Genomic DNA, 144,179 nt, shown 5'->3' with positions numbered 1-144,179 from the left:
TGAACTATTGTGGTTAGTATTCAAAGAAAATGTGGCATTGGTGTGGAAAAAGTGGCCATGGTGGCTGCTGGGTGTGGGGAATGGGAGGAAGAGATGAGATGTGGAGGGTTTCTCAGGACTTGGAGTTGTCCTGGGTGGTGCTGCAGGGACAATTACTGGACATTGTAGATCTTCCCATGGCCCATTGGATGGAACGTGGGAGAGTGTGGGCTATGCTGTGGACCATTGACCTTGAGGTGCAGCGCTGCTCAGAGATGTATTCACCAAATTCAATGAATGTGTCATGATGATGGAGGAGAATGTTGCTATGGGGGGAGTAGTGGGGTTAGGGGGATGGGGGGTACATGCAGACCTCATATTTTTTTAATGTAATATTTTAAAAAATGAATTAAAAAAATAAAAACACAAAGCAAAACAAACTCCATTTACCTTTCTCTCTTGATAGCCATTTGGCCCTTTGTGTTTTGAGTATTGTTGAAATTCAGTGTTTCCTGATCCTGGTTTGGCCCTTGTTGTGTACCATCAGTTTTCCCTCAGGAAATAGCTGAGGTGTGAACAAAGTGCAGGGTGACACAGAAGGAGGGTTGCTGATGTTGGTGGTGCTGGGGGTAGGAAACGGACATGACAGTGGAGGAGACCTTGGTACTGCAGATAGAGCTGCTGGCTGAGAAAGGGCACTTGGTAGGAGAAGCAAGGGCTTTCCAGCAGTGGGAAATGGAGCCAGAGACCCAACCCTGGAGGGCACTTCAGGATCAGCTGAGTGGTAGATGGCACCAATAGCCAATTCTCCTGCACTCCCGGCCACCCACAGGAATAAACGTCCCTGCTCCTCTGCTAGGTGCTTGCATGTGATCAAGGAGCCATGTGTGACTCTTCAGGCAGAAGCATGTAAGCACCCATGGCCAGGAGCTCCAAAGACTTCACACTGAAAGGACAACAGCCTGACTGGTGACCCTCCCTCCACCTGGGTTCCTGAGACTGGACTGAGCAGAGCCTCCCTGCCACACACACACACACACACACACACACACACACACACCCCTTGGCATGGGAAGTCTATCTTTACTTTTAGCCACTGTCTCAGTTTGCCAGGGCTAGTCTGACAATACCCCAGAACTGCTTATTTAAGCCCCCAGGTTGAAGGTTCTATCATGTGCCTCTCTGACAGTGACCAGATCAGGAAGGAAAGGCTTGGCCCTGTCGACCCAGTCCTCAGCAAAAGGGCACTGACCATCACTAGCCAAAGACAATTAGTCTATGGGGTGTAGCAGTGTTCCAAAATGTATTCACCAAATCGAATGAATGTGCCACACTAATGAAAGAGGTTGATGATGTGGGAGGAGTGGAGTGAGGGGGGTGGGGGTATATGGGAACCTCTTATATTTTTTGAATGTAACATTTTTTTTGATCTATGTATCTTTAAAAAATACAACTAAAAAATTGATGGGAGTGGGGAGTGGAGTATATGGGAACCTCTTATGTTTTTTAATGTAACTTTTTGTGTGATCTATTAACTTTAAAAAAAGATAATTAAAAGATTAAAAATTAAAAACCAAACAGTAATTAGAGCTCCACTGACCCAGGGCTTACTGTGAGCCACTGTATGCATGCTAATTACATTCATTCTTATAAGTGGTCCATGAGGTCTGTTCTGTTTGATCTGTCCTAGAATGGCAAAGTGAGTCAGAGAGGCTGTGACTTGTGAAGGCTCCACAGCTAGTCACCGTAGCGCTGATACTTCCACCCGGGACTCCTCAGCCTGGGATGCTAACCAACACACTGACTACTGTTAACTGTGCTCCAAGGAAATTGACTTAGGAAGTAATTTGATCAGCTTTGTTAGGGGCTGAAAGTACCTGCAATGAATTTTGGGGCAGTTTGGTCCTTCAGCAAACCTGTAGTACATAATTCACCCTCTTTATGATCAATGATCCCAAGGTCGGAGAAACTGCTCCTGGAGCCCTGGAGTTGATCAGATACCAGTGCCCATAATCCCAGTACCATGGTGAGAACATTGGTACAAATGGACTTTGAAATGCCTTTTGCTGTTCTTGTTGTTTTTAAGGTTCTTTTCTTTAGATTTTAATTAATATTTATTTCAGTTGCATCATTTCCTTTTGGCATACACAAAGCCCCAGAACTTGAATTTGCCTGTAACCCCAGCTAATCAAAACGGCCATGAAATGCTTTAAACACATAAAATCCCATTTGAATGAATGTATTCTAAGGACAATTCCCATTTTCCAGGCAGCAGTAAAGCATTAGAGGAGGAGTCAGCGACTTTCTCTGTGAAGGGCCAGGTGGGAACTTTCCTGTCCCAGGGGCTCTGCCACTATCACTCAACCCCAACATCCTACACAGGGAGGATAGAGAAATGAATGGGTGTGGCTATGTCCTAATAAAACTTTATCAAAACTGGCTGGGGGCCAGATTTGGCCCACGGGTTTAGTGTGCCGACAGTGTCATACAGAAAGGCGTGCTTATGGCTCATTCTTGATTTCCCTCCAAGGGGCAGAGCCCCAGTCACTTCCTACCTCCAGGCCCCTCTCTGGCCCTTGTTCAGTCAGCCCTGGAAGGTGGGACTGCTTATCAGACCGGCAAATTCAAAAAGGAGATACTGAGTCTTCAGGCTCACTCTGCCCTTCTCCGTCTTGGGCCTGGCCCACAGGGGGCAGGGGTTCTGCTCTGCTCTTCACCACATTTGAGATTCAGAAGCTACAAGCCCCACTGTGCAGTCCTCAGCGGTACTTTCCATCAGTGATACCCTATCAAGGAGTAATCTACAATCCACCTTAGGGTGCTATGAAAAGGGACTCCTCAAAGGTACAAACAAACTGGTGTAGCATGAACTCTCTTTGTTATTCTGAAAATCCAGATGAATTTTATATTCTCTCGATAAAGAAGCATTGAACAACTTCAGACACCAAGAGTTCTGGCTTTTTCACTATTATCACATGATGGCCATCAACTCACTGGCAATATCATAGGTACCGTGGACTCAAAATGTAAACCCCACTTAATAAGTGAAACTATTTACAGTTGTTCAAAACCTATTGCTTACAGGAAGAAAATAAACGAAGTGTGTGTTGGCAAAAGGTCGGGAACCCTTCCGTTCCACCCCTCTCCTGTTTCAATGGCCAGCAGAGACAGGTACCTTGTCAGATGCTCCCAGAAGTCCCCTTCCTTCCTTCCTCCATCCAGTCCTTCCACATGCTAGAAGCCAGGCAGAGGGGTACCTCGGATTCAAGAGACATCCCGGGGAGCAGGCTGAGGACCATGGTTGCTTCAACTGGAAACTATGCTTCTATGTGTGAAGTGAAGCTCATGAGACTCAAGAGGCCTCCCACTAGTACTCCAGCAAGAGTTGACCAGAACTGGGGACTCATCTGGGCACCACTGATATTGGGTGGCTAGGAGAAGAGGAAGGAGGCATTTTTTGGGATTATTTTACACACCATTAACTTCCTTTCCAAGGGAATCTGTGTTCCACGTTATGGGTTGAGCTGTGTACCCCAAAAAGATACCTTTAAGTCCTAATCCCAGGTACCTGGGAACATGAACTTTTTGCAAAAGCATTATTGCAAGCAGAATCATTTAAACTGAATGAGGCCGACTGCAGTGGGTGGACCTTTAGTCCAGGATGGCTGGTGTCTTTAGAAGGGGGGTGTGGGCACAGATAGAAGGGGAGGGCGCCATGGGAAGAGAGACTGAGCAGGCCATAGGGTGAATGAGGAGGCACTGAAAACCCAAGGCTTGCTGGCCAAGGGACAGGTGCTCCAGCGGCCAGGACTGACCCACCAGCACAGCCCATGCACTTGAAGCTTCAGTCTGCAGGGCTGAGAGAGCGGTTCCTGGTGTTTTTAGCCACCTAGTTCGTGGCACTTGTGACAGCAGCCTGAGAAAAGTGAGGTGTCCCTCTTCTGGCAGTCCCATCCCTCCAGGAGGCCTGAGGGATAGCCCAGGTGCCCAGCTGTCCTCCAGGCTGAGAGTCTCCAACCAAGGCTTTTATCTAATCAGATGCCCTGAGGAACACCCTGGGGACAGACAGAAACAATGTTGAAAAGAAAGGAATGGGTGACCTGGACAACTCTGAACACCCTTCTCTTCCTTCCTTCCGCCCTCTCTTGGGTGCTTCGGCTGCTTAGACCCCAGAGCTCTTCCCACCACGCACACCTTCCCAGAGGGGCCGGGCCAGACGGTGCAGACCTATTCCTGGTTGTCGGTGGGTGGGAAGGCGGTCCGAGGGTTCCCGTGGTGGCACAGGACCGTCCATTAGCCTGGCTGCTTATTCACAGCCCCGGGAACCACCGCACATACTGCTCAGGGGGACGCATCCTGTACGCTCCCTTTCTAGACTCTTCAAGCACCCCCGGATTGCCGCGGGGCCCCTCCAGCTCTGGGGGGAAGGGGTGCCTCTGTGTCTCTCAGTACTAGAAGCTCTGCTCTTTCGGGTCCAGGTGCCCGTCCCAGCGACCCCGCCAAGCAGCCCCTGCCCCCTCCACCCCGGGTGCCCCATGGAGTCTTCCTGGTGAGCACTCCCTCCTTGCCCCCCACCCCCCCACTGTCACTTGACCTCCCCGGTAGCCCTTTCCTACTATGATGTCCTGCTCCCACCCCCACAGAAGCATCCCCCACCCTGCCCGGGCCCCGCCCCCACCCCCTGCCTGGTCCCCAGACCCCTTCCACGCGGTGCCGCTGGGTGTCCAGTCCCCGCTCCGGGTGACACAGCCCCGCCCCAGCCCCTCCCTGGCAGGGGACCCCTGCCCACAGCCCCGCCTCACCCCCGCCGCTCGATGCCGCCCCTCCCCTCTCACCCTGGCCTGGCGGGAGAAGTAGCTGTGCTCCTCGGGGTCCAGGCGCCGCGGCGGGAAGTAGCTGAAGGCGACAGCGCCGAGGTGGGCGGCGGCCGGGGCTTGCCCCGCAGCGTGGCGGCGGCGATCTCCTCGTCCCCCAGGCCGCCCCGATCCAGCTTCTCCGCCCCTGCCAGGTCGGTCCCACCCGGCCAGGTGCGCGGCCCGAGTCCGCCGGCCAGGCTGCCCCGCGCCCGCGTTCGGCAGTTGCCGGGAAACCGCAGCCTCACGTCACAAAGCTGGGCGGGGAGCGCAGGGCTGGGGCGCAGGGCCGAGGGCGCAGCCGGGATGGGGATGGGACCGTGCCCTCCCGTCTCCCTGCGGGTCCCTGGAGCGCCCACTTGGGACGCGAGGAGCCGCGTCTGCTGGACTGGCGGCCTGCGCCGGCTTGCCCTTGCCCTTGCCCTTGAGCTCAGGGAGGGTCCCAAGCCGGCTGTCTGGAAGAAGTGCAGGCCACCCGCGCGCTGCATCTGAAACCCTCCAGGAGCCGCGGAACAGTAGTGGAAGAAACAGGTGGAATTCATTGCCATCGTATATTAACTCTGTGTCCGCAGCAGCATCGTGTCAACGTGCAACGAATCAGTTTTCAGCGCCTCGGTCACCACGAGGGGTTACCGCTCACGGTACTGGCAGGTGCGGCACGAATCGAATCCAGCCAAGTAATATCTGGGAAAACTGAGCTGTTCCGCAGCGCTCTGCTGTTTGCTTTCTTTTTTTTTTTTTTTTTAAAGATTTATTTATTTATTTAATTCCCCCCCCCCCTCCCCTGGTTGTCTGTTCTTGGTGTCTATTTGCTGCGTCTTGTTTCTTTGTACGCTTCTGTTGTCGTCAGCGGCTCGGGAAGTGTGGGCGGTGCCATTCCTGGGCAGTCTGCTCTTTCTTTTCACGCTGGGCGGCTTTCCTCACGGGTGCACTCCTTGCGCGTGGGGCTCCCCGACGCGGGGGACACCCTTGCGTGGCAGGGCACTCCTTGCGCGCATCAGCGCTGCGCATGGCCAGCTCCACACGGGTCAAGGAGGCCCGGGGTTTGAACCGCGGACCTTCCATGTGGTAGAAGGACGCCCTAACCACTGGGCCAAAGCCAAAGTCCTGTTTCTTGAGTCAAATGCTGGTTTGGCCCAGTGGTTAGGGCGTCCGTCTACCATATGGGAGGTCCGCGGTTCAAACCCCGGGCCTCCTTGACCCGTGTGGAGCTGGCCATGCGCAGCGCTGATGCGCGCAAGGAGTGCCCTGCCACGCAAGGGTGTCCCCCGCGTCGGGGAGCCCCACGCGCAAGGAGTGCACCCGTGAGGAAAGCCGCCCAGCGTGAAAAGAAAGAGCAGCCTGCCCAGGAATGGTGCCGCCCATACTTCCCGTGCCTCTGACGACAACAGAAGCGGACCATTGACTATGGGGTGCAGTGATGCTCAGAGATGGACTTACCAGGTGCAATGGATGTGTCATGATGATGGGAGAGAGTGTTCCTGTGGGGGCGGTGGGGTTGAATGGGACCTCATATTTTTCATAATGTAATTAAAAATAATAATAATAAATAATTTAAAAAAATAAAACAAACTGATTGCCAAAAAAAAAAAAAAAACAAACAAGACGCAGCAAATAGACACCAAGAACAGACAACCAGGGGAGGGGGGGAAATTAAATAAATAAATAAATCTTTAAAAAAAAAAAAAAGAGGTGCGTTCCGTTTGTCGAAAATTCACTTAATTCTAAAGCCTCGAATGTGTGTGTGTGTATCAGTAAAAAGGAAAAGGGGAACAAAACTGGCCTTGGGAATACTTTAACCAGGGCGGCTCTACGAAGACCGGCTTTGAAACATAAATGATAATGAGGAGCCAGACTTGTGAAATCTGGGGAACAGTGGGTCATTCCAGACAGAGGGAAGAGCATCTGTGGTGGCCCTGAGGCCGAGCCCATTGATGTGCAGGCGGCAGAAAGGGAGGAGAAGGGGTAGGCAGCAGGGAGTGCAGGTGGACAGGCAGGCAGGGGAGGGGTAGCACTCAGGCCGGGACCAACGAGCACCCCTCTCAAGGGGCTTCTTGCCTGCAGGTCCTTGATTCAGGCAGAGGTTTTAGAGATTTTTCAGTACCATGTCCTTGATGCTAATTAACAAAAACAGTAACCACACATTCACAGTGGCACCCCTAGAAGTAGAGGACCCTAGAAGTATGATACCCCTAGAAGTACAGCACACTAGCAGAAGGGAACCCTAGAATTATGGCACCCCTAGAAGTATGACCCAGCAAGCCAGTCTGTGCTTCTCCTACCCTTCCTTACATGTACCCTCACCAAAAGCTGTGTCAATAAAATCTGACTGGAAAAGAAAGCACCCTAGAACCTCTATGAGAAGCGATGATAGCACCTGCCATTGACTAAGCATTCCCTTCACTGTTTGCCAGGTGCTGCCCTAAGCAATTCCATGGCATGTTTCATTGACTATCCTACAATATTTAGACTACACTTGTTTGAAATTTTGGGGATATCTCAGCCTCCAGAGGTGCTCAGTTCACCAATGAGCCAAAATCCCTTCTGGATTTGTGGCCCAAGCCCTTGTGGTGTGGAGTATTTTTGGAGGGAACTGACTGCTCTTCTTCCCCAGGACTATCTCAACTACACTGATTTCTGCTCCTCCCTAGTCTTCCTTCCATCTGACAAGCATTCCCCAAGTTCCCTATGCACCAGCCTACGAAGGCTTGGAAGGCAGCAACTTTAGGACCACACTCTCCACAGGCACCTCTCCCAGCAGCACCATCCCTCTGCTTCCAGGCCTGGCTCAGGCAAAGTGCTTCTTCACTGGGAGGAAGGTAAGCAGTGCAAGAGAAACTGCTCCCCTTTTGCTCAGCCGGAACTGTCACTGTACCGTTCTGCAGCTACTGCTCTGCCCAGCAATTACAGGATCCAGGGACCATCCAGAGTTTCAAGGGTGGCCAATAAATCTACTAAGTTTTGCTGCCCCCTACTGACCGGAGAATACCTCCATTGCTTAAGAGGTGATGCTCACAAGTACAGCTCTTTTTAATCATATTCCTTTCTCTGCTTTAATTTTGAAGACTAATGGCAAGAAGATGCTGTGTTCAAAATTATCTTCAAATGCATGGCTCCAATACTTCCAACAGGGACACTGGGAAATGTTTTGCTAATCTCTAACCATTTATGTGAATGTCACCTCAAATTCTTCAGGGTCATCATCAGAGACCAGTGCTACGCAGTGAATACTAAAATGGTTTGAATCTTGGTTTCACTTGCTACTAGATGTCACCTGCTTTGTCTAACACCACTACAGAGTTGGTCGGCAGAGTATATGAGGAAGTCAGATGGCCCCAGCATTATCGCCCATTTGGCTTGTGTCTATAGAAACATTAGAATTAGATATACATGAGGATTCGGGTCGTAAGGACTGGACTTTGAAATCTAACAACTTGTCAAATCCCTCCCCTTGTAGTGGGATGGTTAGTGAACGCAGCAGTCATGTACTCAGTAGCTTAAATTTTTCATAACAAGCACATGCATTCTTGCAGGATGAAACATTTTAAGCAGTTGCAGAGGGAGCGCCAGCCCCGTGGCCTGACTTTGCTTCATGCTTTGCACAGTGTGCTGCAGCCGGCGCCATGTCTCAGATGCTCCCCATCCATGGCAGCCTGCAACTCAGGAACCCACCCAAGGGCCTCCTCTCACTCCCTGGGCTGGCCTGAAGTCTCATGCACTCCCGCAGAGGTTTGCAGAATGCCGGCTGCACATCATTGGAATGTGGACTCACTTATCTCTTTGTCCCACACAACTGCTAAGGCAAGCACAGGGGATATTTTCTCCTTTACCCTGGAGCACTTAGCACAACACCTGGAATCCCTTATATGATAGATGTGTGAAGTGGGCAGGGGGAGGCCAGATGAGGCAAGGGCTCCATGGAGGAGGGAACTGAAAGAGCAATGCAGGAAAAGGCCATGATGGATGAGGACCTGAGTGGAGAGGGTGGAGGAATGTTCTAGGCTGCACGTTTTCTTCACATTATTCACAACCACATTACCAATGTGCATGGCAATGTAGTCAGGTCTCCCCTCTTTACACTCTAAACTCAGGGTTTACTTTCATACCAAGGGTGAGCTGAGAAACAAGGAGGATGGACTAGAGTTGTGGGTTGGTGGGGGAAGGCTGCAAGGTGGGGCAGAGAAGGACAAGAGAGCTCAGAGAAGACAGAAGTGACACTGGGCTTGGTCTCGGTAGCAAAGAGGGACTGTGGAAGGGTTTCTGAGGCATAGAATGATCCAGAACAGGGCTCAGGCCCAAAGCCATGAACTGCATGAACTGTAAGTAAGTACTGCTAAGAACTGTAAATGAGACCACTTCACATGTTTCCAAGATGTGAGAGTCCTTTCAGCCTGGCCCCCAGGTGAGTGGCAATTCACTTGGGCATATGAACACATCTGAATTGATTGCATCTCTCTCCCGGTCAATCTTTAATTTGATTCTATATGTCTCATTCCTTCTCTGCAAAGAAGCATAAAATTTTAAAGGGAACTTTGAGCTCTAGAACTCATAGAGTTTCAATAACCTATGCTAAAGATTAAAAAAACTTTAAAAAGTAAAGATAAAGAGATCTAAAAAGTTACATGTGATGGTTAATCACCATCCAGTTGGTGCCGAGTCATTGGATGATGCAAGCCCTGGCCTGCCACTGTGAGGACATTCTGTCGGTAACTTTAGATTATTAGGCAGTTGGTTGCATCTAAGGCTGGTTACATCCACAAACAAGGGTGACTGCCTTCAGCAAGGAGGGGAGTCCCATCACCCCAGCAGCTGGAGGTCTTAAAGCAACACCAAGTCTCTCAGCAGTCACAACTCCTTTCTCTACTTCTCCAGCTTCTCCCGAGGAAGTCATCTCCTGTGCTGTTTCCAATGCATGGCCTGCCCTAGGAAATCTGAACTTGCCTATCCCCAGGGTCACTAAGCCAATTCTACTAAGAAATCCCTTCCTATTTACATATGGCCCCATATCCTATTGGCTGTTTCTTCAGAGAACCCTAATACTGGTAGAAATGCAGATATTACTAGCTAATATGTCCTGTGATTACTTTGTGGTGGGCCTTTTGCTAAATGTTTTTATGTGTATTAACTCATTTCATCCTTATTTTCTGATTAGCCATTTGGAAATGAGGCCCAAGGTTATACAATTTGCAAGAGAGGTTGAAATCAACCCCACGTGCCTGACTCCTGAACACAGATTCTCAGTCCTCTGTTGCATCACTGCTCAGACCAGGTTCAAGTCTCATCTTCACCCGTGGTTCTGTACCCAAGGCACACATTGACCATCTCTGAGCTTTGGAGAGGGAACACTGCCCAAGTCCAAGGCCCCTGGAAGTCATACAGGCCTGTGTTCAAGTGCTTAGCATGGAGCTCGGCACAGAGCAGGTGAAAAGTAAATGGCAGCTACTTCCCCTGTTCAAGGTCCCAGAAATAGCCGGAGGTAGAAACCCAGTCTCCTAACTCTGCAGCCCTTTCCACACCTGCCTGCCTTGTCTCACTCTCCCCTTAAGCTTTAACCTGAGCGTAATGGGCATCTGTACTTCACTAAATACAATGTAATTCACTCATGATTTACATTTTAGAAGATTTCCCCCACAATCAAACCTGCCCCCTCACAACCCTCCCTAAATTTACTTTACTTCATTGTACATTTAAAAGAAAAGCTCCTGAATACATATATATTTAAGATTTTATTTTAATTGACCCCCCCAGTTGTTTGCACTTGCTGTCTGCTCATCTTCTTTTTAGGAGGCACTGGGAACAGAACCTGGGGCCTCCCATGTGGGAGGGAGGCACCTAATTACTCAAACCACCTCTGCTCCATTTGATATGTCTCATTGTGTGCACTTGCTGTCTGCTCATCTTCTTTTTAGGAGGCACTGGGAACAGAACCTGGGGCCTCCCATGTGGGAGGGAGGCACCTAATTACTCAAACCACCTCTGCTCCATTTGATATGTCTCATTGTGTTTCTTCACTGTGTCTCTTAGTTACATCACTCACTGCATCATCTGGTTGCATCAGCTCACTGTGTCACCTTGTTGCATCTGCTCACCAAGTCAGCTCGTCCTGCAAGGTGCAGCCTGCAGGGGTCACAAAAGTCAGCAGAGGAGGTTCTACTGTATCCTGTGAGTAGGAAAGAGACAAGGTTTTTGATCACAGGCTGGCATGCTGAGGGTTTTCAGAAGATTAGTCTGGGGTGTGCAAGATGAACTGGATAAGAGTAAGCTAGAGAGGAAACCGGGGAGCAGACTAGCACCAATACCTTAGAGAACTTGGGAAACTCATCTACATTCTAGTCACTCATCATCATAATGCCTTATTAAGTAACTTACAAAGGAAACAATAAAGTCTTAGGCATTAGGGAGTGATGAAGATATTGGTTTTAGTGAGTCATCTTGTCCATTCTTTCCCTTATACCAGGGGGAAATTAAAACAGATATTCCAATAATTTAATAGCTCTAAAAACAGAGTTGAGCATAGCTTATGAAGAATATATGCATGTTCTGCTTTTGGAAAACTGAAGGTAAGACAATTCCATATTTCAAAACAGAAGCCAAAGATTTATAAAAAATATCCAGTACCCAGAAAAGCCTAATTAACAAAGTGGGTATTAAATTAGAGATATGAGATTCTTAGTTCACTGGGCTAGCAGACTACTTAGGACCCTGGAAAAAGCAAGTTTGAATTAGGGATTACTTTGGGGGTGGGGGAAATGGAACCATACCTGGTCAACTTGATAATCAAGTAACTGGAAGTGCCATTGTTTAATAGCCTCTTTTCCTAGTAAATGTTTGCTGTTAAAATCTTTTGGGGACATTAATGAGTAGTGCTACTCTGAAAAAAAATAGAAAAATAAACATATTTTTTATAACAATCCAAAACATTTTTAATATTTTTTGGCCAAAGTTTACTCAAGATTTGGCTTTTCCTAATGGCCAATACTTTCACATCAATCACAAATCTGTTACTCTTTAGTCTACTGAAAAAGTACTTGGCTTTATTAATGATGCTATTTATAAAATATTATAAGGAATTTAAAAAGAAAATATATCCTGAAAAGTAGTTTTAATTTCTGAAATCATCTATTTTTCTCACCCTTTTAAGAAAATAATCCTTGCCTATTCACTTCAACAGGCCTTGTAACATAAAAACCACAACAGTTTCTTTACCTTTTGTGTACATCTTCATCAACTGTAAAAGGTAATACAAATCCTTCTTTATCTAATTTAATTTCAATATCTAGTGAGAGAAGGAAAAAATTCTTCATGTGATACCCTCACAAACACTATCTTCCTTTACTTCTTTGTTCTGTTTTGATTTCTTCCAAACTGTATTTACCAATAGGACAGAAGGCTGCAAAGAAATGACCACAACCAAATGAGGATGTTCACTCACTCAGCTTCAAGAACAAGCCTGTCAGCCTGAAATTAAGGAGGCTTCCTGGGCTAAAGCAAGGAGTAGGTCCTCAAATTAACAGGGGAGCAGTAGGAACCACACACTTTCTCCTTCTTCTTACAAATGGTGGCACACTCTCAATTCAGACAGTGAAGAAAATCTTCTAAGCTCAGCAAAGTTAGACACCTAAGCAGCTCAACACATCCATCTCTTCCATGTCTCCTGACAGCTAATGCAGCCCATGACCGCGGCACCCCACGACTGCAACATGTGGCCAAGGGGAGTGGCTGGAGTTCCCTTCCCAGCCCTCTGGTATATGCCATTCCTTCTGTAGAAAGGACCATGAGAGCAGCACAGGTGGAACATGTGACATGAAGCCTATCAGAGATGGTCCTCTTTGAGATGACTTTTTAATTGATGAAAGGAAGGATTTGGACTTGAAGTCACCATAGTCCAGTAGCTATTTCCGGGATGATTCATGTGCTTACATCTGTGCTAATGTGGTAGCCACCAGCAATGGAAGGCCTTGGAGCACTTGAAATGTGATATATGACTAGGGAAATGAATTTTAATTTTTACTTATGTTTAATTTAAATTTAAGTAGCCATCTGCACTAGTGGCTACTATACTGAACAGCACAGGCCTAAACTATAAGAGCAGCTAAACAGACATGAGCACTTCTTGTGTTATTCCCTCATTTATACCCTCTTGCCATATGTGTTTGAGGTCAATATTCTTCTTACTCACATTTTACAGATGAGGAATAAAGAGAAAAAGGTTAAGAATGGTAAATATACTGTGCAAAGACATTCTGCTGATCTGTGGCAAGCTGGATTCAAATATAATCTATATACTATATTCTACCATCTACACTCTAGAGCCTCATGCGGAGCAGGGAAGATTCCATTTTTTTTTCTTTTTTTTTATTGACTTTGTAATAATATTACATTAAAAATATATATGTGAGGTCCCATTCAACCCCACCCCCCCACCCCCCCTCTCCCCCCCCCACCAACACTCGTTCCCATCATCATGACACATCCATTGGATTTGGTAAGTACATCTTTGGGCACCTCTGCACCTCATAGACAATGGTCCACATCATGGCCCATACTCTCCTCCATTCCATCTAGTGGGCCCTGTGAGGATTTACAATGTCCGGTGATTACCTCTGAAGCACCATCCAGGGCAGCTCCATGTCCCAAAGACGCCTCCACCTCTCATCTCTTCCTGCCTTTCCCCATACCCATCGTCCACCATGTCCATTTTGTATTCTGTGGCTACTAAGCTCCACCTGTCTCCCAAAGAGATAACAACCACTAAGGTTCTGTAAACAAACCCCCTGATACTTACCTTTTGTATACCAATAGGGTGTTACATTTTGGAAGCAAAGTAGGATCTTGCTCCTAAAAGGTCAACCAATCCAATCACTAAAGATTTATGAAAGTGAAAATCCACAGGGGTCTCCAGGGAATGGTATGGAATAAGAAATGATTTCACTTGATATTTAGGAAGAAGTTTGGGACCCTAAAAATTATATATACAAACATGAGAGAGATAAACAAGATAGAAAACCAGAGAATAAAGTGTAGGTAGTGAGTTACCTATGTATAAAAGTTTGATACAAAATTCCTTTAATAAATGATGCTTTTCCAGGACTTAGGACTGATACCTTTCTTAACACAGCAATGAAAAATATCCTTGTTATAGTTCAAGTCTAATAGCTCAAAATATCTTTAAAATGTGTTTTAAAAGTAGTCACTGGAAAAAGAACAATAAACATAATGACAATGCTGTCAAGTTCAAGAAACATCTCTGAAAATCTCAGAATTGCTTTAAGGACCTGAAGGACACTCAGTTAAATTTTTTAAGCCAAGAAGAAATGATAAAACTGACATCTCAATTCAATAAATAAAGGATTGCAATGGAACAAATAGTGATGGAAAATTGGTTATCTGTCTAGAAAAGAACAGGTAAACTCCTACCAAACATCAGACTATGGGCATATCTCCTTTTACTGAGTTTTGCTTTATTGCACTTTGCAGATATTGTGTTTGTTTGTTTTTTTAAATAGACTGAGGGTTTGTGGCAATCCTGTGTCAAGCAAGTCTATCAGTGCCAGTTTTCCAATAACGTGTGCTTGCTTCATCAGTGTCACATTTTATTTTGCCTGTTTTCCAACAACATGTGCTCGCTTCATCTGTGTCACATTTTAATTGAAGTATATGTATTAAAAAATACAAAATAATGTTATAGCATACTTAAAAGACTATAGTATATGTGCACTGGGAAACCAAAACATGCATGTAACTCACTTTATTTTGGTGGTCTGGAACTGAACCTGCCAAATCTCTGAGGTATACCTATATAATAAATCCCAGGTGGATTAAAGATCCAATGGGGAAAAATTAGTAAAATATTTGCACTAACACATATTTAGTGAAATAATCTTGTACATGATGGGAAAGTCAGGAACCATTAAATGACATGTAGATTTGGTCACACAAATCTTAAAAACACAACGCAATAGAAAGATGAGTTAGGGAGCAGGAAGGCAATTCCTAGAAAATAGAAATGGCCAATAAACATTTGACAAAATGCTCAACTTCATTATTGCTCACTCAAATGCAATTTAAATACATGACAAGACACCCCTTTCCACTGAATTGAGCGGCAAAAGCTAACAGGACAAAAAAACTGTACAGTGGAGGTGGGGGTGACAAAGCCACCTTCACTCTCTGCTGGGGAGGTATGACATCTACCATTCAGAATCACTATCTACTGACATTACACTAGTAGTCCCACTGTTAACATTCTTGTCTGCCGCTTGAAGGAACATGGGCCCCAGTAGAATGACATGCAAGGATGTTTACTACAGCATTGTGGATAAAGACCAAAGATGGAAAGAACCTGAAAGATTATAAGCTGGGGAACTGGTGAGTAAGTCCCATAAAATACACCACTTGAAAAAGAACATATTTGATCCACACACATTGGTCTTGAGGAAGGTCTACGTATACTGGACATAACGGTAAATTGTATGATACACTGGACATAACAAAGAGAAAAGAAAATTGGTTTCCATATTTGTGTATGTTTGGCATAGAAAGCACAGTTACAAATTTGTTATTTCAGGGAATTGAGGTGGATGGGGTTAACTAATTTTAGTGTTTATCTTTATAGGCCTTGGCATTGTTAAAAAATGTTTAAAAGAAAAGAGTAATGACTTTTCATGTATTTAACTTTTACCAGAATATGATCCTGAGTCAAGTTTGAAGGACAAAGCAAAAGGTGTTGAAGTCTGTTGAGACTATTTCCAATCACACAAAAAAGGTGTGCTGTGAAATTTATGAGAGTGAATCTTTATAGCTCAGATACCACCTAAACTAAAGTCTCCCAGAGAAGAGTGAAATATCTGACTTGGTTTAAAAATGCACTCAGAAATAATTAGGATTTATAGAGTTCAGAGATTCAGACTTTTTAATCAAATGGCTATTGTGTGTGCTAAACCCTTTAAAACCCTTGAAGTGAATCAAGGAATACTAAGACTCATACACCTTCAACACTTGAAACCATCTAGAAATCTCATACAGCAGGAACTGGTCTTATAGGACAAGACAGAAATGGGGTCAATTTACCAAAGAAAAGGCCAGCTATTGCACATAGCTCTAAGTAAATGAAAGTTTTCCCTTTTAATAAAGTTATGGAGAAAGGTCAAAAGAGAAGCGACTTAGTTTTCAGAAGGAGCACAAGAAAACTGTTCGCCCTCAGTGAAATAATGCCATACACTTTTTGTTTTTACCTTATAGAAAGGATATTCTAGGACTGAGGATAAGTACAGTTGTGTCAGTTGTGCTAGACTCAGTCTGTCCAGACATGATTCTTCACCTGAAATGAAAAGCATCCCAATCAGTTACGTTTCAATTTTCCTACATGTAATGAAAAAAATCATGAACATCCAGCACTAATTAATTCATTCCAGAATTGTGATGGATTTTTAAGTGACACTAGAAAATGAACTTGTTAGAATTATGCCCTCATGCTTGCTTAACCAGTGACATCTCATTTTGACTTCTACAAACCCAAGCTCCTAACTTCTGCCCCTTGTTGGGATTCAGGCTGTTATAGCAGCAGACCCCTGCTAATGGGAGCATCTTGATGATCCCCCACAGGAGCATGAATGGCCCGTTGAGGTGCTGATGGCTTCCACCTATAGGAAGCACATCCACCAGCCCATCAAGCCACTGAACCACCACCATGGCAGCGCCAACCAGTGAGGGCTGACTTCTAAGGAAGAACGACATCCCCAGCATCAAGGCTCCTGGCTTTAGGTACTTTTCTCCAGCCTGAGGGTCACCCCAGGCCCCAAAGGCCCAGGATCTCCTTTCACGGGGGAGGAGGGACACCTGGGGCCTTAAATCCTCATTGTGCTGACATCTCAAAATTGCAGAGATTCCCCCATTTGGCCTTATGGTGGGGACAATGAACGACAAGCAGCTTCCCTAAGGGGCCCTGGTCAAGAACCTGGCAGACACCTTTAGAATGTAGGCACATCCAGCAGATGGATTTTTACATGAGGCTATTTCAGATTAAGTGATGCTGGTGGCTCATTCACTGCGGGCACCTTCACAACATTAAAAATATCCCCCCCACCTTAAGTGACTGGGATTTGTGTTCATGGGCTTTCTGCATTTGTATTCTGAGAGGGGTGTGCAGATATTTTCCTAATAGCCACAGAAGCCACTACTGCCTGATATTATCTCTAGTGTACCTAAAACAATGCTTGCAATTTACTTTCTTCAAGAGGAAATATCAGGAAAGTTACATTTTAGCACAACTGAACTCTAGATATACTGCAGTGCAATTTCTCCCCAGTGGTCTGAAATGCAAATAATGGAATTTTGTTCACTCGAGGACAAAAAACCCTAGGAAGGATGGATGGCCCTGGTGGCCAGCATTTTCTGTTGTCTCTCTGTAAGTGAGAAGCAGCTGAGGTCATGAGGAAAACATGGGGCTTGGCATTCACCAGCGTTGGGTAGAATTCTGGCTCCTCCATTTTCTAGCTCTGAGGTCTAGTGTAAGTCATATCATCTCTCTGAGCCTACATTCCCTCATCTTTACAGTGGGGAATGCTAACCTTGTCTGTGTCTGAGTCTGACTGGTAAACTTTGACACATACCACGGGCAGCAGGAATTCAGTGTCTCAGGGTTTGGAGGCTAGACATCAGATCAAGGGATTAGCAACCACACAGTCCTGCAGGGGGGCATCCTGATGTTGGCTCAGCCTCTGCTCATCACATGGCCATCTGAATCCTGTGGTCTCCACTTCTGCAGAGGGGTACATCTGTCTAGATCCCCTCCTTGTGAGGTCTCCGGTCCTGTAGGATGAAGGCCCTCCTGGCTCAATTTGGTTTCATCTTAAAAGGATCTTTGAGATTCTTCCAAATAGCTCCCACCCACAGCACTAGGGACCAGGATTTGAATTTGTCTTGGAGGATATGAGTCAGCCCCCATCACTAAGTCTGTGAGGGGCTTGTTGAGCTCCCAGAGTTGGTCATAAAACAGGTGGTCCTCTGGTACACCACCCTGCTCATCAATCGTACTGATGATCATCAACTTTTGATGATTTTAAAGCAGTTGCTTCGTTTTTTCAAATTCTACTCAATTTATTCATTTTTTTAAAAGATATTACATTAAAAAAATATGAGGTCCCCAATCACCCCCACCAGCACCACCCCACCACTCCCCCGACAGTAACACTCTCCCCCATCATCATGTCACATCCATTGCATCTGGCGAGTACATCTCCAGGCATCGCTGTACCCCATGTCCCGTATGCCACACCATAGCCCACACTTTCCCACCTTCCATCGGGTGGGCCATGGGAGGACAAACAACATCCGGCAATTGTCCCTGGGGCACCACCCAGGACAACTCCAAGTCCTGAGAATGCCTCCACATATCTTCTCTTCCTCCCCTTCCCTGCACCCAGCAGCCACCATGGCCACTTTTTCCTCATCAATGCCACATTTTCTCGATTATTAACCACAATATCTCATGAATAGAATATCATTAAGTCCACTCTGATCCTTACTGTATTCCTCCTTCCTGTGGACCTTGGCTTGGTTGTGTCCATTCTACATCTATGTCAAGAGGGGGTTTAGATTCCACATGGATATTGGATGCAATCCTCCTGCTTTCAGTTGTAGGCACTCTAGGTTCCATGTTGTGGTGGTTGACATTCTTCAACTCCATGTTAGCTGAGTGGAGTAAGTCCAATAAATCAGAGTGTAGGAGCTGAAGTCTGTTGAGGGCAGGGCCTGCCTATCATATTGTCAGTCCAGAAATTCAAACCCCCAAGATATATCTTAAGCCCCAGCACCAACTACAATTCCAGTAAAGTAGCATGAAAGGCTTGTGAAAAGAGATACCATCTGAGTCCAGCTTCATCACGCAGAAGCACTAGTTCCAAAGAAGGGCCATCTGACATGGCAGTGAACCCCATCTGCCATGACCATAGAAACTGTGGGTCTCTTTAGCCCTCAAAAGGACCAATACCTGGGGGTGTATTTACTTTATCTGTCTCTAAGACTCTGCTCAGGTGTGCATATGGGCAATCCTTCTGACAACCTCCAGACTCTTTTTTAGAGACTCATAGCCATATAAACTCATTTGTCCTTTCCATTTCCGCCTTAATTTAGGTTAAACAGCATTTTTAACTCCTGTTATTATATGTAGATAGGGATATTCTGCTGGTCCGCATTGAACCTTTAATTCAAGGTCATTTTCTAGTTACATCATCAGCTGGTACTTGGAAGTGACCCCTCGGTGCCAGGAAGGCTCATCCCCGGATGTCATGTCCCACGCTGGTGGGAAAGCATTGCATTTACATGCTGAGTTTGGCTTCGAGACTGGCCACATTTGAGTAACACTGAGGCTGTCAGGAGGGAACTCCTAGGCACAGTGCTGCTCTAGGCCTTGTTCTTATTTCAGGTGTATAGGCTCACAAGCATAGTCATTAGTATCAGGGGCACACTGTTGGACCCTCATTCCTTCCTGATCCTTACCATTGCACCTGGGGGACTACCACTGCTCCCCTCCAGACAATGGCAGAGCCCCACTGGCCAGTAACTCAGTACCCCCCCAGCGGTTGTATTTAATTTTTTCCACTATGAGTATATCCAAACATTTCCATACCTTCTGGATGTATGCCTTGTATAACTCCCTGTCAATCATATATCGCCTGTCAATAACATCCCATACCAGTATTCCTCCACTGCCATTGTTGAACCACTCTGTGATCCAAAACTTCCTGAAGAGTAAAGCCCAATATAATGTCAGGTTCCCTTACTAGTAAAATGGAATATAGCGATGAGTTTAAAGGTTAGATATAGAATGCATATTGATTTGGAAAAATTCTACATCCTATCTTTTTCATTTCTTTTTTCCTAATTATACAGCTTCTCTTCAGAGGAGCCCCAGATCACAGTAATTCATATATACAATGTATAGTACTCCCACACATCCACCATAAAACCTTTTCCCTTCCACAGCGATAATCTTTCAACTTATTCATATCATATTTACTGAAACTGATGTACAGAATCTGAGACAATAGCTTTCAAACAAGTTTACATCTGTGCTTACATTGTGGTCCATACTTTAGGCTATACAGTTTTCTAAATTTTTTAGTTATCCTATGTTTTACATTATGGTTTACATTATTAGTCTGTCGTCCCCTATATGTTTTTGGTGTAATATTACATGTTTTATATTCATCCTTGTGTACTCTCGCGAAACTCCTCTCTTGCCCCCACATTTACATGGCTCCATCCATTCAACATCCATTTTCCCCTCCCCTTGGGTCCCCCAGCGACAGCCAATCTCCATTTCCCAAGGAGCCACGCCCAGATATACTTGCAACAGTGCTCAGGGCCTGACTTGCTCAACTGACCTAATGCCCTGGGAGCCATCCTTTCTCTCGATTGATACAGTTCCCTCTGTTTGATGGCATTAGTCCTCCCCATGATGTGGGTCCACCCCCACTCTCACTACTTGGGTCTCTACCCAATGGTACAACCCACCCTGGCAAAATGAGCATTCAGACATTCCCCAGGAGTCTGTCCCGCATCAGACCGTTCCCTCCCAGCATCCTAAACAGGTAACCCTACTAATTATATTTTGATACGGTTTTCTCTGCATTTTACTCTCAACCAACACCTGACACTCTCATATGTTCATATGTTGCCCCTCCCTCCCCCAATTTTTTTCACAATATTACCCTTCCGCCCATCCCCAGGCCCCCTCAAACCCGCAAAGTCCCACCCAAAGGCAACCCCTTGACCCCATTTTATCTCTTCTTTGTGCTCATACTTACCGCCAGATCATCATAGATTCCACCCCTACAGACGTCAGCTTACATCCTTCCTCTACCCCCCAATTTCCTGTAAGCCTATCTTCCAGTCTCTAGCTCTCAGAGACAGCTTGCTTATTTCATATCATTGAGGTTATGTAGTATTTGTCCTTCAATGCCTGGGTTGCTTCACTCAATATAAGGTTCTCAAGATTCATCCATGTTATCACGTGTGTTTGTAGTGCATTTGTTCTTAAAGCCGAGTGGTATTCCATTGTATATATATACCACATTTTATTGATCCCCTCATCTGTTAATGGACATTTGGGTTGATTTCAACTTTTGGCAATGTGAACAATGCTGCTATGAACATTCGTGGGCATATATCGGTTTGTGTCCTTGTTTTCAGTTCTGCTGGGTATATACCCGCAGTGGTATTGCTGGGTCAAATGGCAAATCTATGGTTAATTTTTTGAGAAACCACCAAACTGTCCTCCAGAATTGTTGGATCCTTCTGCATTCCCACCAGCAGTGGATGAGTGTTCCCGTTTCTTCACATCCTCTCCAGCATTTGTACTCATCTGTTATTTTCATAGCTGCCAATCTTAAGGGAGTAAGATGGTACCTCATTGTAGTTTTGATTTGCATTTCCCTGATAGCTAAAGATTTGGAGCATTTTTTCGTGTCCTTTTTAGCCATTTGTATTTCTTCTTTGGAGAAGTGTCTGTTTAAACCTTTCTCCCATATTTTAAATGGGTTGTTTATCTTTTTATTTTCAAGATATAGGAGTTCTTTATATATGCAAGTTATTCATCTCTTATCAGATATATGGTTGCCAAATATTTTCTCCCATTGTGTGGGTTCCCTTTTTACTTCCTTGACAAACTCCTTTGAGGTGTAGAAGGCTTTAATTTTGAGGAAGTCCCTTTTAACTATTTGTTCTTTTGCTACTCGTGCTTTTGGTGTGATGTTCATGAACCCATTTCCTATTACAAGGTCTTGTAGATGTTTCCCGACACTGCTTTCCAAGGTAATTATGTTTTTGGCTCTTATATTTAGGTCTTTGATCCATCTTGAGTTGATCTTTGTATAAGGTGTGAGATGGTAATCCTCTTTCATTCTTCTACATATGGATATCCAGTTCTCCAGGCACCATTTGTTGAATAGGCCATTCTCTCCCAGTTGAGAGTGTTTGGTGTCTTTATCGAATATTATATGGCTATATATATGAAGTTCTATATCAGAACTTTCAATTCAATTTCATTGGTCTGTGTGTCTCTCCTTATGCCCATTCCATGCTGTTTTCACTTCTGTAGCTTTGTAGTATGTTTTGAAGTCAGGTAGTGTGATTACTCCAATTTTGTTTTTCTTTTTCAATATGTCTTTGGCTATTCGGGGCCGCTTTCCTTTCCAAATAAATTTCATAGTTAGTTTTTCTAGTTCCTTAAAGAAGGCTGTGTTGATTTTTATTGGGATTGCATTGAATGTGTAGATCAGCTTTGGTAGGATAGACATCTTAATAATATTTAGTCTTCCAATCCATGAGCAGGGAATATTCTTCCATTTTTTAGGTCTTCTTTGATTTCCTTGAACAGTCTTCTGTAGTTCTCAGTGTATAAGTTTCTTACCTCTTTAGCTAAATTTATTCCTAAATACTTGGTTTTTAAATTTACTATTGTGAATGGTATTTATTTCTTGATTTCCTCCTGATCTTGCTCATTATTGGTGTACAGAAATGCTACTGATTTTTGCGCATTGGTCTTGTAACCTGTGACTTTACTAAACTCATATATGAGTTCTAGAAGCTTTGTTGTAGACCTCTCAGGGTTTTCTATGTATAGGATCATGTCATCTGCAAATAATGAAATTTTGACTTCTTCCTTTCTAATTTGAATGCCTTTTATATCTAATTTGAATTCCTTTGAATTCTTGCCTCAGTGCTCGATCAAGTACTTCTAAGACAATGTTTAATAGAAGGGGAGACAGTGGGCATCCTTTTCTTGTTCCTGAGTTTAGAGGGAAGGATTTTAGGATTTCTCCATTGTAAACAATGTTGACTGTAAGTTTTTCATATATACTCTTTATCATGGTCAAAAAATTTCCTTGTATTCCAATCTTTTGGAGTGTTTTTATCAAGAAAGCGTGCTCTATTTTGTCAAACACTTTTTCTGTATCTATAGATATAATCATGTGATTTTTTTCCTTCAGTCTGTTTATATGGTGTATTACATTGATTGACTTTCTTATGTTGAACCATGCTTGCATACCTGGAATGAATCCCACTTGGTCGTGGTGTATAATTCGTTTAATGTGTTGTTGAATATGATTAGCAAGTATTTTGTTAAGTATTTTTGCGTCTAAGTTCATTAGAAAAATTGGTCTGTAATTTTCCTTTCTTGTGGTGTCTTTGTTTGGCTTTCGTCCTAGGGTAATGTTGGCAAGAAAGAAGGAGTTAGGTAATGTTCCTTCTGTTTCGATTTTTTTGGAAGAGCTTCACCAGGATTGGTGTTAATTTTTTCTGGAATGTTTTGTAGAATTCACCTGTGAAGCTGTTTGGCCCTGGGCTCTTCTTAGCTGCAAGGTTTTTAATGACTGATTCTATCTCTTTACTTGTGATTGGTTTGTTGAGATCATCAATTTCTTCTTTCATCAATAGAGGCTGCTTCTGTGTTTCTAGGAATTTGTCCATTTCCTCTGAATTGTCATTTTTGTTGGAATATAGCTTTTCAAAGTATCCTTTTATGATAGTCTTTATTTCTGTTGGGTCAGTGGTGATATCCCCTTTCTCGTTTCTTATTTTGTGTATTTGCATCTTCTCTCTTTTTTCTTTGTTAGTCTTGCTAAAGGTTTGTCAATTTTATTCATCTTCTCAAAAAAACAGCTCTTGGTCTTGTTTATCTTTTCAAGTGCTTTCTTATTTTCTATTTCATTTAGTTCTGCTCTTATCTTTGTTATTTCCTTCCTTCTTCTTCCTGTGGGATTACTTTGTTGTTTGTTTTCTAATTCCTCCAAATATGCAGTTAGTTCTTCAATTTTTGCTCTTTCTTCTTTTTTGATGTATGAATTTATGGCTATAAATTTCAGTGCCAGTACTGCTTTTGCTGCATCTCATAAATTTTGGTATGTTCTGTTATCATAATCATTTGTTTCAAGGTAGTCATTGATTTCTTTTGAGATTTCTTCTTTGACCCACTGTTTTTCTAAGAGTGTTCTGTTTAATTTCATTATTTTGGTGTGAAATCTGGGCCTCTGGCCCTTGCAGATTTCCAGCTTCACTCCACTGTGGTCAGAGATATTATTTTGTATGATTTCGATCTTTCTGAATTCATTAAGCCTTTCTTTGTGGCCTAGCATAGGTCTATCTTGGAGAATGATCCATGTGCACTTGAGAAAAATGTATATCCTGCTGTGTTTGGGTGTAATGATCTGTATATGTCTATTAGACAAGCTCCTCTAATATACTGTTCAAATATTTCATTTCTTTGGTGATTCTCTTTTGAGAAGTTCTGTCCAGAGTTGATAGTGGTGTATTAAAATCCCCCACTATAATTGTAGATGTGTCTATTCTTTCACTTAGTTTTTCCAGCATTTGCCTCACGTATTTAGAGGAGCTCTTGTTAGGAGCATAAGTAGTTATGATTGTTCATTCTTCTTGACAGATTGTCCCTTTCACTAATATGTAGTATCCTTCTTTGTCTCTCACAATTGTTTCGCATTTAAAGTCTACTTTGTCTGATATTAATATAGCTACTCCTGCCTTTTTTTGGTTATTGTTTGCTTGTAAGATTGTTTTCCAACCATTCATTTTCAGCCTCCATGAATCTCTGGCTCTAAGATGTGTCTCTTGTAGACAACATATAGATGGGTCATATTTTCTTATCCAATGTTCCAGTCTGAATCTTCTCATAGGTGATTTTAATCCATTGACATTCAGTGTTATTACTTTCAAGATATTATTTATGTTAGCCATATTTTGATTGGACTTCTATTTGTCATATTTTGTTTGTTTTATTTTCTTCTTCTCTTTTTGTCTTTTTTGTTGCTCTTACACTCTCCTTCACCTCTGCCTGTCCTGTTTTGTCCTTTCTTCCTGCAGAACTCCCTTTAGAATTTCTTGAGGGGGAAGTTTCTTGTTGGCATACTCTTTCAATTTCTGTTTATCTGTGATTATTTTGAACTCTCCATTATTTTTGAATGCTGGTTTATCTGGATAGAGTATTCTTGGTCAGAAATTTTTTTGCTTTAGTACTTTGACTATATCATACCACTGCCTTGCCTCCATGGTTTCAGATGAGAAATCAGCACTTAATTTTTTGGAGCTTCCCTTGTATGTGACGGTTTTCTTTTCTCTTGCTGCTTTTAGAATTTTCTCTTTGTCTTGAGCGTTGGATAATTTGACAAGTATGTGTCTTGGGGTAGGCCTGTTGGGGTTTTTGATGTTTGGGGTTCACTGTGCTTCTTGGATATGTACATCTGTCTCTTTCAGTAGATTTGGGAAGTTTTTAGCCATTATTTCCTGTAACACTCCTTCTGACTCCTTTCTCTTCTCTTCTCCTTCTGGGATGCCTATAATACGTATGTTTGTGCATTTTGCATTGTCATTCATGTCTCTAAGTCCTAGCTGGATATTTTCTATCTTTTTATCAATCAATTTTTCTATCTCTTTGATTTCCGGTGTACTGTCTTCCACATCACTAATTCTCTGCTCTGCCTCTTCTAATCTGCTGCTATTTGCTGCAGGTGTATTTTTGATTTCTTGAACGGTGGTGTTCATTCCCATCATATCTGTTATCTTTTTGCATATGTCTGCAATTTCCCCTCCAAATGTTGACTTCATATTGTTAACCTCTTCCTTTACTTCATTAAATTTGTCTGTGATATATGTTCTGAGATCTTTAATTACTTGTGCGAAGTTCTGCTCCCCTTCCGGATTTTTAGTTCGTTCATTGGATTAGCAATGTTTTCCTGATTACTGGTTCGTTTTGTAGTTTTTTGTTGCTGTCTGGTCATCCTTTTATCTTGATGGGTTAATCAGTTTCTTAGCTTCTTTGACTAGTCTTGGGGATTAATTAGCTGTTGTTTTTGTGTAAGTGTTATATCTTCTCTTTGTCACTTTGTTCTTCTCATTCTAATTTCTTGTTGCTGGATGAGTTCACTTTGGAGGAAAGTATTAGGGCCAGGGAAAGGCAATTGTGTAAGAAAGGAAAATGCATAAAGTAGTATTGGTAAGAAATGTTAACAGAGCAACAATATGAGTTCTGGGAGAATGGATATTGTTCATGTATGTTGTGTAGAGTTATAGCAGGAGGTAGAGTACCTATAATGAGGTAGTTGACTGAATATGGGAGGAATATGGTATGAATTAAAAAGCTAGTGTTTTCGTTAGAGAGGGAAAGAGAAAAGAAAGGCAATAGTTTCAAGAGTGGATAAAAGACAGAAAACAAAACAAAGGTATTAGTAATTGACAGTTAGACAATTTTGGGTATCAAAGAAAGGGAGGTGGAATATAGGAGAAACAATAGATGATGGAGGATATCAAGATGTGGGGGAAAGGGGATAGTGTAGGTAGCCAAAATCAATTCACACAGAAATGAGGCAGTGGAGGATGAGGAAACCTAGCAAATGTGTGGTGTTCCCTCCAGCACCTATTGTATAAGTAAGATAAAATAAGAAGAAAATGAGTGACAAGAGAGAAAGGAGAAAAAAAAAAGACCTTGCGGGATACAATGGGAGAAAAGATTAGGAGATAATGCAATGTTAGCAATCACTACAATAAAAAATAAAAAAACAAAACAAAACAAAACAAAACAAAAAAACAAAAAAGAAAAAACAAATGTTGAGGGCTAGGACATTCAATGACATCAGATGGACCTCAGGGCGTGGTGGATTCAGGGATGGAAAGTCTGTGATATTGCAGACTCAAGAGGTGTGATTCTTGGGGTGTAGGTCACCAGGGTTTAGGGGACACAGACCTGGCTACCTCAAATCTGGTTAACAGGGAGCCTAGGAGCACCGCAGTGCAACACAGCCTTCAGGGATCCCCACAGCTCAGTGCCAGACCTATGGGGGAGATCACATCCACAAACTCTGACCTATGCTTCAGAACCCCACAATTCACCCTCTCACTAGTGTCTCCTCTGTGGCTGTATCACTAATTCAAATTCAGGACAACTCCCGCCCTGCAATCACCCGAAACAGCCACCTCTGGGTCCCTCTACACTGCAGCCAATTTAATGACGCTGCAGATCAACAGCCAGGCCCAGCCGGCGTGGCTCCAGGCGGAAGCGCAGATATCAGTGTCCTAACCCGAAATTCCCATGCCTCGCAAAAGATTCCCCTAATCGACTTCCAGACATCTCCCACCCTGCAGGCCCCTGAACCAACCTCCTGGTGATGTCTTTTTTTTGTGAGTGATTTAAGGCTGCTACAGATTGGCAGCCAGCCTTGGGGGTGGGGCTCTAGCAGGAAGCACTATCATTCATGTCAGAAATAAAAAATTTTCCCACCTCACACAAAACTCCCATCTGTCTCCCCAAATCAGTCTGCGAAGGCCTCCTGCAGCTCCACCCACCCCAGCAGGGAACGTCCCACACACAGCCCCCACCACTGTGTAAGAGAAACTCAATTTTATCTTATACATGAATTTTCTCTATTGCCTTCCCACCAAATCAATGTCCAGACACCTCCTGCCCTGCAAAATCCTGAAACAGCCTGGTCCCAAAGAATTTCCAATGCTGCCCAGTTGCTTCTATGCAGGAGAGACACTCAGGTGCACTCACTCAACCACCATCTTGCCCCATCCCTCTCCCCCTGCCTTTGAATTCAGCCCCCTGCCCTCCAGCAAGTGTGAGGGAGGAACAATTCTTATCCAACAGTGACCCCTAGTGGTGGTAGTTTTGCCTCTGACTTTCCACCACAGAGCCGCTTTCTTTTTCCTATAGCTTCTTCTGCCTCTTTTCTTCCCATCAGACATACATGAGAGAACTGTCCAGGACACAAGAGCAGAGGTTCTCGTCTCACAAAATGATTTTAAGAGCCAAAGATGGGTTCCACATATTAGTAAAAGGGGTAAACTTTCAAGAAGAAAGAACGAAAATAAACTTTTATGCTTCTAAGCACGAGGCTCAAAATACATGAGGCAAACACTGGGAAAATTAAGTGGAGAAATAAATGCTTATACAAGTATAGTGGGGGGATTTAATACAAAATTATTATGACTAGACAGAACATCTCAACAGAGAATCAATAAAGAAACAAAGACTCTGAATAATACACTAGAGGATCTCGACCTAACTGACATATACAGAACAATACACCCAAATACAGTGGGATATACTTTCTTCTCAAGTGCACATGGACAATTACCCAATACACACCACATACTAAGCCACAGAATAACACTCAAAGAATTAAAAAAGATTGAAATTATACAAAGTAATTTCTCTGATTATAATGGTATGAAGCTTGAAATTAGCAGCGGCCAGAAAATTAGGTCAGACACAAATATATGGAAATTAAACAACACACTCTACAACAAACACTGGGTCAAGGAGGAAATTACAAAAGAAATCAGGAAATACCTTGAAATGAATGAAAAGGACAACAATACATATCAAAACTTATTGGATTCAGCCAAAGATGTATTGAGAGGGAAATTTATAGACATAAATATATAAATGAAAAAAAAAAAGAAGAGCAAAAATCAAAGACCTAACAACACACCTGTAGGAATTAGATAAAGAAAAACAAACTAACCCCAAATGAAGTAGAAAGAACTAAATAAAGATTAGAGTAGAATTAAATGAAATAGAAAATAAGAAATCACTAGAAAAAATTAAGAAAACTAAAACCTGGCTCTTTGAGAAGATCATTAAAATTGAAAAACTCTTAGCTATACCAACAAAGAAAAAAGGAGATAAGATGTAAATACACAAAATAATAAATGAAGAAGGGGATATCACCATTAACTCCATAGAAATAGAGTACCAGAAGAGGATACTTTGAGAAATTATATGCCAACAAGAAGGATAATTTAAAGGAAATGAAATATTTCTTAGAAACACACAAGCAGCTTACATTGACAAAAGAATTTGAAGAACTCAACAGACCAATCACAAGTAAATATGGAATCAGAACCTCCCAAATAAGAAGAGTGCAGGATCAGACAGCTTCACAGGTGAATTCTACCAAACATTCCACAGAGAACTAACACCAATCCTGCTTAAACTCTTCCAAAAAAAACAGAAGTAGAAGGACCGTTGCCTAGCTCATTCTATGATGCCAACATTACCCTAAAAACAAAGCCAAACAAAGACACCACAAGAAAGGAAAAATACAGACCAATTTCTGCAATGTCCTTAGATGCTAAAATCCTCAAAAAATACTTGCTAATCATATTCAAAAATACATCAAATGAATTATATACCATAACCAAGTGAGTTTCATCCCATTTATATAAGGATTATCCGACAAAAGAAAATCAATCAATGTAATACTCCACCTAAACAGATTGAAATAAAAAATCACATGATCATATCTACAGATGCAGAAAAGCATTCACCAAAATACATCACCCTTTTCCTGATAAAAATCCTGCAAAAGAGATAGTAATAGGAGGAAAATTTTTGAACAAGAGTATATATGAAAAAGCCACAGCTAACAACATGTACAATGGTGAAATCCTAAAACCTTTCCCACTAAGATCAAGAACAAGACAAGGATCTCCACTGCCACTGCTTCTATTTAACATTGTGTTAGAAGTACGTACTCAAGCACTTAGGCAAGAAAAAGATATAAAATGCATCCAAATTGAAAGGAAGAAGTCAAAATTTCACTATTTGCAGATATCATGATCCAATGTATGAAATGCCCTGAGAAATCTACACCAAAACTTGTAGAACTTATAAATGATTTCAGTAATGTCATAGGTTATAATATTAATGCACTAAAGTCAGTAGCATTTCTGTACACTAGTAATGAGCAATCTGTGAAGGAAATCATGACAAAAATCCAATGTACAAGATCAAATAAAAGAATCCAATACCTAGGAATAAACTTATTGAAAATGTAAAGGATTTCTACACAGAAAACTACACAGCCCTGTTAAAGTAAATCAAAGAAGACTTTTTAAAAAATGAAGAATATTCCATTTTCATGGATGGGAAGACCAAACTTCATTAAGATGTCCATCCTGCTGAAAATGATCTACACATTTAAAACAATCTCAATAGAAATCAACACATCCTTTTTATTGAATTGGAAAAACTAAATATGAAATTTAAATGCAAGGGCAAGTGTCCCCAAATAGCAAAAGATATATTGAAAAAGAAAAATGAAATTGGAGGAATCACACTTTTTGACTTTAAAACATTCTATAAAGCTACAGTGGTCAAAACTTCATGGTATTGACACAAGGATAAACATACCAACAAATTGAGCCAAATTGAGAGTTCTGATATAGAATCAGATATTCAAAAAGGCCACCAAACACATTCAACTGGGAGAGAATGCCATCTCCAACAAATTGTGCTTGGAAAACTGGAATCCATATCCAAAAGAATGTGAGAGAAACACCATCTCACACCATATACAAAAATCAACTCAGGATTGATCAAAGATCTAAATGTAAGAGCAAACAGCATAAAGACCTTGAAAGATAATCTAGTGGAGCATTTACAGGACCTTGTAATAGGGAATATTTTTTCATCTTTTTATTGTTTTTAATGTTACATTAAAAAAATATGAGGCCTCCATATACCCCCCACCCCCCTCACCCCACTCCTCCCACATCAACAACTTCTTTCATCATTGTGGGATATTCATTGCATTTGGTGAATATAATTTGGAGCACTGCTTCACCACATGGATAGTGGTTTACATTGTAGTTTACACTCTCTCCCAGTCCACCTAGTGAGCCATGGCAGGACATACATTGCACAGTGTCTTTCCTTGCAGTACCACCGAGGACAACTCCAAGTCCTGAAAATGCCCCCACATCATATCTCTTCTTCCCTCTCCCTAACCTCAGCAGGTACTGTGGCCACTTTCTCCACATCAATGCTACAAATTCTTCCATTACTAATCACAATAGTTCCATAGTTGAATATATCAGTAAGTTTACTCTAATCCATACTCTAATCCTCCAGCCTGTGGACCCTGGGATGTTTATGTCCACTCCACCTCTATATTGCAGGAGCTTAGGTTCCACATGGATGAAGGATGCAATTTTCCTGCTTGCAGGTGTAGGCACTCTTGGCTCTGTGGTGTGGTGGTTGACCTTCTTCACCTCTCTGTTAGGTGGCGAGGGTAAGTCCAATAAACCAGACAGTATAAGTTGCAAGTCTGCTGAGGCTTAGGGCCTGACTATCACTTGGACAGCCCAGAGATTCAGGTCTCCTGAATATACACCAACCCCAGCGCTAACCACAGGTCCAGTAAAAGTGACAGAAGAAGCATGTGTAGAAAGGTCATCTGTGAATCCAACTCCATCATACTCAGGAACACAAACTCCAGAGTAGGGCCCACTGACATGGCACTGAACTCCAGAGCCATCTGCCATGACCATAGAACCTGTGGGTCTCTATAGCCCTCAGGAGAACCAGTACCTGAGGTTGTATCTACTTTGGCTGTCTCTGGGACCTTGCTGAGGTGTGTGTAAGCACAACCTCTCTGATGACCTCCTGACTCTCATTTAGAGACTCATAGCCATATAAACTCATTTGTTCTTTTCATTTCCTTTTATTCAAGATCATAAAGCAGTTTTTAATGCCTAATATTACATGTAGGCTGAGGTAGTCTGCTCTTCTGAGTTGACCCTTTTATTCAAAGTCTTTTTCTATTTACATCACCAGCTGGTGCTTGGTAGTAATTCCTCAGCACTAGGGAGGTTCATCCCTGGGAGTTGTGTCCCATGATGGGGGGAAGGTAATGCATTTACATTCTGAGTTTGGCTTGAACTTCACATCCAAATCCCAAGCAGTGAAAGAAAAAAATAGATAAATCGGAACTCCTCAAAATTAAAACTTTTACACCTCAAACATGTGATGGAAGAAAATATTTGGTAATTATATATCTGATAGGAGCCTAACATACAGCATATATAAAGAAAACATATCTAAAAACAAAAGACAAACAACCCTTTTAAAAATGGGGAAAAGAGAAAGACAAAGTAGATACACCTCCAGGTATTGGTGCTACACAGATTCTACGGTCATGGCAGATGGCTCTGGAGTGGGCCTTACTATGGAAATTGTGCTCCTGAGTGTGATGGAATTGGACTCAGATGTGACCTTTCTACACATGCCTCTTTTGTCACTTTTATCGAACTTGTAGTTTGTCACTGGGGTTGGTGTATCCTAAGAAGACTTGAAGCTATGGACTGGCCATGTGGCAGCTGGGCTCTAAGCCTCAGCAGATTTGAACTCCTATTCTCTGGTTTGCTGAACTTGCACAGGCCAGCTAACAGGAAAGTGAAAATGGCTAACCACCACACCAGGGAACTGAGATTGCCTACAACTTTAAGTAAGAGAATCATATCCACCAACCATGTTGGATATAAGTCCCCTCTCAATATAGAGGTGGAATGGACATCACCAACCCAGGGTCTACAGGATGGAGGAATAAATTATGGAATAGTGTGAACTTATTGGTATTCTTCTGTAAAATTATTTTGAATAGTAAGGGAAGCAGCTGTAACATTGATCTGGAGAAAGTGGCTATGGTAGTTGCTGAGGGAAGGGAGAAGGAAGAGTTGAGATGTGGGACATTTTTGCTACTTGGAGTTGTCCTAAATGATATTGCAGGGACAGATGCTGGACATTATATATCCTGCCATAACCCACTGAATGTACTGGGGAGAGTGTAAACTACAATGTAAATTATAATCCATGCGGTCTGGCAACGCTCCAAAATGTAGTCACCAAATGCAAATAATATGCCACAATGATAAACAAGGTTTTTGATGTGGGAGGAGTGGGAGGGTGGTGTGTCGGAAATGGAAGAACCTTTTACTTTTTTTAATACAACTTTATTTTGTGATCTATGTATCTTTAAGAAACATACAATTTAATAAGTAAAAAGAAAGAATACGGAACTAGCTCATGGAATAGCATGGATGAACCTTGAGGTCCTTATGTTGAGTGAAGCAAGTCAGACATTGAAGGACAAATATTACATGACTTTTGATATAAATTAAGCAAATCAAGCAGACTCAGAGAGCTATTGTCTGTAAGAGATATTTAGAGGAAATATAAAGGGAGAAGTTTGTGAGCCAATGCCCATATGGACCAAATCTATGATAAGGTGAAAGTGTGTCATTGGGTAGTGAAGGACTATGACAAAACATTGGTGATACTATTGGGTTAGGCATTGCTGGTTTGACAGGGGTGGGGTAGTGAGGGTACGTTGGACGGCTCATGGAATTGGGGGAGGGTTGGGCAATGGACCATGTGACACTGGGAATTGTCAGGTATGTGGTTGAATGTAAAAAGTTGAGAACACTCCTATGGCAATATGACAAGGGAGGGTTACTGGTTTATGGTGTTGGATGGGGAGCATTCAGGACAGGGTGCACCTGGGGCAGGCTTCTAGGGAGAATGTGCGTGATCATTTTGTCATAATGTTTTGTGTCGGTGTGTGGAAACCCACATAATGAGTGGGAAGCTGTTGAACTCCCATCCTGGGGAGAACCTATATCTTCTCAAACAATGGGACAGGAGTCATTTGAGGGCATAGGTGATTCCTAAGAGGGGAGGACAAACCAGAATGTCAGAACTTCAGTGTTGCAAGTAACTATGAAACTTATCCAAGTAGTGAAACCAGATGATCAATATTGGCCCCAAGGGGAGGCAGAGGGAGCACACAGAGTATATGAAAGAGGGTTATTTATTGGGCAATGGAAGTGTTCTACATGATCTTACAATGATGGACACTGGTCATGTTAAATGTCATCAAAATTTATAAATGACCACACCATGGAGCCTAGAGTGTCTACAACTGAAAGCAGGAGGAGTGCATCCAGTCTCCATCTGGAATTTAAGCCCCCACTTGACATAGATGTGCAATGGACACAACCAATCCAATGTCCACAGAGAAAATGTGGAATGGGTGTGGGAAGGGTAGCCATGGTGGCTGCTGGGTTTGGGGAATGGGAGGAAGAGATGAGATGTGGAGGCGTTTTCGGGACGAGGAGAAGTCCTGGGTGGTGCTTCATGGACAATTACGGGACATTGTAGATCCCCCCAGGGCCCACTGGATGGAACGTGGGAGAGTGTGGGCTATGATGTGGACCACTGACTAGGGGTGCAGTGATACTCAGAGATGTACTTACCAGGTGCAATGGATGAGTCACGATGATGGGAGAGAGTGTTGCTGTGGGGGGAGTGGGGGGTGGGGGTGGTGGGGTTGAATGGGACTTCATATTTTTTGAATGTAATTTTTAAAAATAAATAAATAATCTATTAAATAATTTAAAAATTAATGTGCTGTAAAATGTAAACCATAATATAAACCATTGACCGTGGTTAGTAGCTATGATTTACTGCTTGTATAACAGTTGAAACAAATGTACCATCCACATGTAAAACGGTATTAACATGGGAAGGGGAAAAGGGGGGAGGATGTTGGGTATATCGGGTCCCCTATATGCTGTGCGTGACTTTTCTGTGACCTAAAACTTCTTTGAAAACAAAATTTTATACTTTTGTTTAATGGAATAAACAAAATGGAGTAAATGGAAGGAAATGTCAGTATACACACAGTACAATATATATTAAACTGATGAAAGAAAAAAGTTTTTAAGAAAATAATAGTTTTCATTATTTTGTAATATCCCAAATTTTAAATTTTATTTTAATTTTTTTTGTATTTTATTTTTAATATTTAACCTATCATTATTATTTGATTTTCCTAATAATTGTATTTGGCTATTTTATTGGCTTCATTTTTGAAGAAGCTTTGGATCACAGAAGAGTTACAATTGGAGAAGGGGAGAATCATTAGTGTGGAGTGTCAGTAATGAGGGATACATGGGAGGAATTTCTCCTGGAAATACACGTAAGGTATATAAATGTTTTCACATATTCATGTGGCATTGCCACAGTGGGTGGAGAGACACACAATAACTGAGAGAATATTGAATTCTAATCCTGGAGAGCTCTGCTACATTCTCTAATGGAACAGCAGCAATCCCCCAAGTACAGGGGCAATGACTAGTGAAGAAAAATGGCCCATTGATGGACCCTTGATATTGATGACTATGCTTATGAGCCTTTGATCTTGAAATTGAAACTTAGCCTTGTGTTTAGGGTGCCTAAAATTACCTTCTGAGATCCTCCTTGTTGCTCAAATGTAGCCTCTTTCTAAGACAAATTCAGCATACAAATGCGTTGTCTTCCCACCAGAGTAGGACATGACTCCTAGGGATGAGCCTTCTGTACATTGAGGGATTCCCATCACCAATCAAATAGCAGGGTAACTGGAAAAAGATGTAAAAGAAAAGGGGGGGGATGTAAAAACAAATGAGTTCAGAAGGCCGAGAGACTTCAAAGTGAATTGGGAGGTCATTTCAGAGGTAGCACTTATGCACATCTCAGCAGGATCTCATAGACTGCCAAAATAGATACTACCCCAAATAGTCTCCTGAGAGCTCTGGAGACACCTAGGTCCTATGGTCATGATAGATAGGTCAGGAATTTGGTGCCTTCCCAGTGGGCCTACCTTGGGGTTTGTGCTCCCCATTGTGACAGAGTTGGGACTCAGTTATGACTTCCCTACACATAGCTCATCTGTCCCTTCTATTTGAACTTGTACTTGGTCATGATGTTAGTAGATGTACACCCAAGAAACTTAAGTCTTTGGACTGCCCATGTGCCAGCTGTGCCCTGAGCCTCAGTGGAGTTGCAACACCTACTCTCCAGTTCATTGGACCCACCCAGGGTAATTAACAAAGAGGTGAGGATGGGCAACCACTATACCAAGGAAATAAGAAAGCCTACAACTGCCAGCAAGATTATCCCATCCATATATGGGATCAAACTCCCCTCTCAATTAGAGGTGGATTAGGCATCACCATCCCAGATTCCTTAAGAATGGGAAAGAACTATGGACTAGAGTGGACTTACTGGTATTCTTCTATAGCCTTATTGTCTATACTTATTGTTACTTATTGTAATTCTAGCAATGGAAGAAATTATAACATTGGTGTGGAGGCAGTGACCGCTGGAGGATCTGAGGGCAAGGAGAGGGAAAAACAGTTGTAACACGGGGGCATTTTGGGGACTTGGAGTTGTTCTGAATGGCTTTGCAATGAAAGATAAAGGCCATTATATGTCTTCCCATAACCTACACAATTATGTGGGAGAGAGTGTCAACTACAATGTAAACTATAATCAATGCTCAGTAGCAATATCCTGAAATGTGTTTATCAATTGCAATGAATGTATGTCCCTAATGAAAGATGTTGTTTATGTGGGAGAATGTGGGAGCTACGAGGAGCAGGGCATATGGAAATTCCTACACTTTTTATGTAACATTTATGTAATCTAAGTACCTATAAAATAATTTTTAAAAAATATTTTTTAAAAAAGAAACCAGTCTAATAGGATAAGACAAAACAGCAGAGATATTAGAATGATCGCTGTTTGCCCAGGCCTTAGGCAGAGGGAGGTACATTGAGTAGGTGAAGCTCAGAAATTTTCAGAACAGTGAAATTATTCTCTATTATACTGGGATTGCAGGCATATGACATTATGCATTTTTCAAAACCCATTGAACTTGACAACATCCAAGTTCAAAAATAATCTAACTGTATTGTAAATGCATCAAATGCCCTATCTGAGGGGTATGGGAGGAAAAGATGCTGGATTAGTAATATTGGATATGAACAGTGTCTGTAATATGAAATCAATGGGCACTGTACACAGGTATGCTACTCTATTTGATATTGTGTCCCATCAGGGTATGGGTTAACAAATTTTACTTTTATACATGTACACTGGAATTAAGCAATGAAGTAAATGAATGGAATATGGGAAATATGCTTCCCAACATGGTGTGGAAGGACTCAGATAAGCAAGGGGAGGATGTTAGATTGTTCTGTTAATGATTTAGAGACAGACACATCAGTGTGAATTCGTGTGGAGGTAAATATAGTTACACAGGGTTGCATGTAGAAATATTTGCAGATATGTATATATACATAGGATTGTGTACACACATGTGTGTTTTTGTAATATCCATGGAGATGGCCCAGTAGCAAGGCACATATATCGTCCAGACTTTAGATATTAAAAGCATTTTTGCAATAAGAATTTTCTTGGAGAAATAGCTGCCTGCAGGACTAGGTCAAGAAATATACAAAAAGAGTCTGGAGTATCTCTTAGTACCAAAAAGTTAGTATGTCTTAAAATAAAACTGGTAATGTTGGGGATAATTTCAAATAGACACAGGACATAGCCAAAAGGGTTCCAAAGGTCAAAACTGGAATAAACTGAAAAACAAAATAAAGTAGTACTGTATCACAACACAAAGTAAGAAATAAATGTCATGAGGCAATCCTAATATAAATAATTGATTTTTAAAAGATACATATTTATTGTGAAGATGAATTCCATAATATATGGAGATATTTTTCTCTCAAGGCAGTGGCACAAACATCACACTCCTGAATGTGGGCTTCATGTATTAATTTCATTCCAAAAGCCATATATGGAAATGCAGAGAATTGATGAGTATTGGGGAAGCTAGGGAAGCTCCAAACACTGTTGATCAAGGTCAACATCAAGAGTGATAATTCATGTTGATAGGATGCACCCTAGATATGATGCAATGAAAATAACACATTATCCTGGTATCTTCCTCCAAAATCCCATTAACCCTGTCTAAACATGAGAAGAATATCAGGCAAATTCAGAGTGAGGGGCACTTTACAAAATACCCGACCTACACTCCTCAAAATTATACAAGTCATAAAACATGAGGAGAAAATCTGAGACATTGTCACTGCCTGAATGGCTTAAGAATTTTTGAAAATAAATATAATTTGCTATTCTGGCTTGGAGGTGTTAAGATATTGGAAAAGTATGTGAGAAGTTCTTGAAAATCCTCTCTACTATCCTTGCACCTTTTCTGTAAATCTAACACAGTTTTAAAATATTAATTTTATTAATAAATAAATTATTAGTTAAGTGCAAAATTCTAGAAACTTTGAACTCCAAGGTTCAATCCATGACAATTACATTTACATACCTTGGATAAGAATATAGCATTGCTGCCTCACATTATTCTTCCATTAAATCAGAATAGTGAAAAACAATTTTATGGAATAATTGAATTAAATGAAATAATGAATACAAAATGTGTGGCATTGTGCTTAGGATAAAAATGAATATTTTTCTTTGTAGTCCAAGCCCACACAGATTCACTTCCCACTACAATTGTGCTATTTCCATCCCTCATCCTCTCTGTAGGGTTTTGGCAACAGCGATCGTCATGTTGACTGAGAGTAAGCTTTCATCATGGCAAGTAATTTCACGACCATCACCTTCTATAAACCTGCCCTGACTCTCAATAATTTAAAACATAAATATCCATGTTCTGCACAAAACACCAGGCTCTCTATACTATGGCTACTGCCAAACTGGTCAGGCTGCTTATCCCCTTTTCACATCCTACCCCTTCATTGTTCATCAGATAGCAAGAACTAATTTTAAAACTTTACCACACCATATGGTTACCTTGATTGGATTGTTTCCCTCTTGTTTCCTCTTGGTGCGTTTCTGCACCTTTCTCCTCTTGAAGTTACCCCAATCTCTACTTTCAGTGTCAGTGCAGTCATCTCCCTTGTGAAGCCTTCACTTGTCTCCACAGAATGAGCATAAACTTTTAGATCCACTTCACCAGGATGTCAGTGCCATCTCAGGGTATTTCATGTAGTCACTACTATTTTTGCTTGAACATAATCTCTATAAGATGTGGAAGAATATTTTACTTATCTCTTTATTCACAAAATATTATTTAGTAACTTCCATGATGTGTTTGATGACTAAATGGTTGTTGAATGACTAAAATTAAAAATGAATGAGGGATGTGCAGAAAGGTCACATCTGAGTAAAATTCCATCATACTCAGGAATACAAACTCCAAAGTAGGGCCCACTGACATGGCGCTGAACTCCAGAGCCAGCTGCCATGACCATAGAACCCGTGGGTCTCTGCAGCCTTCAGGAGAACTAGTACCTGGCCTTCTATCTACTTTGGCTGTCTCTGGGACCCTGCTGAGACATGCATAAGCACGACCCTTCTGATGACCCCCTGACTCTTTTTTGGAAACTCATAGCCATATAAACTCATTTCTCCTTTCCATTTCCCCCTTTTATTCAAGGTCAAAAAACAGTTTTTAACAACTGTTATTACGTTATTACGTGAAGGTTGAGATATTCTGCTGGTCTGACTTGACCCTTTTATTCAAAGTCTTCTTCTAGTTACATCATCAGCTGGTGCTTGGTAGTAATCCCTCAGCACCAGAGAAGCTCATCCCTGGGAGTCATGTCCCATGCTGGGGGAAAGTAATGCATTTTCATGCTGAGTTTGGCTTAGAGAGTGGCCACATTTGACCAACATGGAGGATCTCAGGAGGTAACTCAGGCAAACTGCACCTCTAGGCCTAGTTCATATTTTAGGCACACAGGCTCATAAGCATAGTCATCAGTATAAAGGGCTCATTGTTGGACCATCCTTATGAGTCTTTGTCATTGCATTTGGGGATTGATGCTGTTCCATTGGGGAATGTGATAGAGCTCCCTAGTTTAGGAACTCAACATTCCCTTATTTGAAGTTTTTAATTGTAACCACTATGAAAATATCCAAACATTTTTATGTACCCTATATACATGCCTGGAGAACTCCCTCCCAACCATGTGGCTCCCATCAATCACATCCCACACAGTGTTCCTCCCCTGCCAGAGTTGAACCTCTCTGTTCACACTGAGACTATTTTAATATTTACTCTTTGAAATCTAAATGTGATTTTGAAAATAATTGATTCTTCCTTCCAATGTACAATATATAGTCAAAATAACCTGCTGGATGTTGATTAAATTTAGAATATTAAAATTTTGTTCAACACACACAAAAAAAATTCTAGAGGTGCAATGGACACAACCAATCCAATGTCCACATAGAAGAGGTGGCATTGGATTGGGAAAAGTGGACATGGTGGCTGATGGGTATGGGGAAAGGCAGGAAGAGATGAGAGGTGGAGGCTTTGGGACATGGAGCTGCCCTGGATGGTGCTTCAGAGGCAATCACCGGACATTGTAAATCCTCACAGGGCCCACTGGATGGAATGGAGGAGAGTATGGGCCATGATGTGGACCATTGACTATGAGGTGCAGAGGTGCCCAAAGATGTACTTACCAAATCCAATGGATGTGTCATGATGATGGGAACGAGTGTTGCTGGGGGGGGGGGGGGGGGAGAGGTGGGGTGGGGGGGGTGGGGTTGAATGGGACCTCACATATATATTTTTAATGTAATATTATTACAAAGTCAATAAAAAAAAATTATACCAAAAATGTATAAAAGTCTATAGGCTAAAATGTAAACCAAAATGTAAAACATAAGATAACTAAAAATTTAGAAAAGTGTATAGTCTAAAATATAAACCATGATGTAAACCCAAAAAAAAAAAAATTCTTAAAAAATGAAGCCTAATATATTGTCAAGTTCCACAAATAATAATGTGGAAGATAGTGATGGATTTAAAGGTTAGATATAGAATACATAGTAATTTAGAAAAACTAAATAAAGTAAAAATAAATTGGTGTATCAAAAAATGAAAATGCTTCATTTTTGATGTTTTGTCTTTCATTAATGCAATAGGTGTTGCCCCGTATGTACAGTGGCAAGGCAATTTCATTTCTTCCTCAGTGTCTACATCCTTTCTTTTTTTCTAATTATTTGTTTTGTCTTCACAAAATGTTTAGGTCACAGTAATTCACATATATAATATAGGGTATTCCCACATATCCAATATCAAACATTTTGTCCCTTCCCTAGCAATGATATTTTTACATGTTCATATTGTGTTTGCTGCACTTGATGTACAGATATTGAAACATAGATTGCAACCAAGGTTCCATTTTGTCTTACATTATGATCTATATTTTAGACTATACAATTTTCTAAATTTTTAGGTATCTTATGTTTTACATTATAGTTTACATTTTAACCTATATACTTTTATACAATTTTGGTGTAATTTAACATGTCCTATATCCACCATTGCATGATCTTGTGGAACACTTCCATTACCCTACAGTTACCCTGATTCCATCTATTCAATACCCCTCTCCCCCTCCCCATAGCACCCACAGTGACAATCAGTCTTCATTACTTGAAAGACCATATTCAGAGATACTTGCAACAGTGTTGATGGCTTGACATACTCGACTGTCCTAACCCATTGAGAGCCACCAGTATTTTTTTTTATTGACTTTGTAATAATATTACATTAAAAATATATATGTGAGGTCCCATTCAACCCCACCCCCCCACCCCCCCTCTCCTCCCCCCCAACAACACTCGTTCCCATCATCAGGACATATCCATCGGACTTGGTAAGTACATCTTTGGGCACCTCTGCACCTCATGGTCAATGGTCCACATCATGGCCCATACTCTCCCCCATTCCATCCAGTGGGCCCTGTGAGGATTTACAATGTCCAGTGATTGCCCCTGAAGCACCATCCAGGGCAGCTCCATGTTCCAAAGACGCCTCCACCTCTCATCTCTTCCTGCCTTTCCCCATACCCATCGTCCACAATGTCCACTTTTCCCAATCCAATGCCACCTCTTCTATGTGGACATTGGATTGCCACCAGTATTCTTGAGAGACACATTTCCCTGTTTGAGAACATCAGTCCTCAGGATGTGGGTATAACTTCACACTAATTGTATGGATCGCCACCAAGTAATATAACCCACTATGACAAAATGAGCATTCACACACTACCTGGAAGCCTGACCTGTGTAAGATGTCCCACCTTAAGCATCTTAAACATGTAAACTTCCTTATTATATTTTCTAAAAAGTTTTCTCAACATTACAGTTTCAACCACATACCTGACAGTCTACTATGTCCAAATATTTCCCCACCCTCCCCCCAATTTCTAGGGCCATCTGACCCTTCCTCCCATCCCTAGCCCCGCTCAAGCCATTAAAGCTCCACCCAAGGCATCCGTATGCCCCCATTTTATCCCTTCCCTCTACAAATATTTACATACAGCTTATCATAGATTTCACCCATGTAGGTGTTAGCTCTCTTCCAAACTTTCTTTAAGCCTATCAACCAGTCTGTAGCTCTCTGAGACAACTTATCTTGTAATATTTGTGCTTCAATGCCTGGGTTGCTTCACTCAACATAAGGTTTTCAAGATTCATCCATGTTATCACATGTGTTTGTACTGTATTCCATCTTATAGCTGAGTAGTAGTCCATTGTATGTATATGCCACATTTTATTTATCCATTCATCTATTGATGGGCATTTGCATTGATTCCAACTTTTGGCAATAGTAAATAATGCTGCTATGAACATTGGTGTGCATATATCAGTTTGTATCCTTGTTTGTAGTTCTACTGGGTAAATACCCACCAGTGAACTTGCTGGGCCATATGGCAAATCCATAGCTAGTTTTTTTTTGACAAACCACCAAACTGTTCTTCAGAATGGCTGTATCCTTCTGCATTTCCACCAGCATGAGTGAGTGTTCCCATTCCTCCACATCCTCTCCAGTACTTGTAGTCTTTTGTGTTTTTGATGGCTGCCAGTCTCGTGGGAGTAAGATGGTATCTCATTGTAGTTTTGATTTGCATTTCCCTAATATCTAGTGATTTTGAGCATTTTTCATGTGCTTTTTAGTCATTTGCATTTCTTATTTGGAGAAGTTTCTATTAATTTTTTTATTTTTATTATTTATTTATTTATTTATTTTTTATTGACTTTGTAATAATATTACATTAAAAAATATATATATATATATGAGGTCCCATTCAACCCCACTATCCCCACCCCACCTCTGCCCCCCAGAAACACTCATTCCCATCATCATGACACATCCATTGCATTTGGTAAGTACATCTTTGGGCACCTCTGCACCCCATGGTCAATGGTCTACATCATGGCCCATACTCTCCCCCATTCCATCCAGTGGGCCCTGTGAGGATTTACAATGTCCGGTGATTGCCCCTGAAGCACCATCCAGGGCAGATCCATGTCCCAAAGTCGCCTCCACCTCTCATCTCTTCCTGCCTTTCCCCATACCCATCAGCCACCATGTCCACTTTTCCCAATCCAATGCTACTTTTTCTATGTGGACATTGGATTGGTTGTGTCCATTGCACCTCTATGTCAAGAGGAGGCTCAGATTCCACATGGATGCTGGATGCAATCCTCCCACTTTCAGTTGTAATCACTCTAGGCTCCATGGTGTGGTGGTTGTCCTTCTTCAACTCCATCTTAGCTGAGTGTGGTGAGTCCAATGAATCAGATTGTAGGTTCTGGAGTCTGCTGAGGCTCAGGACCTGGCTATCACATTGTCAGTCCAGAGATTCAAATCCCCTAAATATCTCTTAAACCCCAACACTAACTGCACCTCCAGCACATTAGCATGAAAGTCTTAGGAAGAGAGATCCCATCTGAGTCCAGATTCATCACACATAAACACCATTTTCAAAGAGGGGCCATCTGACCTGGTAGTTAAGCCCATCGGCCTTGACCATAACTCCCATGGGTCTCTTTAGCCCTCAAAGGAACCAATACCTGGGGGTTGTATCTGCTTTATCTGTCTCTCAGACTCTGCTCAGTTGTGCATAAGGGCAATCCTTCTGCCAGACTCCAGACTCTTTTTTAGAGACTCGTAGCCATATAAACTCATTTCTCCTTTCCATTTCCCCCTTACATTAGTCAAACAGCATTTTAAAGTCATGTTATTTTATGTAGACAGGGATATTCTGCTGATCTGCATTGAACTTTCCATATAACGTCATTTTCCAGTTGCATCATCAGTTGGCAGTTGATAGTGGTCCCTCGGTGCTAGGGAGGCTCATCCCCGGGTGTCATGTCCCACGCTGGGGGGAAGGCATTGCATTTACATGCTGAGTTTGGCTTCAAGACTGGCCACATTTGAGTAACATGAAGGCTGACAGGAGGAAATTCCCAGGCACAATGCTGCTCTAGGCCTTGTTCTTATTTTAGGCTTATCAGCTCACAAGCATAGTCATTAGCATCAGGGGCTCACTGTTGAGCCCTCACTCCCTCCCGGTCCCCACCGCTGCACCTGGGAGACTGTCGCTGCTCCCCTAGGGACCACAACAGAGCACCACTGGCCAGGAACCCAGTACCCCCCTGCTGTGGTTTTTAATTGTTGCCAATATGAGTATATCCAAACATTACCATGCACCCTGGACATATGTTCTGTACAGCTCCCTGTCAGCCATATATCACCTGTCAATGGTATCCTATACCAGTATCCCTCCATTGCCATTGTTGAACCACTCTGTGATCCAGAACTCCATGAAATTTGAAGCCCAATATAATGTCAGGGTCCCTTACTAGGAAATGGCATATAGCGATAGGTTTAAAGGTTAGATAAAGAATACGTGATGACTTGGAAAAAATTCTACATCCTATCTTTTTCTTTTTTTTTCCCCCCCTAATTATTGAGCTTCTCTTCACAGGAGCCCTAAACCACAGCAATGCATATATATAATATACAGCACTCCCATACATCCACCACAAAACCTTTTCCCTTCCACAGCAATACCCTTACACCCTATTCACATCATATTTACTTAACGTGATATACAGAGTCTGAGACAATAGCTTTCTAACAAGGTGACATCTGTGCTTACATTGTGGTGCATACTTTAGGATACACAGTTTTTTACATTCTTAGTTATCCTATGTTTTACATTATGGTTTACATTATCAGTCTGTCATCTCCTATATGTTATGGGGTAATATTACATGTTTTATATCCATCCTTGTGTACTCTCACGAAACTCCTCTCTTACCCCCCATTTACCTTGGTTTGCGGGTTTGAGGGTGGCTGGGGAGGGGCGGATGGGTAACAATGCCCAAAAGTGGGGGGAGGGAGGAATAGCATACGAACACAGGAGAGGGTCAGGTGTTGGTGGAGAGTAAAATGCTGAGAAAATCATATCAAAATATAATAAAGATGGTTACCTGTTTAGAATGCTCGGAGGGGAGGGTCTGATGCAGGACGTGCTCCTGGGTAATGTCTACATGCTCATTCTGCCAGAGTGGGTGACACCATGTGGTAGACACCCAAGTAGTTAGAGTGGAGGTGGACCCACATCCTGGGGAGGACTAATGCCATCAAATAGAGGGAACTGTAATCCCCTCGAGAGAAAGGGTGGCTCCCAGGGCATTGGGGCAGTTGAGCAAGTTAGGCCCTGAACACTATTCTATCTATCTTTAGAAGTGGCTCCTCGGGAAACGGAGGTTGGCTGTCAATGAAGGCAGCAAGGTGGAAGGGAAAATGGAAGTTAAATGTGTAGAACCGAGAAGTTTCTATTTAAGTCTTGCCACTTTTTAAAATGGGTGGGTTGTCTTTTTATTTTTGAGATATAGGAATTCTTTATATTTGAAGGATATTGGTCTCCTATCAGATATATGGTTACCAAGTATTTTTACCCATGGGGTAGCCTCTCTTTTCATTTTCTTGACAAAGTCCTTTGAGGTGCAAAAGGCTTTAATTTTGAAGAAGTCTCATGTATCTATTTGTTCTTCTACTCGTGCTTCTGGTGTGAAGTACATGAAGCCATTTCCTACTACAAGGTCCTGTAGGTGTTTCCCTACATTGCGTTCTAAGGTCCTTATGGTCTTGGCTCTTCTTTCAGGTCTTTGATCCATCTTGAGTTGATTTTTTTTATAAGGTGTGAGTTGGTAATCCTCTTTCAGTGGGTTTGGTGGTCTTGTGAATATCATATGGCTGTATCTATGAGGAGCTATATCAGAATTTTCAAATTGGTTCCATTGGTCAGTGTGTCTCTCCTTGTGCAAGTACCATGCTGTTTTCACTACTGTACTATGTTTTGAAGTCAGGTAGTGTAACTCCTCCAATTTTGTTTTTTCTTTTTCAATATGTCTTTGGCTATTCGGGGCCTCTTTCCTTTCCAAATAAATTTCTTAGTGAGTTTTTCTATTTCACTAAAGAATGTTGTGTTGATTTTCATTGGGATTACATTGAATGTGTAGATCAGTTTTGGTAGGATAGACATCTTAATAATATTTAGCCTTCTTATCCATGAACAGGGAGTATTCTTCCATTTATTTAAGTCTTCTTTGATTTCCTTGAACAGTGTTGTGTAGTTTTCTGTGTATAAATTTTGTACATCTTTAGTTAAATTTATTTCTAGTTATTTGATTTTTTAATTTACTATTGCAAATGGTATTTTTTCTTGATTTCCTCCTCAGGTTTTTCATTAGTGTTGTACAGACATGCTACTGATTTTTGTGCATTGATCCCATAACCTGTGACATTACTGAACTCATTTATAAATTCTAGAAGCTTGTTGTAGATTTCTCAGGGTTTTCTATGTATAGGGTCATATCATCTGCAAATAGTGGAATTTTGACTTCTTCTTTTCAAATTTGAATGCCTTTTATGTCTGGTTCTTGCCTCAATGCTCAGGCAAGTACTTCTAACACAATATTAAATAGAAGGGGTAATAATGGACATCGTTGTCTTGTTCTTGATCTTAGAGGGAAAGATTTTCAGTTTTCAAAATTGTAAATGATGTTAACTGGGGGTTTTCCATATATATCTTTTATCATGTTCAGAAAGTTTCCATCTACTCCAATCTTTTGCAGAGTTTTTATTAAGAAATAGTGCTGTATTTTGTCAAATGCTTTTTCTGCATCTGCAGATATGATCATGTGATTTTTTTCCTTCAATCTGTTTATGTGGTGTTTACATTAGTGTATTTTCTTATGTTGAACCATCCTTGCATACGAGGAATGAATTCCTCCTGGTCATGGTGTATAATTCGTTTAATGTGCTGCTGAATATGATTAGTAAGTATTTTGTTGAGGATTTCCACATCTATGTTCATTAGAGAGATTGGTCTGTAATTTTCCTTTCCTGTGGCGTCTTTGTTCAGCTTTGATATTAGGGCAATATTGGCATCATAGTATAAGTTAAGCAATGTTCTTCTGTTTCAATTTTTTGGAAGAGTTTCAGCAAGATTGGCATTAGTTCTTTATGGAAAGTTTGGTAGAATTCACCTCTGAAGCCATCTGGCCCAGAACTCTTATTAGTTGGGAGGCTTTTAATGACTGATTTTATATCTTTACTTGTGGTGGATTTATTGAGATTGTCAGTTTCCTCTTTCATTAATATAGGTTGCTTATGTGTTTCCAGGAATTTGTCCATTTTCTCTGAATTTTCATTTTTGTTGGAATATAGTTTTTCAAAGTATCTTCTTACGATAGTCTTTTTATCTGTGGGGTCAGTGGTGATATCCCCTTTCTCATTTCTTATTTTCTGTATTTGCATCTTTTTTTTCTTGTTAGTCTAGCTAAGGGTTTGTCAATTTTATAGATCTTGTCAAAGAACTGGCTCTTGGTTTTGTTTATTTTTTCAAGTGCTTTCTTATTTTTTCATTTAGTTCTGCTCTGATCTTTGTTATATCTTTCCTTTTCCTTTGCGTTTAGTTTGTCATTGTTTTTTTTTTTTTACTAAATCCTCCACTGTGAAGTTAGTTTTTCAATTTTAACTCTTCTTTTATCACGTGTGAATTTATGGCTATAAATTGCCCTCTCAGCACCACTTTTGCTGCATCCCATAAGTTTTGATATGTGCATTATCATTTTCATTTGTTTCAAGGTAGTTATTGATTTCTTTTGAGAGTTCCTCCTTGACCCACTGTTTTTCTAAGAGTGTGTTATTTAACTTTCATATCTTGTTGCCAAATCCAGGTCTCTGACCTTTGCAGATTTCCAGCTTCATTCCATTGTAGTCAGAGAAATTATTTTGTATGATTTCAAACTTTCTGAATTCACTGAGACTTTCTCAGCAACCTATCCTGTTGTCTGTCTTGGAGAATGATCCATGTGCACTTGAGAAGAATGTTTATCCTGCTTTATTTGGATGTAATGTTCTGTATATGTCTATTAGGTCTAGTTCCTCTAATATATTGTTCAAAGTCTTTTCTTCTTTATTGATTTTCTTTTGAAATGTTCTGTCCAAAGGTGATAGTGGTGTATTAAAGTCCCCCACTATAACTGTAGAGGCATCAATTCCTTCCCTTAGATTCTCCAATGTTTGTCTTACATATTTGTAGGCACCCTTGTTAGGAGTGTAATGTTTTTGTTTGTTTATGTTTTTGTTGTTAAAGATGTATTTATTTATTTCTCTCCCCTCCCCCACACAGTAGTTGTCTGTTCTCTGTCTTTTTGCTGCATCTTCTTTGTCTGCTTCTGTTGTCAGTTGCATTGGAATCTGTGTTTCTTTTTGTTGCATCATCTTGCTGTGTCAGCTCTCTGTGTGTGCAGTGCCATTCCTGAGTAGGCTGCACTTTCTTTCACACTGAGCAGCTCTCCTTACAGGGTGCACTCCTTACGCTTGGGGCTCCCCTACACGGGGACACCCCTGCATGGCACAACAATCCGTGTGTGCATCAGTACTGTGCATGGGACAGCTCCACATGGGTCAAGGAGGCCCCAAGAAGGTCCAGGGTTTGAACCGTGGACCTCCCATGTGGTAGACAGATGCCCTAATCACTGAGTCAAGTCTGCTTCCCAGGAGCATAAATGTTTATACCTGTTCTTTCCTTTTTGAATGATTATCCCTTTCACTAATATGTAGTGTCCATATTTGTCTCTCACAATTATTTTGCATTTAAAGTCTATTTTGTCTGATATTAACATAGTTACTCCTGCCCATTTTTGGTTATTATTTGCCTGTAAGATGTTTTCCAGCTATTCACTTTCAACCTCCTTGAATCCCTAGGTCTAAGATGTTTTTCATGTAGACAACATATAGATGGATCATACTTTCTTATCCAATCTTCCAGTCTGAGTCCCTTGACAGGTGAGTTTAATCCATTGACATTCTGTGTTATCACTTTCAAGGAATTATTTATGTTAGCCATATTTTCTTTGGATTTGTGTTTGTTATATTTTGTTTGGTTTTTTACTTTTTTTTGTCTTTTTATTGTTCTTACACTCTCCTCCAACTCTGTCTCTCCTGTTTTTTATCTTTCCCCCTATAGAACTTCCTTTAGTATTTCTTGAAGGGCAGTATTCTTGTTGGTATAATCTATTAATTTCTGTTTGTCTGTGAATATTTGAATTCTCTATCATATTGAATGTCAGTTTAGGTGGACAGAGTATTCTTTTTTGGAAATTATTTCTTTTAGTACTTTGACTATATCATACCACTGCCTTCTTGCCTCCTTGGTTTGAGATGAGAAATCAGCACTTAGTTTTATGAAGCCTCCTTTGTATGTGATGTTTCTCTTTTCTCCTGCTGCTTTTAGTATTTTCTCTTTGTCTTGAGCATTGGATAATTTGACAAGTATATGTCTTTGGGTAGACCTGTTGGGATTTATGCTATTTAGGGTGCATTGTGCTTCCTGGATGTGGACATTCATCTCCCTCAATAGGTTTGGGAGGTTTTCACCCATTATTTCCTCCAACACCCCTTCTGTTCCCTTTCCCTTCTCTTCTTATTCTGGGATGCCTATAATGCATATGTTTTCACATTTTGCTTTGTCATTCAGGTCCCAAAGTCCCTGTTGAATTTTTCCTCTCTTTTTATCTATCAATTCTACTGTCTGTTTGATTTAGGATGTACTATCTTCCATAGTGGAAGACAGTACATCACTAGTTCTTTCCTCTCCCTCTTCAAATCTGCTGTTATTTACTGAGAGTGTATTTTTGATTTCTTGGATTGTGCTGTTACTCCCCATCATATCCATTGTCTTTTTTTTTTGCATGATTGCAATTTCTTCTGTATGCTCTCTAAGTGTTTTCTTCATAGTCTTATCTCTTCCTTCACCTCATTAAATTGGCCCCTATTAAATATTTGAGAGCTTTCATTACTTGTTTGATGTTCTGCCCTTCTTCCTACTTTTTAGTTTGTTCATTGGATTGGGTCATGTTTTCCTGATTATTGGTTTGGTTTGTAGTTTTTTGTTGCTGTCTGGTCATCATTTTATCTTGGTGGGTTGATTAGCTTCTTTGTCTAGTGTCAGGGTTTAATTAGTTGCTGCTTTTCATGTGTGTTAAGTCTTCTCTTTGCCATTTTGTTCTTCTTATTCTATTTCTGTACTGTTGGCTAAGTTCACTTGAAGGAAAATATTAGGGTAAGTGAAAGCAAAAAGAGTAAGAAAACAAAAAAGTATAATAGTAGTATTGTTAGTAAATATTAGCAGAAGAACCATGTGAGATCGAGAAGAATGGGTATTAGACTCATGTAAGCTGTGTAGAGTTATAACAGTAAGAAAAATGGAGTATCTATAATGAGACAGTAACCTGAATATGGTGAGGAATATAGTATTAATTAAAAGACCAGTGTGGTCAGGAAAGTGGGAAGAGAAAGGAAAGGACAATAATATAGAGAGTGAATAAAAGACAGAAAACAGTACAAAGGTATTAGAAATAAAAATTGGGGGCTAAATTAAGAGCAGTGGAATGAAAGAGAAACACTAAATGATGGAGGATAGAAAGATGTAGAGGAAAGGGGTAAGTATTGGTAGCCAAAATCAGTACACACAGAAAAGAGGAAATAGAGGATGAGGAAACACAGCAAATGTGAATCACTCCCTGCCACACCTAATATAAAAAATATAAAAAAGAAGAGAAAGGGAAAAAAGGGGGAAAAGTGGGGGTGGAAATTCAAGCAAGAAAAGGGGGATGAAGAAGAAGAGGAGGAGTAGGAGGAGAAGGAGGAGGGGGAGGAGGAAAGGGCCTGTGGGGTTATAAAGAGGAAGGAAAAACAAAAAAATAAGCCAATAAAAAAGACCAACATTTCAAGCAAGGATCCTCTTTGCATTTAAATAAAATGCTTAGGAGTCTGACCTTCCCCCTTCCTCCCTTTTTCCCCTTCTCTCTCTCCCAGGGCAGCAGGAAAGCTGTGTGAGGTGTCCAGTAGGAAAATCAAGTGGTCCTTGGTGAACCAAATCCACCAGAGAAAACAATGTCTCTTAATTTCCAAAGAGAGCGTGCCCACACATCACCAGGAACACCAAATATGCTAATGGAAGTTTTCAAAACACATCTATTTTTTTTTTTATTTTTTTATTGACTTTGTAATAATATTACTTTAAAAATATATATGTGAGGTCCCATTCAACCCACCCCCCCCCACCCCACCTCTCCCCCCCCAGCAACACTCGTTCCCATCATCATGACACATCCATTGAATTTGGTAAGTACAATCTTTGGGCACCTCTGCTCCTCATAGTCAATGGTCCACATCATGGCCCATACTCTCCTCCATTCCATCCAGTGGGCCCTGTGAGGATTTACAATGTCCGGTGATTGCCTCTGAAGCACCATCCAGGGCAACTCCTTGTCCCAAAGACTCCTCCACCTCTCATCTCTTCCTGCCCTTTCCCCCATACCCATCAGCCACCATGTCCACTTTTCCCATCCAATGCCACCTCTTCTATGTGGAAATTGGATTGGTTTGTGTCCATTGCACCTCTATTTCAAGAGGAGGCTCAGATTCCACATGGATGCTGGATGCAATCCCTCCCACTTTCAGTTGTAATCACTCTAGGCTCCATGGTGTGGTGGTTGTCCTTCTTCAACTCCATCTTCGCTGAGTGTGGTAAGTCAATAAATCAGATTGTAGGTGCTTGAGTCTGTTGAGGCTCAGGACCTGGCTATCACATTGTCAGTCCAGAGATTCAAATCCCCCTGAATATATCTTAAACCCCAACATTAACTGCACCTCCAGCACATTAGCATGAAAGTCTTATGAAGGAAGATCCCATCTGAGTCCAGATTCATCACACATAAACACCATTTCCAAAGAGGGGCCATCTGACCTGGTAGTTAACCCCATCGGCCATGACCATAAACTCCCATGGGTCTCTTTAGCCCTCAAAGGAACTAATATCTGGGGGTTGTATCTGCTTTATCTGTCTCTCTGACTCTGCCTCAGTTGTGCATGAGGGCAATCCTTCTGCCAGCCTCCAGACTCTTTTTTAGAGACTCGTAGCCATATAAACTCATTTCTCCTTTCCATTTCCCCCTTACCTTTAGGTCAAATAGCATTTTAAAATCATGTTATTTTATGTAGACAGGGATATTCTGCTGATCCGCATTGAACCTTCCATATAAGGTCATTTTCCAGTTGCATCATCAGTTGGCAGTTGATAGTGGTCCCTTGGTGCTAGGAGGCTCATGCCGGGTGTCATGTCCTACGCTGGGGGGAAGGCATTGCATTTACATGCTGAGTTTGGCTTCGAGAGACTGGCCACATTTGAGTAACATGAAGGCTGACAGGAGGAAATTCCCAGGCACAATGTAGCTCTAGGCCTTGTTCTTATTTTAGGCTTATCAGCTCACAAGCATAGTCATTAGTATCAGGGGCCTCACTGTTGAACCCTCACTCTCTCCCGGTCCCCTCAAAACACATCTTACAGTCCATCTCCCTTAGTTGAACTACAGGAGGGCTAGTTGAATTTTTTTTAAAGATTTATTTATTTATTTCTCTCCCCTCCGCCCCCCCCCCCCCCAGTTTTCTGTGTCTATTTCCTGTGTCTTCTTTGTTCGCTTCTTTTGTCAGGGGCACGGGAATCTGTGTTTCTTTCTGTTGCATCATCTTGTTGTGTCAGCTCTCCGTGTGTGCGGCATCAATCCTGGGCAGACTGCACTTTCTTTCATGCTGGTGGCTCTCCTTACAGGGCACACTCCTTGCACATGGGGCTCCCCTATGTGGGGGACCTCCCCTGCTTAGCAGGGTACTCTTTGCGTGCATCAGCACTGCGCATGGGCCAGCTCCACACAGGTCAATGAGGCCTGGGGGTTTGAACCGGAGACCTCCTATGTGGTAGGCAGACACTATAACAACTGGGCCAAAGTCTGCTGCCTAGTTGATTTTCTGACTCCACCTTCTCCCAGACCAAGTTTCCGGATCCCAGCACTTTTAGGTAAATTGGGCTTTCTCGGCAGATTTGCCTTTCCTTTCTTCCCAGTTTTCCCCAAGCCAGCTGGAATGCTCCTTAGCTCAAAAAAAAAAAAAAGAGGGGGGTGTCAGGGACCTGAAAATTGAACCCCCATCTCATTTGGCCCCTCTGCACCTCCCACCAAAACCCTCCAACTCACAGAGTCACTCCAAAACTGAACGGCTAGTGTATTTCCTTACCGCAGGGAGCACTGGATTTGGCAGAGCGCTGGATTTGGGAGTGGGAAGTCTGGGATATTGTCCGCTTGGGGCCTGTGGGGTCTGTGGAAAGTGGGCTGCGGTGGCTTAGCAGTCATGGACCTGGGGACCATTCTTCTGGGGAACACAGGACTTGGGAATGTTGCCACACTACTAACAGTTCAGGGAATGCCCTAGGGGGAAGAGTCCCACCTCTCCCACAACTTCTGACCTCAGTGTTAGAAACCCACAATTCTACCCTTAGCAAGCACGACTTCTGTTCCAGTCTCTCCAAATCAATGTCCAAACACTTCCTGCCTTGCAAGTCCCCAAAACAGCCCACTGCAGCAAGATTCCAACTGTACTCAGCCGGCCTTCTGCAGGAACAATTATGAAGTGCATTCACTCAGGTGCCATCTTGCCCCACCCATCAGCTATCATCTTTTTTTTTTTTTCATTGACTTTGTAATAATATTACATTAAAAATATATATGTGAGGTCCCATTCATCCCCACCCCCCCACCCCCCCTCTACCCCCCCAACAACACTCGTTCCCATCATCATGACACATCCATTGGATTTGGTAAGTACATCTTTGTGCACCTCTGCACCTCATAGACAACGGGTCCCACATCATGGCCCCCACTCTCCTCCATTCCATCCAGTGGGCCCTATGAGGATTTACAATGTCCGGTGATTACCTCTGAGGCACCATCCAGGGCAGCTCCATGTCCCAAAGACGCCTCCACCTCTCATCTCCTCCTGCCCTTCCCCATACCCATCGTCCACCATATCCACTTTTCCCAATCCAATGCCACCTCTTCTATGTGGACATTGGATGGTTGTGTCCAATTGCACCTCTATGTCAAGAGGAGGCTCAGATTCCACACGGATGCTGGGATGCAAATCCTCCCACTTTCAGTTGTAATCACTCTAGGCTCCATGGTGTGGTGATTGTCCTTCTTCAACTCCATCTTAGCTGAGTGTGGTAAGTCCAATAAATCAGATTGTAGGTGCTGGAGTCTGTTGAGGCTCAGGACCTGGCTATCACATTGTCGGTCCAGAGATTCAAATCCCCTAAATATATCTTAAACCCCAACGATAACTGCACCTCCAGCACACTAGCATGAAAGACTTAAGCTATCATCTTTTAATATCTCCATTTGTTCATCCCAGCTTGTCCTTAAAGGGAAAGTATGTCTGCCTCATTATCTAAAAAAGATGAAGAAATGCACTTGCTAGCTGTTCTTTAATCCTCCCCTGGTTAGCCATGTATATCACTTTGGCTGCTTATATCCTCCCGACAGTGAACTCAGGACACGTGGTCTTGCTGGATTTGGGCAGGATCAGGTCTCGAACCTAATGCCAGGTTGCCTAAGTTTGTTTTTGCCTTACTTTTTTCCTCTGGGTGGGTAACAAAAGGAAGCATTTCTACCAACTACAAGGCACAAGGTAGAAAGTACAGTTAAGAGAATGCAGCACATATGCAGAGTATGTTGGAAAACCCAGTAACCCCCAAGCTCACTGACTCCAGGAAACTCAGACTGGGTGAAAGCAGTTTCAACTGAGTCTCTACAGACCCTTCACACACCTTCCATCCTGTGCAAGACACCTGGTCATTCTGAGAAAGGTGTGAAGATAAGTCAGCCTGGTTGTTGTCCACAGCCACCCTGCTAAGGCCAGCAAGGCAATCCTTAGTATTGTCTTAAAGTTCTTAAGAACTCCAGGGGTGCCATGCTAAAAGAACTTGTCTCACAGCTGCTGGAAAATCTGGTGTGCTTGTGCTCCAAGTCACTTTACAGGATGGGGAGGACAGAAAACCTCCCAGTATGGGCTCAGGGCTCCTGCTCACACACCACCACTGGCCAGAACAAGCCCACCACACCTGAGCTTCCTCCCACTGTGGCCTTCAAGCTTGTCCACTTCTGGCATGGTCACAGGGTGCCCTGGTCCACTGTGCCTGTCCACTTCTGGCATGGTCACAGGGTGCCCCTGGTCCACTGTGGCCTTCACTTCTGTGGAAAGCATCACCTCCAGTATGGCTCCTACACACCTAGGTTAACAAGAAGCCCAAACCATGGCCAGTGATAAAGTTTTCAGTGTTGGTACTGTGAAAACTGGATAGCTCTTTGTGTTAAAAATAAACTTGTATTTTCCCACTTCATTGCAGACAAAAGAAAATTCTGGATGGATTTGAAAAGGTAAGTGAAAAAACAGCTCTAAGGGCCTTTTAATCATCAAAGCAATGGGAGAAATCAAAAAGAAAATATCAAACACTTTGACTATATGCCTTAGTCAACAAAAGGGGTACTGATGCAAAGTACCAGAAATCTGTTGGCATTGACAAAGGGGGTTTATTTTGGGTAGAAGCTTACAGTCACAAGGCCATAAAGTGTAAGTTATTTCCCTCACCAAAGTCTGTTGCCACTTGTTGGAGCAAGATGGCTGCTGGTCTCTGTGAGGATTCAGCCTTCTTCTTCAGACTCCATGGTCCCAGCTTCTTCTGGTCTCAGCTGTAGGCTGGCATAAGGCTTGTCTCTCTGGTCTGGCACTTGTTACTTTATCAGCTTGGCGGCTCTGGTGTTGCCACAAGGTCAACAGTAGACCATCAGGTTCTCTCTCTTTCCAGGCCTCTGCCATGTCTATAGAGCCATCTCTGTTCCTCTGTGTTCTTCTCCTGTGTGTTTACTTCCCTGGGATCCAGCATCAAAACTCCAACTACTTCCTTTGCCATGTCTTTTTCTTAGTGAGTCCCTGCCCACCAAGGGGGTGAAGACTCAATGTCCCTACTGACACCCTGATCATAATTTAACAACGTAAAAGTGAAACCTCTGAAGTTAATACAATCTATTATGCCCATAGGAAGAGACCAGTTTACAAACATAATCCAATATCTATGTTTGGAATTCATAAACAGTATCAAATGGCTATACTATATAAAAATTAAAGACATTTGAATTAAATCAAATAAAATCCAACATTTTAAGAAATGTAATACACCATGGAGAGATCACATTATCTTTAACATACATAACATAGGATGTTGATTGGCCGAGAGTCACCTCTTGCTGGCAGTGTTATGTCCTCTTGAAGGAAACTTTGTAGGTAAACCCCCACATCAGAAGGCCCTTCGGGAACCCAAGGAAGCCCAAGCACCCCACCCACTCTTCTGGGATGATACAAGGTCAATTTTCCAGAGGAGGAACTTGGTCTCCTGTCAGGGAAAGTTCTGGAATCCAGACCCTCCCCTCTGAGGTTCAGAGTTACTGCCCAGCCCACTTGAGGCCATCTGGAAAGAAAAAAAAGATAACATGGTCCCCATCACTCACAGCACCTCCATATGCCTAGTAAATTAAGGACTTAGAAAGAAGCTGGGCTCCTGGTCATTCTGTGGCTTAAGTCCTTCCTGGCCAGCCCACCAGTGGAACACATGTGTGGCTGGAGAAGAGCCACAGGGTCCAACACATAGACCAGGTCTTCAGACACGTGGTGGAGAGGTGGGAGGCACCTTCCTCTCTCACACCTGAAAGCCTGGTGCCAAAGGGGACAGGGCAGCAGGGCAGCCAGCAGGGGGCAGTGCTAACAGCAGGGGAACAAGGAAACAGAAGATCCTCATGGAAAAGGCTGGGCTTGTGCTTCCTCTGATCCTTCTGCGCTGAGTAAGCCCCTAGGGTTCTTATTCTGAGGGGAAGATCCTAAAGGGGAAGAAGGGACTCAAGAACAGAACATGCAATCAACCTACACTGAATGTAAGAGCTAATGGCACTTTATTTTGTTCCCTAAACTGGAGAAAATCAGCATAATAGAGTATGATATGCAACATGACAGAAAAATGCCCATTTCTTCTCCTTCTAATTAGTTCTAAAACTCTCTTTAAAGTAAGAATGATGAGTAAGCAGCAATGCCTGTCCCTCAAGCCCTGGATTAGTTACCAGGGGCCTATCATAGCTCAGAATAACTTCCCTTAGCAATGCTGGTGGAAGCTATCACAATCTTAGACAGCTCTTCTTTGTGGGGATTTCGCATATTCAGAACTTTTGCAGAACAAAATGAAATTTTCTATCACAGAAAAATAAAGAAAAAAATATTCATCACCAGCCAGCCTCAGTTAGTAACATGACTATCCATTTCCAAAAACTAATCAAACAAAAATCTGCTTTTCCTTGATTTGTTTCACCAATTTTTCTTCTTTCCTCTTTTTTTCTTTCACTACTTTATGGATTGAAGCAGAATGTCATTAATAAAACCGACCCAGATTTACATGCTACCACAAAACGGAGCTTCTGGGTTTATTGGTATTTCATTATTACCATTTCTCAAGGGATTTCTTGTTTCACAGAGGATGTTGCTTTTAAAACACAAAGCAAAAAGGACCCCATTTACTTTTCTCTCTTGATGTCCATTTGGCCCTTTGTGTTTTGAGTATTATTGAAATTCAGTGTTTCCTGATACTGGTTTGGACCTTGCTGTCTACCATCAGTTTTCCCTCAGAAAATAGCTGAGGTGTGAACAAAGTGCAGGGTGACACAGAAGGAGGATTGCTGAGGTTGGTGGTGCTGGGTGTAGGAAACAGACGTGACAGTGGAGGAGACCTTGCTACTGCAGGTAGAGCTGCTGGCTGAGAAAGGGCACTTGGTAGGAGAAGCAAGGGCTTTCCATCAGTGGGAAGTGGAGCCAGAGACACAACCTCAGAGCATTGTTCAGGATCAGCTGAGTGGTAGATGGCACCAATAGTCAATTCTCCTGCACTCCCGGCCACCCACAGGAGTAACCGTCCCTGCTCCTCTGCTAGGTGCTTGCATGTGACCAAGGAGCCATGTGTGACTCTTCAGGCAGAAGCATGTAAGCACCCATGGCCAGGAGCTCCAAAGACTTCACACTGAAAGGACAACAGCCTGACTGGTGACCCGCCCTCCACCTGGGTTCCTGAGACTGGACTGGGCAGAGCCTCCCTGCCACATACACAAACACACACACACACACACACACACACACACACATCTTTTGGCATGGGAAGTCTATCTTTACTTTTAGCTGCTGTCTCAGTTTGCCAGGGCTAGTCTGACAATGCCCCAGAACTGCTTATTTAAGCCCCCAGGTTGAAGGTTCTATCATGTGCCTCTCTGACAGTGGTCAGATCGGGAAGGAAAGGCTTGGCCCAGTGGACCCAGTCCTTAGCAAAAGGGCACTGACCATCACTAGCCAAAGCCAATTAGTCTATGGGGTGCAGCAGTGCTCCAAAATGTATTCACCAAATACAATGAATGTGCCACACTAATGAAAGAGGTTGTTGATGTGGGAGGAGTGGAGTGAGGCAGTTGGGGGTATATGGGAACCTCTTATATTTTTTGAATGTAACATTTTTTGTGATCTATGTATCTTCAAAAAATACAACAAAAAAATTGATAGGGGTGGGGTTGGGGAGTGGGGTATATGGGAACCTCTTATGATTTCTAATGTAACATTTTGTGTGATCTATTAACTTTGAAAAAAGATAATTAAAAAATAAAAAAATAAAAACAAAACAGTAATTAGAGCTCCACCGACCCAGGGCTTACTGTGAGCCACTGTATGCGCACTAAGCACATTCATTCTCTTAAGTGGTCCATGAGGTCAGTTCTGTTTGATCTGTCCTAGAATGGCAAAGTGAGACAGAGAGGCTGTGACTTTTGAAGCCTCCACAGCTAGTCACCAGAGAGCTGATACTTCCACTTGGGGCTCCTCAGCCTGGGCTGCTAACCAACACACTGACTACTGTTAACTGTGCTCCAAGGAAATTGATTTAGGAAGAATTTGATCAGCTTTAGTACAGAGTTTGATCAGCTGTAGTACAGAATTTGCCCTCTTTATGACCAATGATCCCAAGGTCAGAGAAACTGCTCCTGGAGCCCTGGAGCTGATCAGATACCAGTGCCCATAATCCCAATACCATGGTGTGAACATTGGTTCAAATAGACTTTGAAATGCCTTTTGCTGTTCTTGTTGCTTTTAAGGCTCTTTTCTTTAGATTTTAATTAATATTTATTTCAGTTGCATCATTTCCTTTTGGCATGCACAAAGCCCCAGGACTTGAATTTGCCTGTAACCTCAGCTAACCAAAACTGCCCTGAAATGCTTTAAACACATAAAATCCCATTTGAATGCATGCGTTCTAAAGACAGTTACCAGACATTGTATGTCCTCCCATGGCCCACTGGGTGGACTGTGAGAGAGTGTGGGCTATAATGTGGACCATTGACCATGAGGTGCAGCGGTGCTCAGAGATGTATTCACCAAATGCAATGAATGTCTCATGATGATGGAGGAGATTGTTGCTATGGGGGGAGGAAAGGGGTGAGGGGAGGGGGGGATATATGGGGACCTCATATTTTTTCAATGTAATATTAAAAAAGTAAAGACAAAAAAATAAATAAATAAAGACATTTCCCATTTTCCAGGAGGCAATAAGGCATTCGAGCAGCAGTCAGAGACTTTCTTCTGGAGGGCCAGGGGGGAACTCTTCTGGCCCTGTGGGCTCTGCCGTTATCACTCAACCCCAACATCCTGCACAGGAACGTTAGAGAAATGAATGGGTGTGGGTGTGTTCTAATAAAACTTTATCAAAACAGGCAGGCGGCCAGATTTGGCCTGCAGGCCTTAGTTTGCCGACCCTGTCATATAGAAAAGTGTGCTTATGGCTCGTTCCTGATGTCCCACCAAGAGATAGAACCCTGGTCACTTCTTACCTCGGGGCCCCTCTCTGGCCCTTGTTCAGTTAGCCCTGGAAGGAGGGGCCATTTATCAGACCGCCAAATTCTGGAAGGAGACACTGAGTCTTCAGGCTCACTCTGCCCTTCTCCCTCTTGGGCCTGGCCCGCAGGGGGCAGGGGCTCTGCTCTGCATTTCTACCACATTTAAGCTTCAGAAAACACAAGCCCCACTGTGCAGTATTCAGCAGTACCTTCCATCAGTGACATCCCATCGAGGAGCAGTCTACAGTCCACCTTATAGAAAGGGACTCCTCAAAGGTACAAACAAAACGGTGTAGTGTGAACTGTCTGTTATTCTGAAAATCCAGATGAATTTTATATTCTCTAGATAAAGAAGATTTGAACAACTTCATACACCAAGAGTCTTGGATTTTTGACTATTATCTCATGATGGCCATCAACTCACTGGCAGTATCATAGGTACCGTAGACTCAAAATGTAAACCCCACTTAGTAGTGAAACTATTTACAGTTGTTCAAAAGCTATTGCTCACAGGAAGAAAACAGATGAGGTGTGTGTTTACAGGTCAGGAACCCTTCCGTTCCACCCCTCTCCTGTTTTAATGGCCAGCAGAGACAGGTACCTTGTGAGACAGCCCCAGAAGTCCCCTTCCTCCATCCAGTTCTTCCACACGCTAGAAGCCAGGCAGAGGGGTACCTCAGATTCAAGAGACATCCCAGGGGGCAGGCTGAGGGCCATGGTTGCTTCAACCGGAAACTACACTTCTGTGTGTGAAGTGAAGCTCATGAGACTACAGGGGCCTCCCATCAGTACTCGAGCGAGAGTTGACCTGAACTGGGGACTCACCTGGGCACCACTGATTGTGGGTGGCTAGGAGAAGAGGAATGAGGCATTTTGTGGGATTATTTTATACACCATTAACTTCCTTTCCAATGGAATCTGTGTTCCACGTTATGGGTTGAGCTGTGTACCCCAAAAAGATACCTTGAAGTCCTAATCCTGGGTACCTGGGAACACGAACTTTTTGCAAAAGCGTTATTGCAAGCAGAATCATTTAAATTGAATGAGGCTGACTGCAGTGGGTGGACCCTTAGTCCAGGATGGCTGGTGTCTTTAGAGGGGGGTGTGGACACAGACAAAAGTGGGGGGCAGGAGCACCATGGGAAAAGAGACAGAGCAGGCCATAGGGTGACTGAGGAGGCACTGAAAACCCAAGGCTTGCTGGCCAAGGGACAGGCGCCCCAGCGGCCAGGACTGACACACCAGCAGGGCCCACGCACTTGCGGCTTCAGCCTGCCGGGCTGAGAGAGCCGTTTCTGGTGTTTTCAGCCACCCAGTTCATGGCACTTGTGACAGCAGCCTGAGAAAAGTGAGGTGTCCCTCTTCTGGCAGTCCCATCCCTCCAGGAGGCCTGAGGGATAGCCCAGGTGCCCAGCTGTTTGCCAGGCTGAGGGTCCCCAATCAAGGCTTTTATCTAATCAGATGCCCTGAGGAACACCCTGGGGACGGACAGAAACAATGTTGAAAAGAAAGGAATGGGTGACCTGAACAACTCGGAACACCCTTCTCTTCCTTCCTTCCGCCCTCTCTTGGGGGCTTCGGCTGCTTAGACCCCCGAAGTCTTCCCACCACGCACACCTTCCCAGAGGGGCCGGGCCAGACGGTGCAGACCTATTCCTGGTTCTCCTTGTTGGTGGGAAGGCGGCCCGAGGGTTCCGGTGGCCCAGGACTGTCCATCAGCCTGGTTGCTTATTCAAGGCCGCGGGAACCACCGCACATACTGCTCAGGGGGCCACATCCTGCACTCTGGATAGCCTTGGGGCTCCCTTTCTAGACTGTCCGCGCACCCCCGGATTGCTGCAAGGCCCCTCCAGCCCGGGGGAGGGGTGCCTCTGTGTCTCGCAGTACTAAAAGCTCTGCTCTTTCCGGTCCAGGCGCCCATCTCACCGACCCTGCCGAGCAGCCCCTGCCCTCTCCACCCCCGGGCGCCCCATCGAGTCTTCCTCCCTGGTGAGCACTCCCTCCTTGCTCACCCCCCCACTTAACCTTCCCGGTAGCCCTTTCCCACTATGATGTCCTGCTCCCACCCCCACAGAAGCATCGCCCACCCTGCCGGGGTCCCGCCCCCACACCCTTGCTTGGCCCCCAGATCCCTTCCACGCGGTGCCGCTGGGTGTCCAGTCCCCGCTCCGGGTGGCACAGCCCTGCCCCAGCCCCTCCCTGGCAGGGGAACCCTGCCCCCAGCACCGTCTCACCCCCACCGCGCGTTGCCGCCCCTCCCGCCTCACCCGGGTCTGGCGGGAGAAGTAGCTGCGCTCCTTGGGGTCCAGGCGCCGCGGCGGGAGGTAGCTGAAGGCGGACTGCGCCGAGATGGGCGGCGGCCCTGGCGTGCCCCGCAGCGTGGCGGCGGTGATCTCCTCATCCGCCAGGCCGCCAGCTTCCAGCTTCTCCGCCCAGGCCATGTCTGTCGCACCCGGCCGGGGGCCCCGCCCCAGTCCGCCTCCCTGGCTGCTAGGCGCCCGCGTTCAGCAGTTGCCGGGGAACAGCGGCCTCGCGTCACAAAGCTGGGCGGCGGGCGCAGGGCCAGGGGCGCAGGGCCAGGGGCGCAGGGTGGAGGGCGCAGCTGGGCTGGGGATGGGACCGTGCCCTCCCGTCTCCTTGCGGGTCCCTGGAGGGCCCACTTGGGACGCAAGGAGCCGCGTCTGCTGGACTGGGGGCCTCCGCCTGCTTGCCCTTGCCCTTGCGCTCCCGGAGGGTTCCAAGCGGGCTGTCCGGAAGAAGAGCAGGCCATGGCAGCGCGGCATCTGAAACCCTCCAGGAGCCGCGGAACAGTAGCGGAAGACTCAGGTGGAATTCACTGCCGTCGTATATTAATCAGTGTGTCCGCAGCAGCATCGTGTCAACGTGCAACGAGTCGGTTTTCAGCGCCTCGGTCACCACGAGCGGGCACCGCTCACGGTACTGGCAGGTGCTGTTGTGCAGCGGCACAAATCGAATCCATTCAAGTGGTATCTGGCAAAACTGAGCTGTTCCACAGCGCTCTGCTGTTTCTTGAGTCAAATGCTGGTTCAAGAGGTGTGTTCCTTCTGTCGAAAATTCGCTTAACTCTAAAGCCTGGGATGTGTGTGTATCAGTAAAAAGGAAAAGGAGAACTAAACAGGCCTTGGGAATACTTTAACCAGGGCAGCTCTAGGAAGACTGGCTTGAAACATAAATGATAATGAGGGGCAAGACTTGTGGAATCTGGGGAACAGTCGGTCATTCCAGGCAGAGGGAAGAGCATCTGTGGTGACCCTGAGGCCGAGCCCATTGATGTGCGGGTGGCAGAAAGGGAGGACAAGGGCGGTGCAGCTTTCAGAAGGGGAAGGCAGTAGGGAGTGCAGGTGGACAGGCAGTCAGGGGAGGGGGCGGTCTCAGGCCCGGACCAACGAGCACCCCTCTCAGGAGGCTTCTTGCCTGTATGTCCTTGATTCAGGCAGAGGTTTCAGAGATTTTTCAGTACCATGTCCTTGATGCTAATTAACAAAAGCAATAACCAAACACTTACAGTGGCACCCCTAGAAGTAGAGCACCCTAGAAATATGGCACCCCTAGAAGTACAGCACACCTAGCAGTAGGGAACCCTAGAATTATGGCACCCCTAGAAGTATGACCCAGCAAGCCAGTCTGTGCTCCTCCTACACCTCCTTACACATGGACACAACCATTCTAAGGTCCACAGGATGGAGGAATAGAGTATGGATTGGAGTGGACTTACTGATATTCCTATTCATGAACTATTGTGATTAGTAATTGAAGAAAATGTGGCATTGGTGTGGAGAAAGTGGCCATGTTGGCTGCTGGTGGTGGGAGTGGGAGGAAGAAATGTAAATGTGGGGGCATTTTCGGGATTTGGAGTTGTCCTGGGTGTTGCTGCAGGGACAGTTACTGGGTATTGTATGTCCTCCCATGGCGCACTGGGTGGACTGTGGGAGAGTGTGGGCTATGGTGTGGACGATTGACCATGAGGTGCAGCGGTACTCAGAGTTGTATTCACCGAATGCAATGAATGTCTCATGATGATGGAAGAGATTGTTGTTATGGGGGTTGGAGTAGGGTGAGGGGGGTGGGGGGTATAGGGTGTGACAGGGAGGGACAAGAGAGCTCACAGAAGGCAGAAGTGACACTGGGCTTGGTCTGGGTAGCAAAGAGGGACTGTGGAAGGGTTTCTGAGGCATAGTATGATCCAGAATAGTGCTCAGGCCCAAAGCCATGAAATGCTCTAAGAACTGTAAGTGAGACCACTTCACAGGTTTCCCAGAGATGTGAGAATCCTTTTGGCCTGCCCCCCAGGTGAGCGGAATTCACTTGGGTATATGAACACATCTGAATCGATTGCAGCTCTCTCCTGGTCAATCTTTCATTTGCTTCTATTTGTCTCATTCCTTCTCTGCAAAGAAGCATAAAATTTAAAAGTGAACTTAGAGCTCTAGAACTCATAGAGTTTCAATAACCTATGCTAAAGCTTAAAAAGCCTTAAAAAGTAAAGATAAAGAGATCTAAAATGTTACAGCATGATGGGGTCATGCGATGGTTAATCACCATCCAGTTGGTGCCGAGTCATTGGATGATGCAAGCCCTGGCATGCCAGTGTGAGGGCATTCTGTAGGTGGCTTTAGACCATTAGGCAGTTGCAGCTATGGCTGATGACATCCACAAACAAGGGCGACTACCTTCAGCAAGGACAGGAGTCCCATCACCCCAGGAGCTGGAGGTCTTAAAGCAACACCAAGGCCCTCAGCAGTGGCAAATCCTTTCTCTCCTTCTCCAGCTTCTCCCAAGGAAGTCATCCCCTGTGCTGTCTCCAATGCATGGCCTGCCCTAGGAAATCTGAACTTGCCTATCCCCAGGGTCACTGAGCCAATTCTACTAACAAATCCCTCCCTATTTACGTATGGACCCATATCCTGTTGGCTGTTTCTTCAGAGAATCCTAATACTGGTAGAAATGCAGACGTTACTAGCTAATAGGTCCTGTGATTACTTTGTGGTGGGCCTTTTTCTAAATGTTTTTATGTGTATTAACTCATTTCATCCTTATTTTCTGATTAGGCATTTGGAAATGAGGCCCAAGGTCATACAATTTGCAAGAGAGGTTGAAATCAACCCCACGTGCCTGACTCATGAACACAGATTCTCAGTCCTCTGCTGTATCGCTGCTCAGACCAGGTTCAAGTCTCATCTTCTTGGTTCTGTATCCAAGGCAGGCATTGACCATCTGTGAGCTTTGGAGAGGAAACACTGCCCAAGTCCAAGGCCCCTGGAAATCATACAAGCCTGTGTTCAAGTGCTTAGCATAGAGCTCAGCACAGAGTGGGTGAGAAGTAAATGGAAGCTCCTTTCCCTGTCCAAGGCCCCAGAACTAGCCAGAGGTAGAAACCCAGTCTCCAAACTCTGCGGCCCTTTCCACATCTGCCTGCCTTGTCTCACTCTCCCCTCAAGCTTTAACCTGACCGTAATTGGAGAGTGAAGCATCTGTACTTCACTAAATACAATGTAATTCACGCATTATTTACATTTTAGATTTTCCCCCAATCAAACCTGCCCCCTTACAACCCTACCTAAATTTACTTTACTTCATTGTATATTTAAAAAGAGAATACTCCTGAATATATATATATATATATATATACTTAAAGATTTTATTTTTATTTACCCCTCTCCCCGGTTTTTGCACTGGCTCTCTGCTCATCTTCTTTTTAGGAGGCACTGGGAACAGAACCTGGGGCCTCCAATGTGGGAGGGAGGCACCTAATTACTCAAACCACCTCTGCTCCATTTCATATGTCTCATTGTGTTTCTTCACTGTGTCTCTTACTGCATCATCTTGTTGCATCAGCTAACTGTGTCATCTGGTTGCATCAGCTCACCAAGTCAGCTAGTCCTGTCAGCTTGCTATTTGGCTCATCATCTTTACGAGGCACTGGGAACTGAACCTGGGATCTACCACATTGTGGGTACGAGTCCAGCTGCTTAAGACACATCCACTTCCCTATATTTTATTAAAGGATTATTTCTGTATAATTCTACAATTATAAATGTTATAGTAATCCAAAGTGCTGTCATCTGTTTTCCCATTGCTCCTCCTCACCATACATTATATCTGCTAACAAAGTACATCAGGAAATGGGAAAAAAACATTTCTTATATTTGCAGGAGGAGGAAATGAAGGTCTCTAAAAAGCATACTCTTTTCATTTAGCAGATAACTGTTACAAGATGGCAGATTTTTTTTTTTTTTTTTTTAAAGATTTATTTATTTATTTAATTTCCCCCCCTCCCCTGGTTGTCTGTTCTTGGTGTCTATTTGCTGCGTCTTGTTTCTTTGTCCGCTTCTGTTGTCGTCAGCGGCACGGGAAGTGTGGGCGGCGCCATTCCTGGGCAGGCTGCTCTTTCTTTTCACGCTGGGCGGCTTTCCTCAGGGGCGCACTCCTTGCGCGTGGGGCTCCCCCACGCGGGGGACACCCTTGCGTGGCACGGCACTCCTTGCGCGCATCAGCACTGCGCATGGCCAGCTCCACACGGGTCAAGGACGCCCGGGGTTTGAACCGCGGACCTCCCATATGGTAGACGGACGCCCTAACCACTGGGCCAAAGTCCGTTTCCCCCAAGATGGCAGATTTAAAAATAGTCATTCATTGTATTCATTTATTGTACTTGATCGATTCTGTTTGACATATAAAATCAAGTATCTATGATACTAATATTAAATTGAACTTTAATTTTAAATCAATCACTGACACTTGGTATTCAGGGTATAGGGAAAATAAAGGCTCCTTCCATGTCTCTGTAAGATCTAGACAGATCCTTTTCAGATCACCAAATAGTCCATAATTCTGCAAAATGGCTAATTCACAAATAAGGCTCTTTTTATGCTGAGACCCATAAAAACACAACTTCTTTCATGATCTGAGTTCTGAAGTCACTATTCCTTCTTCTCAGCACTGAACCCCGGGGTTTTGAGAAAACAATTTTCTTGATAAAGATTTGACAAATTCAAGCCTTGATTTTAGCATCTCAGCCTCATGAAAATGGATCTGTTATGGGAAGAATAAAAAAAAAGGAACTGGCTAGTATAATCCTTCACAATTGAAATTACCGTGTTGAACTTGTTTGTCTCTAACAACCTGCCCACAAATGCTTGCACACACATAAGAATGGCAGCTCCTCGAGGGCAAAGTCACAGCTATCTTACTTGTGTACTCCCAGAGCCCAGAACAATGCTTAGTACATAATAAGAGCTCAATAAATATTAGTTGCTTAAATAAGAGGGATATTTAAAGGATCAAAGATGATTCCTGTCCTTGAAGACACAATCAATAATAGAAGTATGCAACAAGCCAATGCAGAGTGTGTGAAGAAAATCAACATTCCAGCCCTCAGAGGAGGTCAGGGTTTTAGGTTGTGGGGAAAGAAGAGACCTGAGTGGGGTGTTGCTGAATGGACAGAATTTAGTCATGAGGAGATGCTGTCTGGAGGGAGAGGGGGCACCTGGTCAAAGGAGCAAGGGGAGAGAGAATGGAGTGGGTTAGGTGGGAGGGAAGAGACCGCCAGCTTGAAGACAGGTAACAAGGTGCAGCCTCAGGGGATCCCAAAAGTCAGAGCAGAGGAGGTTCTACTGTATCCCGTGAGTAGGAAAGAAACAAGGTTTCTGATCACAGGCTGGCATGCTGAGGGTTTTCAGAAGATTAGTCTGGGGTGTGCAAGATGAACTGGACAAGAGTAAGCCAGAGAGGAAACCAGGGAGCAGACTAGCACCAATACCTTAGAGAACTTGGGAAATTCATCTACATTCTAGTCACTCATCATCATAATGCCTTATTAAGTAACTTACAAAGGAAACAATAAGGTCTTAGACATTAGGTAGTGATGACGATACTGGTTTTAGCGAGTCATCCTGTCCATTCTTACACTTACATCAGGGGGAAATTAAAACAGATATTCCAATAATTTAATAACTCTAAAAGCAGAGTTGAGCATATCTTATGAAGAATATAGGCATATTCTGTTTTTGGAAAACTGAAGATCAGTAAATTCTGTATTTCAAGGGAAGCAGACTTGGCCCAGTCGTTAGTGCATCTGTCTACCACATGGGAAGTCCACGGTTCAAACCCCGGGCCTCCTTGACCCGTGTGGAGCTGGCCCATGCACAGTGCTGATGCACGCAAGGAGTGCTGTGCCATGCAGGGGTGTTCCCCGCATAGGGGAGCCCCACACGCAAGGAGTGCGCCCCATAAGGAGAGCAACCCAGCATAAAAGAAAGTACAGCCTGCCCAGGAATGGTGCTGCACACACGGAGAGCTGACACAACAGGATGACGCAACCAAAAGAGACACAGATTCCCATGCCACTGACAACAACAGAAGCAGACAAAGAAGATGCAGCAAATAGACACAGAGAACAGACAACCGGAGTGGGGGTTGGGAGGGGAGAGAAATAAATAAAATAGATAAATCTTAAAAAAAAAAAGAAAAATCTGTATTTCAAAACATAAGCCAAAGATTTATAAAAAAATATCAAGTACACTGAAAAGCCTAATTAACAAAGTGGGTACTTCAATTAGAGATATAAGATTCTCAGCCCACTGTCCTAGCAGACTACTTAGGACCCTGGAAAAAGCAAGAATGAATGAGGGATTACTTTGGGGGGTGGAGGGAATGGACCCATACCTGGACAACTTGATAACTAAGTAAATGGAGTTGCCGTTGTTTAATAGCCTCTTTTCCTAGTAAATTTTTGCTGTTAAAAGAAACTCTTTTGGGGCCATTAATGCATAGTGCTCCTCTGGAAAAAAAATCAAAGAGAAATAAACTTAGTTTTTATAACAATCCAAAACATTATTTTTATGGCCAAAATTTACTCAAAATGTGGCTTTTCCTAATGGCCAGTACTCTCACATCAATCATGAATGTGTTACTCTTTAGTCTACTGAAAAAGTACTTGGCTTAATTAACGATGCTGTTTATAAAATATTACAAGGAATTTCCAGAAAACATATCCTGAAATGTAGTTTTAATTTCTGGAATCATCTATTTTTCTCACCTTTTTAAGAAAATGATCCTTTCCTATTCACCTCAACAGGCCTTTTAATATAAAAACTAGAACAATTTCTTTATCTTTTGTGTACATCTTCATCAACTGTAAAAGGTAATACAAATCCTTCTTTATCTAATTTAATTTCAATATCTAGTGAGAGAAGGAAAAAATTCTTCATGTGATACCCTCACAAACACTATCTTCCTTTACTTCTTTGTTCTGTTTTGATTTCTTCCAAACTGTATTTACCAATAGGACAGAAGGCTGCAAAGTAATGACCACAACCAAATGAGGATGTTCACTCACTCAGCTTCAAGAACAAGCCTGTCAGCCTGAAATTAAGGAGGCTTCCTGGGCTAAAGCAAGGAGTAGGTCCTCAAATTAACAGGGGAGCAGTAGGAACCACACACTTCCTCCTTCTCCTTACAAATGGGAGCACACTTTCAATTCAGACAGTGAAGAAAATGTTCTAAGTTCAGCAAAATTAGACAACTAAGCAGCTCAACACATCCCTCTCTTCCAGTGCCTCCTGACAGCTAATGCAGCCCATGACCGTGGCACCCCACTACTGCAACATGTGACCCAGGGGAGTGGCTGGAGTTCCCTTCCCAGCCCTCTGGTATATGCCATTCCTTCTGTAGAAAGGACCATGAGAGCAGGAGAGGTGGAACATGTGACCATTTGAAGCCTATCAGAGATGGTTCTCTTTGAGATGATTTTTAATTGATGAAAGGAAGGACTTCGACTCAAAGTCAGCATAGTTCAGCAGCTATTTCTGGGAGGATTTGTGTGCTTATATCTGTGCTAATGTGGTAGCCACCAGCTATGGGAGGCTTTGGAGCACTTGAAATGTGATATATGATTAGGGAAATGAATTATAAACTTTACTTATGTTTAATGTAAATTTAAGTAGCCATCTGCACTAGTGGCTACTATACAGGACAGTGCAGGCCTAGACTATAAGAGCAGCTAAACAGACATGAGCACTTACTGTGTTATTCCCTCATTTATTCCTTCTTACCATAAGTGTTTGAGGTCAATATTCTTCTTAATCACATTTTACAGATGAGGAAGCAAACAGAAAAAGGTTAAAAAGGGTAAGTACACTGTGCAAAGACATTCTGCTACTCTGTGGCAAGCTGGATTCAAATACAGTCTATATACTATATTCTACCATCTACACTCTAGAGCCTCATGTGGGGCAGGGAAGATTCCATTTTGCATTCTGTGGCTACTAAGCTCCACCTGTCTCCCAAAGAGATTACAACCACTAAGGTTCTGTAAATAAATCCCCTGTTACTTACCTACTGTATACCAATAGGTTATTAACATTTTGGAAGCAAAGTAGGATCTTGCTTCTAAAAGGTCGATCAATTCAATTACCAGAGATTTATGTAAGTGAAAATCCACAGGGGTCTCCAGGGAATGGTATGGAGTAAAAAATGATTTCATTTGATATTTAGGAAGGAGTTTGGGATCCTAAAAATCATATATTCAAACATGAGAGAAAAATAAGATACAAAACCAGAGAATAAAGTGAAGGTAGTGAGTTACCTATGTATAAAAGTTTGATACAAAATTCCTTTAATGAATGATATTTTTCTAGGACTTAGGACTGATATCTTTCTTAACGCAGCAATGAAAAATATTCTTGTTATAGTTAAAGTCTAATAGCTCAACATATTCTTAAAATGTGTTTTAAAAGTAGTCACTGAAAAAGAACAATAAACATCATGACAATGCTGTCAAATTCAAGAAACATCTCTGAAACTCTCAGAATTGCTTTAAGGAGGACACTCAGTTAAAATTTTTAATTCAAGAAGAAATGATAAAACTGACATCTCAATTCAATAAATAAAGGATTGCAATGGAACAACTAGTGCTGGAAAATTAGTTATCTGTCAAGTAAAGAATAGTTAAACTCCTACCAAACATCAGACTATGAGCATATCTCCTTTTACTGAGTTTTGCTTTATTGCACTTTGCAGATATTGTGTTTGTTTGTTTTTTTAAATAGACTGAGGGTTTGTGGCAATCCTGGGTCAAGCAAGTCTATCAGTTCCAGTTTTCCAACAATGTGTGCTTTCTTCATCTGTGACACATTTTAATTGAGGTATATACATTTAAAAATAAAAATAATGCTTTTGCATATTTAAAAGGCTATAGTACACGTGCACTGGGAAACCAAAACATGCATGTAACTCACTTTATTATGGTGGCCTGAAACTCGACCAGCCAAATGTCTGAGGTATACCTATATAATAAATCACAGGTGGATTAAAGATCCAATGGGGAAAAATTAGTAAATATTTGCACTAACACGTATTTGGTGAAATAATCTTATGCATGATGGAAAAGTCAGGAACCATTAAAAGACAGGTAGATTTGGTCACACAAAACTTAAAAACACAAAGCAATAGAAAGATGAATTAGGGAGCAGGAAGGCAATTCCTAGGAAATACAAATGGCCAAAAACATTTGACAAAATGCTCAACTTCTTTACTCCTCACTCAAATGCTATTTAAATACATGACAAGACACCCTTTTCCACTGAACTGAGTGGCAAAAGCTAACAGGACTAAAAAAACACAGCCACCTTCACTCACTGCTGGGGAGGTGTGACATCTACCATTCAGAGTCACTACTGACATTACACCAGTGGTCCCACTCTTAACATTCTAGTCTGCAGCTTAAAGGAACATGGGCTGCAGTAGAATGACACACAAGGGTGTTTACTACAGCACTGCTGATAGAGACCAAAGTTGGAAAGAACCTGAAAGATCATAAGCTGGGAAACTGGTAATTCCCATAAAATACTGCACCACTTTGAGGAAGAACGTATTTGTTCCACACACATTGGCCTTGAGGAAGGTCTATGTATACTGTACATAATGGTAAATTATATGATATACTGGACATAAAGAGAAAAGAAAATTGGTTTATATATTTGTGTATGTTGGGCATAGAAAGCACAGTTACAAATTTGTTATTTCAGGGAAGGGAGGTGTTTGGGGTTATCTAATTTTAGTGTTTATATGCCTTGACATTGTTAAAAATGTTTTAAAAGAAAAGAGTAACGACTTTCCACTTCTTTACCTTTTACCAGAATATGATCCTGAGTCAAGATTGAAGGACAAAGCAGAAGGTGATGAAGTCTGTTGGGACTATTTCCAATCACACAAAAAAGATGTGCTGTGAAGTTTATGAGAGTGAATCTTTATAGCACAGATACCACCTAAAATAAAGTCTACCAGAGAAGAGTGAAATTTCTGACTTGGTTAAAAAATACACTCAGAAATAATTAGGATTTGTAGAGTTCAGAGATTCAGACTTTTTAATCAAATGGCTATTGTGCATGCTAAGCCCTTTAAAACCCTTGAAATGAATCAAGGAATATTAAGATTTGTATGCCTTCAACACTTGAAACCATCTAGAAATCTAACACAGCAGGAATTGGTCCTAAAGGACAAGACAGAAATGGGGTCAATTTATCAAAGAAAAGGCCAGCTGTTGCACCTAGCTCCAAGTAAATGAAAGTTTTCCCTTTTAATAAAGTTATGGAGACAGGTCAAAAGAGAAAAGACTTAGTTTTCAGAAGGGGCACAAGAAACCTGTTTGCCCTCCTTGAAATAATGCCATACACCTTTTGTTTTTACCTTATAGAAAGGATATTCTATGACTGAGAATAAGTAAAGTTGTGTCAGTTGTGCTAGACTCAGTCTGTCCAGATATGATTCTTCACCTGAAATGAAAACATCCCAATCACTTATGCTTGAATTTTGGTACATGTAATGAAAAAAATCATGAACATACAGCACTAATTCATTCATTCCAGAAGTGTGATGTATTTTTAAGTGACACTAGAAAGTGAAGTTGTTAGAATTATGCTCTCATGCTTGTTTAACCAATGACATCTCATTTTGACTTCTATGAACCCAAGCTCCTACCTTCTGCCCCTTTGCATGATTCAGGCAGCTACAGCAGCAGACCCCTGCTAATGGGAGCATCTCAATGATCCCCTACAGGAGCATGAATGGCCCATTGAGGTGCTGATGTCTTCCACCTATGGGAAGCACATCCACCAGCCCATCAAGCCACTGAACCACCACCATGGCTGTGCCAACCACGTGAGGGCTGACTTCTACAGGAAGAACGACATCCCCAGCATCAATTCTCCTGGCTTTGGGCACTTTTCTCCAGTCTGAGGCTCACCGCAGGCTCCAAAGGCCCAGGGGCTCCTTTTACAGGGGGTGGGGAACCTAGGGCCTTATATCCTGGTTCTGCTGACATCTAGAAACTGCAGAGATGATGTTAGATGTGTGTTTTTCATATATATCCTTTATCCTGTTCAGAAAGTTTCCTTCTATTCTTATCTTTTGCAGTATTTTTATTGGGAAAGGGTGGGTAGTTTGTCAAATGCTTTTTTCTACATCTATAGATATGATCATGTGATTTTTATTTGACCTGATTATATGGTGTATTACTCTGATTAATTTTCTTATGTTTAGATTTCATTGCATACTAGGGATGAAATCCACTTTGTCATGGTGGATAATTCATTTGATGTGTTGCTGAATACAATTAGCAAGTATTTTGTTAAGGATTTTAGTATATAGGTTCATTTGAGAGTTTGGTCTGTTAATTTCCTTTCTTGTGGTGTCTTTGTTTGCCTTTGGTATTATGGTAATGTTGACATCCTAGAATGAGTTACACAATGTTTCTTTTATTTCAATTTTTTGTAAGAGTTTAAGCAGAATTGGAGGTAGTTCCTTCCAGATGTTTGGTGGAAGTCACCTGCGAGGCTGTCTGACCCAGGGCTCTCCATATTTGGGTGGATTTAATGACAGGTTTTTTCTCTTTACTTGTGATTGGTTTGTTGAGATCATCAGTTTCTTCCTTTGTGAATGTCAACTGCTTATGTGTTCTTGTTGGTATATAGTTTTTCAAAATATTCTCCTATGATTCTTTTTATATCTGTAGGTTCAGTGGTAATATCCCCTTTCTCATTTCTTATTTTGTCTATTCACATCTTTGGTCTTTTTTCTGTGTTAAAAAAAAATACAGGAAAAAGCTAAGGGTTTGTCAATTTTATTGTTTTTTTCAAAGAACTAACTCTTTGTTTTGTTTATTTTTTCTAGTGCTTTCTTATTTTCTTTTTCATTTAGTTCTGCTCTGATCTTTGTTATTTCTTTCTTTCTTCTTCCTTTGGGGTTATTTATTCTTTCAACAATTCCTCTAAATGTGCAGTTATTTGTTTGATTTTAGCTATTTTTTCTCTTATGATATATGAATTTATGGCTAAGAATTTCCCTCTCAGTACAGCTTTTGCTGCATCCCATAACTTTTAATATGTTGTGTTATCATTTTCACTTATTTCAAAGTAGTTGCTGATTTCTTTTGAGATTTCCTCCTGGGCCCACTGTTTGTCTAAGAGTGTGTTGCTTGACTTCCATATCCTTGTGCCTAATCTGGTTCTCCAGCCCTTGCAGACTTTCAGTTTCATCCCACTGTGGTCAGAGAAATTATTTTGTATGATTCCAATCTTTCTGAATTCATTGAGACTTTCTCTGTGGCCTAGCCTGTGGTCTATCTGGGAGAATGATCCATATGCACTTGAGAAGAATGTATTTATGCTGTATTTTGTTGTAGTGTTCTGCATATGTCTATTAGGTTCAGATCCTCTAATAAATTATTCAAATCTTTGTTTCTTTATTGATTCTCTGTCAAGATGTTCTGTCTAGTGAGGATAATGGTATATTAAAGTCTCCCACAATGATTGTGGAGTCATCTATTCCTCCATTTAATTTATTCAGTGTTTGCCTCATGTATTTTGAGGCACTCTGATTAGGTGCATAAATATTTATGATTGTTCTTTCTTGATAGATTACCACTTTTACTAATATGTAGTGCCCATTTTTGTCTCTCACAATAGTTTTGTTTTTAAAGTCTGTTTTCTCTGATATTAGTATAGTTACTTTTGCCTTTTTTGGTTATTAGTTGCTTGTAATATTATTTTTCAGCTATTCACTTTCAACCTTCTTGAATCACTGGGTCTATGGTGAATTTCATATAGACAGCATATAGATGGGTCACATTTCCTTATCCATTCTGCCAATCTGTGTCTCTTGACAGGTGAGTTTAATCCATTAACATTCAGTGTTATTACTCACAAGAAATTACTTACATTAGCCATATTTTCTTTGAAGTTGTGTGTGTCATATGTTGTTTTTATTTCTTTTTTGTCTTTTATGTTCGTCTTAAACTGTCCTCCAACTCCGACTTCAGTTTTTTTCTTTCAAACTACAGAATTCCCCTTAGTATTTCTTGAAGAGCACATTCATTATTGGCATACTCTGTTAGTTTCTGTTTATCTGTGAATATTTTGAGCTCTCCATCAATTTTGAATGCCAGTTCTACTCAATAGAGTATTCTTGGCTGGAAAATTTTTTTCTTTTAGTATCTTGACTATGTCATACTACTGTCTTCTTGCATCCATGGTTTCAGATGAGAAATCAGCACTTAATCTTATTGAGCCTCCCTTGTGTTCGATGGTTCTCTTTTCTCTTGCTGCTTTCAATATTTTCTCTTTGTCTTGAGCATCAGATAATTTTGCAGATATGTTTTGTATTATGTCTTTGGGATTTATACTGTTTGGGTTGTGCTGTGATTCCTGGGCATGTACCATCCATCTCCCTCAGTAAGTTTGGGAATTTCTCAGCCATTATTTCCTCCAAAAAACCTTCTGTCCCCTTTGCCTTATCTTCTCCTTCTGGGATATTTGTGCATTTTGTGTTGTCATTCAGATCCCTAAGTCTCTATTAGATTTCTTCTAAATTCTTATCTAATAATTCTACTCTTTCTTTGATTTCAGATTTAATGTTTTCCACCTCAATGATTCTTTCCTCTGCCTATTCAATTCTGGTGTTATTTTCTTAGAGTGTTTTTTTTTAATTTATTTTTTATTTCTTGAATTGTGCCATTCATTACCAACAATTCTGTTATCTTTTTCCATATGTTTACAATTTCTTTAGTAGGCTCTGCAAGTGTTTTCTTAATATCCTTAATCTCTTCTTTCACTTCATTATAATGAGCCATGATATTAGTTTGGACATCTTTGTTTAGTTGTTCAAAGTTCTGCTTCTCTTTCTGGTTTTAAGTTTTTTTCATTGGTGTGGGCCATGTCTTCCTGATTATTGGTATGTTTTGTAATTTTTTGTGGCTCTCTGCTCATCATTTTATCTTGATGGGTTTCTTCAGTTGGTTATGTCCTCCATGTAGTCTCAGGTTTTATTTAGTTGCTGTTTTTGTGGGTGTATTAAGTTTTCTATTTTACACTTTGTACTTCTTATTCTATTTCTTTGTTGTTGTCTAAGTTCCCTTGAATGAAAAAGTTTACATCCAGGGGAAGCAAAAGAAGTTAAAAAAAAGATTTAATAGTAATATTGATAGTAAATGTTAGCAGAAGAATCATATAAGACCTAAGAGATTGAATATTAAACTAATGTAACTGTGTAGAAATACAGGAATAAAAAAGTGGTGCACCTACAAGGAAATGGGAAACTGAATATCAAAAAGAATATAGTGTGAATTAACAGGTCAGTGTGATGAAGAGAGAGGGAAACAGAAAAGAAAGGATAAAAATAGAAAGGTAATAAAGGATAGAAAACAGAATGGTTAGAATTAAAAAGTCAGGAAAAATGGGGACTAAACAAAGGTAATTGGAATGTAAGGACAACAACAGATGGGGGAAGTTAGAAAGATGCAGGAGGGAAATGAGACAGCATTGATTGCCAAAATAAGTACACACAGAAATGAGAAAATCAAGAAAGTGGAATGACAGCAATCAAGAAACAAGCTGGCAGCATCGAAATGACTCTCAGTCTCTTTGAAAGAGAGCACCCACACCTTGCTGGGAACCCTAAATATGCTCTTGGAAGCTTATTAGCACTTCCTACTGTCCCCCTCCCTTAGAGGAGTTGCACAGGACTAGTTAATTGCCTGGCTCCACCTTCTCCCAGACCAATTTTCCCTATCCCAGGGAGGCTAGGTAAATCAGACTGCCTCAGCAGATTTACCTCTCCCTTCTTCCTGGTTTCTCCAGAGGCCAGGTGGTATGCTTCTCAAAGCTAAAAAAAAGGGGGGTCCAGACCATAGAACCCACACTCAGGGGATCCCTCTCCACCTTTCACCAGAACCCTCCCACTCTCAGAATTTTTCTCTTCTAGCTGACTGACTGGCAAGGGTCAAGGAATGCTGTGGCTCCTGCCCTGAGGGAGGGGCTCAGCTGTCCAATAGCTCCTGCCTGAAGCATCAGAAACTCATGGTTTGACCTTGCACAATCACGCTTTTTGTTATGCTCTCTGCAGATGGATGCCCTTAAGCCTCCTGCTTTTTGGGTTCCCAAAACAGCTCAGTCAGGAAGGATTTTGCTGAACTCAGTTGTTTTACTTAGGAGAGATGATGTAGGTGTACTTAATCTGTCACCATCTTGCCTCTCTCCGTTTTTTTTTCTTGATTGAATTTTTTATACAAAGTCTTTGTTAATTTCAGAAGAAAAGAAGTTAATATAGGAAGGAAGAGAAGTTGGGAAGAGTGCTGGTGAAGGAAGGGATGGGTCTGTGTGGAAAGACCTTTGTGCAGGAATGCCAAACCCAGCAGTTAGACAGGGTGAAGGACATGTCACTGCTATTTGATAGGATTTGTTATCTTGTTGGTGAATGAATTGCAGTTGCTTAAAGAATTTTATCATATCACAGTTTACATAATGATTTCAAGTACTTTTCACAAGTGAATCAATTTTCTCAGTTTATTCAACTATTTTAAAAGCAGAAACCTGGGAATGATATCTACCCTTTCCCCCCACATACCAACTAACTCTGTAGGGCACAGCTTTCTACTGGGATTCCTTCATTTTTGTCTGGAGCCAGAACCCTCAGCCCAGAAGAGAAGTGGCTCTTCTCATTCAAGACCCCCAGCACTTGCCCTCTGAATTTGAGTCATTTTATGGTTGCATAGCAAACAGGAAATCTGCTTCTCCTCCCTTGGGTCTGACCAAGGCCACCAGACATTGAGCAGTGGGGCCAGGGCTGATGAGACCACAGTAAGCAGTAGGCATGTTTAAGGGTAAAGAACACATGTTGAGGTCTGGACCTCAGAAATTCAGGGTCACCCCATTCCTCTCTGCACCCCACCTTGGTCTGCAGGCAACATCTTCAGACTATCACACATAGCTTCAGAGAGAGGGAACCCACCCCATTCCCCACAGACAAAACACCAAAGGTCAGCCCGAATAGGGGTCCTGAATGTGAAAGAGAGCCCAGTGCTGACCCTGGTTCTTCCTTGCCTCTTCACGTTTATGGGTCTTGGTCTGTCCCTTTCCTTCACATGGCCTTAGTGTCCCCATCCCTAAATGAGGGCCTAGGACTCATATGTCAGTTGTAGAATTGGAATAGAGCCTGAGGGAGCTTTTGTTGATTCACTATCTTTTACCTTATTTATCCTTGAGTAAGCCAGCATAAGCAAACTCTGTCTAGAATTAAATTCATGATCATCTTTGGGAATGGTTATTATGAAAAGGAAACTAATATTATAATCACAGATATTTTTTTGTTTAAAAATTATTTCAAAGCTGTTTTGACTCTTGACCCCTAACTGAAATCCTAAAATGACTGGGCATAAATAAGACATTAGCAGAGTAAGGGATTTATTGTTCTTTTATTATTCTCCCAATTACTATGAACAATTAAAAGAATCAGGGAGTTATTGTTAAGTAAAAACAGTTCAGGAGAGTGACTGTGGCTCATGTATTGAGTGCCTGTCTCTGACATGGGAGATCCTGGGTTTGGTTCCTGGTGCCTTCTGAAAAACACAACAAAAAAGAAACGCCAAGGAAACAAATGAAAAAAAAACCTCAGGGGATAAGTGATGATTTCTCACTTAAAATGTCCCAGTTTCAATCTCTGGCCCTGGGACCTCAAAAAAACCCACCACATCACAAAAATTCAAAGCCCGTTACCTGGCAGATCCAGTCACAGAAATTCCTCTATTGTTTTATTTTTCCATAAATAATATAACACCAGTTTGTTATTTCATTTATATACCAAACTCTCCTAACTGGCTCTCCTGTTCATAGAAATCCTTTAAATGAAATACATTCCAAGAACTAAAAGCATATGTAAGTAGTTAAGATTTCTACTTTGAAATCATCATCAGGACTAACAGGGATGCCTAGGCCCGCCATGACCCTGGAGCACCACGTGACATTAATCTGCATCTTCTGCCCACAGGATCAGAGCTGTGAAAGGGGGGCTGTGTATCTGTGGGTCTCGGGCCCAGGAGGAACAGGACTCAGAGAAGGTGACCACTCAGGGGATGGCTGGTGGGGAAAGACAGAGAATGAGCAGGATTCTGCTGACCAAAAACAGCATTTGTCCTGAGCTTATGGAGGAATGGGAGGGTTAGGGAATATATAAAAAGGACAGGGAGGGGGAAAGGAGTTGTCTTAAATCGTCATGTTTCCATGCAAAAAAAAATCATGTACAATTGTGTTAAATCACCTGTAAACAGAGTGATAGAGAGGGTATATTGTGTACATTTAAGTTAATATGCATAGACAAATATAAATAGGTAAAAATTAATATTGGTGTGAATGTGTCCGTAGGTAAATATAGCCACAGTTAGTTTGGCCTCACTGGCCCGAGGGCCTATAGTCAGTATTTTTTAGGCAACTGCATGAGGTAGGAAACAGGGTTGTGGTCTGTAGACCAGGACAGAAAGTGGTCATACGAGACCCAGGTGGGACTTTGCCTTGATTTAGGAGTCCCCATGGGAGTTTACTTTAAGAAAGTCAGTTGACATTAAAAAAAGGATCAGGAAGCCATTATAAATGGCATTACTTGGCCTAGAATTGTCTCTTAATAAACAAACATCTATGTACTGTTATGGATTAGTGATATTAACCAGACTCAGACTTTGAATAAAGTTCCAATTGAGAGCTTCATTAGCTGTGCAGTGACTGTCTCATCCTATGCGGAGGAGACAGCAGCCCTGAGTTAAGGGAAGAGGTGTTTTTATAGCCTTTGAGGATGGGGGGGGCAGAGTTACTAGCAAGCAAGCAGGCACAGAAGCAGAACACTGTGGTTAGCTGAAGATAGTGTATCTATTTTTTTCTTTTTTAAAAGCCCTTTCTTGTGAGCAGTCCCATGTTATTTTTTGGCCCTTTTCTTGGGGACAGCCCTAAGTTATTTACTGACACTCTCCTTGGAGACAGCCTAAGTTATTTATTTATCTGAAGGCACATGCAATTCCCATTTCCTAATGTAGTTCTATTCCTATTTTCCCAATGTGGCCTTACCCTTACACTACCAAGAAATGAAAGACCTTCCAAATGGTGTGTTTAACTTTATGATGATTGTCATCCTGTGCAGCAGCCCTTGGGGATGCATCCCTAGGAGGAGGCTTCCCTAGGAATCCCTCCACATTGAAAGCCCTCAGCACAGGGTCAGGGACAAATCATTTGTGGGAGGGGCTTAGCAGTGTTGGGAATGCTGATGAGTCATTTCAGATATAGTAGCTTTAAAACTCTCATGACTGGCTTGCCTAGCTGTCACTTTTGCAGAAAATCCTCTTGAGAAAATACCTGTGAAGAAATAAATTTATTTTGAGATCTTTGAGGCACAGCAAAACTCAAATAATTACACTTGCAATTGTCTTAAAATTAGCCCAATAAACATTTTTTAGCCATTTAGCATTAACTGGCTTTGCATACCCCAGGAAACTAGCTCAACATAGGCTCTCAATTTGTAGGTAAGCAGGGATGTTTATATGGTCCCAAGCTGCCTTGGCACTCCTTGCCCTGCTTCCCCTTCAGCGGACTCCTTCCCACCTGTGGCCTTTGGAAGCTTTTCTGTAGGTGTCCATCCTACAAAACAGTCAACACCATGTCCGATGAATAGATTGTCACTGCCATCTGGTGGTTATGTCTTCTGGGTCAACGACAAAATCCTCCATTTAAATTCCCCACAGTTGCACATCCTGTTAATGTGCTTCCTGTGTTCCCTGAGCATGTGAATTGTGGAATTTCCTTTCCGACCCAAAAAGGGGCTTCACCTGGTGTTCCACTGCTTTTTCTTTAGCTGCCCCAAGGGTAGAGAGGGAAGCTGTGGAAGGGGAGCAGATACCTGGATCCTGGCCCCAGATTTGGACAGGAGTATGTCCCAAGTGGGAAACATGTCATGGGGAGTCAAGAAGGAGGAACAGGTGCCAGAGAGCATCCTCCCTTCACCCAGACTCTTCTCTCCATATTTTATCCCAGCTCCAGCTGTCACACCCAGGCTCCGATTGTAGCACTGGGGACATCTTGATCACACATATGTGATGTTACACTGGGGCACCACTTCACATCAGCCTCCTCCCCCCAGGTGCTTGGCTCCCTCCATGGAATCCCCACCCTCTCAGAGCCCTCCCTCTCTTATGCCCATCAACTCTCTGCTGTGTCCTTTTAGGAAATGTCCACAGAGATCTAGAAAGTTCATCTGGGTAGAAGCTAAATGTCTGCCTCCATGCCAGTCATTCTCTAATAGGGGTAGGAAAAGTGAGGAATGGGATTTGCCCCAGACTGGGGGTTTCCCAGAGGCCCTCTAATTTTCAACCTGCGATTTGCCCCAGACTGGGGGTTTCCCAGAGGCCCTCTAATTTTCAACCTGCGACCTGGGTGGGGGGGTGAGTAGTTGAAGAAGCCTGTGGCTGTATCCCATACTCCACTTACACTGATGCTTCTAGCTTTCAGAATGTCTGCATTTGAAAGAAGTGATTGAAATCTGCTATGGGTTTGGGAGCAAAGGTAAGGGATTGTATCTTTTTTTTTCTATCTGGTTGCACCATCCTCTTTTTGGTACTTCATTTTGCATGTGGGGTCAGGGGCTGCACCTCACTGCACAGGTCTGGGATGCCTTTATTTTTTAACAGGAGGTTCCAGGAATTGATCCTGAGTCCTACATATGGTAAATGGGAGCTCAATTGCTTGAGCCACAGCTGCGTCCTTAGAGTTGCATCGTAAACGACAAACCAAGCCTGAAGCCATCTATAGGAAATTACAAACCAAGCCTGAAGCCATCTATAGGAAATTATTCTCAGATAACTAAAAGAACTTCATTAATGCCACTTTTGGGAACCTGCACTAAATTCCTGTGACAGTTGACATCCAAGCTTCTAAGCTCAGAAGCTTCCTGTGGAATAACAGTGTGAGGACTGGTCTCTAAAGGTAAGTTAATTCTTAAGCTGAAATTCAACAAGTGTTTTAGGCAAAGTCCCCATAGTCGTGACCCATTTGGGGATGAGACCTTTATCCTGGGATTGCCCTTCATATATCTGTGCTTTGGGATCTGGTGTTGGCTGTGAAAATCCTGGGGAGGCCTGTGGAAGGAGGTTGGTAGGGGAAGACCATAGGATGGCCAGCCAGTGGCCACTATATGGAGCTGATGCCACCCTTGACCTGAGAACACAGAGACCGCGGATACCCAGATCTTGGGGAAGGGCAAATGGGAACCATCTGTGATCTTATGTATGCAATTGTCAGGGATTCTGTTTATTCCAGGCAAGGTGTTAAGACATCAATAACAATACTACGGGAAGTAATACCAATAGAAGTGACTACTAGTCACTGCTCTCGGATAAGAATTGTTTCAATATTCACAGTTCCTCAAGGGGCAGGGGACTGGGCTTTTTATACAGGAGGAGGAGGCAGGGACACTTCTGTAAAGGGGTGTGTGGACCCATGTAGAGTGGGTGCCTGGGTTTGATCTGTGACTGATGTGTGACCCTCCCTCCTGTTGATAGCTCACCTGGCCCAAGGCTTGCTGGCAGTAGGAGCCTTGGTTGATCCAGGCTGCCTGGTAACATGGGCAGAGGGATTTCCTCACAAAAAATGTTCCATGTCTGTGTCAAAGGGGCCTCCCCAAGGCTGGAGATATACTCAGGGTATCTTCTATCACAAGGCTCAAAGAAAAGTTCTGTCCATAGCATCATCTCCATCTTTTAATGTAAAAATGTGGCCTTATGAATTGTTGGTGGGAATCTGCCTTGTCTATCAGCTAGCTCTGCAGAGAACTGTCTCTCTCCTTTTGTATGTAAATAGAGGAGGGCCTCAGAGTCTTTAGTGTTAGGAGTCAATTACCTCTGTCTCTTTTTTTTCTGGGATGAGAGGGGCCACTCACACCCCCAGTTACACTTACCAGGTTGCCCTTTCTCCTCATTCCTCTATTTTTCACCCTGTTCATGATCATTTTTATTTTTATTTTTTTGAGTTCTTGTGACCAAGAAAACAGCTGCTTAAAGATTTGTGTACAAGATTGTATGTGGAAATATTTTCCATTCTCTTGAGTAAATATTTACAAGTGGGACTAAAGGAATATTTGTTAAGTGTATGATTTACTTTAGAAGAAACTGATATTATATTCCAAAGTGGCAGTTTTGTTTTGTTTGGTATTGATATGAGTAAAACATATGAGTTCCTGTTGTTCTGCATTCATGCCACTATTTGATATTCTCATTTTTTTCAAACTAGTGGTAGTGTTGTCCTACGAGTTTCTAATTTGCATTTCCCTCATGGCTAATATGTAGAACTTTTTTTCATATATTTTTTCCTACCTATGTATTTTTTTAAAAGGTACTATTAGGATCACTTACCTATTTCTAAAATTAGAATGTTTGTATTCTTATGGTTGAGGTTTTTTCTAATGGTCAGAGAAGAAGCTTCCTTCCTTCATTTTTCTCCCCATTGAAAGTAACTGTGACATTCAGAACATAGCCTGCTGCAAACACACAATGAGACATTTAATCATGAGCTGTACTAGGTTAGACATGCTTATGATTAACCAGGAGAATAGATTCATGTGTTATGTTTCATTTTTAATTCTCCATCAATGATAGAAACAGGAGAATATATATGGTTGAGTTTTGAGTATTCTTTGTATATATCTCTAAGGAAGAAATACAAATGGCCAAAAAGCACATGAAAAGATCCACAGTTCTGTGGTAACCGCTCTGGTCAAGGGCAGTCTGGGGCACCTCCCTGAAAAAAAACCCTCTTCCGAGTCCCGAGCTTATACTGACTTGCTTAGGCTAAGAGGCGCCTTGTGTTCCCACAATGGACACAGCTGGGGATGGTTGAAACAAAAGGCTGAGTGAGTGTTGTGCAGTGTCAACACACAGAGGAAACATGGGAAGCACAGAAAGTAGGACCCCATTAAGTTATATGCAGAAAAACTTTCCCTGAGTTTTCCACGAAGATGTGGCATAAAGTTCTAACCAGGAAATGTTAGAATGCTTTGTGAACTACAATGGCTGGCTTTTGGCATGGGCAGGCCCCAGGAGGGCACCTTTGACCCCGGATCATCTGTAAAGTCCATGAGATGTTAACGAGAAAACCAGAGTGCCCTGGTCAGTTCCCCTACATTGATGCCTGGCAGGACACTGCAAGTCAAAGTCCGCCCTAGTTAAGGGTGAGTAAGGAAGCCAGGATTTGCCTGATACAAAAGCCCACAGGTGCTGTCTCAGGAACCAGGCCAAACAGGTGCCTTGCAAAGGGTCCAGAGAAAGTAAGCCCCAAATCTAGTGACAACCCACCCATTCTAGAGGGGCCACCAACTTATGAGATTGTTCCTACAGTGCCAGTGCCGAGGAGTGGGGATGAGCCAATTTTCCCAAGCAATGCAACCTCGCTGCCCCAACTGCCATCTCCACTGCTGTTCTCCCTGGGCAGCATGACCTCGCTACCCTGACAGCTGTCTCCACTGCCATCCTTCCTGAACAGCGTGACCTCACTGCCCCCACACCCACCGTCCTCCCTGAGCAGTGCTACCTCGCAGCCGTTCCTGCAGCCGCTTCCACAGCCATTCCCACAGCCGATTCTGCAGCTGCTTTCTCCAAGCAACACAGCCCAGGTGTTCCTACAGCCACTCCCACAATCCTTTCCACAGCCGGTTCAGTTCCACGGCCACTTTCTCCAAAAACAGGAACCAGCTGCTCCTGCAGCTGTTTCCACAGCCGGTTTCGCAGCTGCTTTCTCCAAGCAACACAGCGCAGCTGCTGCAGCAGCCGCTCCCACAGCAGGTTCTGCTGGCAATTTCTCCAAGCAACATGGCCCAGCCACTCCCGCAGCCACTCCCACAGCCGCTTTCTCCAAACAGTGCAGCCTCTGCACATCTGCAATGGCTGTCTCCACCAATCTTGACTACTGGCAGCATAGTGCTGGCCATCACTCAGGAGGAGTCCCTGAAAGATAGCAACTCAGACCACGAGGAGCCCCAGGAACAGGTGGAGCAGGGAGAAGGGCCACCCTGCAGCTACCTCTCTCTGAAGCCTGGGCTCCAATTTATTATGATGCTGATGACCATATACAAGGAGGACACTTCACTACTACTGATCTCTTTATCTGGAAAAGTCACACCCCACATACCTGGAGAAGCCTCAGGTCATGATGGACCTCTTCCAGTCTATCATTCAAACCTGCAAACCCACCTGGGCTGACTGCCTGTAAGCAGCTCCTTATGACCTTACTCAACTTCAAGGAGAGAATGTGAGTCACAAAAGGAGCTTTCACCTGGCTTAAAGAGCACCCATCTGGTGGAAGCCTGGACATGGATCAATATGCCCCCACTCAGTTCCCAGACAAGGACCCCCAATGGGATCCCAATGACATGACCAGACCCAACTGTTTAGAAACTTTCCATAGGACCTTAGTTGAAAGTTTCAGAGCTGGGAGACAAAAGGTAGTAAACATGGCAAAGACCACCCAAGTCCTACAGACTCTAGAGGGAAGTTGGCTCAATTCTGACAGGATTGACTCCTGACATTTATTTCAAACTTTGGGGTGTGATACGATACTACTTTTGTTGTTGATTTTCAATTTGTTCTACTTTTTAGCCATGGTAGCTCTTTGCAGTGCATCCTATTGCTCTTTACTATAACCCTATCATTGACGGGTTTATTTTACATCTATTTACTTTTTGGTACTACAAAATATTCCAGATCCTTCTTGCATATTTCTTTCCTAGAAAGAGCAATTTCTTTAAGAAGGCATTTATTGGAGAATGGTTTTAAAACCTGAAGTCTGGGCATTATCTCTGCTCATTGTTACTGCAGCCTCGAGGGCCTCTCTGCAGAGAGTGTAAGGAAATATATGTGTATATACTAAGATGTGTACATGCACATATCTAGAACAACAAGAAACCTCCCCTTTAAGAAATTCTAAAGAGAATTTTGCAGGAAGAAAGGAAAAAACAGGACAGGCAGAGTTAGAGGAGAGTGTAAGAGCAACAAAAAATACAAAAAGACAAGGGGAAAAAAGCACACAAAGTATGACAAACACAACTCCAATCAAAATATGGCTAACACAAATAATTCCTTGAAAGTGATAACACTGAATGTCAACGAACTTAACTCACCAATCAAAAGATTCAAACTGGGACATTGAATAAGGAAATATGACCCATCTATATGCTGTCTACAAGAGACACATCTTAGACCCAGAGACTCATGGAGGTTGAAAGTGAATAGTTGGAAAATAATCTTACAAGCAAACAATAATCAAAAATTGCAGGAGTAGCTATATTAATATTAGACAAAATAGACTTTAAATGCAAAACAATGTTGAGAGACAAAGAAGGATACTACATTTTAGTAAAAGGGAAAATCTGTCAAGAAGATCAAACGATCATAAATATTTATGCTCCTAACAAGGGGGCCTCTAAATACATGAGGCAAATGCTGGTAAAACTAAGTGAAAGAATAGATGTCTCTTCAATTATAGTGGGGGATTTTAATACACCACTATCAACTCTGGACAGAACATCTCAAAAGAGAATCACTAAAGAAACAAAACATTTGAACAGTATATTAGAGGAGCTGGATCTAATAGACATGTATAGATCATTACACCCAAACACAGCAGGATATACATTTTTCTCAAGTGCACATGGATCATTCTCCAGGATAGACCATATGCTAGGCCACAAAGAAAGGCTTAATGAATTCAGAAAGATCGAAATCATACAAAATAATATCTCTGACCACAGTGGAGTGAAGCTGGAAATTTGCAAAGGTCAGAGGCCCAGATTTCAGACCATGATCTGGAAATTAAACAGCACACTCTTAGAAAAACAGTGGGTCAAAGAGGAAATCTCAAAAGAAATCAAAGACTACCTTGAAACAAATGATAATGATAACACGACGTACAAAAATTTATGGGATGCAGCAAAAGCAGTACTGAGAGGGAAATTGATAGCCATAAATTCATATATCAAAAAGAAGAAAGAGCAAATTTTTAAGAACTAACTGCACATTTGGAGGAATAAGAAAAACAACAACAAAGTAATCTAATAGGAAGAAGAAGGAAGGAAATAAAGATAAGAGCAGAACTAAACAAAATAAAAAATAAGAAAGTACTTGAAACGATCAACAAGACCAAGAGCTGCTTTTTGAGAAGATCAATAAAATTGACAAACCTTTAGTGAGACTAAAAGCAAAAAAAGAAAAAAGATGCAAATACACAAAATAAGAAATGAGAAAGGCGAAATTACCACTGACCCCACAGAAATAAAGACTATCATAAGGGGATACTTTGTAAAAACTATATTCCAACAAAAATGAGAATTCAGAGGAAGTGGACAAATTCCTAGAAACACATAACTAGCCCATATTGACAAAAGAAGAAATTGATGATCTCAACAAACCAATCACTAGTAAAGAGATAGAATCAGTCATTAAAAACCTCCCAACTAAGAAGAGCCCAGGGCAAGACGGCTTCACAGGTGAATTCTACAAAACATTCCAGAAAGAACAAACACCAATCCTGCTGAAACTATTCCAAAAAATTGAAACAGAAGGAACATTGCTGAACTCCTTCTGTGATGCCAACATTACCCTAGTACCAAAGCCAAACAAATACACCACAAGAAAAGAAAATGACAGACCAATTTCTCTAATGAACCTAGACGCAAAAATACTTAACAAAATACTTGCTAATTGTATTCAACAACACATTAAACGAATTATACACCATGACCAAGTGAGATTCATTCCAGGTATGCAAGGATGGTTCAACATAAGAAAATCAATCAATGTAATACACCATATAAATAGATTGAAGGAAAAAAATCACATGATTATAACTATAGATGCAGAAAAACCATTTGACAAAATACAGCACACTTTCTTGATAAAAATCCTCCAAAAGATCGGAATACAAGGAAATTTTTTGAACATGATAAAGAGTATATATGAAAAACCCACAGCCAACATCGTTTACAATGGAGAAATCCTAAATTCCTTCTCTCTAAAGTCAGGAACAAGACAAGGATGCCCATTGTCTCCCCTTCTATTTAACATTGTCTTAGAAGTACTTGCTGAAACACTGAGGCAAGAACCAGATATAAAAGGTATTCAAATTGGAAAGGAAGAAGCCAAAATTTCATTATTTGAAGATGACATGATCCTATACATAGAAAACCCTGAGAGATCTACAACAAAGCTTCCAGGACTCATAAATGAGTTTAGTAAAATCGCAGGTTATAAGTTCAATGTGCAAAAATCAGTAGCATTTTTGTACACCAATAATGAGCAAGATCAGGAGGAAATCAGGAAACAAATACCATTTACAATAGTAAGTAAAAAAATAAAATATTTAGGAATAAATTTAACTAAAGATGTAAAAAACTTATACACTGAGAACTATACAAGACTGTTCAAGGAAATCAAAGAAGACCTAAATAATGGAAGAATATTCCCTGTTCATGGATAGGAAGACTAAATATTACTAAGATGTCTATTCTACCAAAACTGATCTACACATTCAATGCAATCCCAATAAAAACCAAACAGCCTTCTTTAAGGAACTAGAAAAACTAACTATGAAATTTATTTAGAAAGGAAAGAGGCCCAAAAAGCCAAGGACATATTGAAAATGAAAAACGAAATTGGAGGAATCACACTACCTGACTTCAAAACATACTACAAAGCAACAGTAGTGAAAACAGCATGGTATTGGCATAAGGAGAGACACACAGACCAATGGAATCGAATTGAAAGTTATGATATAGAACCTCATATATATAGCCATATAATATGTGATAAAGCCACCAAACCCTCTCAACTGCGAGAGAATGGCCTATTCAACAAATGGTGTCTGGAGAACTGGATCTCCAGATGTAGAAGAATGAAAGAGGATTACCATCTCACACCTTATACAAAGATCAACTCAAGATGGATCAAAGACCTAAATATAAGAGCCAAGACCATAAAGACCTTGGAAAGCAGTGTACGGAAACATCTACAGGACCTTGTAATAGAAAATGGCTTCATGAATATCACACCAAAAGTACAAGCAGCAAAAGAACTAATAGATAAATGGGACTTCCTCAAAATTAAAGCCTTCTGCACCTCAAAGGAGTTTGTCAAGAAAGTAAAAAGGGAACCCACACAATGGGAGAAAATATTTGGTAACCATATATCTGATAAGAGACTTATAACTTGCATATATAAAGAACTCATATATCTTGAAAATAAAAAGATTAACAACCCGTTAAGAAATGGGAAAAAGATTTAAACAGAACTTTTCCATAGAAGAAATACAAATGGCTAAAAAGCACATGAAAAAATGCTCCAAATCTCTAGCTATCAGGGAAATGCAAATCAAAATTACAATGAGATACCATCTTATTCCCATAAGATTGGCAGCTATGAAAAAAACAGAAGATTACAAATGCTGGAGAGGATGTGAAGAAAGGGGAACACTCATCCACTGCTGGTGGGAATGCAGAAGGATCCAGCCATTCTGGATGACAGTTTGGTGGTTTCTCAAAAAACTAACCATAGATTTGCCATATGACCCAGCAAAACCACTCCTGGGTATATACCCAGCAGAACTGAAAACAAGGACACAAACCAATATATGCACACCAATGTTCATAGCAGTATTGTTCACTATCGCCAAAAGTTGGAATCAAACCAAATGCCCATCAACAGAGGAGTGGATCAATAAAATGAGGTATATACATACAATGGAATACTACGCAGCTGTAAGAACAAATACACTACAAACACACGTGATAACATGGATGAATCTTGAGAACCTTATGTTGAGTGAAGCAACCCAGGCATTTAAGGACAAATACTACATGACCTCAATGATATGAAATAAGCAAGCTGCCTCAAAGAGCTAGAGACTGGAAGATAGGCTTACAGGAAATCGGGGGTTGGAGGAAGGATGTGAGCCGACGTCTGCAGGTGTGAAATCTATGATGAGCTGATGGTAAGTATGAGCACAAAGAAGAGATAAAATGGGGGCAAGGGGTTGCCTTTGGGTGGGTCTTTGCAGATTTGAGGGGGGCTAGGGATGGGTGGATGGGTAATATTGCCCAAAAATTGGGAGGAGAGAGGGGCAACATATGAACATAGGAGAGAGTCAGTTGTTGGTTAAGAGTAAAATACTGAGAAAATCGTATCAAAATATAATCAGGAGTGTTACCTGTTTAGGATGCTCGGAGGGGATGGTCTGATGTGGGATGGACTCCTGGGGAATGTCTGAATGCTCATTTTGCCAGGGTGGGTTGCACCATTGGGTAGAGACCCAAGGAGTGAGAGTGAGGGTGGACCCACATCCTGGGGAGGACTAATGCCATCAAATAGAGGGAACTGTATCTCTTGATAGAAAGGGTGGCTCCCAGGGCATTAGGGCAGCTGAGCAAGTCAGGCCCTGAACACTGTTGCAAGTATCTCTTTACATGGCTCCTTGGGAAATGGAGGTTGACTGTCACTTTGGGCCACAAGGGGAGGGGAAAATGGATGTTGAATGGATAGAACCAAGGTAAATGTAGGGATAAGAGAGGAGTTTTGCGAGAGTACACAAGAATGGATATAAAACATGTAATATTACACCATAAACATATAGGGGACGACAGACTAATAATGTAAACCATAATGTAAAACATAGGATAACTAAAAATTTAGAAACCTGTGTATCCTAAAGTATGGACCACGATGTAAGCACAGATGTCACCTTGTTTGAAAGCTATTGTCTCAGAGTCTGTACATCAGTTTCAGTAAATATATGAATAAGTTATTAGGAAATCACTGTGGAAGGGAAAAGGTTTTATGGTGGATGTGTGGGAGTACTGTATATAATGTATATATGAATTACTGTGATCTAGGGCTCTTGTGAAGAGAAGCTCAATAGTTAGGAGAAAAGAAAAGAAAAAGAGAGGACATAGACACTGAGGAAAAGACGGAAGTACTTGCCTTGCCTATTTGCATACAGGGCAACACTTATTGCAGTGACGGAAGGTAAAACATCCAAAACAAAGTTTTTGCATTTTTAAATTTTTTGATACCCCAATTTATTTTTACCTTAATTTTTCCAAGTTAATATGTATTCTATATCTAACCTTTAAACTCATCACTATATTCCATTTTACTATTAATGGAACCTGGCAATATATTGGGTTTCACTTTTCATGATGTTTTGGATCACAGAGAGGTTCATCAATGGCAGGGGAGGAATACTGGTGTGGGATGTTATTGACAGGGGACACATGGTTGGCAGGATGTTCTACAGGGCATATATCCAGGGTACATAAAAATGTTTGGATATTTTCATAGTGGATACAATTAAAAACAACTGAGGGAGTGCTGAGTTTCTAGCCAGGGGAGCTCTACCACAGCCCCTAAAGGAACAGTAACAATCCCCCAAGTGCAATAGCAAAGACCAAAAAATAAGTAAGGTCCAACAATGAGCCCTTGATACTAATGATTATACTTGTGAGCCTGTGCACCTGAAATAAGAATAAGGCCTAGAGCTGCAGGGTGCCTAAGTGTTACCTCCTGAGAGCCTTCATGTTGCTCAAACGTGGCCAGTCTTGAAGCCAAACTCAGCATGTAAATGTGTTGCCTCCCCCTCAGATTGGGACATGACTCCCAGGAATGAGCCTCCCTGGCATGGAGGGATTACTACCAAGTACCAGCTGATGATGTAACTAGAAAATGACCTTGAATAAAAGGTCAACTCGCACCAGCAAAATATCTCAATCTACATATAATACCAGGAGTTAAAAATGCTGTGTGACCTGAATCAAAGGGGGAAATGGAAAGGACAAATTAGTCTATATGGCTGTGAGTCTCCAAAAAGATCCAGGAGATTATCAAAGGGGTTGCCCTTATGCATTCCTCAGCAGAGTTCCAGTGACAGATAAAGTAGATACAACCCCGGGTATTGGTTCTTTGGAGGGGTAGAGATACACAGGTCCTATGGTCATGGCACTTGGAGTTCAGTGCCATGTCAGTTGGCCCTACTTTGGAGTTTGTGTTTCTGTGTGATGGAGCTGGACTCAGATGTGATCTTTGTTCACAAACCTCTCCTGTTGATATAGATGTGGAGTGGACACAACCATTCCAAGGTCCACAGGATGGACGAATAGAGTATGGATTAGAGTGGACTTACTGATATTCTATTCATGAAATATTGTGATTAGTAATCGAAGAAAATGTGGCATTGGTGTAGAGAACGCGGCCATGGTGGCTGCTTGGGGTAGGGAATGGGAGGAAGAGATGAGATGTGGGGGCATTTCAGGACTTGAGGTTGTCCTGGGTGGTGCTGCATGGACAGTTACCAGACATTGTATGTCCCCCCATGGTCCAGTGGGTGGAATATGGGAGAGTGTGAGCTATGATGTGGACCATTGACCATGAGGTGCAGTGGTGCTCAGAGATGTATTCACCAAATGCAATGAATGTATCATGATGATGGAGGAGGTTGTTGTTAGGGGGGGAAGTGGGGTGAGGGGGTTGGGGGGTGTATGGGGACCTCATATTTTTTAATGTAATATTAAAAAATAAAGACAAAAATATAAATGATATTCACCTATTCCTAGAAAAATAAAAGTTGCCAAAAAATAGGCCCCCAAAATAAAAAATCTGAAAAGATTCATATCTTCTTCAGTGATTGAATCTATAGATTAAAACATTCTCATAAATTTTCATATTGACCAATGGCCTTATTGGGGAATTCCACTAAACTTTCAAGGAAAAAATAATACTTATTTACTCAAACTTTTCCAAGGAATAGGAAAAAAATGGGAAAATATCTCCATTTATGATTATGGCTTAACATTTGTATCAAAATCTTATAAGGCCATTAAAAATAGGAAATTTACAGGTTTCTAGCTTTTTTAAACATAAGCTCTCATATCATAAAAAAATAATCTGCAGTCTAATTCCAGCAATATTTTATAAAGAGGATTTATCATGGCAAAGCAAGGTAATTCAGTATATGTATCCCCTGAAAAGTAGAAACTGTCATCTCAGTGAATGAAGGAAAATACTTAATAAAATTCAACACCCACCAGTGATTTTAGAACAAACAACAAAAGCATAACTTATCAAATAAAAATTGAGAAGAACCATCTTCATCCTTTAAAAGATACTTCCTGAAAACTAACACAAATTTCACATCATATTGAAGTATTTCATGCCTGGGAGATCAATAACAAAACAAAAATTTTCAATATTAACACATCTAACAATGCACTGGAGATCCTTCCCAAAGCAATATTGGCAAGAAAAAGATTGGAAGGAATAATTATTTGAAAGGATAAAGTAAAATTGACATAATTTGGAAAGGAGTTTATTGCATAAGTTGAAGATCTGGAAGATTTTATAAACTCAGTTTAGTGGTCTGAATACAAGGGTAATATAAAAGCTTCTTATATATGCAACTCATAGGGCTTTATAAAATGAAACTTCCAAAGATGATATTTAAAATATCTTGAAAGTATTAAATGCCTAAAAATAATATTTAGGAAAGTTTGGAAAGACTTCTGTATAATAAAGGTATCAAGAAAAATTTAAAGAAAACTAAATAAATGGAGGGATGAACCATGTTCATAATTGAAAGGACTCAATATTGTAAAGATATCATTATTCTCCAAATTGATTGACTGAGTCAATGCAGTTGTTATCACAATCACAACTTTATGGGGCAATTACAACTTATTAAATCATTCCTATGAGATCATTTTCAAAAAGCTTTGCTAAGACAAACTTTAAAACAAGGAGTGAAATGGGAATGTATATTCTACCTGTTTCTTTTTTTAAGTCACTATAATGTTGTTTCATCATAAGGATAAAAAGGAAATAAAATGAACCAAATGACATATCTAGAAACAAATTGGTCACATGCAGATTCACCAATATCAGGAAAATTGTAATTCTAAATGTAAAAATGAAAACCTTAAAGAAACAAAAAGGAGAAGAATGTTTTCATTTTCAAAGGAGAAAATTTGTTTAATAAGACAAGTATCATCATATATCATCAACCTTAAAGGAAAAGTTTAATGAATGTTAATTACATTAATACTGATATTTTCTGTTTGGCAATGAATGGTCAAGCCACAAGTGGAATAAATTATTTAACATAGATCTAGTCAACAGTGAATTACATCAAAATTATACAGGGGCCATCTACAGAAACAAGCAGAAAATCCACTAGAAAAAGTATGATGTGTGGACAAGAAAAGAATGGAAGCTCAACAGTAAATAAATTACACCGTTATCAAATTGATGGACTGAATGTTTAAAAGAAAGCCAGAGGTCTAAGAGAAAGTTTAGGGAAGGAACAACAAGCACATTAAAGCACAGGGTTATTTAAAATCATCACAAGCTGGACAAATTTGGCTGAAATTGTCCAATGTTATTCTTTTGGGTCAAGTGAATAAGTGAGAATTACTGAACATGGGCTGATGACACTTTGCATTTCTCACCAGATGTAGAACACTGTGTGAAGTGTCCAGATCATCAGAATGCAAACAATGAGAGAACTCATTCCCTCCAAAAGACCCATTGGGGTTGACTCTGGTCTGCACAGCTCTTTGCTTCTCTTTCCTCACTACTGTTATTCTTGGGGTCTTTGTGAAGCACCAAGACACTCCCACCGTCAAGGCCAATAAATGGATCCTCAGCTACATCCCACTCATCTCCCTTACCCTGTGTTTCCTATGCTCCTTGCTCTTCATCATTTATCCCAACACAGCCATCTGCATCCTCTGACAAATCACATTTAGAATTGTTTTTGCAGTGGCTGTGCCCACTGTTTTGGCCAAAACAATCACTGTGGTTCTGGAATTCAAGGTCCCTGCTCTAGGGAGAAGGATGAGGCAGTGTTTGGAATCAGGGCCACCTAACTTTGCTATTTCCATTTGCTCCCTAATCCAGATGATACTCTCTGGAATCTGGTTCAGAACCTCTCCCCCATTCATTGATAAAGATGCACACACTGAGCCTGGTTATATTACCATTGAGTGTCTTAAGGGCTCAGCTACTGCCTTCTACTGTGTCCTGGGATACCTGGGCTGCTTGGCCCTCTGCAGCTTCAATGTAGCTTTCATGGCCAGGAACCTGCTTGACACCTTGCTGGTGTTCTGCAGGGTTTGGGTCAGTTTCCTCTCTGTCTACCACAGCACCAAGGGGAAGGTAATGGCAGCCATTGAAATCTTCTCCAGCTTGGCTTCCAGTGCTGGATTACTAGGCTACATCTTTGCTCCTAGGTGCTATATTATTTTATTAAGACCAGATAGGAACACTCACCATGGATTATGGTATAGAACATATTCTGTGGACAATAAGACTTCTTAAGTTGTAACTGAATATTGTCCTGCAATAAATAGAATGCCTGAAGAAAATCAACACCATGCTTGCATTTACCTTCACCAATTAAGAAGTGAATCACATTTTTTCTCTAATAATGTCAGGAGAATGACAGTCACATCATCCAACTTTTCAACATTAAATTACATTTTTTTGTCCTTTTTCATTACATTAAATCTAATATTGAATACTCATATTCTAGTTAGTTTTGTATGTTTGGAATACATTTGAATAGACTTCCACTTTGGTTTTCAGTTTTTTTGTTTATAAATTTCCTTTTTTCCTAATTATCCTGGAATGCATGATAAAGGTTTCCCTCCTTTCTTCTGTCTGTGATTATTTTAAAGATCCAACAACATTTTGGGAATATTCCTTATTTTTCCACATATTTGAATTGCTATATATTGAGGATAATAAATACCTACATATAAGTTCTGTTTCTGGACACACTCTGTAGCAGTTTGATATTGATTATAAATTCCAAAAATAGATGTTAGATTTTGTTTGTGAACTGGTCAGCTCCTCTGGGCATACTAGATTAAATTGATTCAGAGGTTTCACTTTTACTTGATTGAATAATAAGCAAAGCTTTGATCGGGCCACATCTGTAGCACACTGGGTGTCCATAACTTTGGTTTCTGAGATTCCAGCTTTTGGACTCAGAAACCAATAATTCCCCAACATCAGAATAGTTTTCAGTGCAAACAGTGCACAGATGAATACCCTGTTGCCCCTAGCCCTAGAGGTGCTCGCAGTCAAGACATGGAGACCAAGCTGATACGTAAACTTTAACTGACTTCTGTACCAAGAAACACAGCATTTTTCCATTACTAGAGGCTGCAGAAACAATGGCAGGCACAGACAAGTAGTTTATTGAGGAAATAGCATGGACCAGGTGTGAAAACCATGTGGTGTATGAATGGTGGAATGGACCATTGTATAGCTCTTGCCCAGTCATTTTAGGTATCATATTAAAACAATTTTTGTACCCCTCTTTCACCTGAATGCATTAAAAATGAATATACTTGCTTACTGGAAGTACTAAAGTGGAAGATGGGATCAGATTTTTAATCACTCTACTTCTGAATCACATTTAACCTGGTATAATTTATAGTCACTAGTACTGAATTACTGGACCTGAATTTACCCTGACATTGAAATGACATTATGCGTTTTACTCTTTAAGCCTTCAGAGGAAATGTTTCCTGTGCACAACACCTTGTGCACACTAGACATCAATATGTTAATTGAATAAATTTTGTGAATTTATAAAAGTGTGATACTATGTGTGCATTTCATTTGTGTGTGTATGTTCATTCATTCAACATGTCTGCATTAATACACCTTAAGTATTTATTCCATGAAGATACAAAATTGAATACCATAGAGCCAGAAACTGTCCTCATTAGTCTAACTGAAAAGTTCAATTGTTGGCATTGGCCTTTGAAGGGCGATTCAGGATGCAATGAGAAAATAGAATGGGATGCCCTAATCTGGATATGGCAATAAGAAAAACCCTTCCATGGTAAGGAAATTAGAGAAGATACCTTGAGGAGGAGTAGGAATTGAGACTAGGCAGGGAAAGGGGACATAGATGTAGAAAATGATATTACAAGCATGGGGACAAGCTGAGCATAGACCCCAAGTTTGACAGGTGCACTGAAGAAGACAGAGGCTCTGGAATCCAATGAGGAGGGAGAAGTGAGAATAGATAGGCATGAGTCAGACTGTATGGTTTTTGTAGTTCATTTTAGGGGGAGTATGAACAATTTTATGCTACTTTTATGCTAAAAAAACTAGACAATGTAGATAAAATAGAAAACTTCCTAAGAATGTACAAACAACCTACACTGATGCTCAAAGAAATAGAAGACACAACAAACCAATCACAAGTAAAGAGATTGAAACAGTCATTTAACAGTTCCCCAAAATGAAAAGCCCTTGACCAGACAGATTCACAGGTGAGTACTACCAAGCATTCAAAGAAGATTTAATACCAATGTGACTCAAGTTCTTCCAAAAAATTGAACAAGAAGGAATGCTACAAAACTCATTCTATGAAACCAATATCACCCTAACACTAAAGCCAAATAAAGCTATTACAAAAAAAATAAAGTTATAGGCCCATTTCTCTAATGAATATAGATGCAAAAATCCTCAATAAAATACTTGTTAATCAAATTGAACAACACATTAAAAGAATTATCCTTCTTTATCAAGTGGATTATATACAAGGCATGTAAGGCTGGTTCAACACAAGAAAATCAATCAGCGTAATACACCACATTAATAATTCAAAGAAGAAAAATCACATGATCTTATCAATTGACACAGAAAAGGCATCTGACAAAATACAGTATCCTTTCTTGAGAAAAATACGCAAAGAAATAGGAATTGAAGGAAACTTCTCGACATGATAAAAGCCATATAAGAAAAACCCACAGCTAACATTGTATTCAATGGTGAAAGACTGAAAACTTTCTGATTGACATCAGGGAAAGGACAAGGATGCTCACTAACCACATTGTTCTTCAATGTAGTGGTAGAGTTTCTAGCTAAAGCAATTAGACAAGAAAAAGAAATAAAAGGCATGCAAATTGGAAAAGAAGAATTAAAATTTTCACTATTCGCAGATGATGATTATATATCTAGAAAGTCCTGAAAAATCTACAACGAAGCTGCTAGAGCTAATAAATTATTTCAGTAGAGTGTCAGTATTCAAGATCAATAAGCAAAAATCAGTAGTGTTTCTTTACATGAAAAATGCACAATCTGAGGAGGAAGTCAAGAAAAACACTCCATGTACAATAGCAACATAAAGAATCAAATATTTAGGAATAAACTTAACCTAGGATGCAAAACACTTGTATTCAGAAAACTATAATGCATTGCAAAAAGGAATTTAAAACACCTAAATAATTGGAATAACATTTCTTGCTCATGGATTGGAAGACTAAATATCATTAAGAAGTGAATTCTACCCAAATTGATATACAGATTCAATGCAATGCAAATAAAAATTCCACCAGTATTTTTTTTTAGCAAATGGAAAAGACAATTATCAAGTCTATATGGAAGTGTAAGAGTCCCCAAAAGGCCAAAAACATTTTCAAAAGGAAAAGTGAATTTGGAGGACTCTCACTTACAGACTTTAAATCATATAATTAGCTACAGTGGTAAAAACAACATGGTATTGTCATAAACATAGACACATAGACCAATGGAACCAAATTGATGGTTCATAAACAGACACTCACATCTATGGCCAAGTGATTTTTGACAATCCTGTCAAGCTCTCCCAGTTGGGGAAGAAAAGCATATTCAAAAAATTTTGTTGGGAGAACTCTATATCCATAGCCAAAAGAAAGAAAGAAGACCCCTATCTCACATATTATACAAAAATAAACTCAAATTCGACCAAAGATCTGAATATAAAAGGAAGTACAATAAAGCCTCTAGAGGAATATGTAGGAAAACATCTTCAAGACCTGGTGGTAGGTGAAGGATTCATAAACCTTACACCAAAAGCACGAGCAAAAAAAGAAAACATGGATAAATGGGACCTCCTTAAACTTAAACATTTCTATGATTCAAAGGGCTTCATCAAGAAGGTGAAAAGGCATCAAGACAATGGGAGAAAATATCTGGAAACCAATTATCTGATAAGGGTTTGATTTCCATGCTATATAAAGAGATCATACAACACAACAATAAAAAAGCAAGCAATAAATTTAAAAATGGACCAAAGATTTAAATAGACATTTCTCCAAAGAGGAAATACAAATGGCCAAAAAGCACATGAATAAATGTTTCATATCTCTAGCTATTAGGGAAATGCAAATTAAAACAACAATAAGATATCATTTAACACCACATAGAATGGCCATTATTAAAAAAAATAAACAGACAACAATATGTGCTGGAGAGGATGTGGAGAAACAGGAACACTCCTTCACTGTTGGTGGGAGTGTAAAATGGTGCAGCCCTCATGGAATACAGTTTGGAGGTTCCTGAGGAAGCTAAATATAGAACTGTCACATGATCCAGCAATTCCTCTACAAGGAATATATCCAGATGAACTAAAAACTAGGCCATAAACAGACATCTGCACACCAATGTTCATAACGAAGTTGTTCACAATTGCCAAAGATGGAAACAACTCAAGTGTCCCTTCATGATTGAATGGATAAACAAATGTGGTCTATACAAAGGAATATTATGCTGCAGTAAGAAGAAATGAAATTGGGACATATGTGATAACATGGATGAGTCTTGAAGACATTATACTAAGTGAAGTAAGCCAGACACAAAAGGACAAATATTGCATGGTCTCATTAATATAAACTAAATACAAATAATAAACACATGGAATTGTATATGTTATTAGGAGATAAGAGGATTTTTGAGAATAAAGATGCTTAATGTATGTAGAAGTTTTTTTCTTTATTTTCTTTTAAATGTTACATTAAAAAAATAACAGGCCCCTTTATACCTCCCACCACCCTCACCCCACTCCTCCCACAACAACAACAACTTGCATCATCATGGCACATTCACTGCACCTGGTAAATACATTTTGGAGCACTGCAGTCCTGCATGTACAGTGGTCTACATAGTAATCTACACTCTTCTCCAGTCCACCCAGTGGGTCGTGGCAGGAAACACAATGTCCGGCAGCTGTCCTGCATCATCACCCAGGACAACTCCAAATCCTGAAAATGCACCCACATCATATCTTTTCTTCCTTCTCCCTAACATCAGCAGCTACCGTGACCACTTTCTTCACATCACTACTACAATTTCTTCCCTTACTAATCACAATAGTTCCCCAGCAGAACACCAGTAAGTCAACTCTAATCTATATCCTACTCCTCCATCCTGTAGACCCTGGGATGGTTCTGTCCAGTCCACCTCTACATGAAGAAGGGACTAACATTCTACATGGATGATGGATGCAATTCTCCTGCTTGCAGTTGTAGGCACTCTTGGCTCCCTGGTGTGGTGGTTGACCTTCTTCACCTCCCTGTTAGCTGGCCAGGATAAAAGCAATAAACCAGAGGGTAGGAGTTGCAAGCCTGCTGAGGCTCAGGGCCTGGCTGTCACATGGACAGTCCAGAGATTCAGGCCTCCTGAGTATACCCGAAACCCAAAGCCAACTACAGGTCTGGTAAAAGTAACAGAAGAGGCATGTGTAGAAAGATCACATCTGAGTCTAACTCCATCTCACTCAGGAATGCAAACTCAAAGCAGGGCCAACTGACATGGCACTGAACTGCAGAGACATCTGCCATGAACATAGGGTCTCTGCAGCCCTCAGGAGAACCAGTACCTGGGTTTCTATCTACTTTGGCTGTCTCTGGGACCCTGCTGAGATGTGCATAAACGTTACTCCATTGATGACCTCCCAACTGTTTTTGGAGAATCATAGCCATACAAACTCATTTGTCCTTTCCATTTCCCCCTTTTGTCCAAGACAAAAAGCAGTTTTAAACACTTGATATTACATGTAGGCTGAGATATTCTGCTGGTCTGAGTTGGCCCTTTTATTCAAGGTCTTTTTCTAATTACATCATCAAATGGTGCTTGGTAGTAATGCCTTGGCACCAGGGAGGTTCATCCCCAGAAGTCATGTTCCATGCTGGGGGGAAGGTAATGCATTTACATGCTAAGTTTGGCTTAGTGACCACATTTGAGCAACATGGAGGTCCTCAGGAGGTAACTCTTCAGCACCTTGCAGCTCTACGCCTAGTTCATATTTCAGGCACACAAGCTCATAATCGTAGCCATCAGTATCAAGGGCTCATTGCTGGGCCGCCCATCTTTATTGGTTTTTGACATTGCACTTGGGGTATTGTTGCTGTTCATTTGGGAATGTGATAGAGCTCCCCTGGATTGGAACTTAGCACTCCCTCAGTTGTCATTTTTAACTGAAACCACTATGAAAATACCCAAACATTTTCATGTACCCTGTGTACACACCGTGGAGAACTCCCTCCCAATCACGTGCCCCCTTTCAATAACACACCACACCAGTATTCCTCCCCTGCCATAGTTGAACCCTTCTGTACTCCAAAACTTCTTTAGAAAGGAAGCCTAATATATTGCCAGATTCCATAAATAGCAAAATGGTGTATAATGATGGGTTTAAAGGTTAGATACAGAATATATACTAATTTAGAAAAATTTAAAAAAGGAAAAATAAATTGGAGTATCAAAAAATGAAAAACTGAAAGTTTTGTTTTAACATTTTGCCTTTCATCACTGCTGTAGGTGTTGCCCTGCATATACCGTGGCAAGGCAATTTCTTCCATTTCTTCCTCAGTGTCTACATACTTTCTTTTTTTTTCTTCTTCCAACTATTAAGTTTATCTTCACATAAGTTTTAGATCACAATAATTCACAGATACAATATATGGTACTCCCACATATCCAACATCAAACGCTTTGTCCGTTCACAAACATTGACCTTTCTACATGTTCATATTCTATTTGCTGCAGTTCATGTACAGATATTGAAACAATAGCTTTCAAACATGATTCCATTTGAGTTTCCATTATGGTTTATATTTTAGACTATACAATTTTCTAAATTTTTAGTTATCTTATGTTTTACATTATCATTTATATTTTAGCCTATATACTTTAATACATTTTTGGTGTAATTTAACATGTCCTATATCCATCATTGCATGATCTTATGGAATACTTCCATTGACCCACAGTTACACTGATTCCATCTATTCAACACCTTTTTCCCCATCCTCTCAGGGCCCACTGTGACATTCAATCTTCATTACATGAAGGACCATATTCAGAGAGACTTGCAACAATGTTGAGAGCTTGACGTACTCTACTGCCCTAACCCACTGGGAGCCACCAATTCTCTCAAGAGGTAAAATTCCCTCTATTTGAGAACATCAGTTCTCCCCAGGATGTGGGTATACTTTCACCCTCATTGTATGGGTCTCCACCCAATAGTATAACCCATTATGACACTCTCCCTAGAAGCTTTCCATGTGTCAGACCCCCCCCTTAAGCATCTTAAAACAGGTAACCTTCCATACTATATTTTCTAGAGTTTTCTCTAATTTATAATTTCAACCACATACCTGACAGTTTCCTATGTTCAAATGTTCTGCCCACCGTCCCCCCCAAAAATTGGGCCATCTGATCCATCCTTTCATCTCCAGCCCCCCTCATGCTCACAAAGCCCTGCCTCGAGGTATCCTTATGCCCCCATTTTATCCCTCCTCTGTGCAAATACTTATCTTCAGCTTATCATAGCTTTCACCCATGCAGGTGTCAGCTTGCACCCTTTCTCTACTCCCCAACTTCCTTTAAGCATATCATCCAGTCACTCTGAAGCTTTTTCTATCTCTCTGAAACAGCTTGGTTTACTTATTTCTTATCAGAGAGGTCATGTAGTATTTGTCCTTCAATGCCTGGGTTACTTCACTCAATATAAAGTTCTCAAGATTCATCCATGTTATCAAATGTGTTTGTAGTGTATTTGTTCTCATAGCTGAGTAGTATTCCATTGTATGTATACACATTTTATTTATCCATTCATCTCTTGATGGCATTTGGATTGATTCCAACTTTTGCCAACAGTGGAGAGTGCTGCTATGAACATTGGTGTGTGTATATCAGCTTGTGTCCTTGTTTTCAGATCTTCTGGGTATATACCCAGCAGTGGAATTGCTGGTTCATATGGTAAATCTGTACCTAGTTTTTTGAGAAACTACCAAACTGTCCTCCAGAATGGCTGGGTGCTTCTGCATTCCAACCAGCAGTGGATGAGAGTTCTCAATCCTCCACATTCTCTCCAGCACCTGTAGATCTCTGATTTTTTGATAGCTGCCAGAATTATGGGAGTAATATGGTATCTCATTGTGTTTTGACTTGCATTTCCCTAGTAGCTAGTGATTTTGAGCATTTTTTCATGTGCCTTTTAGCTATTTGTAAAACTTCTTTTGAGAAGCATCTGTTCAAATCTTTTTCCCATTTTTTAAATGGGTTGCTTGTCTTTTTATTTTCAAGATATAGGAATTCTTTATAAATGCAGGATATTTCTCCCATAAGATATATGGTTACCAAATATTTTCTCCCAATGTGTAGACTCTCTTTTCACTTTCTTGACAAAATCCTTTGAGGTGCAGAAGGCTTTAATTTTGAGGAAGCCCATTTATCTATTTGTTCTTTGGCTGCTCATGCTTTGGGTGTGAAGTTCATGAAGCCGTTTCCTATTACAAGGTCCTGTAGATGCTTCCCTACATTGCTTTCCAAAGTCTTTATTGTCTTGGCTCTTATATTTAGGTCTTTCATCCATCTTGAGTTGATTTTTGTAAAAGGTGTGAATTGGTAATCCTCTTTCATTCTTTTAAATATGGATATCCAGTTCTCCAGGCACCATTTGTTGAAGAGGCCATTCTCTCACAGTTGAGAGGTTTGGTGGCCTTGTTGAACACCATATGGCTGTTTATTTGAGGATCTATATCAGAACTCTCATTTCAAGTCCATTGGTCAGTATGTCTATCCTTCTGTCAATACGATGCCATTTTCACAACTGTAGCTTTGTAGTACGTTTTGGAGTCAGGTAGGGTGATTCTTCCAATTTCATTTTTCTTTTTCAATATGTCTTTGGCTATTTGGGACCACTTTCCTTTCCAAATAAATATCATAGTAAGTTTATCTAGTTCATTAAAGAATGCTGCGTGGATTTTTATTGGGATTGCATTGAATCCATAGATCAGTTTTGGTAGGATAGACATTTTAATGATATTTAGTCTTCCTATCCATGGGCAGGGAATATTCTTCCATTTATTTAGGTCTTCTTTGATTTCCTTGAGCAGTGTTTGTAGTTTTCTGTGTATAATTCCTTTACATCTTTATTTAAATTTATTCCTAGGTATTTTATTTTTTTTATTTACTATTGGAAATGGTATTTGATTTCTGATTTCATCCTCAGATTGATCATTATTGGTATACAGAAATGGTATTGATTATTGCATATTGATTTTGTAACCTGTGACTTTACTGAACTCATTTATGAGTTCTAGAAGATTTCTTGTAGACTTCCCAGGGTTTTCTATGAATAGGATCATATCATCTGCAAATAGTGAAATTTTCACTTCTTCCTTTCCAATTTGGATGGCTCTTATGTCTGGTTCTTCCCTCAGCGCTTGAGCAAGTAGTTCTAAGACAATGTTAAATAGAAGGGCTGATAGTGGGCATCCTTCTTTTTTTCTTGATCTTAGAGAGAAAGATTTTATATTTTCAACATTGTAAATGATGTTAGCTGTGGGTTTTTCATATATGCTCTTTATCATGTTGAGAAAATTTCCCTCTATTCTGATCTTTTGCATTGTTTTTATTAGGAAAGTGTGCTGTATTTTGTCAAATGCTTTTTCTGCATCTATAGATATGATCATGTGATTCTTTTTCCTTCAGTCTGTTTATATGGTGTATTACATTAATTGATTTTCCTATGTTGACCCATCCTTGCATACCTGGAATGAATCTCACTTGGGCATGGTGTATAATTTATTTAGTGTATTGTTGAATATGATTAGCAAGTATTTCTTTGAGGATTTTCATATCTAAGTTCATTAGAGGGATTGGTCTGTAATTTTCCCTTCTTGTGGTGTCTTTGGCTTTGGTATTAGAGTAATGTTGGCATCATAGAATGAGTTAGACAATGTTCCTTGTATTTTTATTTTTTGGAAGAGTTTAAGCATGATTGGTGTTAGTTTTTTCTGGAATGCTTGGTAGAATTCACCTGTGAAGCTGTCTGGCCCAGGGCTCTTCTTAGTTGAGAGGTTTTAATGACTGATTCTATCTCTTTACTTGTGATTGGTTTGTTGAGATCATCAGTTTCTTCTTTCATCAATGTAAGCTGCTTATGTGTTTCTAGGAATTTGTCCATTTCCTCTAAATTGTCCTTTTTCTTGGAATATAGTTTTTCAAAGTATCCTTTTGTAATAGTCTTTATTTCTGTGGGGTCAATGTTGATATCTCCTTTCTCATTTCTTATTTTGCATATTTGCATCATCTTCCTTCTTTTTTTCTTTGTTAGTCTAGGTAATGGTTTGTCAATTTTATTGATCTCAAAAATCCAGCTCTTGGTTTTGCTCATTTTTTCAAGTGCTTTCTTTTTTTCTATTTCATTTAGTTCTGTGCTGATCTTTGTTCTTTCTTTCTTTCTTCTTCCTTTGTATTTAGTTTGTTGTTTTTTTCACTAATTCCTCCAATTGTACAATTAGTTATTCAATTTTAGCTCTTTCTTCTTTTTTGATGTATGAATTTATGGCTATAAATTTCCCTATCGGTATTGCTTTTGCTGCATCCCATAAGTTTGGATATGTTGTGTTATAATTTTCATTAGTTTTAAGGTAGTTATTAATTTCTTTTGTCATTTCCTCCTTGATCCACTGTTTTTCTAAGAGTGCTGTTTAACTTCCAAATCTTGGTGCCAAATCTTGGTCTCTGTCCCTTGAAGATTTCCAGATTCATTCTACTGTGGTCAGAGAAATTATTTTGTATGATTTCAGTCTTTCTGAATTCATTGAGACTTTTTCTGTGGCCTAGCATGTAAATGTACAAGTATATGTCTTGGGTAGGCCTGTTGGAATTTATGCTGTTTGGAGTGCATTGTGCTTCCTGGACATGTACATCCATCTCCCTCAGTAGATATGGGAAGTTTTCAGCCATTATTTCCTCCAACACCCCTTCTGTCCCTTTTCCCTTCTCTTCTCCTTCTGGGATGCCTGTAATGTATATGTTTGTGTGTTTTCCATTGTCATTCAGATCCCTAAATCCATGCTGGAATTTTTCTTTCTTTTTATCGATCACTTCTACTATCTGTTTGATTTCAGATATACTGTCTTCCACACCACTAATTCTTTTCTGTGCCTCTTTGAGTCTGCTGTTATTTGCTGAGAGTGTATTTTTGATTTCTAGAATTGTGCTGTTCATCACCATCACATCTTTTATCTTTTTGTGTATGATTGCAATTTCTTCTGTATTCTCTCTAAGTGTTTTCTTCATATTCTTAATCTCTTCCTCCACCTCATCAAATTTGTCCCTAATATATGTTTTGAGAACTTTAATTACTTGTTTGATGTTCTGTTACTCTTCCTGATTTTAGTTTGTTCATTGGATTAGAGCATGTTTTCCTGATGATTATTTTGGTTTGTAATTTTTTGTTGCTGTCTTGTCATCATTTTATATTGATGGTTTTAATCAGTTGCTTATCTTCTTTGTCTAGTTTGGTGTTTAATTAGTTTTTTTTGCATGTGTGTTAATTCTTCTCTTTGTCACTTTGTTCTTCTTATTCTATTTCCTTGTTGTTGGCTAAGTTCACTTGAAGGAAAATATTAAGGTCAGGGAAAGCCATAAGAGTAAGAGAAGAAAAATGAACAATAGTAGCATTGATAATAAATATTAAGAGGAACCATGTGTGATCTAGGAGAATGGATATTTGACTCATTTAAGGTATGTATACTTATAACAGTATGAAAAGTAGTGTATGTATAATGAGACAGTAAACTAAATATGGGGAGGAATATAGTGTGAATTAAAAGGCAAGTGTGTTCAGGAGAGAGGGAAAGAGTAAAAAAAGGACAGTAATATAAAGAGTAAATATAAGACAGAAAACAGAACAAAGGTATTAGAAATAAATTCAGAAAAATAGGGGGGCAAACAAAGAGATGTGTAATGTAAGAGAAACAATAAATGATGGAGGATAGAAAGATGTAGAGGAAAGGGGATAGTGTTGGTGACCAAAATCAATATACACACAAAAGTGGAATGGAGAATGAGGAAATACAGCAAATGTGAAGCACTCCCTGCAGCACCTAATATTTTAAAAAATTTAAAAAAGGAGATGAAAGAAAGAAAAGGAAAAAAGGGACAAAAAGGAGGGGGTAAGTAAGCAAGAAAAAGAAAAAGAGAAAAAAGAAAAAGAAAGAGAAAAAGGACCTTGGGGGATTAAGAGAAAGAAAACAAGAAGACAACCCAATAAAATGCCAGACAAAGTTTCAAGCAAGGTATCTCTTTGCAGTTAAATAAAATGCTTAGGGATTTGACATTCTCCCCTTTTCCCCTCCTTACTTCCCTGTCACCCAGGGCAGCAGGAAAGCTGCCTGAGAGGTCCAGTAGGAGATTCAAGTGGGTCCTTGTTGAACCAGCTCTGCACAGAAAACAGTGACTTTTGTTTTCCAGAGAGAGAGCACCCACAGCTCACCAGGAACCCCAAGTATGCTATTGGAAACTTGGAAAGCATCTCCTACAGTCCCTCTCTTTTAAGTGTGCTATGAGAGGGCTAGTTGATTTTCCGACTCCACCTTCTCCCAGACCAAGTTTCATATCACAGGGTATTTAGGTGAATTGGGTTTTGTCAGCAGATTCACTACTCCTTTCTTCCCAGGCTCTCCCCAAGCCAGCTGATATGCTCCTCGAAGCACAGATACACAGAAAAAGGAGGGAGGGAGAACCAGAAAATTGAACCTTCACTCGCTTGGCCCCTTTGCTGCACCTTCTACCGAATCCCTCCCACTCATGGAGTCAGTCCAAAACTGGAGGGCTTGGGCAATCCCGGACCTCCAGAAGTGCTGGACTTGGGAAACAGAAGCCCAGGACACTGCAGACTCAGAGTATGTAGGTGTGTGGAATGCGGGCTATGGAGCTTAGGGGACACAGACCTGGGGACCACGTATCTGGGGATCATGGTGCCCAGGGACACCACCACACAACAGACAGTTCTCAGGGAACATTGTGGCCACCAGCCATAAGTGGAAGGGTCCCGCCTCCCCACAGCTTTCAACCTCTGTGCTTGTAACCTGCAATTCTACCTTTAGCAAGCACTACTTCTGTCACTGTCTCTAAAAAACAGACGTCCATACACCACCTGCCTTGCAAGGTCCTGAAACAGCCTGCTCCGGCAAGACTCCAACACCACTTTGCTGCTTCTTTGCAGTTGCACTCACTCAGACACCACCTTGCCCTGCCTCCTCCTGTAGAAGTTTTAATTAACTGGACTTAAAAGTGTAGTGATGGATAGAGCTGATAATAACACATTATAGTGAGTAGTAACTGGATTATAAATGGGATTGTGGCTGAAAAAGTTAGTCTGAGGAAGTAAATGTCAATAGAAAGAAAGCTAAAGAAAAACTGAGAGGGAAGCAGACTTGGCCCAGTGGATAGGGCATCCATCTACCACATAGGAGGTCCACAGTTCAAACCCCAGGCCTCCTTGACCCATGTGGAGCTGGCCCATGTGCAGTGCTGATGCACACAAGGAGTGCCCTGCCACGCAGGGGTGTCCCCGCATAAGGGAGCTCCATGCGCAAGGAGTGAGCCCCATAAGGAGAGCCGTCCAGTGCAAAAGAAATTTCAGCCTGCCCAGGAATGGCAGGCAGCACACAGCAAGATGACACAACAAAAAGAAACACAGATTCCCATGCCACTAACAACAACAGAAGCGGACAAAGGAGAGCACACAGGATATAGACACAGAGAACAGACAACTGGGGCAGGGTGGGGGGAGAAATAAATAAATAAATCTTTAAAAAAAATAAAAGAATACCTGAAGGACTGAAATACACAGTAAACCCAGAGGCAGTTGAGAATTGTGGTTAAGGGTGCAAATACAAGCAAGTTCTTCTGTGAACTAGAGCAGATGTATATCACTATTGTATATACATGGAAAACTACAATTAGTGTGACCTATAGACTGTGGTTAACAGCAATACTATAATATTCTTGCATAAATGTCAAGCTGTACTGTGTTGATAAAGGAGGTGTATGGAAAAAGTGTGCTAAATGTATGCTATGGGCAGAGGACGTGGCCCAGTGGTTAGGGCATCCATCTACCACATGGGAGGTCTGCAGTTCAAACCCTGGGCCTCGTTGACCCATGTGCAGCTGGCCCATGTGCAGTCCTGATGCACACAAGGAGTGCCCTGCCATGCAGGGGAGTCTCCTATGTAGGGGAGCCCCATGCACAAGGAGAGCACCCCAGAAGGAGAGCTGCCCAGCGTGAAAGAAAGTGCAGCCTGCCCAGGAATAGTGCCACACACACACAGAGCTGACACAATAAGATGACACAACAAAAAGAAACACAGATTCCTGTGCTGCTGACAATAACAGAAGCGGACAAAGAAGACACAGCAAATAGACACAGAGAACAGACAACTGGGGTCGGGCTGGGGAAGGGTAGAGAAATAAATAAATAAATAAATAAATTAAAAAAAAAAAGAAAGATAAAGGTTTGCATGACTCTAAAAAAAAGCATGCTAATGGACCATGATTGGTAGTAATAGTCTGGTCATATTGTCTCATAATCTGTAACAAATGTTCAACAAGGGTGTGGAATTGTATGGGAAATTTACACATCTGTATGATTGTTTTGCAAGTTCACAATATTTGTAATAACAATATATTTAAAAAATAATATGGGTTGGGGAAAAAATACACCAAATGTAAGATAGGAACTATAGTTGGTAGTAATATTGTGATGATGTTCATGCACAGTTTGTAACAAATGTTTCACAATGCAAAGAATTGGTGAAAGGGTGATGTATGAGACACCTGTGTGATGTTATGTATGTATATTTTGTAAGATCACAATCTTTAGTGTGCATGTTAATGTATGAATGATATACTTCCATAAAATATAAAAAGTTTTTTAAGAATAGAGTGTTGAGAGATGATGAAGAAAGAGTTGGCCTTGCTGATTCTGAAACTTCAAGATTCAGAGAGCCACTTACGCACACATTGTTGTGACTGGCAATGGAAGAAATTGAGCATTGATGTGGAGTAAGTGGCCACAGTAGTTGCTGAGGGCAGGGAGAGGGAAGAAAAGAGGTGATGTGGGGACAATTTTGGGACTTGGAGTTGTCCTAAATGATATTGCAAGGACAGATGCTGGACATTATATATCCTGCCATAACCTACTGAATGGACTGGGGGAGAGTGTAAACTAAAATGTAAACTATAATCCACGTGGTACAGCAGTGCTCCAAAATGTATTCACCAAATGCAACAAATGAACCACAATGATGAATGAGGTTGTTGATGTGGCAAGAGTGGGGTAGGGGGTTTATGGGAACCTCTTATTTTTTTTATTTAATTTGTGATCTATGTATCAATACAATTAAAAATGATGCAATTGGGGGTGGGGAGTGGGGTGTAAAGGAACGTCTTATATTTTTTCAGTGTAACATTTTGGAAAAAAATCTACTCATTCCGTATAAATGTGTATTATTTTCATAATTAATTATCTTTAAAGACATTTTCAATGATATGTTTTAAACTTTAAAAAAAGAAGTAATATTAGATATGAATGGACTCTGTAAAATAAAGCCTAAAGAAACTATGAAAGTACAGTTCTATAATTAACAATGTACCAACCCACCATGTATGGATTAACAATTCTAATACTTCTATGCATTTGCACTGGAATCAAGTTTCATAGATAGTTGACAGATGAGGGAATATTTTTCACACTGTGAAATAGGTGATTATAGATAAGCAAGGGAGGAGACTAGAATGTTCTATATGTTAATAGTTTAGATTTATTAACTCATGTATCAGTAAATATAGAGTTTTATATGTAGGCATATTTATAAACATGTATATACACACATATGTTTCCTCACGCTCTCTTCAGAGAGGCCTTAGAAGGCACAGTACCATGGAACTCAGAACATGGAATTTATCACCATTATCCAATAAGTGTCTTCTTGGAGAAATTGTTGACTCTAGGAGAGAAACATGCAAGAAATGACTGGCACAATTTATAGTACCATAGAGTAAATATGTGCTAAAATAAAACTCTCAATGATGGGGTTATACTACAGATAAAGAGTACAGCTGACATTTTACCCCCATGGCCAAAAGTGGAACAAATTAAACAAGAAAAGTAATATTGTATCACTACTAAAAGTATCATATAAATTTCATGAGTTCATCCTGATATTAATAAATAATTGATTAAGTAAATAAGAAGAGACAAATCTCTCTTGCAGGAAAAAAATCAATAATTTATGTAGATATTACTTTTTCAAGGCCATGGAGAAAAATCCCACTCTTGAAGTATGGGTTTCACTTAGTGACTTCTTCCCAAAGGTGATATAAGGAAGGTTAGAGATATGAGGAACTTTATGCTGGGGAACCACAAAACACTGCTGAAAGAAGTCAATATCAACAATGATAAGTCATGTTGATAGGATGCACCCTGGTTATGATGGTATGAAAATGATACTTTATTTCTGGTGCATTCTTCCAAAAACCCATAAGCTCAGTCTAATCATGAGAAGAACATCAGAAAATTCAAACTGAGGGAAACTTTACAATATATCTTACCTACACTCCTCAAAAGTATCCAGGTTATCAAAACCAAGAAGAGTCTGAGAAGCTGCCACAATCACAAAGTGACTAAGAAGTTATGACAAATAAATAAAAGGTGTTATTTTGGATGGCAGATGGTACAAACAGGGGAAAGGGGGTAAGAGGTTCTTGGAAACTATTTATAACATCCTTATAGGATTTCTGCAACTCTAAAACTGTTCTAAATATTAAGTTTATTAAGAAGTAAAATTTTTAGTGAAATGCAAATTCCTGGGATCATAAAACTCCAAGATTCAATACCGACACAATTATATGCATTGGAAAATTACTCCGATTTCACAGAGTCATTGGAATAACTAAATAAAATGATAAACATGAAATGACTGACATTATGCCAAGCATTAATAGTGAAAACTTTATGATTCAACCCCACATATGCTAACTCATCACACCTCCTTCCATGCATCCACTCTTCTATTTTCATCCCTTATCATCTTTCCAAAGTGTTTACAACAGATAGAGTCATATTAACCCAGAGAAATCTTCCTACTTGGCAAGGGTTTTCATGAACATCACTGTCTCTAAACCATACACAGACTCCAATAACCTCAAACATAAAGATTCAATTTGTGGACAGAATACAAGACTCTCTTTTACAAGGCTCATTTTCAACTTTTCATGAATGCCCATTATTGTTCATCAGATATTCAGAAATATTTCTAAAACTGCACCACATCCTATGGTTATACTGAACTCACATTTGTGTCCCTCTTATCTCTTTTTGTTGTGCTTCTACCTCCACATCCTCATGGAATTATTCCAATTCCTCCTTCAAGGCTCAGTTCAATCATGAGGTCCCATATGATGCCTTCATTAACTCACACAACACAGGACGAGTCCAAAGTTCTATACCCTCTTCACTAGGAATTCAGAGCCAGCTCAGGATATTGCATGTACTCATTTCTATGTCTCTTAAATTGTTTAGATATAATCTTTTATAAAAGAAACAATGTGTCACTCAATTCTTCATTCCCAAATTCATATTTAGTTCTTCATATTGTTTGATGACTAAATGGCATGTGTTGAACCGGATTCTTCCCAAAATTTTAGAAAAAGAAAAAGCAGTGAAACAAAAATCTCTATCTATGAAATTATGTTCCGCTGTGTGTCTTCTCCAGTGTATCTTCATGAGTGAGTGTTCATTTATATAGGACACCAAGGGGGCAGGGACTCAACCATGAGTACCGCCAGTGATATGATCAAATCAAAGCTCTAATCTTGATTTAATTAAGTAAATGTAAAAAAAATGAATTTAAATCAATCAAAGGGTATCATATACAGAGGAACGGACCAGTTTACAAACATAATTGAAATCTCTTCTTGGAATTCATAAATAGTATCAACCTGCCACAGAGACCTTTAGGGATTTCATTCCCATGAAACTCATTAATGAATTATTCTTTTGTCTCTCTTCTTGATAAGATACATACTTCTCTGGAGGTAAGAAAGAAAACTACAAAGCAAACTCGTGCCAGTTTTGAACCTCAGAAGACAGATAAGAATCATGTCCATCTCTTATCCCACTGAACACCTTCCTTCCCTGTAGGAAGTCACCTTTCTTTAGATGTGAACTCTAATATTACAAGGTTTCCCAAAATGGTTTCTCTATCACTGATAGTAAAAAAGATTCTGGGTACACTAAAATATCTTGTTTCCAATCTGTCTCCTTTGGAGTCATGGGACTTCCCTCTCTCAACAAGATTTCCTTTTCTCTCACTTCTTCTCCATTCTCCCCAAAACTTAGCAATATATGTGCAAATCACTCAATCATTTATTTCTTAATCATTTGACAAATATTTATTCAACAATACTGTATGGTAAATAGTAAGTTATATTCTGGGAATGAATAGAAGAGTGAGATATTTTGCTTCTGCTCAAACAGCTCACAGACTTTAGAAGGCATGAGATAAGCAAATAAGTAAATGCAACATAATACGATGGTACTGGAATCCTCCTGGAGTATATTTCCACATATCAGGATCAGCTTTTCCATTTCTGCTAAAAAGGCTCTTAGGACTTAGATGGGAATTACATCGAAGCTGTAGATAATTTTGGGTAGTACTGACATCTTGACAATATTAATTCTCCCTATTCATGAACACAGAATACCTTGCCATTTACTTAGTTCTTTTATTATTTCATTCAACTTTTTTTTTGAAGTTTTCATTGTGCATCCTTTTTAGTTAAAGTTATTCCTATGCATTTTCTTCTTTTAGATGGTATGGTGAGTGGATTTTTTTATTGTCCATTTAAGAATGTTCTTTCTGTTGTAAAATATAAAACTTTTTTTTCATGTAAACCTGATAGGTTTCATTTGGTTGAATTCATTTATGATCTCTAGGGTTTTCTTGGGGCAGCTTGTCATGATATAGATAAGGATCACCACATTTCTTAAAACAGATGATTTTACTTTTTCTTTCTAAATTGGGTAGACTTTATTTAGTTTTATGGCCTAATTTCTTAACTTCCAGTATAATACTGAATAGCAATATTGAAAGCAGTCATCCTTGTTTTGTTCCAGATCTCAAAGAGATAACTTCCACTCTTTCAGGATTGAGGATAAGATTACCTGTGTTTTCTTATATATTTTGTTTATTCTGTTTAGGGAGTTATTTATATTCTTATTTTTCTAAGTATTTTTATCATGAAAAGGTGTTGGAATTTATCATTCACATTTTCTGCATCAATTTAGATTTTCATGTGATTTCCTTTTCATTAGGTTAATGGGTATATTACATTGATTTTCTTAAGTTGAACATTCATTTTGAATCCCATTTTGTCTTAGTGGGTAATTCTTGTAATATTCTCTTGGATTTGACATGCTAGTATTTGTTAAGTGCTTTGCATCTATATTTATGAGAGAAATTGCTCCTTGCTTTACTTTCTTTGATATGCTTTATGTAGTTTTGGCATCAAAATAACTTTAGTCTCATAGAATGAGTTTGGAAGCTATATGTATCTTGACTTCAAGTTGGAAGGTTATGAAAAATATCGTCATTAATTCTTCTTTGAATATTTCATAGATTTCATTTTGGAAGATGTCTGATCCTAGACTTCTAGTTTTGAGAAGTTTTTGATAACTAATTGAATTTCTTTACTCATTATGTTTTTGTTGAGATCTATTTCTTTTCAGTCAATTTAGATAAATTGCATGTTTTTAGGAATTGGTCCATTTCTTCTATTTTCTAGATTTCGGTAGACAATTATTCATAGATTTAATTCATAATCCCTTTAATGTCAGCAATATTTAGCAACATCCCTGATTACATTTTTTATTTTGGTAATTTACATCCTCTTTCTTGTTTCTTTTTCAATCTAAATAAACCTTTTCTATTTTATTGATCTTTTCCAAGAAACAAGTTCATTGGTTCACACAATTGTTTTTTCTATACTCTAGTTCATTTCTCTTCACTGAAATCTATATTGTTTTTCTCCTTCTTCTAGATTTAGGTACAGTTTGCCCTTCTTTTTCTATTTCCCACAAATCTGTAGTTAGGCTTTTTAAAACAAATTTTCTCTCCCCTTCCTCCCTGCCCCCACCCCCCAGTTGTCTATTCTCTGTGTCTATTTGCAGCATGTTCTTTGTCCGCTTCTGTTGTTGTCAGCAGCATGGGAATCTGTGTTTCTTTTTTGTTGTGTCATCTTGCTGCGTGAGCTCTCCGTGTGTGCGGTGCCATTCCTGGGCGGGCTGAACTTTCTTTCACACTGGGTAGCTCTCTTTATGGGGTGCACTCCTTGCGCATGGGGCTCCCCTATGCAGGGACACCCCTGCGTGGAATGGTACTCCTTGCATGCAACAGCACTGTGTGTGGCCAACTGGACACAGGTCAAGGATGCCCTGATTTGAACCGCAGTCCTCCCATGGGGACCTCCCATGTGGTAGACAGATGCCCTATCCACTGGGCCAAGTCTGCTTCCCTGTAGATAGGTTTTTGATGTGTTATTTTTTAAAATATGAGGATTCACACCTACAAATTTCCCTGAATATTTCAAATTCATCCCAAATCTGGCCTAACAGAATGAATTAGTTTAGCCACAAAATAAATAATAAAATGGACTGTGATGTGTAGTGGATTTCAAATGCCAGCTGCAGTTTTGAGAGACTGTCCACATTAAGGAATTTGAGATTCCATATTACTAAATACGTTCTATATGAAAATGAATTAGAAAATTATCCTAAGTGGGAACTCTGGTAAGAGATTCCTGTATAAAAGATGGATCCTTAGAATTATAGTTGCATTGTAAAGGTTAACAAAGTATAAATACATTAATCAAGTATGTGTATGAAGAGACACACTTCTCCTGACCATGGTGCTACAAGTGCCAAAGCTCTCTGAATGAGGATCCAGCATGCAGTCTGAAATCACAGAAGCTTTGTGACCTTAAAGGCTCAAGGTGCACAACTTAACATTAAATTGTTTTAGCTTGCTAATTTCCAAATAATGTAAAATGTGAATCCTCTCTTTTCCACTGAGACCTCGAAGAATTCACACAAATATGTCCTCAAATTAAACAGCAGAATTTTAAAACTCAGTATATCAATGGATAAATTCTTACATTGCTAGAATCACAATAAGTCCATAGTAAGATACCAGTAAGTCTACTTTAGTCCAAATTTCATTCCCCAAACCAGAGGATTCTGGGATGGTGATGTCTACTCCACATCTCATAGAGAGGGGCTGTGATCCTTTAGAGCTGATGGATGGGACTATGTTGCTTGCAGTTTTAGGCTTTCTCTGTTACTTGGTATGTAGTTGTCCATCATCACCCCCTTGCCTGTTGTCTTGGGTGAAAGCAATGAACTGGAGAGTAAGTGTTGCAAATCTATTGAGGTTCAGGGCCCAGCTGGCACATGGGCAGCCCCCAAACTTAAGTCACTTGTACATAAACCTACAATCTCTAGTACTAATTACAAGTACAAATGAAAGGACAGAAAAGCCACATGTAGGGAATCTGAAGGTAGTGGTCACTGGAGGTTCTGAGGGTAGGAAACAGTAAAAAGTGTTATAAGACAGGGGCATTTTTTGGAATTGGGAATTGTCCTAAAAGACATTGCAATAACAGATGCAAACCATTATATATCTTGCCATAACCTATGGAATTATGTCGAAGAGAGTGTAAACTACAATGTAAACATTTGTCCATGCTTAGTGGCAATGCTCCACAGTTTGTTCATCAATTGCAATGAATGTACCTCACTAATGAAAGATGTTGTTCATGTGGGCAAATGTGGGAAGTGTGGGGAGTGGGGCATATTAGAATCCCCTATCTTTTTCATATGATATTTGTGTAATCTAAGTATCTTTTCAAAAATTAAAAATATCTATACAGACCCTAAGAAAGCAAGTTATCATGACTAAAAGAGAGAAAAAAAGACAGACAATAGGAATAAAAGCTTTTAAGTTTTTCAGATTTTGAAAATATTCAGAGAATATGAAACAACACTTTTTAATGAGTTTTAGAAGATTAAAAAGAATATTGCAATTATATTAAATGGTATATTTCAATAATTAAATAAATAGAACCTCTGAAGCTAAAATGTACAATGATGAAAATGTAAAATTTCCAATTAGGAATGGGAGAAATTTATCTACCATGGGAATCAAAGACCCACTAATCCTGAAACAGAAATGGAAAATAAACCAAATTTATATCTGTGGACCTACTACACTTGACATTTTATCCATGTCCCTCCATTTACTGCCAGTAAAACATTCCCTTTCATATTTTCTTTGCACAGTGAAACAGATCTACAGGTTGATTTCAGTGATTTATTGTTCCACTGATGTTTTCCTTCTTGGATAATAAATAAATACAAAATATTTTCATTCAGGAAATGAAAAATATATATATATATAACCACACTTAGGATGATGTATCTCAGAGCTATTAATATGCAGGTGCTTCCAATTCTTCTGAGAGGGATGATCTGGAAATGAGGAGAAATGGCAAGTGTGACATTGGAGAAAGACATTAGAATGTGAAATCCAGGACCTTCTCATTCAATACTGTTACTCTAGAATTTGCTTCTCTTGCAAACTCAGTTCTTGGCAGTGGAGGGAGGAGTAATTGCTCCTATGTTTGAAATATACTCACTTAGGCATGGGCTACCTTATTACAATGCATTATAATAGGTAAGCGTTCTGTTACAGTTTTCTACTTTCTCTTGATTTAAATGATGTTCCTTGGACCTGGGTGTGTTTATTCTCACTTCCCCACTCTGGACAGTAAATCTTCAATTGGCAGTATTCATCTTTTCTAAATTTCTCATGTTAGGGTCCCAAAGTATTTATTCTACTCATAAAGCATTCAATTAAACAGAACACAGATCACTCAAAATGTATCTTGCCCTCCTTCTATGTAACATATACTTCATGGTTTTCAGACAGCAAATAAATCCCCCACTTATCCAGGAAAAAAAAAAACAGTTTTTCCCTCTGTAACTTGGTGTTTATCTCTCCCTGAAATTATAGAAGTGTCTTTCAATGAAATCTATATTTTAGGAACTCTCTGCAAGGTTTCCCTTTTTAAAAAAACCTAACTGTACTTAAGTTTCACTGATAAAAGACAATATGATGCTTTTTTCCCCTTATAGCCATTTATAGACTCTTAAGGAATAAACTTTGTTTTACATGAGAACAAATTTTACCCTCAGTTTAGAGTGAATCATTGTTTTCACATATTTTAGGATCCTAGAGAAGAATAAAATTCTACTGACAAAACCAGGAATACTTTTTTATTTTAAAGGAAAAGAGAAGATGCAGGAATGGGGAAATAAGAAAAGATCTTTGTAATAACATAAGTTCGAGGAGAATATAATAGAGTAGAAAAGGTCTCCATCACTCACATATGATATTTGCTTAATAAAAATGTTACCTTATGAATCAGTGTACCAGCTAAATATTTAGAAAGGAAACAGGAAGTTTCTTAGGGGATTTTGAAAGATACCAATCACCCTCACTTCATAAATACAATCAAAGTGTAAGTAAGTTTGGCATCCACAACTGAGTCTTCTTAGGGTGTGACTTCAGTAGGGTAGGTTATTCTTAGCAGTCTTTTCTCCCTCTTTCTGGTTTGTATTCCTGTCCTCCAGATGGGGAAACTGCAGGTGGTGGTGCCTATTTAATCAATACTGAAGACATGAGCCTGCTTCTCCCTGACTGCAGAAAGGGGGCATATTTGTGTGGTCAATAATTCCAGTGGAGTCTTCTTGATTATACAGTGTTCCTGATTATAACAGAAGTATCACCTTTCTTAGCTGGACTGTTTTACACTCTTTTCCATACTTCCAAATATTGAAAGACATAACTCTAGTTTCTTCAGTAACATGAGTGTTCATGACTACCACGTTTTTTCTCAAGATTCTTTTTCAAAATTTTCTTAATGTTTTTATTTTTAAAGAAGCTTTAGATTACATAAATGTTACATTAAAAATAGAGGAGATTCCCATAGGCTCCAGCCCCTCAAGATCCCACACTTTACCACATTAACAACTTGTTTCATTAGAGTTGTACATTTGTTAACATTGAAGGACACATATTGAAGCATTGCTACTAACCATGGACTACACTGTAGATTATAGTTTACCCTCAGTCTCAGACAATTTTATAGGCTGTGACAAAATGTATAATGGCCTTGTTTCCATCACTGAAAGGTCATGTAGGAGAATTCTTATGTCTCCAAAATGTCTCCATATTACTCCTTATTCTTCCCTTCCCTCCCCTCAGAACCTCTGGTGGCCAATGCCTTTATTTCAATGATAAAATTCTTTAATTACTATTATAACACATCTATAATAGAATAATAATATCTAGTTATTATAATGTACAATGGACTAAAGTAAAAATTCTTAAAAGCTTTTATTTGGAAAGAGATTTCTGCTCAAATTAAGCCTTTCATGTAAACTATTTTGTACCAGAACTGATTACAAAATAGCAGTCTTGCAGGGTAGCAACTGGGAAATGATGCATCAAATTGTTGGGAGTGAGAAGACCACTACACTATTTCCATGTGGTAAATGTACATATTTGCTCTTGTATAGCTTGGAAAAAATGATTCACAATATATTGTTTGCAGTAACATTTAAAGAAAGCACCTAGGAAAGGTATTGACAAACTGGTTTATGTGAAAAATGATTTTACTGAGAATCCTAATTCAAGTTAATGTGGAATAAGGTGGGGCTCTTACTTGCACTGGAGAGAATTCCAGAAAAAAGTGACAAGGTGAGGATTTTTAATTTTCAGATTAATGTGTAATCAAAACATAGACATTTTATAAAACTGCATGAATGAAATATCTTTTCCTGAAAATTTCAGTTCTGATAAGTATATGACTCACATCAGAGACTGAACCTGTGTATCAATAAATTACAAGTGAAAATGAATTCACAGCTTTGCCAAAGAATTTGAAGTGAATACAAATATGTAAGCAATTATTAACATCTTCAAATATGACCATTAGCTCAGAGAAATCATTACCTTCAAAATGCCACTCTGGTTTGCCATTTGTAGTGATGGCAAGGAAATCAGTTGACGAATGAAGCATTCACCTTAGTCTACCCAGAAGAAAACAGCAAGCTTACATAAAAGTCTGAAATTATGTCTTAATATCTGGGTTTAATATAAGAATAAGATATAGTAGGAAAGGCAGAAAAACACATATTTGCTTTTTATGACCCTTAAATGAGGACAATTATCGTATGGAGTGCTGAAAAAAATTTCCAGATAATATCCTTCAATATGGAAATATTTTTTAAAGGGCAAACTTACATCACTGGAAGAATGATAGAAATTATTGAAACCATCATTGTTTGAAGAATCAGGGATTGTGTTGTTGATTACAATCTCACTTGAATTATGATTTTGAAGGTGCAGGAGAAAGGCACATATTGGAGATGGAATGTGGAGTACTATAAAGCAATCAGATGACATCTCCATTTCAGGATGTGACCTCTTTCAGGAACTAATGAACAAGCCCTGGTAGGTGGTACAGAGCCTTTGCTAGGAGAGCTTATTTTTCACTAACACCATAAAACACAAGCAGTTTCTTTCATCTGGGAGTGACTGCAATACACTTTCATCCCTCCAGCACCTGCTATAATTTTATATATACAGAATAAACTGAATGAAATATTTTACTGCTGAAAATCCAGGCAGCAGTTTCTATCTTCAATCCTGAATCCAGGAATACAATGAGGGAACACATGATGTAAAATAATACAAAAGAAATAGGAATCCGTGATATACCAAAATGAAACAAATGTAAGTTTTTATTAGGCAAATGCAAGATTATCTCTCTATACACTTACAAAGTACCTAGATTAAGATCTCCTCTAATCCATATTTTATTCCTCCACCTTGTGTACCCTGGGATGGTGATGTCCACTCCACCTCTAAATTGAAAGTTGGCTTAGATCCCACATGGCTGATGGGTGGAATTCTCCTGCTTGCACTTGTAGACTCTCTCGGTTCCCTGGTATGGTGGTTGACCATCCTCACCTCCCTGTTAGCTGACACTGGCAAATCCAATGAATTGGAGAGCAGGTGTTGCAACTCTCCTGAAGCTCACTCAAGTCTCCTGACCATACAACAACCCCAGCACCAACAAAAGGTTGAGTAAAAGTGACAGAGAGGTACATGTAGAAAGATCACATCTGATTCCAACTCCATCACACTTCAGGGTACAAATTCCAAAGTAGTATCTTCTGGCAAGGCACCGAACTCCAGAATCATCTGCCATGACCATAGGAATGAGGTGTCTCTGTAGTCCTCAGGAGAACCACTACCTGGGGTAGTACCTACTTAGGCTGTCTCTGAGATCCTGCTGAAAGATGCATAAGTCCAAACTCATCTGAAGACCTGACTCATTTTGAAGTCTCTTAGCCATATGAACTCATTTGTCATTCCCATTTCCCCTTTTTATTCAATGTATTTTTCTAATTGTATCACGAGCTGGTGGTTGGTAGTAATTCCTCAGCACCAGGGATTCTCAACCCAGCGGATATGTCCCATGCTGGAGGGAAAGTAATGTTGAGTTGACTTAGGGAGTGGCCACATTTGAGCAACATGGAGGCTCTCAGGAGGTTACTCTTAGGCACCTTGCATCTCTAGACCTAGTTGAAATTTCAAGCACACAGGCTCATAAGCATTGTCATCAGTATCAAGGGCCCATCATTGGACCATCCTTCTTCACTGGTCTTTGTTCTTGCACTTGGGGGATAGTTGCTCCTCAACTGGGGAGTGCAACATAGTTTCCCAGAATAGGAACTCAGCACTTCCTCAGTTGTCATGTCAAACTCTACCTAATATGACAATTAATATCCAAAATATATTTATATACCCTGCATGAATGCCCTGGAGAACTGCCCTCTGCCCATGCATCCCCCATCAATGACATCCCACACCAGTGCTCCTGCCCTGCAATTGTTGAAACACTCTGTGATCCAAAACTTCTTCAAAACTATATGCTAATATATTTCTAAACTCAATTAACAGGAAAATGAAATATTAGTGATAGGTTTAAAGATAAAAAATAGAATATTTTTATTCTATATTTAAGAAAAACTAAAAGTAAAAAATAAATCAGGGTATTAAAATGCAAAATATCATAAAATATATTTTACATTTTGCCTTCATCACTGTAATAGGTGTTGCTGTGTATGTTACAGTTGAAAAGCTCTCTAACCATTCTTTTCTCAGGGTCTTCATCCTTTGTTTAAAAAAAAATTATAATGTCTTCAAAAAAGTTTTAGATCACAATAAAGTCACATATACAATATAAGGGAATCTGATATGCCAACATCAAACACTTTTCTCTCTTCCCCCTGCAATTATCTTTTTAATGTGCATATATTTGCTATAGCTGATGAACAGATATTGAAACATAGATACAAACCATGGTTTCACTATGGTTTACATTATGGTTTATATTTTAGATTGTACAATTTTATAAAAATTTGGTTGTACTATGGTTTACATTTAATTTTTTGGTGAAATTTAACAAGGCCTATATCCATCACTGCATAATCTTGTGGAACACTTCCACTGCCCCCAGTTGTCCCATCTTCCATCTATTCTATTCCTCTCTCCCCCACCCCTTGGGGCCCACAGTGACAACCAAGCTTCACTGCCTGAAATACACGATTCACAGATACTTGCAACAATGCTGAGGATTTGACACACTAGTCTGTCTGGAGACAGTGGCTGTGGGAGTTGCTGAGTGCTGGGAGAGGGAAGATGTGTGACATGGAGGCATGTTTATGACTTGAAGTTGTCCTGAATGATATAGTACGGATAGATGAAGGACATTACATATCATGCCATAAGCCATTGAATGGACTGTGGGGAGTTGCAAACTACAATGCAAATGATAATCCACACAACCATAAGTTGTTGGTGTGAGAGGAGTGAGGGTGGGGTGGGGAGTGGTATATATGGGAACCTCATATTTTTAATGTTACATTTTGCATTATCTATGTATCTTCAAAAAAAGACAACAAAATATTTCATTTTCGAAAAAAGAATCTTCTAGTGTTTGATCTCTGTTAATCATGAGCACTTTTGTAAACTTGAGACAAAGTATCCTTTTATAGACAGAATGTTTCCCAGCTTTTTAAAGGCCTGCTTTATGTCCTTGTTTCTAGGAATGTAAATAAAGGGGTTCAACATGGGAGTAATCACTGTGTACATCACTGAGGCTATTGCATTTGCCTTTGAGTTTTTGGTAGCAGCAGAGCTAAGATACACTCCAATACCTACCATAAAACAAGGTCACTACTGAGAGGTGAGATCCACAAGTAGAAAATGCTTTATATTTACCACGAGCTGTTGAGATTCTCAAAATTGAGGATATAATTTTATAGTAAGAGAAAAAGATCCCAGTGAGTGGTATAACCCCCAGAAGTCCACCTGCAAAATACATCACAAGGTCATTGAGGAAGGTGTCAGAACAAGCATGTCTGACTACCTGATTAAGTTCACAGAAAAAGTAGGGCATTTCCATCTCTGTACAAAAAGACAATTGTAAAACCATTAAGTTATGCAAAAGAGAGTCCAAAACACTCAATAACCAGGATACCAGCAGTAGGAGGCCACAGAGCCAGGGGTTCATGATGACTGTGTAGTGCAGGGGGTGACAGATGGCCACGAAGTGGCCATAGGCCATTGCAGTCAAGAAGGAGTTATCTAATTGTCCAAAAAGCATGAAAAAATACATCTGGGTGAGACGGTTTTCAAAAGTAATGATTTTGTTGCCTGTCTGAATGTTCAGCAGCATCTTTGGTTTCGTGGTGGAGGTGAAACAGATATCAGTAAAAGACAGGTTGGAGAGGAAGAAGTACATGGGTGTGTGGAGATGGGAGTCCAAGATGATGGCCAGGATGATGAGCAGGCTGCCAATGAATGTAACCAGGTACATGGACAGGAACGATCCAAAGAGGAGGGGCTGCACCTCTGTATTTTCTGAGAGCCCCAGGAGGATGAATTCTAAAGCATATGTTTGGTTTTCTGTTTCCATGTGGATGATGAATTTCCTGAGGAGTTATTCAATACAATGCAATTTAGCCTCAAGCCATAATCAGAAAAATATAATAAATGGTACTGTCTGTATTGTAATTACATTAAGTTAATATTTTTATGGATTTTATAGAGATCTAGTACCCTTTTCTGAAAATAGGGAAAACATATGTTCCTGCTTCTCCTTGATAGTTGTGATGGCTAGAAACCCTTGGTCATAATAGAATACACTTTGCCAAGGCAATAATTTCCATGATAAATTCTCTCAGACTTTATTTTAAGCAACAAACATTATGACCATGTTTTTGTACCCTGTGACAAAATAGAAAAGAAGAACAAAGTAGTAGGAACCATGTTATTTGGTTGTAACAGTTATTATAAAAACACAATAATTTAAAAAATCTTTTTGGTGAAATGGACAAATGACCCCACACAAATGTGTTCCACTGATGTTTCACAGAGGACAAGGGTAATTCAGTGTAGAAAGTATGATCTTTTCAAGAAGTGGTGTTGGAACAAAAGTGAAGCAGGCTAGTAAGATAGGGAATAGATGGATCTAGAACCTGACAGAGTCCACATGGACATCAAAACCCCCTAATGATGGCTGCTGGAGGAATCTCACCCTGGGATTTGCTACCCAGAACAAAGCCTCCTTCCTGAGAATATGGAAAAGCCTGGATCTTCCCTAGGAACTTTCTCACTGGGTCCTCACTAAGGAATTGATGGGCAGGGTAATCAATCCAAAGAGCAAACAGCTGAAACCCCCTCCCCTGCCATTAGCAAAGGGGTGGATAACTAGCAGTTTAAAAGCAAACCATGAGGTTTGAGCTTGCTCTTCCCTAGCTTTTTGCCTATTGACCCGTCTTGCCTTCTGCATGTCACTTTCATCATTTTTCCTCTGCCATGTGGCCATGCAAGTTACCCTTGGGACTTATAATCTATAATGGGGAATTGTAGCTTGTAAATTAGCCCTCTTCATCCCTTTTCAGCCCCTTCCTCACTACATGCTGGGGCCCTGCTCTGTTATTTTCTCCCATTTCTCTTCCCTTCCTACCTGAATTAATTACTGGCCTAACTCACCTGGCGTGTTCTTGAAATTCACTTCTGCAGCATAGCCAAGAACTTAGTTAGAATATGGTAGCAATAGGATGCACTCATGCCAAATAAAAAAGGAACTTAGGCACTGATTGAATTCATTTCACAAAAATTAAATCAAAATGAATCATACCATTTTAAAGTAAAATGCATTGTGAAAGTGCTAGACTAAAATGTGAAGAAAATCTAAGGGCCCATAGGTTGGAAAAGAGTTTTTAGATATAGTAATGGAAGCATGATTCATGGGAGATTAAAATTTATAAGTCAGTTTTTATTCAAATGTAAAATATCTACTCTGTGAAAGACATTGATAAGGGGTTGTAAGAAAACATACAGATTTGGAAAAATACTTACAAAACACATCTGATAAAAGATTTATATACAAATGTAGAAATTAATATTAACACCACAAAATAAGAAAGCATAAGCTGAATTTAAAAATCTGCAAAAGATATAAACAGAATCCTAACTTAGGAAGAAATTCAAAATACAAATACAAAATACAATATATAAAAAGAAATTCAACTTCACTGTCACCTAGGTATTATGACCAAATGCCAACTAGCAATGTCTCTGAAAAAGGCCTTGGCCAAAAAGGGGAAATATTCAGTGCAGATGAAATTTTATGATTAAGAGATTTTATTTTATTATTTTTTTAATATTTATTTATTATTATTATTATTTTAATTACATTAAAAAAATATATGAGGTCCCATTCAACCCCACCGCCCCCGCCCCCCACTCCCCCCACAGCAACACATTCTCCCATCATCGTAATACATCCATTGCACCTGGTAAGTTCATCTCTGAGCATCACTGCACCCCATAGTCAATGGTCCACATCATAGCCCAGACTCTCTCACGTTCCATCCAGTGGGCCCTGGGGGGATCTACAGTGTCCCGTAATTGTCCGTGAAGCACTATCCAGGACAACTCTACGTCCCGGAAACGCCTCCACATCTCATCTCTTCCTCCCGTTCCCCACACCCAGCAGCCCCAATGGCTACCATTCCCACACCCATTCCACATTTTCTCTGTGGACATTGGATTGGTTGTGTCCATTGCACACCTATGTCAAGTGAGGGCTTAGATTCCACATGGGTACTGGATGCACTCTTCCCGCTTCTAGTTGTAGACACTCTAGGCTCCATGTTGTGGTGGTTGACCTTCTTCAACTCCATGTTAGCTGAGTGGAGTAAGTCCAATAAGTCAAAGTGTAGGAGCTGAAGTCTGTTGAGGCTCTGGGCCTGGGTGTCATATTATCAGTCCAGAGATTCAAATCCCCTACATATATCTTAAACTCAGCACCAACTACAATTCCAATAAAGTAGCATGCAAGTCTTGTGAAAAGAGATCCCCTCTGAGTCCATTTCCATCACGCAGAAACACCAGCTCCAAAGAAGGGCCATCTGTCATGGCAGTGAACCCCTTCTGCCATGACCATAGAACCCGTGGGTCTGATTAAGAGATTTTAAAGTGAGTTTGGTGGTCATCCAGAGGTTATGCTTATGCTCATCTCAGCAGAATCTCACTATCTGTTACAGTAAACAGAGCCTCAAACAGTAGGGATCCTGATGGTTCTAGAGATATCTAGACACTGTAAATAGTGCAGGGAATCTCAGGAATTTGGCACCGTCAGTAGACCTTACTTTGGAATTTATGCTCCGCAGTGTAAAAGAGTTAGCCTCATTTGTAGATTCCCAACATGTGGCTCTTCTCTAAATGTTATTTACATAAAGCCATGTGTTGGCACTATCCTTGTTAAATACATGAGCCAGAGCCTTATGTTTTTGGTCTGTTCATGTGCCAGTTGAAACCTTAATCTAAGCAGAGTTTCAACACTTATTCTCCAGTTCATTGGACCTATGTAGAACAACTAATAAGGAGATGGTAATGGACAACACCTATCCCAAGGAGCAAAGAATGTCTGCACCTCTAAGCAAGCTAGTTCCACCCATATATCCCAAGGGATCTAAGCCCCCTCTCAATTAGAAACAGTGGGCATCACCATCACAAAATCCTGAAGATTGGGGAATGAACAATGGACTAAAGTAGACATTATTTTTATATTATAGACTTACTATTCTAGCAATGGAAGAATGTTTATCATTGATATAAAGGCCATGGCCACCAGAGATTCTGAGAGGAGGGAGCAGGCAGAATAGGTGTTATATCAGGGCATTTTCAGGATATTGGGATTGTTCTGCATGACTTTGCAATGACGGATAAAGGCCATTATATGTTTTATCATTACCTAAAATTGTGCAGGACAGGCTCTTAACTATAATATAAACTATAATTCATGGTTAGCAGCATTGTTTCTATATGCATTCACCAATTGTAGCAAATGTACTATACTAATGAGAGTTGTTGTTACTATGGGAAAGAGTGGGAGGGTGAAGGGGTGGGGCATATGGGTCCCCTCTATATTTTATGTAACATTTATGTAATCTAAACCTGTTTTAAAATTTTTAAAATTTAAATAAATAAATGAATAAATAAACTCATTAAAACTCTTTTAAAAATTAAACATCATCTGTCATTAGGGACTTGGAAGACTATGAACACAATAATATATGACCACATGTTTATTAGAAGAGATAAAAACCTAAAAACTGAGAATACCAATTGCTGTTGAGTATATGGAGCTATACATCTCTCATTCACTGCTAGTGAGAACACAAAATGGTTCATCCAGTAGACAGTTTCTTTTAAAACTAAACATTGTCTTACCATACAATCCAGCAGTTTTGCTTTTAGGTATATATATACACACCATATCATATATATATATATGATATGAAAATTAGAGTCCACACAAAAGTCCACACATGAACGTTTACAGCAGCTATATTTTTAAACTCCAAATCTGAAAGCAAACAAAATGTTGGTCAACCACCACACCAGGGAACAGAGAGAGTCCACAACTGCAAGCAGAATTCCATCCATCAAACATGTGGGATCTAAGGCCCCTCTTGATTTAGAGGTGGAGTGGTCATCACCATCCCAAGATCCTCAAGATAGAGGAATAAAATAAGAATTAGAGTGGGCTTAGTGGTATTCTACTATAGACTTATTGTGACTCTAGCAATGGAAGAAATTGTGTCACTGTCATGGAGACAGTGACCACTGGAGTTGTTGAGTGCAGGGAGAGGGAAGAAGAGGGTGTGATGTGGTGGCTTTTTTGGGGACTTGGAGTTGTCCTGAAATATATCTCATGGACAGATGCAGGATATTATATATCCTACCATATCACACTGAATGGACTGGAAGAGAGTGTAAACTAACATGTAAACAATAATCCAAGCTTTGTAGCAATGATCCAAAATGTATTCATTAAATAAAAGGATTGTGCCACACTGATGAAAGGTTGTTAATGTGGGAGGATGGGGAATTTAGGGAGTGGGGTATATGGGAATGTCATAGTTTAAAATGTAAAATTTAGTGTGATCTATGTATCTTAAAAAAAGAAGACCGTAATAATTTTTGCTAAAGAAATCTCATAGCGAATTTATAAAAACAAACAAGAAAAATCTTAACATCTCAGTGAACATACTCTAATAATGACTGAAGTAATAAATGCACAATTATGTCATTAAGGCAAATACAACAAATTTTACATGTCACAGGAATTGTATGTTTTTTAATATGTATCAATAAAGTTGATTTCTTTTTTAAAATGAACTATTTTTAAAACCTCACCACACCATATAATTATTGACTCCATATTTGTGTCCATGTCATCTCTTCTTCATGTACTTCTATCATTTTCTCCTTCTGAAATTACTCTAAATCCTCCTTCAAGCCTTATTGCAATTAAAATCTCCCTTGTGATGCCTTTACTAACCTCCCCAGGATGAGTCGGTAATTTCTGATCCACTTCACCAGAATTCCAGAGCCACATATATTGAATGACTAAAAGAAAAAAAATGAATAAACACAGGTAAACAGATAATTTCTACAAGTATAGAGAAAGAAGAATGAGTGAAACAAGGAAACAATGCTTCTGAGAGAGGGAAGACCCAAGAGTAAGAGATCAGAGGAAGAGATTGGGAAAAAAAATCTATTTTAGTTTATCTGCTATTTTCACTCAGGCTTTTTAATAAGACAGAACTTTGTGTTTTAAGTTCTCTCTGTGGTCATAATCTGCTGATTTCCTTAAAGCTTCTACCAATAAAAGGTGTCCATGGAGTCAAAAATATATTCCCCCAGTACCTGTGAAGATTCTGTAAGTCGCTCTGAAATTATCAAGTCAGGGTCTAAGTTCACCAATGCAGGTTCTTCCTTGACAGATGAATGAAGTTGGAAACTCTCTTCCCAAGAATTGAAGTGAGATGGAATGAGTCATAAGGTCTGTAGAAGACAAATTGTGTTTTCTTTCATACAGTGAAGGAGAAGCACATAGAGTATCTGAGCAATTAGGGATTCCATTCCCATGAACCACATTAATGAAGTATTCTTTTGTATCAATCTCCCTGAGATAATTATTTCTCTGGAGATAAGAAAGGAAAACACAATGCAAATTTGCACCAGTTTAGTCCCTTGTGACAGCTTTGGAGCTCCATGTTCATCTCTTATCCCTGTGGACACATACCTCCCAGGAGGAGGTCACCCTTATTAAGTTGTGGGCTCTAGTCTTGTCAGGTTTCCCATACTGATTTCCCTCTTGTTGCTTCTGGAGAAAGATTCTGAATACACTAAACTATCTTATTTCCCAATTTTTCTCCTCTGGAGTTGGCTGTCATGAATGGAGACACCCACTCACAAGTGAATTTCCTCTTGTCTCACTGCTTCTCCTTTCTCCCCATAATTAGCAATATCTGTTCAACCCACAAAACCATCTGGTTTCTCAGTCATTCAACAATATTTATTCAGCAATACTGTATGGTAAATCCTAAAGGACATTCTGGGAATGAAGAGAAGACAAAGGTACTGTGTTTCCTAACAAACTGTTCACAATTTTAAAAAGCCAAGAAATGAGCACTCACACAATCCTTAGAAGCCTGCCCCTGGTGCACCTTGTGCCAGATGTCCACCATCCAATACCCTAAAATAGTAACCCTACCTTATTATATCATCAACAGTGCTTTCTCAAGGATGAATATAAGACATTTAAAATTACACAAAAAATATATAGGGGCTAATAGGCTAAATATAAATCATAATGTAAAACATAAGATAACTAAACATATAGAAAATTGTATAGTCTAAAAAATAAACCACAATGTAAACACAAATGTTACCTTATTTGAAAGCTATTGTCTCATATCTGTACATCAGTTTTAGTAAATATGGTATGAATGTTAAAAGATTACTGCTGTGGAAGGGAAAAGATATTATGTTGGATATGTGGGATTACTGTATATTTTATATATGAATTACTGTGATCTAAAACTCTTGTGAAGATAAGCTTAATAATTAGAAAAAAGAAAAGGAAAAGATAGGATGTTGAATTTTTCCAAATTAATATGTACTGTATATCTAACCTTTAAACTCATCGCTATATTCCATTTTACTATTAAGGGAACCTGGCAATATATTGGGCTTCACTTTTCAGGAAGTTTTGGATCACAGAGAGGTTCAACAATGGCAGGGGAGGAATACTGGTGTGGGATGTTATTGACAGGGGACACATGGTTGACAGGGAGTTCTACAGGGCATATACCCAAGGTACATAAAAAGTTTGGATATACTCATAGTGGAAACAATTAAAAACAACTGAGGGAGTGCTGAGTTCCTAGCCAGGGAAGCTCTATCACAGTCCCTAAAGGAATAGCAACAATCCCCCAAGTGCAACAACAAAGACAAATAGGAATGAAGGTCCAACAATGAGCCCCTGATACTAATGACTATGCTTGTGAGCCTGTGCACCTGAAATAAGAACAAGGGCTAGAGCAGCAATGTGCCTAAAAGTTACCTCCTGAGAGCCTCCGTGTTATGCAAATATGGCCAGTCTTGAAGCCAAACACAGCATATAAATTTGTTGCCTTCCCCCCAGCATGGGACATGAATCCCGGGGATAAGCCTCCCTGGTGCCGAGGGATTAATACCAAGTACCAGCTGATGAAGTAACTAGAAAATGACCTTGAATAAAAGGTTCAACTCGGACCAGCAGAATATCTCTGTCTACATATAATAACAGGAGTTAAAAATGCTTTTTGACCTAAATCAAGGGGCAAATGGAAAGGGCAAATGAGTTTATATGGCTATGAGTCCAAAAAGGAGCTGGGAGTTTATCAGAGGGGTTGCCCTTATGCACAACTCAGCAGAGTCTTCGAGACAGATAAAGTAGATAGAACCCCAGGTATTTGTTCTTCTGAGGGCTACAGAGACCCACAGGTTTTATGGTCATGGCAGATGGAGTTCAGTGCCATGTTAGTTGGCCCTTCTTTGGAGTTTGTGTTTCTGTGTGATGGAGCTGGACTCAGATGTGATCACTTTTCACAAGTCTTTCCTGTTACTTTACCAGAATTGTAGTTGGTGATGGGGATTAATATATACCCAGGGGATCTGAATCTCTGGACTGACCATATGATAGCCAGGCCCTGAGCCTCAACAGACTTCAGCTCCTACACTGGTTTATTGGACTTACCCCACTCAGAGAACATGGAGTTGAAGAAGGTCAACCAGCACACCATGGAGTCAAAAGTGCCTACAACTGAAAGCAGGAGAATTACATCCAGCATCCATGTGGAATCTAAGCCCCCTGTTAACATAGATGTGGAATGGACACAACCAATCCAAGGTCCACAGGATTTAGGAATAGAATATGGATTAGAGTGGACTTACTGATATTCTACTCATGAACTATTGTGATTAGTAATCGAAGAAAATGTGGCATTGGTGTGGAGAAATTGGCCATGGTTGCTGCTGGGTGTGGGGAATGGGATGAAGAGATGAGCTGTGGAGTCGTTTTTGGGGACTTGGAGTTGTCCTGGGTGGTGCTGCAGGGACAATTAGTGGACATTGTAGGTCCTCCCATGGCCCACTGGATGGAACATGGGAGAGTGTGGGCTATGATGTGGACCTTCACCATGAGGTGCAGCGATGCTCAGACATGTATTCACCAAAGGCAATGAACGTGTCATGATGATGGAGGAGAATGTTGCTATGGGGGGAGTAGTGGGGTGAGGGGAGTAGGGGATATATGGGGACCTCGTATTTTTTGAATGTAATATTAAAAAAATGAATAAAGACCAAAAAAGTGGAAATAAAATAAAGATGCAGAATCAGGATTATAGTGAAAAAAAAGTGTTTTCTCAACATTATAATTTCAACCACGCACACATCAATCCTGCGTGTTCACCTTTCCACACCGAACATACCCACAATTCCATGGACCAACTGACCCAGGGTGTTATATTCGTGAGTGTAGAGCAATACAATGAGCAAGAATTGTTGTACACTGATAATGGAGAGGACACTTAGATGTTCTCAAATAGAGGGGAGAGTATCTCTCAAGAGCAAGGCTTGCTCCTAATGGGAGAGGATAGACCAGTTTGTCAAGCCCTCAGCATTGTTGCAAGTATCTGTGAATCTTGTCCTTCAAGCAATGAAGCTTGGTTGCCAATGTGGGCCCCAAGGAGAGGGAGAGAGAGAGAAAATAGATGGAAGAGGCGGTAAATGGGGGTAAATGGAAGTGTTCTGTATGATCTTGCAATGATGGATACAGGCCATGATAAATTTCAACAAAAATTTATAAAAGTGTATGGTCTAAATTGTAAACCATATTGTGTACTACTGAGCATGGTTGGTAGCTATGTCCCAATATTGGTACATCAGTTGTAGCAAATGTAACATCCACAAGTAAAAACATCATTGGTGAGGAAGAGGGATGATGTTGGGTATATGGGAGATACCTATATTCTGTGCATGATTTTACTGTGACCTTAAACTTTTTTGAAGATATAATGAAAAATAAAAAAGGCAAGACACTGAGGAAGAAATGAAAGAGATTGCCTTGCCAATATATATACAAGACAACACCTATTAGAGTGATAAAAGGCAAAACCTTAAGAAAAATTTCTAAAAATTTTCATTTTTGTTTTCTTTATATGAGGTCCTCATATACCCCCTCTATATGAGGTCTCCATATACCCCCCACACCCTCACCACACTCCTCCCCCCATAACAACAATCTCCTCCATCCTCATGAGACATTCATTGCATTTGATGAATACATCTCTGAGCACCACTGCACCTCATGGTCAGTGGTTCACACCATAGCACACACTCCCACATTCCACCCAGGGGGCAATGGGAGGACATACAATGTCTGGTAACTGTCCCTGCAGCACCATCCAGGACAACTCCAAGCCCAAAAATCGCCCCCACATCTCATCTCCTCCAACTCCCTACCCCCAGAAGCCACCATGGCCACTTTCTCCACACCAATGCCATATTTTCTTCGATTACTAATCACAATAGTTCATGAATAGAATATCAGTAAGTCCACTCTAATCCATACTCTATTCCTCCATCCTGTGGACCTTAGAATGGTTGTGTCCACTGCACATCTATATCAAGAGGGGGCTTAGAGTCCACATAGATGCCGGATGCACTTCTCCTGCTTTCAGTTGTAGGCTCTCTTGGCTTCCTGGTGTGGTGGTTGACCTTCTTGACCTTCATGTTATCTGAGTGGGGTAAGTCCAATAAACCAGAGTACAGGGGTTGCAAGTCTGTTGGGGCTCAGGGCCTGGCTATCAGATCATCAGTCCAGAGATTCAGATCCTCTGGGTATACACTAAACCCTAGCACCAACTACAGATCCAGTAAAAGCAACAGGAGAGGCTTGTGGACAAAGAACACATCTGAGGTCAGCTCCATCACACAGAAACACAAACTCCAAAGTAGGGCCATCTGACATGGCACTGAACTCCATCTTCCATTACCATAAAACCTGTGGGTCTCTGTAGCCCTCAGAAGAACCAATACCTGGGGTTGTATCTACTTTATCTGTCTCTGGGACTCTGCTGAGTTGTGCGTAAGGGCAACCCCTCTAATAAGCTCTCAGCTATTTTGGAGACTCAAAGCCATATAAACTCATTTGTCCTTTCCATTTTCCCCTTTTATTCAGGTCAAAAAACATTTTAACTCCTGGTATTCTATGTAGACTGAGATATTCTGCTGGTCTGAGTTGACCCTTTTATTCAAGGTCATTTTCTAGTTACATCATCAGCTGGTACTTGGTAGTAATCCCTCGGTGCCAGGAAGGCTCATCCCCAGGAGTCATTTCCCACGCTGGGAGGAAGACAACACACTTACGTGCTGAGTTTGGCTTTGAGACTGGCCACATTGTAGCAACACGGAGGCTCTCAGGAGGTAACTCTTAGGCACCCTGCAGCTCTAGGCCTTGTTTTTATTTCAGGTGCACAGGCTTAAGAGCATAGTTATTAGTTTCAAGGGCTCATTGTTGGACCTTCCTTCTTTTTTGGTCTTTGCCATTGCACTTGGGGGATTGTTACTGTTTGTTTCAGGATTTATAGAGCTCCCCTGGCTAGGAACTCAGCACTCCCTTAGTTGTTTTTAAATGTAAGCACTATGAAAATATGCAGACATTTTTATGTACCCTGGATATATGCCCTAGAAAACTCCCTCCCAAACGTGCATCACCTGTCCATAACATCCCACACCAGTATTCCTGCCCTGCCATTGTTGAGCTTCTCTGTGATCCAAAACTTCTTCAAAAATGAAGTCAAATATATTGCCAGGTCCATTAATAGTAAAAAGGAACATAGTGATGAGTGTAAAGGTTAGATATAGAATACATATTAATTTAGAAAAAATAACGTACAAATAAATTGGGGAATCAAAAAATTAAAAAATTCAAAGCTTTGTTTTTGATGCTCTGTCTTCCATTACTGCAATAAATGTTGCCCTTTGTATGCACATTGGCAAGGCAACTTCTTCCGTCTTTTCCTCACTGTCTATGTCCTTTTTTTTCTTTTATTTCCTAATTATTAAGCTTACCTTCACAAAAGTTTTAGGGCACTGTAATTCACATATACAATATACAGTACTCTCACATATCCAACATTAAACTCTTTTCCCTTCCAAAGCAATAATTTTTTTACATATTCATACTATATTTACTGAAACTGATGTACAGATATTGACACAATAGCTTTCAAACAAGGTAACATTTCTGTTTACATTGTGGTTTATATTTTAGACTATACAATTTTCTAAATTTTTAGTTATCTTATGTTTTACATTATGATTTACATTTTAGCCTATCAGCCCCTATACATTTTTGGTGTAATTTAACATGTCTTATATCCATCCTTGCAAAACCTTGTGGAACACTTCTATTGCCCACACAGTTATATTGGTTCCATCTATTCAATACTTCTTTCCCCCTCCCATCAGGGCCCACAGTGACAGCCAATCTTCACTGCTTGCAGGGCCATGTACAGAGATACTTGCAACAGTGTTGAGGGCTTGACATGCTCAACTGCCCTAATGCATTGGGTGCCACCATTTCTCTCAAGAGATACAATTTCCTCTAATTGAGAACATCAGTCCTCCCCAGGAAATGGGTATAACTTTGCTCTCATTATATGGGTCTCTATCCAATTATATAACCCACTATGGCAAAATGAGCACTCACACACTCCCTAGAAGCCTGTTCTGCATCAGATTATTACCTTTGAGCATCTTAAATAGGTAACTTTCCTTATATTTTTGAAAAAGTTTTCTCAGCATTGTATTCTCAACCAAATACCTGAGAATCTCTTATGTTCCTATGTTCCCCCACCGTCCTCCTAATTTCTTGGGCAATATTACCCATCCTCCCATTGCTAGCCCCCCTCAAGTCCACAAAGCCCTACCCAAATTTAGCCCTATGTCCCATTTTACCCCTTCTTTGTGCAAATACCTTCAGCTTATATAGATTTCTCCCATGTAGGTGTCAGCTTACATCTTTCCTCTACCCCCCAATATTCTTTAAACCTATCATCCAGTCTCTAACTCTCTGAGGCAGCTTGGTTTACTTATTTCATATCATTGAGATCATGTAGTATTTGTCCTTCAATGCTTGGGTTGTTTCACTCAGTATAAGGGTCTCAAGATTCATCCATGTTATCACTTGTGTTTGTAGTGTATTCATTCTTAAAGCTGAGTAGTATTCCATTGTATGGATATATCACATTTTATTTATTTATTTATCCATTCATCTGTTGGTGGGCATTTGGGTTGATTCCAACTTTTGGCAATAGTGAACAATGCTGCTATGAACATTGGTGTGCATATATCGGTTTGTGTCCTTGTTTTCAGTTCTACTGGGTATATACCCAGCAGTGGAATTGCTGGGTCATATGGCAAATCTATAGCTAGTTTTTTGAGAAACTGCCAAACTGTCCTCCAGAATGGCTGGATCCTTCTGCATTTCCACCAGCAATGGCTGAGTGTTCCCATTCCTCCACATCCTCTCCAGCACTTGTAGTCCTCTGTGTTTTTGATAGCTGCCAGTCTCATGGGAGTAAGACGATATCTCACTGTAATTTTGATTTGCGTTTCCATAACATCTAGTGATTTTGAGTATTTTTCATATGCTTTTTAGCCATTTGTATTTTTTATTTGGAGAAGTGTCTGTTTAAGTCTTGCCACTTTTTAAGATGTGTAGGTTGTCTTTTTATTTTTTGAGATATAGAAGTTCTTTATATTTGAAGGATATTAGTCTCCTATCATATACATGGATACCAAATATTTTTTCCCATTGGGTAGGCTCTCTTTTCATTTTCTTGACAAAGTCTTTTGAGGTTCAAAAGGATCTAATTTTGAAGAAGTCTCATTTATCTATTTGTTCTTTTGCTGCTCGTTTTTTGGGTGTGAATTTCATGAAGTCATTTCCTATTACAAGGTCCTGTAGATGTTTCCCTACATTGCTTTCTAAGGTCCTTATAGTCTTGGCTCTTATATTTAGGTCTTTGATTCAGCTTGAGTTGGTTTTTGTATAAGGTGTGAGTTGGTAATTCCCTTTCCGTGTGTTTGGTGGCCTTCGGAATATCATGTGTCTGTATCTATGAGGATCTATATCAGAATTTTCAAATTGGTTCCATTGATCAGTGTACCTCTCCTTGTGCCAATACCATGCTGTTTTCACTAGTGTACTATGTTTTGAAGTCAGGTAGTGTGATTCCTCCAATTTCATTTTTCTTTTTCAATATATCTTTGGATATTCGTGGCCTCTTTCATTTCCAAATAAATTTCATAGCTTGTTTTTCTAGTTCCTTAAAGAATGCTGTATTGATTTTTATTGGGATTGTATTGAATGTGTAGATCAGTTTTGGTAGGATAGACATCATACGAATATTTAGCCTTCCTATCCATGAACGGGGAGTATTCTTCCTCTTGTTTAAGTTTTCTTTGGTTTCGTTGAATAGTGTGTAGTTTTCTGTGTATAAATTTTTTACATCTTTAGTTAAATTTAATCCTAGGTATTTGATTTTTAAATTTACTATTGTAAATGGTATTTTTTTCTTGATTGCCTCCTCACATTTTTCATTATTGGTGTACAGACATGCTCCTGATTTTTGCACATTGATTTTATAACCTTCAACATTACTGAACTCATATATAAGTTTTAGAAGTTTCGTTGTAGACTTCTCAGGGTTTTCTATGTATAGGATCATATCATCTGCAAATAGTAAATTTTGACTTCTTCCTTTCCAATTTGAATGCCTTTTATGTCTGATTCTTGCTTCAATGCTCACCCAAGTACTTCTAACAAATATTAAATAGAAGAGGTGATGATGGGTTCCTTCCTTGTCCCTGATTTTAGAGGGAAAGATTTTCAGATTTCAAAATTGTAAATGATGTTAACTGGAGGTTTTCATATATATCTTTTATTATGTTCAGAAAGTTTCCCTCTACTCCAATTTTTGCAGTGTTTTTATTAAGAAATAGTGCTGTATTTTGTCAAATGCTTTTTCTGCATCTATAGATATGATCATGTGATTTTTTTCCTTCAATCTGTTTATGTGGTTTTTACATTAATGTATTTTCTTATGGTGACCAATCCTTGCACACCAGGAATGAATTCCACCTGGTCATGTAGTATAATTGATTTATGGTGCTGTTGAATATGATTAGTAAGTATTTTGTTGAGGATTTCCACATCTATGTTCATTAGAGAGATTGGTCTGTAATTTTCCTTTCCTGTGGTGTCTTTGTTTAGCTTTCATATTAGGGTAATTTTGGCATCATAGTATGAGTTATGCAATGTTCTTCTGTTTCAAATTTTTGGAAGAGTTTCAGCAAGATTCGTGTTAGTTCTTTATGGAAAGTTTGGTAGAATTCACCTGTGAAGCCATTTGGCCCAGGGCTCTTAGTTGGGAGGTTTTTAATGACTGATTCTATCTCTTTACTTGTGATTAGTTTGTTGAGATCATCAATTTCTTCTTTCATCAATATAGGCTGGTTATGTATTTCTAGAAATTTGTCCATTTCCTCTGAATTGTCATTTTTGTTGGAATATAGTTTTTCAAAGTATCCTCTTATGATAGTCTTTATTTCTGTGGGGCCAGTGGTGATATCTCCTTTGTTATTTCTTATTTTGTGTATTTGCATCTTCTCTATTTTTTTCTTTGTTAGTCTAGCTAAGGGTTTGTCAATTTTATTGATCTTCTCAAAGACCCATCTCTTGGTTTTGTTTATCTTTTCAAGTGCTTTCTTATTTTCTATTTCACTTAGTTCTGCTCTTATCTTTGTTATTTCTTTCTTTCTTCTTCTGGCAGGGTTACTTTGTTGTTTTTTTCCTAATTCCTCCAAATGTGCAGTTTGTTCCTCAATTTTTCCTCTTTCTTCTTTTTTGATGTATGAATTTATGGTTCTAAGTTTCAGTCTCAGTACTGCTTTGCTGCATCCCATAAGTTTTGGTATGTTGTGTTATCATTTTCATTAGTTTCAAGGCAGTTATTAATTTCTTTTGAGATTTCCTCTTTGACCCACTGTATTTCTAAGAGTGTGCTGTTTAATTTCCATATCTTGGTGTGAAATCTGGTCCTTGCAGATTTTCAGCTTGATAGTGGTGTATTAAAGTCCCCCACTATAATTGTAGAGACATCTATTCCTTCCCTTAGTTTCTCCAGTGTTTGCCTCAGATATTTGGAGGTACCCTTGTTAGGAGCATAAATGTTTATAACTGTTCTTTCTGTTTGAATGATTATCCCTTTCACTAATATGTAGTGTCCATATTTGTCTCTTACAAATGTTTTGCATTTAAAGTCTGTTTTGTCTGATATTAACATAGTTACTCCTGCCCTTTTTTGGTTATTATTTGCTTGTAAGATTCTTTTCCAGCCATTCATTTTCAACCTCCTTGAATCGCTGGGTCTAAGATGTTTTTCATGTAGACAACATATAGATGGATCATACTTTCTTATCCAATTTTCCAGTCTGAGACTCTGGACAGGTGAGTTTAATTCATTGACATTCAGTGTTATCACTTTCAAGGAATTATTTATATTAGCAATTTTTTCTTTGGATTTGTGTTTGTTATATTTTGTTCAGTTTTTTAGTCTTTTTAGTTGTTCTTACACTCTCCTCCAACTCTGTCTCTCCTGTTTTTCTCTTTCCTCCTATAGAATTTCCTTTAGTATTTCTTGAAGGGCAGGATTCTTGTTGGCATACTCTATTAATTTCTGTTTATCTGTGAGTATTTGAACTCTCTATCATATTTGATTGTTAGTTTAGCTGGAAAGAGTATTCTTTTTCGGAAAATTTTTTTTCATTTAGTATCTTGACTATGTCGTAAGACTGCCTTCTTGCCTCCATGGTTTCAGATTAGAAATCAGCACTCAATTTTATGAAGCCTCCTTTGTATGTGTGGTTTTTTCCTCTTGCTGCTTTTAGAATTTTCTCTTTGTCTTGAGCATTGGATAATTTGACAAGTATATGTCTTTGGGTAGGCCTGTTGGGATTTATGCTATTTAGGGTGCATTGTGCTTCCTGGATGTGGATGTTCATCTCCCTCACTAGGTGTGGGAAGTTTTTATCCATTATTTCCTCCAACACCCCTTCTGTTCCCTTTCCCTTCTCTTCTTTTTCTGGGATGCTTATAATGCATATGTTTTCACATTTTGCATTGTCATTCAGGTCCCAAAGTCCCTGTTGAATTTTTTCTCTCTTTTTATCTATCAATTCTACTAACTGTTTGATTTCAGATGTACTGTCTTCCACATCACTAGTTCCTCTCCCTCTTCAAATGTACTGTTATTTGCTGAGAGTGTATTTTTGATTTCTTGGATTATGCTGTTCCTTCCCATCATATCCGTTGTCTTTTTTTTTTTTTGCATGATTGCAATTTCTCATGCATGCTCTCCAAGTTTTTTCTTCAAATTCTTATCTCTTACTTCACCTCATTAAATTGGCCCTTATTAAATGTTTTGAGAGGTTTAATTACTTGCTTGATGTTCTGCTCTTCTTCCTAATTTTAGTTTGTTCACTGGATTGGGTCATGTTTTCCTGATTATTGGTTTGGCTTATAGTTTCTTGTTGCTGTCTGGTCATCATTTTATCTTGCTGGCTTGATTAACTTCTTTGTCTAGTCTCAGGGATAACTAGTTGTTTTTGCGTGTGTGTTAAGTCTTCTCTTTGCCACTTTGTTCTTATTCTATTTCCTTGCTGTTAGCTAAGTTCACTTGAAGGAAAATATTAGGGCAAGTGAAAACAAAACAAGTAAGAAAAGAAAAAAGTAGAATAGTAGTATTGCTAGTAAATGTTAGCAGAAGAACCATGTGAGATCTAGGACAATGGGTATTAGACTCATGTAAGCTGTGTAGAGTTAGAACAGTAAGAAAAATGGAGTATCTATAATGAGACAGTAAACTGAATATGGGGAGGAATATGGTATGAATTAAAAGACCAGTATGGTCAGGAAAGTGGGAAAGAGAATGGAAAAGACAATAATATGGAGAGCGAATAAAAGACAAAACCACACAAAGGTATTAGAAATGAAAATTGAGGGCTAAATTAAGAGCAGTGGAATGTAAGAGAAACACTAAATGACGGAGGATAAAAAGATGTAGAGGAAAGGGGTTAGCATTGGTAGCCAAAATCAGTACACACAGAAAAGAGGAAATCGAGGATGAGGAAACACAGCAAATGTGAATCACTTCCTGGAACACCTAATATTAAAAAAAGAAGAGAAGGAAAAAAGGGAGGGAAGGGGGGGAAACGGGGGTGGAAATGCAAGCAAGAAAAACAGGAAGATGAAGAAAAAGAAAAAGGGGAGGAGGAGGAGGGGGAAAGGGCTGTGGGGGTATAAAAAGGAAGGAAAAAATAAACCAATAAAAAATACCAAAATTTCAAGCAAGGAATCCTTTCTGCATTTAAATAAAATGCTTAGGAGTCTGACATTCCCCCTTTCTCCCTTTCTCCCTTCCCTCTCTCCTAGGGCAGCAGCGAAGTTGTGTGAGGTGTCCAGTAGGAGATTCAAGTGGGTCCTTGGTGTACCAAATCACCAGAGAAAACAATGTGTCTTAATATCCAAAGAGAGAGTGCCCGCACCTCAGCAGGAACCCCAAATATGCTAATGGAAGTTTTCAAAACACATCTTAGAGTCTATCTCCCTTAGGTGTGCTACAAGAGGGCTAGTTGATTTTCTGACTCCACCTTCTTCCAGACCAAGTTTCCTGACCCAGCATTTTTAGGTAAATAGGGCTTTCTCGGCAGATTTTCCTCTCCTTTCTTCCCCAGCTTTCCCCAAGCCAGCTGGTATGCTCCTCCAAGTTCAAAAAAAAAGGGGGGGTCAGGACCTGAAAATGAACCCGCACTCATTTTGCCCCTCTGCACCTCCCACCCAAACCCTCCAACTCACAGAGTGAGTCCAAAACTGAATGGCTAGTGTGTTCTTTTACTGCAGGGAGCTCTGGATTTGGGAGTGGGAAGTCTGGGATATTGTAGACTTAGGGTATGTAGGTCTGTGGAACGTCCGCTGTGGTGGCTTAGGGGACATGGATCTGGAGACCATGCTTCTGGGGAACACAGGGCCTAGGAATGCCACAAAACTACTGATAGTCCAGTGAATGCCTAAGGGGGAAGAGTCCCACCTCTCCACAACTTCCGACCTCGGTGCTAGAAACCTACAATTCTACCTTAGCAAGCATGATTTCTGTCTCTCCAAATCAATGTCCAAACACCTCCTGCCTTGCAAGTTCCCAAAACAGCCCACTGCAGCAAGATTCCAACCCTACTCAGCTGCTCTTCTGAGGGCGCAATTATGAAGTGCATTCACTCAGATGCCATCTTGCCCCACCCATCAGCTATCATCTTTTAATATCTCCATTTGTTCACCCCAGCTTGTCCTTAAAGGGAAAGTACATCTGCCTCATTATCTAATAAAAGATGAAGAAATGCATATGCTAGCTGTTCTTTAATCCTCTCCTGGTTAGCCATGTATATCACTCTGGCTGCTTAGATACTCCCAACAGTGAACTCAGACACTTGTTCTTGCCGGATTTGGGAAGTATCAGGTCTCGATGCCAGGTTACCTAAGTTTGTTTTTGCATTACTTTTTTCCTCTGGGTAGTAATGCTAGGAAGCATTTCTACCAACTGCAAGGCACAAGGCAGAAAGTACAGTGAAGAGAATGCAGCACATATGCAGAGTATGTTGGAAAACCCAGTAACCCCCATGCTCACTGACTCCAGGAACTCGGATTGGGTGAAAGCAGCTTCAATTGAGTCTCTACAGACCCTTCACACACCTTCCATCCTGTGCAAGACACCTGTTCATTCTGGGAGCGGTGTGAAGATAAGTCAGCCTGGTTGTTGTCCACAACCACCTGTTAAGGCCAACAAGGCAATCCTTAGTATTGTCTTAAAGTTCTTAAGAATTCCAGGGGTGCCATACTAAAGGAACTTGTCCCACGGCTGCTGGAAATCCTGGTGTGCCTGTGCTCCAAGTCACTTTACAGGACGGGGAGGACAGAAAACCTCCCAGCATGGGATCAGGGCTCCTGCTCCCACACCACGGCTAGCCAGAACCAGCCCACCATACCCGAGCTTCCTCCCACAGCTGCCTTCAAGCTTGTCCACTTCTGGGATGGTCACAGGGTGCCCTGGTCCACTGTGGCCTTCACTTCTGTGGAAAGCATCACCTCCAGTATGGCTCCTACACTCCTAGGTTAACAAGAAGCCCAAACCATGGCCAGTGATAAAGTTTTCAGTGTTTGGTACAGTGAAAGTTGGATAGCTCTTTAGGTTAAAAATAAACTTGTATCTTCCCACTTCATTGTAGACAAAAGAAAATTCTGGATGGATTTTAAAAGGTGAAAAACAGCTCTAAGGGTCTTCTAATCATCAAAGCAATGGGGAGAAATCACAAAAAAAATCAACCACTTTGACTATATGTATTAGTCAACTAAAGGGGTACTGATGCAAAGTACGAGAAAGCTGTTGGTATTTACAAAGAGGGTTTATTTTGGGTAGAAGCTTACAGTCACATGATCATAAAGTGTAAGTTACTTCCCTTACCAATGTCTGTTGCCACATGTTGGAGCAAGATGGCTGCTGGTCTCTGTGAGGATTCAGGCTTCTTCTTCACACTCCATGGTCCCAGCTTCTTCTGGTCTCAGATGTAGACTGGCATAAGGCTTGTCTCTCTGTCTGGCACTTGTTACTTTATGGGCTTGGCTTCTCTGGTCTCTCCACAAGGTCAGCTGTAGACCCTCA

The sequence above is a fragment of the Dasypus novemcinctus genome, unplaced genomic scaffold (genome assembly GCF_030445035.2).
Source record: "Dasypus novemcinctus isolate mDasNov1 unplaced genomic scaffold, mDasNov1.1.hap2 scaffold_104, whole genome shotgun sequence".
NCBI classification, from domain to species: Eukaryota; Metazoa; Chordata; class Mammalia; order Cingulata; family Dasypodidae; genus Dasypus; species Dasypus novemcinctus.
The sequence above is the reverse complement of the archived record's forward strand: the minus strand, read 5'-3'. Positions refer to the sequence as shown.